Below are 132,656 nucleotides of genomic sequence, written 5' to 3'. Positions count from 1 at the left end.
ATGGTTTGTGTAAATGAAGGCGATTCGGGGTTGGTAGATACGGTTATTATTAATATTTCTAACAGTGCTCCTAAATAAATCTACACTCGTTTCTTTCGTGTCGTAACTTTTCTTTCTATTATTACCGTCATTAGTGTTGCTATTGTTAGTGTTAACAATATAACTCTGTTGTTGCTATTTTAATTTCCGTAAACATTTCTGTTATAGTTGTCGAAATTGTTGTTATTTTTAATATTGCTATTGCTACTGTTTGCAACATTGCTTTACCTACATTATGTTGCAACTATTTTTGTTATTTTTGATATTATCGCTATAGTGTATTGTTATTCGAGCGCTAGAAAATATTGTTGATACAAAATGAACTCAATAGCCACAAATCAAAGAAACGAGGGTTGAAACGAGGATTGTCGAATGACCCTCGTTTTCGAGCCTTTATTGTATTTCATGAATATCATTGATCCTGCCTTTTTTTTCTACGAGATGATGTCAATATAAAATCCTCGAGTCGCCTAAATCTTAGAAAAGATTCAATTCGAAACTTGCTCGTAAAAAGAATATTACTATCAAAAGGATTTTAGAAACACACTGCAAGCTTAAGTAATACAACAATTTAAAAAATGGTTTATTATATTAAAAAATAGCCAGATCTGCAACTGAAACCGTTGAGATTAAACATCAAAATTTCTCGAACGTTAAATAATGATATTTCATTTAATTATCGGTAAAATTTGCACGCACACGTTCGACGGAACGTTTTATGCCAGTACATCATAAATTTTTATATATACGTATTATACAAGGACACGTACGACTTCGCGACACGTGTTGGAGATAACTATACTTTATGTGTCAAAAGGTGATTTGAAAACCAGTGAAAAAAAATATATTGAAAGAGGAAAAAAATGACCTTGGTCTTTTTTTTCTCTTCCTTTTTTTTTCAAATAAAACATTTATCGCGTGTGCGATTGCTCGCGCGATTTTGAAATAAGCAGTTGTAAATCTGTTTTGTCCTTCAAAGAAATATCGATATACTCCAACATGTAACTAACAAGACTGATCTCGATTAAAAAAAAAAAAATAATAATTGAACGAATTATTCTCAATATCGTAAATTGATATATTAGTTAATTCATATTAACTAAAAGTTGTGTTTATAAACAATCGAAATTATATGACAAGGATCGTACAATGAACACTGGACACCGTGCACTTGATCTTGAACCTTAGATTCCGAGAATCGAATATTAAATCTTGAACTTTGGTCCCCTGATCTCTGATCATCGTCTTTCAATATCGAGCCTTGAACTTTGCTGGTCGAAACCTTGATTTTGGATGATGTTCTTTAGGAATTAAACGCTGGACTTTGGAACGTGGATCAATGGATTTTATATTGGTAATTAGATAATGTAGATAATGGAGTGAAACTTTTCACTAAATGAACAGTAACTGTTTATTATTCAGGATGACGTAAAAAGAAAAGAGTTTGCGATCTACTTCTTCGCGTGAATCAAGTTTCACATATTTTATGTAATAAAACGTAATGGCAACGTAACGTGATGCAATTAACCCGTACCATATGGTTACGCAAAATTATAATTACAAATATGTGAAACTTACATCGTGTTATCGTTCGTGTTTATCTAATTGCCATGTAATCGTCTCATTAACGTACATGTGCATTGTACAACAAAAATGATTATCGAACGAACAGTCGAGTCCAGAAGCTTTCTTCCTAACAAAATTGAAGGATACGATCCTTGAAACTGTTCTTAACAATCTATCATGAATTTTAATCCACGATGCCAAATATGTTAAAACGATTGACTGCCAAAGACATCAGCGTTCCCATGGGGTGAGAATCTTCCCCTAAGAAAAGAAAGAAATCCGGGAGGGGGGAATGAAGGGAAACTGGATCGCAGAGGAGATAATATGATTCACGAGGAACCATGAACCCAAAAATGGTCGATAGAGCCAGTCGGACACGGGTAGGATAGAGCGAAGAGATGGAAGAAGATCGGGGATCGTTGCGTGCCAACGCTTAGCCGCATCTAAAGTCGGTTCACGAGTCGGTCCCTTATTGTCAAGGCTGAACTCCTCGTGTTCTTCAGATTTGTAATGTAAAAATAAACGACGACGTGACCTTGACACTCGATCGAACCTGATCTCCGTGTGTCATCACGCGATCTGCGCAAAAAACGAAGCGTCCCGACGACGGACGTAGTCTGGTCGTCGCTGTTTTCGACATAATGTATACCGATTTAGAAGACGCATATATAAGCAGCCTGTCCGACCGAGAAAGTCCTCTGCTTCTTTTTCTTCACCTTTTCTCTCGTTTTCTTGGAATCAGAGGAAAAAAAGAAATCTGTTGAAAATTGATCGCTTGTTCTCTTCATCGTTGCGGGCCATTTAGGGGACGTTTAATGGGATTTTAGATTCTCTGCGTTCTGGATTTCAACTCGAGATGTCCTGTACATTTTGAACTTTAAAAATGAATCTTATTAACGAACAGGAATGAACGGTGCCATCGGAGATGAAAAAAAGCAGCGAGAAACGTTACACTGTTAACGTGTCAGAGTATCGTTTCGTGATAATTTACCGAGGACACGACGAACGACGAGGACAATAAGGGGCAAGGCATTCGGATCGTTCCACTCCACCTGACTTATCTAGACCGAACAGATAGAATGTTGAGGTAAGCCGGAATGGAATATTGCGATCAGGGTTACAGGAAAGTGTGCCGATAGAGGATAGAAGGTGAGGTCGTCTTGAGGTCCAAGGGTGCGAAGCGCGCGTCGAATCGAGGCCTTTCTCAAATCGATAAGCATCGATTTCAAATCACCGATCGATTCATTATAAATGAACTGTAAGCAGAGTACGAGTGTTTATATTACATACTGAAATTGCTTACATGTTGAATTATCATTATGGTGACCGGAAGTCACGAACCAGGCATAAAGGATACGAAGCTCACAGACGTCTTGTGTTCAAAGGGTCAATAACACCATCGATATCGACGCTTAAAACAACATTTCTTTCTCGACATTGAAATCAAATAAACCTCGCTGATAAATCTTTGAAGATGGAGGACGAGCACGTGATAGGATATCAAGATGGAAATAAACGAACGATTATGAGTTTTTTATATACACAACAAAAGAAACATTTTCAACAATCGCAAAGATATATAGATCTTCTTTTTTCAAATAAATTTAGAATAGTTTTAGATTCTTAGAAGTTTGAAACTTTAAAGATGTAGAGTTTCTTCGAAACTTTAGAATCTCTAAATGTAAATCCAAATATTTCCATTTTCTCTCCATTTCACAATGTGTTTACCAGAGAAGAAGGCGGACAAAAGAGGAAAGTCGACAGCGATCAAGGACAAAATGGCACGACGATAAGGGGATCATTATTATCGCGAAACACTATCGATTTCACGGCTGCCGAGTGTTTTTCCCGCCATTCGAGAGGACACGCGTTCGTGTGCAAAAATCGATTTTATCGTTCGTCGAACAGGCCTTGCGTATCCTTCGTTGAATCTTGATTCAGACTATCGTTCATTGATTCGTAGGAAAAGAAAATAATAACTTATAAATATTTTAAATGTTTCATTCGTGTTATTGGTAAAGATACATTTAATATCATCTATTTTTCATTTAGATTTAGATTTTAGATTTTTTATCAGTTTGATTGACAGTATTGTGATTCTTAATGAAAAAAACTGAGAACGTAGAGTCATTGCATAAAAGTGGTTGACGATTAGCATTGTTTCGCAACCCTTTTTAGCCCATTTAGCAGTTGTATTCGCATTAAAATAAGAATATTATTTATAGCTACTTGCGACACGAAATACCATATTTACCAAAGTTTCTATCACCACCCTCCCTTCTCAAATATCTCTCGAAATCCACAATACACCAACCATTCACTCGGTTCTCCATCATTACCGCGTCCACTCGTGCGGTACTCGATGTTCACTGACAAAACGGTGCTCCACATGTTCGCGTTAGAATCAACAGACCTCGCCTCCGCATCAGCCAAGGTTCGATTGCACCCAGCAATTAAGCATCGCGATGTAAAGCAAGGATAGAGAGAGAGAAAAAGAGAGCATAAGGTGAAAGAGATCGTTCGTCCATTTCTGTCCATGGAGCGCAGAGCTTGATCGAGCGGAAAGTGAGAGGAGAGAAACTCGCTTGACATTGCTAGCGGCTGATAATCAGTGTTTGTTCTTTGTCGGCTCAAGGTTTGTCCTCGCTTTCTCAGCTCTCGGACAGTCGTAAGCTTTGAAATCGGTCATCATCGAGCGACCACGATCCTATAGATAGATCCGATTCCACGATGGTCAAGGATAACAGGGGTAAAGTTCGTTCAGATGGAACTTGTTTATCTTATTCGCTAGATATCCTCTCGCGATCTGGCGTACACGCGCGATTGGTAGACGATATCCAGATACGCTTCTCCGTGAACTTTATGGACCGTTAACTACCCTATTTTATTGGCTTCCGTGGCGAAGAGATGACTCTTTCGTCGAGTCGCTACGAAACGATCGGGGGGAGACTTATCCCCGAGGATTCGACGGAGAAACGATTTTTTTTTTATAGCTTCCTCGCGATCTTCTCTTTTCACGGGGATGTTGTTCCCTGTGTCTCTGTCCGATTTGAATATATTTTATCTGGGTTTAGAAATTTTTAAGCCATTCCACAATGGATTTCCAAATGGAAAAATGGTTAATGTTAGCGCTTCTGTTATTATACGTAAGTAACGCTGTGTTGCTTCGAGATTTAAAAGAACAGACGAGGAAAGTAAATGGAAAAGCGTGCCATTAAACCGCGTGCAACCGGGTTAAAAAGGTCGTCGACCGCGGCGTCGCGATAAAAAGAGATAGAAAGGAAAATCACTACTTTCCACGATTAACCATCTGCTCTGGAGCGTTCCTCTTTTCCGTCTATAAATTTCTATTAAAATCCAAAAATTGATCTATGATTTAAAATTTGTCGGACGCTAATATCCTTGATCGAATTATCATAAAACCTCGATGATCGTCTACAAGGTAGTACAAATGACATTATACTTAATAGAATAAATTAACGCGCGCAGAAACGATAAACTGACAAATGTTGTTCTTTCCAACCCGTTGCATTATTCATGACAGTAAAATATCGATTAACTTCTGAGGGTTAAATAATTAGCTCGGATCATGATCGACGTCAGAAGCACTCTTCGATATTACATCTAATCGAACGTGAAATTAGAAGCAGTAAATTACGTTAATTAGTTACACGAATCTATTTATAAAATTATCAGTTTTCCATTTAATTTCGAATGCCATCGCTTAACCAATTACAAATTATTTTCTTAAATATCCCAAAGTTTATCGTCGATGATAAATGAAACGGATGTTGGTATCGCAGTCCGTTAACGAAATATTGATTCCCGTTCGCACGGTTTCGTTCAATTAAAACCTTAATCAAGCGTTAAGCGTGAACCGTCGACGACACCGGTTTTCCGTGTTTCCTGATAAAACGTCATCGGGCCGGTTTATTCGTTGTCGTTTCGTTCGCGAGAGTGAAAGCAATAAAAGAGTGAAAACGTTCGCGACGTTCGTGTCACCGTCGCTGCCCATAATTTAATTAACTTATCAACACTTTAACAGCGAGAAAGAAAAATTCTTTATGAAAAAGATACACAGGTTTGAAACACTTCCTCCGTCGATGATCGTATCTTGATTTTTATTTAATTAACGGCTAATTGACCGCTGGAATCGCGTGTACCGTGTTAATCTGTCTCAGCTATCCGAATGAATCACGCGGCGAGCGGAAACTACCGGTCGAAAGATCGATAAACTTCCTTTTCAGTGATGGGTACGAATTCGTGGACTGCAGATGGACGCCGGCACTCGATTACTCACGGTCCCGTTAAAACCCGTTGATATCAGTGCAAAGCGACCCTGACTAGTCTGAATCAGTGACCGACTTACCTCGAACCTCGTCTTTGCGTAAGAATTTCTCACGTTTCCCCCCCGTGTACAAGCGGAATTTCGCGTGTTATTACGGGTAAACGTCTTCTTCCTCTTTGCTCGACGCTCTTCTCGCCAGTCCTCCTCGATCCACGCCCCTCCTTCACTGACCACAGAGACAGGTCGACGACCCCTCGAGAGTCTTCCCGTTTTACTGTCACGTCGAGAATTTTCTGCTCGAGAATTATTCGTTTCATCCTATCATTTTCATCGTTCATTGAAACATGAAAAATCAATTTCTCTTATCTTACTTCAGTTGCAATATTATTTTTAGGGCGCAATTTTAAACCTCCTCCGATCGAACGTTTCAACTTCCAAAAAAACTATGACATTTCCAAAAACAGCTCACCGTTGAAAGTACGAAAGAGACAGGAGCGAAGGAAAGAGGGAGCAGAGGAAATAAAAGAGAAAGGAGAGAGGCGACCGATCGATACCGAGCATCCCGATGAGTCGCCCCTTTCCAGACAATCGGAGTCACCTTTGCCAGGTCGTCGAACTTGAGGGATTTCCTCTTCTCCTGTCCCCTGACGAGCTGGTCATACGGTATATACTACTGGTCGACCAGCAGCGCGGGAGTACGAGCGAGGACGAGCCGATTGTTGAAGCGAAACGAGGAAAGAGTTGTTCGAGCGCGACGAGGGAAGAGCTACGTTCGAACAGCGAAAGATCGAGAGAGAGAGATTGATGAGAGGAAGATGATGGAAAGAGGAAGAGGCAGGTGGAGGAAGAGAGCATAACTGTACCATCTATCCCGGGGCCTGGCAGCTCTTTTCAGGGTTCACGAACCCCGTCGACCGAGCCGAATTCGAAGGTCGTTGCTCCAGTTTTCGTCGTTTGACATAATTATCGCCCCGCCATCGACGCAGTTCTTACGCCCCGTTTCTATTTATCGGTGCTAGTTCATCGGTCAGAGATTCGAAACTGTTTTTGGCCACGATCGATAGGATTTCTTCTATTTCCGTGCGACCGTTTTAATCGTCGGCTCGACGACAGGTCGTTCAACTTACTCCGGAATCGTTCGCTCTCGTAGATATCGAAAGGTGAACGGCATTTTGGGAATGTTATTCGTCTCTCGAACCTTCGATCACAAACATTGGATTCCAAAGAATGTTTTCATTTCTTTCGTATTTAAGCTGATGTACTTTTCTGAGGTGATTAAGGCAATCTCTTTGGGTAATTAAGAAATTTCAAAGGGAATATTGAATGATCAATTTCAAAGTGTAGAAGTCAGGTTGTATATTTATATAAATACCAGGTCCTTTTATCACGATAGACTATGTGTGTCGTAGAAGATTCACTGATAAAATGAAAACACCAAAAGTACCTGCTATGGTTCTCCTCGATGACGAGTATCGAAAATTTAAGATAACATCGACGAACCGCGACAATAGCATGGAGTTCGGTGAACCACAAACAGGTCAGATTTTATCGAGATTAACGACAACGAGGAAAACGATACCGCGAATTTCGAGCGTCGACGTAGGTTCGCCATGGCCAGCCACGATCAGGCGTCCACGACTTACTGTTAGATCAAGGACGATAACTCCGATGGTCATCAACGGAGAAGAACATGCCGTCCCGAAACAGCGTTCCCCGTACGTGAATCGTTCCTGAGGTGAATCGCGAATATAATTGGCAGAAATACGAGAGGGACGCGACGAATTTTCGTGTTCCTCCGCCACTCTGCAACCCTTTATTAAAATATTGACCCTTACTACTTCTTGAACGGTGGACATTTTTGTTTTCTACATTTTCACGCTGTTCCTTTAATTTCTCATTGAATTTCTTTCGTATTAAAAGAACATCTGGAAAGTAAATTTTGTAATTTATAATATACGATAAAAGATACACACGAATAGGTGGGATGTACGAAAATATTTACGAATGATATATAGTGTATCTTTAAAGAGCTCGAAGTTCAGGCAATGTTTCTTTTAGTGTTTTTAAATTAAAAGTCTGTACTTTATCTACAGTGTTTTTCGACGGTTGTCGCAATTTTTCGAGTAGCACATAAAGAAAACATTTCTTAAGCAAGAATTTATTGTGTTTGTTGGAATGAAAGAAAGTAAAAGGAAGGTAGAATTTTTTCTAGAAGGTAGAAGGTAGAAAGCATCGGTTACCCTCCACTTTGACTCTCGATTCCATCATGCCACTAATGAAAACGCGATGATAATTAGCGACTAACGCAGATAAGAGCCGGGGGCGTAATTCTATCGGTTGTTTCGTACAAACGATAAGACCCAGCTTGGGTTCGAGACGAGTTCAAGCGACCCTGAAAGTTCAAGAACGCCGGGTGAACGTCCGCAAACAGCGATTTCGCCCTTCGCGGTTTACCGCTACTCCTTCCGACGACGTATCGGTGTGTCCCGTCTCGGATATCGTAAGCCGACTCGCCTGTCCGCTCCGACAAATGTTAAACAAACAGTTCGTCTTCCGACGTATTTATAACTATTGCGATAGCCGGCCATCCAAGCCGATAAAACACGCAATGAGAACTTAGATAATTTCAACGAAACATTCCACCTTTCAAAGAAGGACCAGTCATTTTGTATCAATGATATCGATCAAGCATTTATATAGTCATCTTCGTTGAACTTTAAGCTTTAAATTGATATACCGTGAACGGTGTTTCCAGATACTTTTATGTCATGAAATCGTGTCAGACTCGCTGCGTTTCAAAATCAGCTGCATTTAAAAATTTTCATTCTGATCATCAACGAGCCTCAATAATTATTTTGCAAATATCGTTCGAAAAACTGCTAACAGTTTCTTTTTAGAACGCGTCACAGTTAAAAGGTTAAGCCTAGTTTACATTGGCAGAGTACATGACACAGTTACTTTACGTGTCCTACTATCCTATTTTCTCTACCCACGGCGTTATCCAAGAATCTTATATATATTTTTCTTCTCTTTAAATCCAAAAATATAAAATGGTGTTAACTGTAATTCGATGCGACAATTTTGTTGCATGACGTTGCCGTTTCGGTAGCACAAAGAAGAAAACAACATGCTTCACCTTCGACACGCGGCTAGTCACTCCTCGTTCACGGGCATAAATAAAAGAGAACATTGAACCCTGCTTACGAACTGCCACAAAAGTGGGCAAGAAGCATTTGCATTTCTCGTACAACAGGCCTCGTTTAAGAACGACTACCATGACGCACCTCGGAACAGTTCGATCCTTTTGACCGGAAAAATGTGAAATTTTTACTAATTAATTCGACACCGTTATTTGGTATCAGTAATGAAATTGGTGCGAAAGTATGCACGATAAAATGAAGTGCATCGAAGTCGTCCGTTTCATTCGAACGGAGGTCTTCGTAGAAATCGAACAATGGCAACCGGCAACGAACGTGGAATATTCAAGGTCAACCAGCACCCATGACCTCGAACTGGAAAAGGCAAGAAAAGGGCTGACGAAGGAAACGTAACTCGATAACCATCGGCATAATGCCTGATTTTCGAGGGTCATCTGCATTGAAATCGAATTCGAGACCCTTAACTTAAAACGAGTCTTATGCAAAATTTCCCCCACGAAAAAGGAAAGGGAACCTGGGATTTGAACTGTGAACCTTTCGATTTCCACTTAATTAACTTTAATTGTTAATATCTTTCAAACAATCTACCCTCAAAATGGGGTACAGATGTGTTCAGCTTGAAGAATTCTATACAGTGACAAAGTTTCATTAATAATTTTTTTTTTCAAGAACAAAAGCATAAGGGAATCATTTGAAAATCGCAGTCATCGATTGCGATCAATTATTGTACGTGTTAATCTAGCGATTTCACGGCGAGTCATGATTCGATTTATGAAATAAGGTGGCCTAATTTATAGATTAGTCCGGCGCCTAATTAATCGGTCTCGGTTCCCGGAAACATCGTGGCGTTACGTGGTGTGGCATAGGAAGAAGCCCGGAGGGTCGTTGACCGTGCTCCTTAACTGGTATATTTTCGTCATCCCAAAACATATATACTTCGTGGCACGAGCGAGAAGGAAAGAGAACTTTGCTTCGCTTTCGTGCTCCGTTTCGAGCCACGGGTCACACGAATCCACCCCAGAGCTTCCATTATTCAAGCTGACAGAACGACGAGCTCGAAACAGCCAATTTTCCGACGATAAACCATTCGTTTTTTCGGTTAACAAGAAAGTTGACTAGCGATTTAGAATCTTCTTTTCTCCCTTCGAAATAAACGAAAACAGTTGCGCAGATTTTTCTTAGCTCCAGTTAACTTCGTTTCAATGTTTAAACTAACCGAACGATGAATACGAGACGGACGATTTTTCTCCTGTTAAAATATTCATTTCCTCCGCTAATAGAGAAGTCGATCGGTGATTTAGAATTCCAGGGTATTTCGGGAGAGCAACGGAAGAGAATAAATCGACAGCTATCCAGAAAACGAGTGAAACTTCTAATTGGAGTATGGAATATTCCTGCTCGCGAAAGGAGTCGTTTGTGACTAATTGATTGACGCGATTCTATTCCAGGATGGTAAATAATTGATAAGCGTTCTAAAAACGATTTCAAATTCTAATCAGAAAAGCGACAGATAAATAATTTCTCGTGCTGTGAAATCGCAGAAAAGCTCAGAAATATTTTCCGCAATAGGTTTGCACGCAAAGAGGTTGCTTCCTGTCGGGCAAAAAAATAAAACGAAGAGGAGCAGAATCGTGCAGCATGAACTAGATTCGCGCAATTTTTTTTTTTTTTTTCCATAAACATCAAGCTGGAGCTGGGTACCGATGAAATTCATAGAGAACTCTCACCGTGAAGCGTCGAGGGATATGTACGAAGCATAGTTTACATCGCGGCAGTGCCGAGCGGAGCGGTTCAACGACCGACACGGTTTCGCTCGCGTTCGAATCCGCGGCCAACGAAACGTCACGCGCCACGCGATTACGTGCGCGTGTTACAACCAGCCACATTCATACACAGGTACACGAAATTATTCGGATAAAATAGATATACAAGGCTGAGTGAAAAACTTGCTCGAAATTTTCTTTCAACACTTTGACGAGGACATTAAGCTTCTGAGATTCTTCTAATTTTAGAAAAGCAATATTCATAAAGATATTTTAATCTCCTTCTCTGAAACTCTACTTCATCTACGTCGATCTCTTGTCGCTTCTTATAATCTATTCCCTTCGGGAGCTTTTGTCTCTTCTATAATTAATTTCTTTTAAAATACTCATTTACAAATCAAATGCAATGCTGAAATACTTCGAATGAAAGCGTGTTGAAAAAAAAGAAAGAAATGTGTCAAGACGTTCCTCGAATAAACCGCGTACTCTCAAAGGAGGATAACTTTTCAAGGGACACGTTTCTCTCTAGTTTCTTGCGGGGGAAATAAAAAAGGGAAACATTTCGCGAAACAGGCAGGGTAACGAGCGTGTAAACGTGAATTTACGTTCTGTCGGTCGAGCGGGGGTGGCGCAATTAGACGGATTGAAAGCGGTCGTTTTTGCTTAAATAAAATTGCGAGCGACGGCTGGACGAAAGAATGGTCCTCGCGGTATAATGTCGGTGCAGAGAAGAGAGGAGAGGAGAGAGAAAAAGAGAGTGAGCCCAGAGTGTTCTCGGGTGCAACGACCGCTGCATCGCGAATTCCAAGCAAGGAGTACTCTTCGAGTTCCGCGCGTGCAGCATCAGACTGAATTTTTTTCAGCTTAGAAATCAACGACGATCCCGAAAATCGATTCGTTTCATAAACATTAAGTAGGGCGGCTCACTTTCTCCTTCCGCTAATTGCAATTACTCGATTTTAAATTCGCTTTCAGTCCAATCTTTAAAATTTCGCCCCTGTTTCTTCGGATATTATTTTTGAAACTCCTGAAAGTTTCTCAATTAAAAATTTGAGTAATTATTTCTAGATCTGAGTTACGATCGACCCAACCATCGCTTTATGCTACCATTACTTTCTCTCAATTACGTCTTCCAAACTGTACGATCAACGCTGGACTCCGATCGAAGCCTACCAATCCGAAAAAGTGACGATGCTGAATTAAAAAGAATTTATCACTTTCGATCGCGAGCCGATGACCTATCATTCTCGGAACGAGCAACACACGGGTCTGCACTCGAAAAAGCACTCAGACCGGCCGAAGAGTCGGGGGTGTATCTAACGCGGGTTTCAGTAGCCGCTGATCGTAAAATACATTTTGAGAGCAGGCCTAAAAATGTATCGAGAGCAGTATGTTAAGTACTCCAGAGCAACGAGGAAGAGAGACAGATCGTAAGAGGGGAAAAATAGAGGGCCATAGAACGCACGGTGAACGAACTGCCAACTCGTTTTCGAACGGCAGACCGTATGATTGCGAGTGCTCGTCGCGGTTCAATCGGCAAATGGGTCTTGGCAAAAATCACGTGATATCTAAATCGTGTCACGAACGACTTCCACGAATCGCCGGTTTTTTTTTCACCTGTTAATTGAAACCACAAGTGTATCCAGTGTGTATCTCTAACTAAACACGCACGCACGGAGCGTTCCACTTACGGTCGACCCGTATTCCAATTTGTCTACGTGTTGGTCTATTTTTGAAAACTACCAGATCCGTACACACTTATCATTTTATCATATCATTTTTTTCCATTTAAAAAATATCCTCGTTTTCGTACAGCATGAAAAAAGGCTGATATCGATATCGCGGATCGTTTAAACCCGATCGATGCATCATCGATAGCGAACCTCGGGGTCGGTTAATACGGATCAGCGGTCATCGGTCACGGGTCAAAGGTTGAACGGTGCCTGTGAACGCGGCATAATCGTCTCAGCGAGCGAGTTGAAGCGTTCGAGCGGGCGCAAACGTGACCTAATACGGGGGCAGTCACCTCTGCTCGCTCCATAGTGCCGCAATCGCGAGGGGGTTCTATTTGTATCTCGTTACTTCCGAACGGGCGTTTCGACGACACCGCAGAACCATCCATCGCGTGCTCAGACTTCATCTATCTCTTTTAATTGCATTCGAAAAAGAATATATCGATGGTTCTTAATTCGTAGAATTAACCCCTTCCTTATCGAGCGGCGAGTTCGAACGTCGAGATGGTTTTCGCTAGTTTTAATTTGCCTTTCGTTTCTCGAACGAATTTCGACGGTAAAGAAATAAGTAAAAAACATGTCCGCGTGGATGTTACACCGTGTCGATGACGCAATTCTCACGTTCTCTTTATTAACGGTGAGCAAGGAAAAAATGTTGCGACCACGTAACTGGTCGGAGAAAAAGGCGAGAGAGTTAAGAGAGGTCGTTGGCCACGACGATGCTCGGTCTCGACTCTCTTCAGCCCCTTTCGCTTCTTCGTCGTCGACTCGCGAGCTCGGTTCACCGTATCGCTTCGCTTTTTTTTTTCCACCTCAAAGACCCTTTCACGGATTAATTAAACGTTTCCTCTATTCGCCGCGTCCGCGACGCTGCGTTTTCATTTCGCCACTTTCTAAGCAGCCTCGCGACCGACCATTCAACTCGACGACAGAGAAACGAAAATAGGTGAGAAAGTAACGAAAGTTGGAAACGGAGAAATTAAAACGGAGATTTTCCTTGAAATTCGTCTCCTTCTCTCGACGCAGTTTTTAATTGCTCGAGAATATAATTAAATAATCGAGGAAATCTCGTTGTTTCCAAGTTTTAAGGTTAAGGGTTGAACTTGGAGACAATGCGTTATCCGGAGAAGAGTAGAATACGCGAGGGACACGACGAAGAGGCTCCGGGGCGCCTCGCCGTGGCAACGACCTCTGGCCACTCTCGTCGCGACGCCCGCGCCAAAGCTGACCAACGGAGCCGCACTTGCGCTGAATAGTGGCCAGGACGTTGACACAGCCTCCTCGCACGCCTGCTAACACTGCCCCCGGGAACGCAGCGAGTGCACCCGCCAGTGAAAAAGTTCCTCCTCGAAGGAGACGACCGTGATTACTCGGCTCGACTCGGTTCAGGCTCGCATCGAGGTCAATCCTTTCTTAGCCGGTCGAAGCTTCTGGACGCGCGTGCCCGCCTTCTGCACTCGCTGACACGTGCTCGAACAGTTATGGATCGTTAACGCGTAATCTCAACTCCCTCGATCGTGAGAACAAGCTATTTAACGTGGAATTTTAGTAGAAACTAAAGATTCTTCAGATTCGAGGGTGGTTGATTATGGTTGCTCAACTCCGCGGATGGCGGACCACGGAGAGAGCCTCGATTTCAATTTAATTTCGTATTTCATTTTTTACATTCTTTCTTTTTAATGTATCAAAGTCTTTCATTTCAGTTTAGGTAAGTTTGGGTCTCGATCGACCCAGACTTCTCTGTTCCAGTGTTAACTGTTCCAACTTTGTCTATCCTATTCTAACCAAGTATCCCGATAAAATGGTTAAAAATAATTCGAGAAAGAAGTCGGACATAGAGAAACGAACAGAGCACGGTTCTCGTTTCGGAATACGCGTTCCGTTTAGCTGTACCTTTTCAATTAACACATCGCCCACTCTCGAAATATCGTTCGTTTAGAAGGCGAACCGTTCATCCTGTGTGAATCACTTGGACCACGTAACCTGAAAATACCGAACGAGTTCACGAAGAGCGTTTGGAAAATCGAGTTCATTGTCCTGCGTTCACCGAACGATCTTATCGGTTCACGATCCACCAATGTAACAGCGCAACGACTGATATCGCCGTCCGATAGAATTGTTATCGATATACGTAAAAATTAATACCAACTATCGTGAGGATTCTTGGTACGCGATATAATATCGTACGTTTTCTGTTGTACGTTATTCCGCGAATAATTTCTATCCGATATCGAGCATTCCTGTTTCCCTGCGAATCAAATATCCTTTGTTCCCCGTGAATTGCCAGCGTTTTCCATGGAAAATATTTCACCGAGGCACGGAATCGTTTTCGAATCGTCGTGGAAACATTGAAAATCGCGTCGCAGCGCCGGGTGGAAACGGATCGGGTCGATGCATTCGATAGAAGGCTAAAAATATCGGTGCATGTTCGCGTTTATACGGGCGTCGGGTGTCGTCCTGTGTTAAGAGGAAGCTCTTCGAGTCTGGGGTAACAGGAAATCGGACACTGAAAAGCCGGTATCGACGTTACCGAGGATACAGTTTGGTAATTGTGACACCCGTTAAGACGATAACGCGCGCGACAGGTGATTAAGAATATCGAGTGTCTTTACACATCCGTTGTTTGCGATACAACATCCTGGGATCGTTAACCCTTTCGCTACCGAAGAGAAGATATGACGCATGGAAATGAATAATTGAATTTAACCTAACCGTGATATCGTTTCTTGTTTCAGCTGGCGAAAATTCACATTTCAAATACATTTTCGAAGGGAAATTCTTGCGCAGCAGACGCAAAGTATGGTGGAAGGAAAAAAGGAAGGAAGCCTGGTTGATGAAATGTCCACGGTTCAAGGCCAAGCCGTCCGGTCACGGTTTTACGTGGAAGCATCGTCATACGTGATTCGATTAATTATTTTCACGTTCGCCTGGTTTGTTCTTTCCTTTTCCTCTGTTTCTCTCTCTCTCTTTATCTAGCCACCACGTAATCGTCTTACAGGCAGCTGAAACGCGGAACGTTGGCAAAAATAACGTAATTTATATGCGAAGCGGATAAGAGCGGCTTTGCAGCGGCCGAGCCGAAGCTGACCGGGTTGTCCATGTGGAGTTCAAGGTCGCTGGGTATCGAAGATATCCGTTCTTTTTTTTTCTTTTTATACGCAAAAGCTAACACGATGGATGGTCATCGCGCAAAAGAGATACCGCGAGAAATCGGTGACAGGGGGACATTTATCTGTTAGTGTTGGATAAGAAGAAGATTCGATTAACCTTCGGACACCGGACATGGAAATTCAGATATCATTTCAGAAATCGCTAAGATACGTTTATCTGAGGAAAATAGAAAATTTGTAAAATGACTCAACATTCCTATAAAAAAAAACGAGGCGTAATGAAACGCGTATCCAGGAAGTTAGGTTTTATTAGTAACAGAGAATAAACGTTTAGATTGAATCGAGGTTATCGGGAGGAAGTTCATGGCGAACGGATTTACAGGTGGCCGTTTTTATCACCTCTACGAGATAACCCACCAGGCCTGTACCGTATCAGGAATAGCAGTAGCTGGTGCGAGCCAATTAGGAAATGAGATTTACGTGGGAAACGCGTTTACGCGCGATCTCGCCCTCATGAATATGCAAATGACCCGTAGAAATTATTCGCCCGACGGTAGACGGCAGTGTGCGCTTGCACCGGCAAAGGCCTGACGAGGTGCGAAAGAACGAGATTTTTCCTTTTCACCTGGTCCCGTTAACCGGTCACCTGGACGCGCAAGGGTTACCCGATAACCGTGGAATTTGATGATTTTATACAAACGATTAACAAACATTTCTAGCCGGAGTTGTTGCTTATTTATATTATTTATATCAGTTATATGAAAAATATTAATAACATTCTTCGAACCTTAAGTTTTAAATTGATACGACACAAGTTTTATTTCGTGATACTTTTATTTCATAAATTCTACATTTTATTTTACAATACACTGATCTTAATAATATTCATTATTTTCGCAGACAATGAAGGTGATTATTTTTTTTTTTCTTTACCACGGAATCGTTTCCTTGTAAGAGGTCACATCGTATGGTATCTGAATTTTCATAGATCCTCCGGTGAAGTGATCAACAGTTTCCAGAGAAACGTAATTAATAATCATTATTTACAAGCATGACGCAACGCGGTGGCCGCTGCAACAGGTTAGGAGTCCTTTACAGTTACTCGCTGCAGTTCGTTGCATCCTAACGGAACCGTTGCTGTTCCGGAAACGTCGCGAAGAATCCGTATCCGTTCGATTACGTAACTGCCCTCGATGCCGTTGCACTCGAATAACTTCGGACGTTCCACCTACAAGAAATCTAATTTTTTTTTTTATTACTTACCACAATTAGGTAGATACTTCTCAGGAACACGTACGAAGTATCGGGAGAACGATTGAATTTTCTAACGCGTAACACGAACTTCGGAGTACAATATTTCCAGAGAACGTTCACGATTACGGTAATAATAATAGAATTGACTGGCCGATAATGGCTGTCATTAGCAAACGTGGGGTCGGTTTCGTTCGCGCGCGTACGTTCCGCGAAGGGAACCGATAAAACCGTCCACCTCGAAACGGGACAAAGTCGTCATCTCGAAACGAGGCTCCGCCTGTTATCAGCTATACCCCTCGTGTTCTAGGAAGCAAAATCGCTATCATGTCCTTGGACAGCGAAATGTTCGACGCAATGGCACGTGCGTGGCGTCGCGAAAGCAACGTGCGGAATCATCTTTTATCATAGCAGTGGAGGGTTAGGAAGGGAAAGGGAAAAGGGTAGAAAATGGCGGGCGGATTTATCTGAAATGGAAGACGCAGAAGCGATCGAGCGGAAGAGGAACGGAAAGAGAGGAAGAAGCGATGGAAATCCGATGGCGCGTGTTGTGGTATTTGTGAAACGATTTGGTATTATTATTAGTCGGATCGTTGGAATCGCGCAAGGTCGCAGTCTCTGCCCCTTCCTATCCTTCCATCGTTCTTCCTCTTTCCCATGTATCGTCGTCACGATCGTAAAGACAAACGGAGAACCGAACGAGAACGTCCTTTTCATGGCCGCTAAAAGCGATGACGAACTGACGAAATTGAATTTTCGGCCGCGCGTGTACATCGCCCTCGACGACCCTCGCGAAAGATCCATTCCACGCGATTAGATCGATCCTCTCCTTCGAAACGTTGGAAACGCGTTCGACCGAGATAACGCGTCTGCTTCGTGGATCGACGATGAAAATTAATATTTCGACCAACGAGAGGTGCCTCGAACCGACATCATTTTCAACGTCAAGGATCCATTTCTCGGTCCTCGATCCTTGCCACCAAAGAACAGAAGCACGAAGAAATAAAATGAAAACGACCGCGCGATCGATTCGTGAGCGATAAAAATCAGGCAGAAAGCTGGCGATAAACGGTTTTATTACGCAGCGCTTAAAACTTCCGACTAGCCTGATAGGGGGAATTGATATTTTTAGGAAGGACAGATAGGAGAAACGATAGGGTGAAGTGTTCGAGCATCGATCGAACGTTGACTAAAGAGAGAAAGCTGGTAAAAGCGTGATCGTCGGCGGCCGATAATTGGCGCCTGTTAGGGCTCGACACTTTGGAGGCCTTGGCGTGCTCCAACGGGTTACGTGGCTCACTTCCGGCGTTTTTTTTTTTTTTTCGTGGGTCAACCCTCTCAGGATCACCTCTACTTAACCGCTGAAACGAATGCAGAACGATGACTCATCCGATCGGCGACGGCTAAGCTGCTTGATTTACGTTCGATGATTAAAAAGTCTCGAGGATAGCCTGTCCATGGAAATCGCTCGAACCGGTAGTCCGCAGAATTTCGTTGCAGAATGTCCCCTGTTCTTCCGAGCAACGAAAAAAATGGTATGCATGATTCTCCTTGAAAACATCTTGAAATTCGCAGAAAAGTGTCGATTAGTCAGACGCGTTAATCGCGTGCTCTTCGGAACCGCGGCATCGTAGTTGCAACCTTCTAACACGTCTCGTTCATTAATCAAAACGAAACGTAAACCTTGAACGCAGTTACAAAGATCTTCCACGTTTTTTCTCTTTCTCCTACTATTTTTCATTTCCTTTTTTCTCTTCCCCTCGCTACATGAAATTTACATACTAATCGACAGACACGCTAAGATTCTCATTACTCTTCGATCGCGTAACCCGCGTGCCATTTTCACTTTTCTTTTTTTTTCCACTCGACACATGCAGAGTAACAGGGTCAGTAAATACGTTCACGTCAGAGGCACGTCGCCAGTTTAGCGCATTTTATCACACGTAAATAGCACGCAGCACGGATATACTGCGTATTGATTTGTCATCATCGATCCCTGCCTAAATTGCGGGTCACAGTTCAAATATCGAGGCAACGTTAGCCATGTGTCACTTATGTTTAGGTATTAGAAATGAAAATAATTTTCTATCGAATAATATTGTAGCACCTTCTACAGATTAATAGTTGAAGAAAGATAAATTTCGAATAATTCAAAAGGGTTAATTTCGGTATCGAAATGGTGCAATAGCGTGCAATACCGAGGATTTTCGATGCCACGTGTTGTATTCTTGTTTTCGCAGATAATTCGCTGGATTACGTGGCGATCGAAGTTAATCGAAGAGCTGAATTTTAGTATCGATTAAAGAATCGATACAGGAATCTTCGATTCGATATCGCGACCAACAAAGGTGGAAAAATTGACAATAGGAACTAATCGTTTGAATAATTTAATGAATGAAGGATCGAACGTTTCTCGTTGGTAACGTCGATACAAAGTATTGCTAAAACATCGTTATCGTGACGAAACCAGATGGATGCAAAATTGAAAACAAGCACGGTCACGAGGAATTAAAGGAAAATTATATCGACTTCAATGTCATTCCGATGCGTCGTTTCGTGATCAATGCCGAGCTACCAAGATTTCCTCGTTCAATTTCGTAACAAATGCGAATGGCATGTTGGTCTGATTAATGGTAAACAAGAATGTCGATACCAATTTAAATAAACTTCGAAGATTTTCAAACGATAACATAAATTGAAAAATGAGAAACCTGTTCTAATTTTTCATTCGATTACAAATTATCCAAATTTTCTCTTTTCTATATACTGATTTTCCGTTGATATACCAACGATAAGACGTATCAACAATCTTGTTCACCTTACTACGCGTGTCTTTGACAAATTTAACTCTTTAATGCCCATCAATAAAACAAAATGCAACGATACGTCTTGCAATAAAGAGTGCAAACAGGGGAAATCAATCTTAGGCCGGTTCTGGAATCGCGCAGAACCAAGATGTACGATAAACCTCGTCCCGATACATCGTCGTTGACACTGTGTTCTTGTTGACAACAGTTGGCGACGCCGCAAGGACAGCGGACGTGGGTACCGCGCGTGTAACGTCGAAGCGGAGAGCAAGAGCGTGGAACGCGTGTATCTCGAAGTTGTTTCGTGGATTCGTCGCGATGTCCCGTGGCGAATGTTCGTTCTGTCAGAGTCATCGCGGCCTTGTCCTTGGGCATAATCTTTCCTCGTTATCGGACGACGCCGAGGCTGCGGTCGCGTCGGACTACTAGCGATTAGCGCGACTGCCATGCCGCTCGGCTCGTGCGTCAGCCTTCCTTTTATATTCGCGAATAATAATGCGCTTGTCGCGGTTTGTTTTCACCGAGCAGGCCTAACGTTTCATCTATTCCACCTCTATATTCCTTATGAACAATTTTATGCAACGATCAGGGCTGAATGAAATTTGTCGAGTCGAGGCGTTCAAGTTTGGGCTCGAAGGGTGTTGACACAGTGGAAACGATGATGCGTGATCGGGCCGGTTATAATTGTCATTATACTACTCGTTATTGAAACAGATAATTGAAACTGAGATAGGGGTTCAGACGGTAAAGAATAATTCAAAGGAATAGCAGATAATTTAAAAAATAATGGCTAATCGAACGTGAAAATCGATTGTTTCAGGTATTTCGATGTTCGACACGCGCCGACGTTAAATACCGGTGTCCTCGAACGCGATATCGCGAGTGGTACGAGCGAGTTACGAGTTGGAGGAGTTGTTTCGCTATCGGTGATTCGACGAAGGTTCACACAGATGAGTCAGAATCCGCGGCCGAAACGCGATCGAAACGCGTGTGTCAAGTTGACCTTTCGAGAATCGATATTTTTGCAAATTCGTCAAACGGCGGGAGGAATTTCGTGAAATCGGTATTACCATGAATTTCATCATTGTTTCGAACATTGAGATAGTTAAAAGGTAGTTGAAAGGAGGGAGACGAAAGATACTGGCAAATCTACTTGTACTACTAGATCGTTGAGATTCTACAGTCGTTCGAGGAAACGTGAGTCAAAGGATGGACACGCGTCAGCTCGATCTGCGCCAAGTTCATCTTTCTTCTTAGAAAGACATTAGACACGATCTATTCTAACGGCGCTAGCCTTGCTGTAATTCGACCCCTTCCGCGAACGGAAGCGAGGATTTATTATCGAGTTCGAGGGTGTTTCAGCTCGTCGAATTCATTTTGCCTTGAACAATTCTTTTTTTCTACAAACAGTTACGTTAACGCGGCATTCAAAGTATTAAAAGATCATTCACAAACGTGGCTCGATTATCAGGTTACCAGGCATCGAAAAGGCGTGCAAGAAATCCCGATAACACTTCCCAACCGTTTCCATTGATCCTCTGTTTACACCACGTATAGATTATATCCAGATCTCTGATAAGTAACGATCCCGTGTTATCGCGATAAACGGCTAAGTGCGAGTAGAGATCCGGCGATCATAACCTGGAACAATGCGATCCACGCGTATACGAATCGATAGTTCCATCGAAGCAATTTCAAGAAATATATTAAAAAAATAGAACATTTCGGAGGATCGCGACTTTTAGACAAGATAACCGAATCTTTTTTTTTTGACGTCACCCAGCGGATATTATCTTCGATCATCTGGCCTGCGGTGGCCGTGATCCATACGAATCGGCCCCACGAGCTTCTTTGTCCGCCAAGGTCCTACGGTCCATGGAATTTTATTTTTTACCGTGGTCCACCGTGGCCGGCCGCGTATAGATATTATGTCAGCATTATGTATAGACGCGGTTACCGTGGCCGATGCTTCGATCTTTTCCACCAGAAATCACGTCGAAGGCCGTGCACGCGGGCAACGCGGGACGTACGCGGCGCCGGCTGCTGCTGATGCTTTAAAACGAAAAGCGAACCGACCGTTCCACGTCCTTGCGACACTTTTAGTACGATTTTCACGCGGCGAACTGTGATTCAGGGACGGGCATCGGGCCGATCTTGCCGAGTAACGTGATACCTTTTGGTCATCCAACGAACCGGGTCGTCGACACGGCGGACATGGGATCCTTGGTCGTTGGAATAACTTGTAAGTAGGGGTCGGGGTGAGCCTGACGCGTACCGAGCCACCCCTCTTATTATTTCATCTTGGTATTTAAAAAAAATATATTTCTCGTCATTTTTAGTAAGAACTTTTATCCTAAGGAATTTATAGACTTGTCCTTGGAATATTGCTGATTATATTCTGGTAAACAAGCTTCCATTTAAAGACGTTTATTGTTACAATCAATGTTCGAGTTTCCTGGTTGCGAACAGTATGAAATTATTATTATCATTTCTGCGGAGAATTCGTAATGGACGTGTTAATCCCGTTGTTTTGCTCGAGTCTGATCTAAAATGACTTTCGGCCGGTTGTAGATACAAGGTTTACGGGCAAATTATTCGAGTTTCTTTTATTGTCCGCTGAACAAAAACATTTTTTTCTCCTCGTCGAAATAAGTGGACGATTTCTTTTCAACTAATTCATTCGGCATTGTTACATTTATAATTAGTCTCGTTATAAATGAAGATTCATTGTTTTGGGCCAATTTTTGGCGACAACAAAGATTGAAAATATCCAAAAGAAATACAAAAAGCTTTCTCGGCTGATGTCATTCGGACGGACGGACGGATTTTAAAATAGATGTCCTTTGGACACTCATCGTCCTTCCGAAATTTTCCCTTCGGCGATTGGAATATCGTGAGTGGTAACCAGGAAGAAAGGAAAATCCCAAGCTTTGTCATTCCAACTTCGTATGAACATCATTTTTCAATTAGGAAAAAAATCATCCCCCTTATTTATTCGAGAAAAATTACAGTACCATCCTAGAATTTTCAAACTCGAGAAATGTAGAAAATAAAATGCTAGATCAATCACGAGGCGAGTAACGAAATAATAAACGCGGCGTAACCGCGCCGCGATACGCGGATGAAATCGGAAATCAAAGCATCTACCACGGGCGTTCAGATCCAAACAGCGTCGAGCTCAAGGCTGGGAAGACCGTAGATAAAGTTTCCGCGAAGCGGCAATATAATCAAACAATCGTGACGTTGCTCGAGGTTAAGATCTGACGACGCTTTGCTTTGGATCCGTACTTGAACTCGTCTGCCGCTGAATCACTCCGATATCGTGGCAAAACGAGCGGCCGATAACGAAGCCACGAGGGACAAAAGTACTCGTACGTGGTAAGAATTTGAAACACAAAAGTTACATGAAAAATTTTCAAGCAAAACTTTGCGCCCCGCCTGTCCGCAACGGCAACCTTCCCAAAAATCCGCTTAAAGGCGTGCGATCGCGATAATCCGCGATCAGAAAATGCAACGCCAATCGGAGAGGACAAGGGCAGAGCCGTTTTATGTAATCGCGAACACGTAATTGCACGTAAAAAACGCGAGCGCAGCTCAAAAAGTCTCCAGAAATACATTGAAACCTTCATATTTTATCTGTCCGTTGCACGTACGACAATACGCGTGACAAAGGATCATTTAGAAAAACCCTATTTCCATGCCAGAATGGCAGGTTTCATCCAAGGCGAGCGGCCATCGCGATAAATCATCGGAATCGATAAACTGCCCGATGGGAACAAGTTCGAAAGTATAATTTCACCTGAAGATCGGATCGCCAAGGTCGCCATCACTTGGTTCGATCATGATGGACGTGGCATAAAGTGCATTGCTATCACCTTGCTCGGTTTCCCGCTCCTCTGAACCAGAGATTATCTGTTTCGTAAACGGAGGCGTCTCGAGTGACCGCGCGTCGCGACGCGACGCGGCACGGTACGGCGCGCTGCCACGCCGAAACTTGTCGATCCGTACAAATTTCAAGGCCTGCCCGCTCGACGTACGGAACACGTGCGTCTTCCTCAAGGCTGGTGTCGTACGATCTTCGGTGTTCCTCGGGTGAGTCCTTGAAACGTTAAGCACGTAGGTGCGCCACGAATCCCGGAACATCCATGTGTAACAGTTGGGTGATTACGAGGACCTCGCTAATTATTCGGACCAGTTTTTTTTTCACGAAATTACGTAATTATATTTTTAATTATGTTAATGGGATTCCGAGTTTATAATTTTAAAGATTCTCTTATGCTTTTTTACAGTTCTCTAACATTTAGAGAAGTGTAAAAAAATTCATTAATACGTAACTAAATTGCGCGTATAATTGTATTGGAGCATATATAGCGTGGCGTTGTGGTAGGATAGTATCGATTACTTGCGCCTAAGATATTTTAGAACGTTTTATTATAGCACCGTACGTTAGGATTACGTATGGAACGTTCGTGTAATAGTGTGAACCACTATTTTCCACCGATGAAAAATGTCCTACCAGTATCATCGCATTTATTTTTATCGTACTTGTGTACCCGCGACACGTGACAGATATTTGCAGTATCGCGATAACCGCGAAATTAAAGCGTAAGTGAAACGAGCGCGCGTTGATCGGACAGAGAGCAGCTAAGGGAAAAACAAGTTTCATTAATTAAATAGCAATTTTGCTCGTACTCCATTTATTCCACTTGTTCGAATTCAACGTTGTTACATAAAAAAATCACTCGTACCGTTGTGTAATTAGTGGACTAATTTGGTTGGATAAATTGGTAAACAGTTCAGTATTTCGATATACTTCAATAATTTTTATTAACTTGTATGCACTCTACATTATTATTCGATACAATTGTAATATACATCATATGCAGTTCATAAAAAGTATGCTAATCAATATTCAAGAAGCTATTACTTAGATAAGATTTCACCAAAATAAAGGTGTTGTAACACCTACGTTAAATATACAATGTGTTTCAAAAATCATATTTGTGATAAACATCGTGACACGAGCCAAGGTTTCACGAGGCAACCTGTTTGAACGTTACAGAATTGAAACATTGAAGTAAATCCTGGCTCTCGATGTTCGATCATTCATAGATCTACATCATAGGTAATACAAAACTTTCTTCGTGTATTTATATTGGATCTAATTAATAACGGTGGCGATTATAGGCGGTCGTCGGGTTGTATAGCGTTGGAGCATGACTGGTAGCCGATGTTTATCTATCTATGTATACGTGTTCGTCCCGGGCTGCCCGTGACCACGTGGCCTTGTCCTTGTACAACGTCGACGTTCGGTGCCACCGACACCCGTCGTCGTCGCTCGTGGAACCTTCCTACGAGCGTCGTCGAGGCGGAGAGGAGAGATGCACGCTCGTGCGCGTACAGCCGATCCGCGGGCAACTTTGCACCGAGCTGTACGAAGCGAAGGCGCCGTTTAACGCGGGGAATTACAGGTGATTCGTCTTTTGCCAACCGGGAACTACGCGTCATCGGTAACTGTAAATCTTTTCACCTATCAATTCCTGCACCCTTGAGCAGCTCGTTTGCAAGGTTAACGCGTAAGGTCGACCGGTTTCGGTGGATCATCTTTTTTTTTTTAGTTTATCCAGGAATTTCGGATAGACAAGGCCTTAGACGCGTTTAATGCCTCCTCATTCATCTTCGATGATATCAGTATTGATTTAGGTATCTTTTTTCACTAATGTCACTGATTTGATGCAATCGTGCTAAGGAGTACCCTATTACACGTATAGCCCACTGCATAAGATAATACTTGTTTGTGTCCTGAACATTTTATCCGCTATAATCATTAGCATTTAACGCGAGTGCATTTCGATGTTCGCGGAATATTCCGCAAGTGACAATGCACTTCATGGTCGGAAAAAAAAAAACTGCTGTCGCATCATACATCTCGCATAACGTTGTGCAATCCTGCTAACGAGAGACGTGATTTTCTGATGTTCAAAACGACTGCAGAATGAACTTTTGCATTTCCATTTTGTGTATACGGAAGAAAACTCTGCTTCCAATTTCATGATTCACCAAAATAAACACTTGCCAAATGTTACTGCGATTTGTATCAGCTTTTCTTAAGTCCAAATGCTTGCATAAAGTTTCGAAATGCATTAGGAGCATTGCGTTTCTCGTGGAAAAACGGATGCACCGAGAGGAAGGAGGAAGAAGGATCGTAGAATATGTGAGAGTAAAAGCGTTTTACGCGTTGGATGTAATGCACGCGATGCATCTAAACCGGGAACACGTGAGAAGTGGCTCGAATTCAGTTGCTTCCCGGTTGCAGTTGCACGGCCGAGTGGTGGTCGCATCGATCCGACGCCAAGGTTGTCTTATTCGGGCAAGGCCAAGGTCGTTGGCTGGCATTGCCAGCAAACGAAGGTGAGATCGCAATTTCCCGCACGGGGGTTGTTGCGGCCGGGGTCACGGCGATCCCGGCAGATCGAACCGAGCTCTTGGCATACGGATACTCGAGTTAAACTGCGCGACCACCACGATTTGGTAAATATTTTCACTCGCTCTCCCATTATATACCGTTCCAATTTAAACAAGTTCACTTCAAAGCGAACTTCTCTGTCAGAATCGTTAGACGTTCTAAAGAAATTCATTGCAGATGTCAAGTTAAAGACTATAGACTTTGTACTTGAATCTTTTTTCTTTCAAGTATTCGATGCTAATTCAGTAATTCAACAGTTGTTTCTCGAACAACCCTCAGACATGGAAAATATAACCGAGCCTCTGCAGCGGTATTAGAATGCACCATTTAAACGATTCACGAACAATAACACGGTTCTATTTTATTAAACCCAACCTAGATTCTCGAACGCAGATGTGAACATCTATTCTCTGAAAATTAACCGCATCTTAAAAGATCGTTAAACAGTTGCAGGCAATGAAACTCGAATAGAAAGAACTCTAAGTGTCTCCTAGACCCATTTAACAATATAGCTACTTCGCAACATCGTGGTCGTTCGAAAACGATTAAAAGATCCGACGTAAAAATCTTCCTCTACTAGCGGCGTTACGTGTTCATCTTCGTGGTTCAACACGAGAGGAATTAAGTAGACAAGAGATTTGAGAGATCAAACTGGAGGAACGTGGAGGTATCGGAAAGGACGGCATAGTTGCGCAATAATGACCACCTAGGCGATGATATAATAATGGTATTGCAAACAATATTAGTCAATAGGACGTTTCCTGGTTAGATAATGGCCACGAGGTTACGTGAAAAGAAGCAACGTGCACTGGAAGGTGTTGTTAAAGCTGATTCGTGACTAATCGGACTTATGATTCGAGCCTCGAGACAGTTAACGTCGTTTCATCTTCTAAATATCTTTTGATACATTTCTTCGATTAATTCAACCCGATACCGCTCGCGATTCGTTTCTACGGAAGAAATGGTCCTGTTCCATGTTCAATTCACCATGAGCTATTTTTGAAATCAGCTAGATGCACGTTTCACCATTAACGAGTTATAAATGCTTTCATAGCGTCGTAAAAATCGAAGGACTCGACATTGTGGTAAATGTCTACAATTAGAGCCCCAACGAGAAATCAATTGAAAATTTAAATTCTAATTTAATTGTACGTATTAATATCAATAATATTATGTATCAATACTTCGATATATCGTCATGTTAAATATGGATACAAAATATCGATATCTGAACTGAAAAATATCGATACTGTATCGCCCATCACTAGTTCATAGAGTGCACAGCGCGGAGGAAGTGTCGTGAGAAAATATCCAATAAAATGGGCATTCGTTGTGATATCAAGATTAGAATTGGCTAGCCACTTTTAACATTTCGTTTAAGGAGACTATTGTTGACTGGTCAAGCTTTTGCCGTGAGGTAAGTTATATTTTTTCTGATAACCCAACCTAACTTATGTAGGTTAGTGATGCGCTTTAAAAGTATTGTCAATATTTACCACAATATCTTAGTAAATACAAGCGACCCCCAAATTTTATCAACAGTTTTGGATTCGAGGGTCAAAAATACATAGAATTTACCTCTTTTCAATTGATTTCTCGTTGGATCCCTAATTATAAACATTTACCAACATTGTTTCTCATTGTCCCGTCAATGTTGCATAGCGAATGCATTTTCTGTCGCGTTTCGACTACATTCCCGCGCGAATTTTACTCTCAAGCGAATCCATTGTGTTTCGTTATTTGAAAATTTTTATTCGTTGCTTTGGGTCGCGGCTGACCCGACCAGCAACGAATTTCACGCTAATGTATAGCGGATATGTGGCGATTTTCTATATACCATGACTTATCTGGCACACAGTCAATAATGCACCCAGTCAGTTGTGCGCAAACCGTGGTTGCCGCATGCTGAAATATTTTAGTCTTATGTTTCGTAGTTTCTGTTGGCACTCTGGTATCAAGGTCAATCTTCATTCTTGACTCGAACCGGAAACGCGCAATCTTTCGCCGTTTCAGGCTGTTGTAACCAGAGTGCGGGAAGGGAGATTACGATTAATTATTTTTTCATCATCCAGACCAGTGCGGTTTGAAAATTTGAAAAAAATTCTTTCAGGTATCATTTTTCAAGCGTTTCATTCTAGTCACATTATTTTGCTAACAATAAGCAATTGAGAGATACTTATCTTTCTGTTTTACAAACATAAAATTGCCGTTTTGTAATGACTTTGACATCATAAATGTGTCGAGCCCGAAGGTTGCTCGCTTAATGTTATTCATGATTGAACGATTCCTAAGCCGGAAGTAATTAACTCTGCCTGTTAATGACGCACGCACCTTCACGCACGTGGACGATGATATCGACTAAGGGTACATATGTACTGGGAAATTTCTACGTGATATTATCAAAGTTTCTTTAGTTCCATTAATAGATAACCTGTTGTATGACAAAATAAAAATTTGTTCAATTTCGAGCGATACGTTTCTTTTTTTCATGAATTCCGACAAGAAGAAACTTGCTCTCCTTTTCTCGAGCAAATGATCGCGGTTAATTGACGTCATGTAATTCGAGCGACCACTATCGATACTTGCTTGCTTGTATCTGAGAAACGATTTATCGATTAAATCTCGCGTCATTGCACCATGTGTCGCCAGCTAATGTAATTTGCCGCAAATAGAGACAAATCCATTACACCGAACCGAGGATGCCTCCTGTTCGAATGAATTAATTCCAGGGGCTCGTCTCTCGAATCAAACCTTACATCTCAGCATTGTTTCACGAACTTGAATCTTAATTTCAAGTTCGGCTGCTATTTATACATATCATTAGCTGTGATCATCTTCGTATATAATTTTTGACGGAATTTTTTCAAGCATCGTATTATCCACGAAAGGCTTTCTTCGTTTAAGATAAATTTGTATATATTGAGAAATGGGTTATCACTTACGGTCACAACATTAACAAGAACTGTGACATCAGCTAAGAAGCGGAAACCTTGCAGAAGTACACTTTCGACGTTTCCCTCTATCGAAACGTGCTAGTTGCAAAGTTAAACTATCAGAACTTAGCTCGACAAAGGAAGAAAAAAAAAAAATGAATTTTTATGCGAATAGTTTTGTCAAGTTTAATAGACCGTTTTAGTGTTATTTCCTTCAATTTTAAGGAGATTAAGAAACGAGGTGATTCGGTTAACTCGCACTTAGCCACGTTCACGTGGAGGAATCTGTTAGCTTTGGATCCAACGGCGTTCCCGTGGCGCTCTATTGTTAAAAACAATTATACAAATTAGCCCGAAGGAGCCGAGACGCGATCCAGGGCAAGGCTGGCTATAACGGGAATTAGGCGAATCAACGAATTGCTCTCGTCAGGCCTGTCGTTAAATTCTCGTTGTGAATTTTGTTTGTACGTGTTCCTCAAGCCTTTTCGACTCCTTCTAAACGTACCCACGTGTCAATTCTGTTCTCCTTGAAGCAACTTGTTGGCGGCCGCACGTTTTCGTCGGATTATTTAATCCAGTATCAAATGGCTTACAAACTGTCAGATATATAGCAAGATCTTCTTCATTTAAACATTCGACTGTTTCCATCTCAATTTTCTGTATCATTATCAGCGATCAGCCGATTGAATTTATGAGGATAATGTTTATTAATTGCCTGGAATGTTTGATTATCCAGATCCGGATTTCAAAGATTTATGAAGCAAAATATATTCATCAATGATCTAAATTTTCTCTGTTGAACAATGAATTGAGGATTGGTAATAATATCTGTATATGGAAAATGATTCGTCGACCTCGCGTAAAGAAATCCAACGCGAGGCTGCTGTTTCGCGACTAGTGCTCGTTCAATCGTGTTATCTGACCAATTAAAATCAACCGTTTGACGTTTGTTGCCCCAATAATTCAGAGAACGAAGGCGGATCCAAGGTCTCGCTGACTGCTTGCTTGTTTCAACGAACAATGCGACTCGCATTGATTTCAAACCTCCAAGGTTAACGCATTTGCACGTCCACCTTGCAATCAAAACTGTATGAGACCTGGTTCGTTCGTGCCAGTCAAGAATTTCCTTAGAAAATCGTCATATTCGTTTTCTTAAAAATTCCTCTGAATACATCAAACTTGACATTTTTGTATCCTGAGATATTTTCCTCGTAGAAATATGCATAACGATAAAATATTTGTTTCGTGTCTTCACGATTGGAAGAATAATTAAGCATGACAGAGTTAGAGGGGGATGGTCTCTAAATTGACCATTTGTACATGCGTTTGATAAATGAAAAAATAAATCAAATGAACAGGTTAAATTAACCGTGATGCGTGGATCGATCGGTAGATCGTGTCTCGCTTTCGTGGTCGATTGATTCGTCAGACTGGAATTCCAGCAGACAGAAAGGGAGGCGGATAGACAACTGCAAACGCTGACTCACTCGATTATCCGTGCCAGGAGTTGAATCTCAATTAAAGAGCCGTCTTGTCGTCGGTCAAAAGCCTGGCAGTATTGCTCTTTACTCTTTGCTTTCCATCTGCTTCACCCTCCTTGCGTATTTCATACAAAACTCGTACACAAATAAAAGATATCGTCCAATTTTTATGCCACGCAAATTTTCCCTCCTTTTTCATTTCCATTTTATGCATTTTATTTATGTATTTCCTTCGTTTCTCGTTAAGCAAACAGAACGCGATGAAAGAAACCGATGAATAGTCATCGAAAGATTGGCAACGAATCAAATGTCAAATGTTCTCGTAAAAACCAATTCTCTTTCGCGATATTTCTGGCGTTCCGATGAAAAAGGTGCAACGATGACAATGTTTTCCTCGTGTTCGTTTCGCGGCTGAATCACTTGTTGAATCGTCCGCGAAAAGTGCACTCGGATGTGCACGAGCATAAACAAGGTCCGAATATAAAGCACGTGGTTCGAGTGTCAAGGTTCGTCGAACCCTGTTTCATTACAGTAGCGTTTACATTGCTATTTCCGACTTTTATTTGGGTCTGCCAGTCGCCGAAATTACCGGAAGTTTCATTCTAAATGCTGTTTACAGCACCTTTATGTCATCGATTTATATCGGATCTCGCGCGTTCCAAATATCCTCGCTGTTACTTTAAATTAATAACCAGCCATTTTATAATAAGAATATCCACGAAATCTTTACATAATCATTTAGACGAAGCTTCAAGCTTCGATTTGATGTATCGTAAGTGCTATTTTGGGAAACTTTTATGTCATCAGTTTTTCTCAGACTTTTTCTATGTTTCGAAATTGACCACTTGATATGCAACAACCTGATATTACCGGTAAATATCGTTCCTCCGCTTTACGGCGGGTATTTCACAAATCCGGATCAAATATTGACACTGATACGAGTAAATATCGAATATGTAACCAAGCTGGAAACCGATTCCTCTTCGGCCAATCGTACGTACGGATAGACAGGTCAAGGTTCGTCCGATTCTTCATCGTGGTCGTACCTTTCAGTAGGTGGGTCAAGGTTCATCCGTTACTCCATAATCAGTGTTCTAAAGAGACGCGACTGTCGCCCTTTCCATGGGCACATTCGTCGGACCAGACGGAGGAAGGTTATATTTGCCAACATCTCGACGTGTCGTTAAGCAATCGGCAGGCCCGTTTCAGGTAGAAAAAGGCACGCGATATGTAACTACCGACTATTCTTCCGGACGGCTAATAACTCTGTCAACCATGGCCACTTTCCTCAAGGTCTTCTCACCCATAACCTTACCTACTGGCAAGTATGACAAGGTCATCGATCGCAACCAAAAATTACGTAAATGGTGTCAATCAACATGCTTGTTTGATTCTAATTAACTTTGGAATTCGTAACTGTAAGATGCCACGAAATTCTTGAAAGAGTGATATACTAAAAATAGACCCGAGATCTTCGTGGTGTAATCAACGGTTCCTCAAATCTTCATTTATCTCGGCAAAGAAATGTTACCAAATGTTTATAAAAAACTTTCTTACATCCAATGATAAACTCGCACAAATTCTCGGTAACAAATTAGAAAATCTGAAAGGAATAAAGAGATCTGAAAACGAGAGGAAGATTACCGTGAATCGTACATGTGTATCCTGAATAGTAAATATATTTTCTGTTCTGCGAACACGAATACACGTGTCAGACTAATTCCACGAATTCTCGGCCCTTGTTACGTAAAATCGAGCATCCTGCTGATAGGAGACGATGTTCTTGAAGATGATCGGTTTGTACGTGTGGGCGTGAACCGACTGACGACACATTTAGACAGATATTACGTAACATTCTCAACCTTTCCATCTCCCCTTTGACTCTTTTTTTAATATATATGTATATATGTATATATCCGCTATACGATAGAGACTATTACTGTAACGACTAGAAAAATTTCAATGACACAAGTCCGTGGGACTTGCCACACCGAGCTGAGGAATGGACCGTATAGTTTAACCGTTTAATAGCTTATGCCCCTGCTGTCAGCTAGTTTTACGAGACGTGTCACTATTAATTTCAATTTCGGTCATTAAAAACGACGGTGAGGCTGCGAAACGTTTCGTGCTTTGCCATTAAGTTGTTTAGGCAAAAGGTCCGTCCCACTATCGATGTCCTCTTCTCGGTATCGAAATACTATAATTATCTCGTTCCTGAAAAACATTGATCCGTCCAACCCTCCATTAAACAGCAGCATCAGTCAGATCCACCCACGGGAGTCAGGATCAAAGACAGCCGAAACAAAACTCCTCGTTCAAAAGGCCAGACGGCTAATAACGATATCAGGAATGAAAGGACGTCGGGAAAAAGGAAAAAAAAAGAAAGAAAGGAAGAGCGGATGATCTCCCCTCGGTGTTCTGTCATCGCCACGTCAAGGTGACCATCCCCCAATAATCTCGAGTGGGTCGCTCGATGTCAAGGTCAGCCTCGATTCGCGCCAAACGTTCCAGCGTATCTGGAGGAGACAGCAAACCGTGGTGGATGCCTGGTCGGCCTATTTTTAGACGTCATTGACATTTGCACGTAGACGAACAGCGGTCAGGAGTTCGCGTGTGCACTCACGCACTAACAGCCACACGCAGCATTTTCGACGGTTCCAAACGCCCACGCGTGCCCTTCAACGGGTCGCTCACGGTCCTCCTACGGTCGAACGGGCAATAATAATAAGGCGGGAAGATAAACACGATGTTCATTGTTCGACCAGCCGGCTGATTTTCACGATATTTTTAGTGTCGCTACGCGAGAAAGGAGAGCCGGGATCACGAAGAAACCGAGAGTGCCAACGAAAAGGAAAACGATACACAGAATGGAGAACAAGGTGTACGGGCATGGGTGACGCGAACGGAACCGGGGGTCTAGTTGAACAGGTCCTGCAAACTGATTCATCCGGCTGGACCATCTTGCGGAGACCATTTTTGGCGGCATTCGATTGGAAACTGTGATTTTATGGAAAAGATTGAAGGATCCAATGCGTTTTAAGTTAAATGGATAATCAAATAATCATTCCGTTGATTTGGATAAGAAACTTTATTAGATCATAGATAGAACGATGAGAAGCTGTTGTAATGCTTATTGGTATTACAGTTGTTAGGTCAACAAATTTTCATTGTATCGCAATGCACATTGAAAATCGTTGCTCAACATTCAGGCCATTCTTCAAACGAGAACATGAAACTTTAATGTTTCTTGAAACCTTGACCCAATATTTCGTCAAAAAAATTTGCCGATGCTTGTACTATTGATACACATACGTTTATTTATTGGTGAAGTATACACGTGGCTGCAAACGCAACTAAAGATCAGCCAATGTTCTTTTGTCGAAGCAAAAATAACTGACATTGCTTAACAAAAAAGAAGTACCTATTCTTGTCTATAACAATAGACATATTTGACACCGAGAAACTTCAATAAGGATCTCATATGAAATTCTATTATATTCATTTTTTTTTCTCAATATTTGGTCTATTATATTGTATTCCAGAAGATGGTCCACTTGTCGCTGAACGAATATGAAAAAAGAATAATCGTACCATCTTTGCGATTCATTGTCAGTGTACAATCATGATTTTCCTTGAAACTTGAAAATATCATAATTTCTGCTCGAAAGGGACAAACAAAGCGTGCTTAAAGAAACTCCAAGAATCGTCGAAACACTCATCGATGAACAAAAACCACATCCCGTTTGTCCCCTTCGGACCAGATGACTGTTGAACACCGACTGTAAACCCTGGGATTTGATTGTCCCGTTCGGCCGAGTGGTAACCGTGTAATTTCCCCTAAACTATGGCCCAATCGTGGGTGGTTTACGAGCCCACTGCCAAGAGGACAATCCTCTCAGACGATAAACGAAAAAAAAGAACACAAAAAGTCGCGGGTAATCGCGAGCTGAATCGAGAGAAAGTTCAGAAAATATCGAACGAACTAATTTCGTCCTCTCAATGGCTTCTCGCGCTTATGTTTCACCCTGGTCTGACATAGGGATCCGGCTTTATTATCGCAGGAGCTTTTTGCTAACTGTAAACACACGCAACGTTTCTGACAATTTTATCGAACACAGGAGCTTTCCAGACAATGGCTCGGTTTCGCAAAACGTCAGGATTGCATATCGAGTTTTCCATCCCGTTGTCTTTGTTTTCGTTCAATTTTTACCCCTGCTTTTTTGCTTCTCCACTTTTTCGTTTCATGGAATCGACAACGAGCTTTAGGAACAAAGCGTTTACTTTTGGACACGAACGGTTCGATGAAATTCTCGGACTGATACCAGGAAAGCTTTCTTCTGTATCTTGCTTTCCCTTTGAATTAACTCGAATAAAGATATCCTATTTTCCCTGCAGCGATCGTAGACAATTCGCGAACGCCTCCTCTATTCCTCGAGGAGAGATTCATCGTTCTCACCGAGTAGAAAGAAAGTTCGTTCTTCGCGAGCATTGTCGAGCATCCGAGTAATCGTTGCCGGCGAGGACGAAGAAATCAGAGGAACGGCATCCGCGGAGGTGGACGACTAGCGGCAAAAGTAATCTCTTTACTTTCACCGAGTCACCGTGCCGACAGTGAGAGTGGACTATCTCCGAGGACTCTTCCTTCGAGGATAATCGCGTTATCCACTCTCGTCCCGTGTAAATGGGTACACCGGTGGACGTCGAGTTCGCCAGATTCGCTTCGTTTTCTCATCACTCTCGACACATAACCTTTGATGAAGGGAAAGTGGCCTAAAATGATGCTGGGTTTAGGATCGAGGAACATTGATCGTTTGGCAACGATCAACATCGGTCCGTTATGATATTCTAAATTGTAATTGAACGGCCGAGTGACTCGTTGAGAAATGAGAAAACGCTCGTTTGAAATAACTGGAATCAATAGGATATATACTCGAATTTATTGAACCACTTGAACTACTCGAACGACTGGTATTTTTTATGCTGTACAAAGTACCTATCCTTATCTCGAGTACCGATTGTCTCAAGCGTTTCAACGACTTCGCCAAGGATACTAATCTGCTTACGCGAAATTTCAAATATTCTTCAAATTACTGAAGAAAAAAAAAAGGATAAAACATATTGAAATAAAGAGCTAATAGAGAGAGGTCGTCGAAAACACGATTTGGAAATAATGAAAATAGAATTCGATTATAGTAGAACATTGAAGCGAATGTAAAGTTCCAATATCGACAGGGTAACAGAAGAGGATCGTAGAGCTGTCAAAGCAGGGCACCGTTTCAAAGGAAATGTAGCAGAAAATAATAGTCGGTTTAGAACAAAGGGTCAAGTGGTTCACCTCATTAATTGGAGCAAGGCCCATGCAGCTAATTAAAGTCAATTCCACGTCCTACGTGTTCGCTTGGCTTCTGTTTCTCATATCGCTGTGTCCACTGGACACGTTTATTTCTAATTTCGTTACAGAATACAGAGAGAAAAAAAAGCACATCGAAGGCGCCTAAAAACAGCGTCGTTGTAAGCGTAATTAATGCACGTCCTTGACACGTGGACCGATTACCGTGGCTACTCAATGCCAGAATAATTAGAGACAGGAAGTTCATGTCGATGTAACAGGTTCGCGCGGGGCAATTCCATCAAACATCGATGCGATAACGATAATAAAAAATGGTGAAAATCAAATTAATTAATCGGTATCATAAACTATCATTGGTATATAAAAAACAATTAAGGTCGAAAAAAAATAGAAATACATAATACCTCATAGTTACTTATCACTGAACTTATCACCAAAGTAATAATTCCCAATTATAAGATATCTATATCTTCCCCTTCAAAAAAAAAATAATTAAAAATCGAAGGAATATTACAAATACTCTCCAGCGGTAAAAAATTATCACTGAAATAATAACTCTGAATTACAAAATTACAAAAATCTCGCGAAAAAAGGAATACAAGATCATGTACAAACGGGAAGGAAATTTTACAAGAATCTACGTACTGATTTCACGAACCAAAAGATCGGATTACGTAAGAAAGATGATCGAATCAATTTTGAAATTCAATGTTCCTCGAGAGGAGTCGATCGATTTCCTTTTATCGATCGTCTGAGAGGATTCGATTGATCTTGTCTCGACTTCGGAACGGTACGACAGTGGACACACCCTCGTCAGACAATTGGAGAGACACCGCGGCGTACTCTTGGTGCACGTGGTCCACGTGGCCCACGTGGTGTCGGTTCACGCTTTCACAACATGGCGACGAAAGCGGTCGTTCACCCTGGCTGGCTGGTTCGCAGGTTGTGTAACAGCAACGAAACAATATGTAGGTCGCGTCTAGTTGTCCCGGTTTCGTCGGTCCGACTCACGAGACTGATTACGTCAAGCGACTTGACGCCGGCTAATGCCCCGAAGGGAAACTAAAGGAAAATAAGTGAAATATACTATTGAAACGATCTGTATATTTTATTAATTAAACGCAGTTGTTTGTCGAACAGCGCAATGAAAAACAATACCGGTTCGATCTGACATGACATTAAACAAATATCAACGAGTTTAAATCCTTATCATTGGAATTTAATTATCTACAGCCTTCAGAAGTTATTTCTCGTCGATTACCATTCGTAGCGCGCATGTGGAAGAGAAAAAAAGCAAACATCGGGATGTTGCAATAAGTGCCAATTTTAGGAGGAATAGCGGTGCCTTCGGCACACAAGCCGAGCTGTTTATCAGATAAGTATTTTCGTTTTCGAACGCGAGAAGGAAAGAAAAAAACAGTGTACACTTCCAGGTGGAGGAGCAAGGGGCATCACAAGCGTTGATAACAAACCGATGACCTTGGCGTGCGTAGAATTGATAAGAATTGTAACTCGCATATCACGGCCTCGTGCATATTTACGGCTACCGGGACCTTGAAGCGATTAACTGGTAATAATTATGTCTCGAAATTGCCTTGTCACCTGTTCCGAATCGATCGAAAACGCTGATTTCTTCATTGAAAAGTGTCGCAAGTAAAAAACACGTCGAAACTGAAGGTTCAAAGGAAAAACCTTTCGCAAAAGGGAAGAAGACGATGTCTAACGAACGGCTTAGATCTCACCGTAAATGCAATAACAGGCTCATAAACAACGGTTTGATTACAGCCGCACAAAGGAGGCGAGTTATAATAAAACCAACTCGTTACAAGCCGTTCGAATGGAGAAAGTTAACCGGCTTCATCTTCCTGGATCGAACACGATTCCGATGTCGTTGATCCAACAGCGGTGAAGAAAAGTAAGAGTCCCGAAGAAAGTGTGCGACGACGAAGAGGATGATATTCTGACCTACTGGCATCTGCGAGCGTTTACAAAAGCGGCTCCGCTGTTCGAGCAAAGGTGTCGCAACCGCGAGGATCCGTTTTCTTCGATAAAACTCGACCGATCGAGGCGTGAGTGACCCGTTGACCTGACGGACTGGAGAGAGTAGACTGCGAAACTCTAAGCGATCTAGACGATCGTCTTCCTGGATTTCGCTAAGGAACATCCCTCAGAAGAGAACTCTTCAATATCTATTTTAAAATACCATCTACTGGATGGTATTTTTTGATTTTTAACACCTTTCATACCAGAACGTTGAGTGCAAGGATGCACCCAAAACTGCAACTGCACTTTTCTTCTATTTACATAGGTAGACATTTCAAACCATTCTACTTATACTGAAAAATGTATGAGTAGAATGTTAATTTTTCAAATTTATTGTATGAAAAGTTTCACTAATAGAAAGTGAATCATCCATGCAACACTTTGAACACCTCGCAGCTTAATTATAACAATTCATTCTTCGATGCATCAGGTAGATACAAGGAAACCTTTCCAGTCCCCTTTACCGGTAAAAATTGGGTTGGTTACGAGATGACTGGTTGATTCGCGGCTTTCCTATGTTTCAGCGTGATTGCTTCGCCAGACAATCGGACGATGCAATATGCAACAGCATGCACACGATGCAACGTGCCGCGGCTAACGACCGGCCGGATCGTTGCTCCAACCAGGAAACGAAACGAACCAGCACGGAATTGCACGTTTTCTCGCGATCCTGGCCGCAGAAAGTGTGTCACCCCTTAAATGGGAAAAGTACAATGGCCGTTAATTCAGCGGACGCTTGTTAACGCCGAGCGTTGCAGATATCCAACTTGATGCACTTTTTCGTGAACATTAATTATAGCGATACAATTTCAAATATTTCTTGTGATTTTTCATATTTCACTTTTCATTTAGAATATTTTTTATGCTCGCTGCTTTGGATCGTTTCCAGATCTAAAGCGCCGGTGATTTGGAACGAAGCATACGATACTCGTATGCATGCACGAATTTCGCGTTGCATCGCAGTGCATTCTAAGCGGAATCGGGAGAGGTGCAGGCGACAGTGCACTTTCTCCTCGGTAAAAGTAAAAGTTTCGTCAGAGCAACCACGATGACACGGTGTAGCAACGAGTTTAGCGAACTGGAGAACCGTGGCTTTCTATTATTGCAAGACCCGTCAACCTGTCCCGTAGCTCTTCATTAAACCCGTAAAATCGACCAGGCTTCCTCAATTATACTAAAGCGAATCTGCATCAGAGAAGCGTTTGTTGAAAGATAAATAGCTCAGGAACAATTGTCTTTTAGTTTGCACAGATATCTCTATACACTGGACAGATAATGAAAAATCTGCCACCAATATTCTAAAGAGAACGATGATGATGTTCCAAGAAATCTACGGACAAAGGAGCACGCGTTGGACCTGATAGCGCAGGTCAGTTCTATTTATGTACGAATTCCTTCTTTTTCCACGAACCTTGTCTAAAGAATCTTTCAAATCTTTGGCGTGTAACCATTCGACAAATTTTACCGATCAATAAGATGTTTTTCACATCGGATAATTGTTAAGAGATTAATGTTTTGAAAAAGTTTTACCGAAGGTTGCTACAAAACGTGGATACGATCGCAGACGATTTTAAAAATCAATACGCGGAAACAATAAAAAAATGTTTATACACGCGTTTGTCCTAACTGACCTTGTTTACCATTTACAGCCGATTTTATGTTTTACCAGTTGTTCGGCAGCTTTCACAGAAAACGCCATCGAAAAACATTTAACGCAATAAGAGAATCAAGTTGAATTCGTTGAATGTTGAAAATCTTTTTTATGCATTTAATTTATTCATACAAGGAAGATATGCCACTCGAGACAATGCAATATGTTATTCTATTGTCTATATAAAATTTTTCTGATTCGTTTGACCGAATTGTCGAAGGATGCATTTTTCCAATTATTTCGATCGATTAATTTATACGAATGCATCTGGGCACCTCCGATGCACAAAATTCAGAGTCGATTGCAACGTTTCCGTAGTGTAGTGGTTATCACGTGTGCTTCACACGCACAAGGTCCCCGGTTCGATCCCGGGCGGAAACATTTCTTTTTATTTTAAATATCAACGATGATTCATTCGCAAAATCCTACATTCTTAAATGAAACTTTCGGAAGGAGACATGGAAGTTCAATTTCGATGCAATTTAACATAATCCTCAAAATTCTGATTCATCCTTTCAAACTAAGAAATACTATTTTTGAATTGTCATTCATGAAGGCATTAGATTATGCCGAAATGATCGAGACAGAATAGAAACTCTAGGAATATCTTATATGGTCGTTGAACACCTGTTCTCAGAGATCTGCGATCTTTCCGAAACGGCGAAATTCCGTTTGCAAAATTCCTGGTAATGGACTGAGGTGATTCCCAGCGAGGACAGTTTCTTTGTGCAGCAAGGAGAGGATGCGTTGATGGTATGGGGCCGGTGGAGTCAGGCTATGGCAAAACGGGCTGTCTCAAGGTCGGTTAGGCACAAGGGCAGCTTCAGTCTAGCCTGAACTCGACCGCGCCCTTCGAGGTCGTGCCATCTTGTTCCCACACGGCCATCTTTTTATTTCCTCTTCTGCTCGTGCCTCTATTAATTGCCTGTTTAACTGCCGTTCTTTTTTTCTTCTGCATCTTCGTGCTTCAATTGATATCAATTCGAACATCGTTCGTTCGACTGGCAACCCTTTGTCTTTTGAATAAGGGTGATACATCTGTGACAATTAATCGTTTCATCGTTCGTTGAATGAAATTTTGCTAATAGACAATCAGACTGCTGTTATATTTGCGAATGTTTAGATGAAAACGAATAATGTTAGTTATCGAAGCAATCTCAATCAGAGAACCTTGATCCTTGTTCGTCGTTCTCTATCGTGTACCGGACGATTATGAAGCGATCCAAAGCTCTTGGGGGGTATACTCCCGTGGGCTTATCTGGCTTTGCCGACGGGCAATTAATTAAACGACAATGATCGCCGAGCTTCTCGCACTAATTAAGTCCGACCTCTGGAAACGATGGCGGACAGCCTTTCAACAAGGTCACCATCTAATCTCCTGTTTTCTGAGGACTTTTTTGGGATACACACGAGTCTGTTGCGAGTGATGTATACTCATGTCATATGAATCATACTAAATGATTATATTTATTTCCAGGAAAATACACATTCAGATATTTAATTATCTGTTGAGCAAACAAGAATCGGACTACTTTTCCAAGTATTTCGATATTAACAATATTCAAATAGAATATCAAAATATTCGTTAATAAAAATGAAGAAGAAACTGTTACGAGAATAAACTCATCCTAGAATATTTCATAAAGGTCTGATTCGTGTGTTTCGTAAATCTCTCAAAGGACACGTCCCGTAAACGGTTATTGCTATTCTCGAAGAAGAACAGTAACTTCCTAGAAACAAAGGTAAAAGAGACAGTTATAGTTGCGAGGGAGAGGATTGTCGTTTCACGGACGACGTCGATATACACGTGAGTACGTGGAAAGCATCGTTAATTATACGCGATGCCTTATCGGCTTTTCCGATCTCACCTCGTGACCGCGTAAATCGTTCGACCCTTCCACGGCTACCAACAAGGTTACGACCTCCGCTTTGTGCGGAGAGCGATGCACGCACTATTGGGCACACGCCACGCACGTGCATATCGCGTACGTGTAGCCTAATCTGTCGGATGCATCGGCCACCAGGGATGGCTCGTGGTGAGCACGTGCCACAATCATGATGAACCGACTGCATCGTTGCAACGATCCATCAAAGTATTCCTTCTTTTTATATTCTTTCGGCTATTCAATGAAATTTCTCATCAACCCAATCTCTACCCACGTTCGAATTATAACTCATAGTACAATTGCAAACACTCGTCTCTTACAATCGTACCGCAACATTCGTTCGATCTCTAAAATCCAGAGCCAACGAATAATAAAAAAGCAAAGAAACATCAGCAAAGTCTAAAACGTCCAGCTGAGAAGAACTTGAGAAAACCGAACCAGCTCTCCCATTTATCCGTCCCTTCCATTGTCTCGAAGGTGTCCTGACAAAGACGCCACCGCAAAAATTCCGCCCCTGGAGCGTCGCCAGGAGAGGGTTTCGAGGGTAGAAGGCGGCCGATTCCCGACGAGTTTCAGCCTGGAACGAAGACGATAGAAGAAAAAAAAAAGAAAAAAGGGCCGGGTACAGAAGTAGTTGGCTGGCAGCGAGGGGTGAAGGGCCGAGAACGAAAGGGGAGACAAAGAGCCAAGAAAGAGGGAGTCGCGTTTCTCAGAGAAGCAGCAGCAGCACTACGGGTACGTTCGCTCTGCTGCTGACGGGGTGAACGTACGACGGTAGACGCAAAAATCCCTTCAAGGTCGGTGCATCCCTATCGGTACCCTGTGCGTCCGTCTGTCCGTCTGTCCGTGCCACGGTTGACCGTCCTTAGACCCGCCCTCCCGACCCCCCACCCTAACCAACATCCGAGGGTTATCCCCTCCGTTTCACCAGGATCACCCACGCGACCAGGCTGACTCAATTCAGGGACGTGCTGTACCTGTACCTCAGGGTTACCGATTTCGCCTACAGCTACTGTTATTGATAACGTTATCGATAATATCCTTAAGGCAAACGAGAAATATTATAATTATACCCTTAATTTTATTCAATACTTGAAAATGTAAAAAATACACCCCTCTGTATTCGCCACTGATAAATCGGCGATATATCGCGTGTTCTATATTTACACAAGTGGCTCTCTCGCACCCAATGCGTACAAGAATCGTTTTCAATGCTCGACTGCTCTGGATGTTCATTGTTTATAACGTTGTTAGCATAATATCGAAATAACAGAGGCATATCTGAATAAAAATGCATCCCCTTCGATCGGATAAAATCACCCACGCGAGCCTGCTCGCCAAATTCAGGGACACGCAGGTTAAACCTACCATTTTACGATTCGTCTGAGCAGAAAGGAAGTTAGGAAATACATTGATCCTTTCGAGGAAAATGGTACGATTATTTTTGCTTTTCAGGGTTGATCGAGAAGAACCGTGTCGAGAACGGATGCAATTTTTTTATCTTTAATTAACCAAAATTTAATTTTTGTTTCAGATACATCGGTCAGCAGCGAATTAAAGGAACACGCTGTCTACTCGTCACTGATGATGCACTCTGTACGATGTTACAACCGAGTCGCACACGGCGCCGGGGAAAGTAAATGGCGGTAAAAGAAAAGAAAAGTAAGCGGGGGGCGTACGCTGGATTAAGTAGAAGCGTAGACGATGGTTCGTAAATCGTGCGTGAAGGCGTGAGGTGACAGCAGGACACGAATTACTTGGCACGAGAATTCGAAACCACCGGGAGAAATTCACGCTCGCCCTCGTGTGAGGGAGACGCTAGCGTACGAATAAGAAATCGCGTGTCGGATTTACTCTGTCGTTGTAATTTGCGGTTTCACGAGCCGCACGTGGACAAGAACTGTCGGCGGTAAATTAAAATTTCACGTCCCCTCGAAACATCGCGACTTTCGTACAACGAACCGCCTATAATTCTTACGTTCACGGCAATTAAGTCGTCATTTTCACACCGACGCGTACGTACCATTACGTAAGATGATTCGATGATTCAACGCTGAAAGCTCGAAATTAGTCGAACAACTTTCGCGGAATGTTTTTACTTTTACATTCTATAAAACAATGATTTCCATATTGCAGAATAAATTCTACCCCCCCTATGGATGGATACGAGAAACGAGACAGGTCGATACAATAGATGCACCGTCAATACATGCACATACCAAGTAAGTTGATAAGTAAATATATTTACAGCTATTGTGAATTAGTAAATTAGCTATTTGACTTAGTAAACACTTTTACAAAGGAATGCGTACACGTGTCGTCAGTTTAATTTATGTAACTGAACGTCCATAAATTGATTACGTAAAGTGTTTTTCTACTGTGAATTAGGATTAGACCACGATACCTGTTATCGAATTTAACGAAACAAGTAAAGCATTCGAATTTAATAATTACACAACAGAATGCTAGATAAGCGGCCGTTAATTCATTAAGACCGGCTCATTGGCTAACGAGCAAGCAGTTCCCGTCGCTTATCCGACAATAAAAATAATTTGGCGATGAATGAGGGTAGAGGATTTTTAGAAGATAAAGAGAGCGAGAGAGAGAAGCAATGTAAGATATTTTTATTGGACGTCTGCAGTCTGGATGCACGGCCGGCCGTTCACCCGATGCACTCATTGCTTCGTGCCAATTCATATGGGATCCTTGCTCTCGATTCCGCTTCAAGCACGTTCCATCTTCCTCGACAGTACGCCCTCGCGCCTCGTAATTCGCGTGTTAAGTAAAAGGAAAAAGAGGTGGATCGAGAGGGAAAAAGCTCTTAAAAAGTTTCATGCCACTGGAATCTCCGAACCCAATAACGAAAGGGTCGAGTCGATAGTTAAGGGGGGATTCTTGCGTCTTCAAATTTTTTATTCTCCAATATTTCAAGAATATTTCACTCTTCAAATTTTTAGACGAATCCTTTCAAAACCTTATTCGGTTAGATGTTTCCCTGGTACACCATTATTTCCTTCAAATAATGGCACCATCTTCGAGGCTTTCAAAACGCGTCGAGACTTTAAGCGACGAAGATGGAGTCACGCCAGCTGTCGAGAATTGGCCACAGAGTAAAGTTTCTTGCACTCTTCGTCTTTCAATGTCAAACTGAAAGCAACTCGTTAAAGGGTGGAGGCAACGACGACGAACGATGCAGTTTACGCGAGCATTCAATGGCACTTCGCTATATGGCCGCATACCAGCCATTCCGCGTTTACGGTACTCGCCAGGCCACTATTTCTGGACGGTCAACATCTAGATGAATCGCATACGTCCCCGGTTTCCCTGTATTTCCATCTTCAGCCCCGTGTTATTTCAAATCTTCGAGCGCAGTTTGCTTAAACGCTTCGTCGACAGCCCCTGCTGAAAATTTATACTTTTTCGCCATCCTCGGTTCGCCCCCGACACTTCCAAAGGTAAACAGATTTCTTTTCTTGCCAACTCTTTGCAGTCGAACGCGTAGGGCGCGAAAGTGTGTTTAAACTGCTTATTATTGTCTGGATTTATTTTCATCCCTTATTTTCACTTCGATTTAAAAGAATAAATAAATCAGTTGATGCGGAATTTCCTCTATTAAAAAGATCGAGAATTTTGACAGGAAAAAAAGAAGTTGCCTCTAAAAATATCAAAAGGCACAAGCTCGAGAACACGTGTGAATCATCTTGATCGAATGCGAGTAATTTTATTACAACGAGCAAGGCCAAGGTCGTAAACGGTTATCAATAGCTAAATTGATCTTCCCCTATACCGGAACGCCTACGTAAATTGTTATAAAAAAATCTTGTATCTGGAACCATGTATGCGACGTCTAAAATAAAAGCAACGTTGTCCTCATCTAATTCCGGAACGATTTTATGGGAAATTCCTTCGTTGTCTTTCAACGTTACTAGCAACGAATATTTGTTGAAAAATTAAATTCTACCCTTCTTTAAGAATCCTATTATGCAAGTGAAATTGAGAACGGGAAACAAACTCTTCCTTTTCAATCCGTCGAAGCATTCTATTATCTCTTCATTTCCTATTCACAGCGTCTCCTTTTTCGCACCCTCGAAGAAGAGACGCACCCCTGACCTTAAACTCATCCCTTCGGTAGGCTGACCTTGGCACGTGCTCGTGCTATTGCCATGCAATACGTTCCATCCCCTGGAAACGACTTTTGCATCCTCATATATTATCCATCCACCCGTTCGAAATGATTAAGAAGAAACGGTGAGCGAATCTTTAATCGAACTTCCGTGAAAAGAGAGAAGAGAAATTTCCTTATTCGTCCAGTGGAAGTTAAATATCGTGGGTCACCGGTGACCCGTAAATGTTGCGGTCATGACACGTCCGTGGGTTCGATCGTACACGTTCATTCGCAAACGATGAGCGAGAGTCTGTCGACCATTTATAATTATCGACGTTCATTAATAATTCTCTTCTCGAAGATTCCACGGTAAAATCTAGGTTGTTTAATAATAGCGGGCGTATTTCCGTACGATGAGCGATATGTCAGCTAATGTTAGCTTTATTATAAATGAGCGCAACGTGTCGCGTGAAATGACCGTGAAATATTTATTTAACTATTCGCATAATTCTACGCATCTTTATCTAATCATTGAAAAACGATATAGTTGCACAATACCTAACCGTTTAATTAAATATCATCGATCGGTAGACGATGCTCAATTTTAATCAATCGCGATAGATGATAACATTTTCTAATTAATATTGTATCGATCGAAGGGGTAATTATTGTAACAGACTTCTAAGGTCGAATTTGTGAAAAACACGAAAGTCAATTATTATGTTTCTTAATTAACAACGACTCTTAATAGAGTATCAATTAACCGAGCTTGAACGCGTGGACTTTCTACACCCACTATAATTATTCTAGCCAGTGGCGTCAACGAATCGATCGATGTTCCCATAATAGAATCGCGAAGGTAAATCATTCTAACGATGACCCCAACGATGGCATTTAAAAAAAAAGCAGAGGTGACCCTGATTTTTGTCCGTAACATTTTTCTATCGGGCTGAACTTTCCCACAGCGAAAGGGTTGAAGTAACAAAAGCGGTGCACGAGCAATCAATCGCAATCGGTCGTTTCACGCTCTCGCGAGCAACGGCGTACAGATCGATAGACAGAGCGGATGTATATCTATACCGTTTAATAGAACGGAGGAGGTAAATCACTCCCCGATGACCTCCGATCAAACAACGCTGGTAAAACGGTCACGGTGACCCTCGCCAGTTGGCTCTCACCTCGTTCGAGGACACAGATCGATGCTCGAGCAGTGTCAATGTCAATCCTAGGGCGGAGATGCGCGACGAGACGAGAAGGGGTTGCAACCGGCGTTGCGTCACCCTGACGTCAGAGCAGCCCGTTTTTGCCTTAACACTCACCGACAACCCCTGTTTACCCTTGTACGAGGCAACCATCCCTCTACCCGACCCCTATTCGCAACAACCCTTCTGCTCGCAATTGCTAGACCACCGCATTAGCCTTTTTCCGACTGTGAAACCACGCCTCGTCGACGGCTTTACCACCGACCACGGCCCAACCTGTTGATCTACCGACGAGAATAAACTCCGAACCCCCCTCATTGTGGAAAATACCGGGATCTCTAGGACACGCCGGTGTATACGCGACGATCGATGGACATCAAGAGGGCCACCCGGTTGTCGGGCTTAAAGGGTTTCAACAGAACGATACTCGAGATACGAGTGGATGAAAGGACTGTCAGAGGGAGTGTTTCGAGTGATAGGGATTGCTTAGGAGGTTACCAGTATTACGTGGGCGAGGGCCACGTTTCAGACGATTCAATCTGAATTTCTTACTTAAACAGTGAAACGGTGTACATTACTATGGCAGACTGATTAAAATTCGAAGGATGTTCAATTGATTATTTGTAAAAGCGATACCCATGTTTTTGTTAGCATTGAATTTTTATTTCAACCCCTACAGCTTACTCGTAGCCAGATGGTTAATCCAGACGAGAAAGTCTTTTTAAGCTGTGAATCGCGAACGAGCAGGCTCGAGCTCGAGCATTATCGTTTATCTCAGCTTAAAGCTGGATCCATTGTCTCTCAGCGAACGCGACACCGGCAATTGCTTCTTCTCGGCGAGCAATGCTATTGAAATGTTTCTAATCGTATCTACCCTAGAGACACTCTGATTGACTCGCTATTCATTCTTCCAAGGCCGAAGCGACACTGCGAAAAGTCTCCTTCGATATAATTGGCTTCGTGCATCGAATACAAAACAGCCAACACCTTCGTCAACGTCGCCTTTCAATGTGCATCGATGAAAGAATTCAACAGGACTCTAGGAAGTATAAGGATACCCGACGAATAAATAGGAGCTAAAACATCGGAGACGATTTTCATGCTGACGATTGCTTTTTAGAGCATCGATAAGCGCGTCGATCGAGGTCTAACTAAAGGTCAGAGGCTATACGAAACAGCTGACAAATTGAACTTTACGCCGATAAGGAGTTAGAATCGAGGATAAAAAGGAAAGAGGTGAAGGTGAATGAGAGAAAAGCTTCCATTTGGAAACAAAAGATGAACAGAAGAGCCCTGACATTGGGTACCAGCATGACCATCTCAGGATCTCGAGTTACCCTCCTGTCTACCCGGATGGGTGCGCCGCTTTCGGGTGGTCCAGCGTCAAAAACAAAATGGGAAGGTGTGGGTCTTCTATGAAGACACAATCGAAGAAGCTCGTGATCAATGATCAGAGTGTTCTTATTGGAAAGCAAAAATAAAACAGAATATCTGTAATGTCTAGAACTAGAATATCTATTTGATATTTTCATAATTGGTGATTGACAAGTTTGAAAGAGACGAAAGCGAGAGTCTAGACTCTAAGGTCGAACTCAATACCACCTTCCAAGGTAATGATTGGACATGTTCGTTTTTCAGGATACCATGGGTCGGCCACCTGCTTCTTCGAGATCGTTGCTCGGTTTCGAAGAATGTTCGGTGAAGTCGATGAACAAATTCTTCTACGCCCGATGTACTTTTTATTAATTTCATAATATGTTCAACGATATTTCAGTGGAAACAAAGAAAAGAAAAAACTTACTACGCCTGTGCGATAAAAATAAACGAACCCTGAAGAGAGGGGGCTCGAAGGTTAACGGAAGAACGGAAGAGGTGTTCTACGACGGAAACGAATAATTGGACCGGCGTAGGAAGGACAATTTCTGAAACGGATGTGCCAGACAGACGGCCTATTATCGGGGGCAGATTAACTGTTTCATTTTTAATAATTCGTATATTTGGTCAAGGACTGGACTGGCTGAATGTTCCGAGGGTCGTAAACTGGCCAGGTGTTTCACCAGCGATATATAAAACGAAACAACGCCGATTTTCTGGGTCGTCACGCCAGACGGACACCCCGAATCCTGTGTTTGGCACATGACCGTCGTGAACATATTTTACTGCCTCCCTATGTAGGTCACACGCGCCGTGCCTGAACCTATGATGTATCATACACATGGTTTGATTTCTTTTTTTTTTCTCTTCAAATGTTTGAAACCTTAAACGAGGTTTATTTCACAGCTACACATAAGCATGTATCGAATCTGTCAGTTCTGTCACATACATCTGGATGAAATATGAATTTTCACGAGTATCTGTCATCTATTTTAATTGACACAGATTTTAATTGACAAAAACCTTGTGGAAAGGTTTTGTACTAATTGTATTTCAAGAATCACGGTAGTCCAAACCATTGCTGTATTTAATTACGGTACCAGGAAGAATATTTCATTGAAAAATGGCAAAGTTTCATTAATTGACCTAGTTTACAGTTGATTTATTTACACGAAAATGATTAAAGTGGATCCTGACCGAGATCCCGGTAAGGTAAGATGTCCGGCACGAGTTTGATATCTCACAAAAAGTATTTCACTCTGGCAGGTGTTACGAGACCGCTGTTGCCCCTGTCCCAACCACCTGCTCATTTTTTATTGAATGTATACCACGCGTTGTGTTCACACTTTGGGTCCTCTCGGTTTACCCTCTCCATAGGCCACGAAGAAGGCAAACAGCCCTCCACGTGCCAGAAACCAACCACTAGCCGCGTCATTTCACCGTTAATCCATCAAAAAATTAATTTTCCTTATGTTTTATATTTTCACAAAATTATGTTTTGCAATGATCAATTTTTATAGTCGACTACTCGATAATTAACAAATGAAAACATTCTTGCATAAGAATTAGATTGATCGACTAAAAGACGAAAGTGGAAAGCATCGAAGACCCTGAAGAACGATAGGATGCAGGTGCGACCCCTTTTTCAAGGTCCTGATACTTTCGGTGCCCCAGACTCTTGTATCAGACGAAAGGAAGAGAAATCGTCCTTCGAATTTAAAACGAACCACTCGATACTTCGCATACCAGATGATCGTCATCTGGGAGAAACAGGTGATCCGGTGGTAAAATGATCCATATTTTGCAACTTGTAAAAACTACTATACTATCGAACTACGTTGAATCAATTCTTTTTTAGCCCGGTTTGTCATTGAACTGTTCTATCGGGAAAGACGAAAGCGCCGTGCTTAATTGACTTATAAGGACGAAAGCGACGCAAAGTTAATTAAACCATTAACCCTTCCAGGCAGCCAGCGAATATTCCTAAAAGCTGTACCGCATTGAACGGTAATTCCCAGCCAAGGGTACACTTTGTGGAGGATCGAAAGCTCTCGGAAGCCATTTGCAATGAGTTACGACACGATCGGCAATCAATGATCACTTTTTTGTTTACAATCTATCTGTTCCTTAGAAACTTCGGTCAAGGTTTCAATACAATTTCTCAAATTCTATCTATGCGTGCTCGAAATGGGACAAGCGTATCGACCTGTTTCCGTTTCGATCGCGTTTTTTTAATTAGTCGTGTTTATGCTGACGTGAAATTACCAGGAATTATTAATTAATCGTAAGACCTTTACACGCGGCATTCTTGTTAGCCGCTGCTTCACCCCTGACCAATAAAAGAAACGGTGTCAAGGCCTTTGTTGGACTAAAGTTTGATAGTAAAACTAATCTAGGACGTGGCTTGTGTTAATGGACAACACACCCGGTCAAAGTAACCGAGGGGTGACCAACGGGTCGGAAAAGAAGATAAATTTCTCTACGAAATTTCGTTGACACAATCATACCGTATACGTGAAAATCATATAATTTACTTTGTGAGTTATATTTATTACCCATGGGTAATTATTCAATTACTTTATCAAATTAATTTATTAGATATATATATTTTTTTAAACGAACTTTTACACATTCAACGAGTTCAAAGTCGCAAACAGCGGTTCGCCTTTAGTCACTTTGTACTCAATTGTTAGAAGTAGAAGAATCGTGTCAAGGTTCGCTAGTGCTAGTATTAAATTAGCATTAAGCTCGCGTAGGATGCAGTCTCGTAAAGACACAGGTGTTGCACGCTCAACGCTAATTTATCGTAAGTAGATGTTTCACCGCGACGATCAGTCAAATTATTCCGATTGTCCCACTTTCATATACAAAGTTTCATTGGAAAATATTTATGCTTCACCCTGTTCTAAATCGCATTTGAACAACTTTCGAAATACAGAGACCAGGCAAGCAAATAAATTATAATACACGAGTTAAATTTGTCAAATGTATTATTAATTAAATTACAATTTTGAGATAAAACATTGAATTTAAAACTGATGAAATTTCTTTAGCATGAAAAAGATTGATCTAAAATTAGATAAATGTACGGTAATTATAAAGAATCGTGTGTTCGATTCAGTCGATATATTTTGCTCCACCGGAAACTGAATATTAACCTCAATTAACATCGATATTCCTATACCGTGGTACTTTGTCGTGAATAATGTGCGGGTGACTAAGATTTCTTCTTCCTCTTTCTGCTACTGATTCCTGAATGATTTCATCGCGACGACCCTGCAAGACCTCGAATTTATTTCCTGCGTCATGTTGCTCTAATTATTCCTCGTAACCGACGGAAATGAATTTGAACTTCGCTTTGAATCATCAAATGTCGCGGAACGCGGTTCCTAAAATTTCTAACTATCTCCCCAAACGTGAATTCTACTATGAAATTTGCCCTTACGAAACGTGTGTATAACCTTTGACATATTCAGGACTTCGTTACTGAAGTCCCACGTGCTCGATAGCAGCAGGTGAAATTTGATCAAAGCAAACTTTAGCGAACCTATAAAATGACGAGAACAGCTGTTCTCACCGTGTCAATGTTTCTTAATTGCACAGCATCGCTATGCATTCGAATTATCGCTATAGGGGCAATTCAATAGACGAGTGCAATTTCAATAGACAATATTTATTTTTCTGAACACTTTCATACAAAGAAATATTTCAATACATTTCTAATATAGTAAAATAAAATTGTTTCATTTTAAATAATTAAAATACAAAATAAACAGCTCAACGAATTCAATTTCCTCGAATATATCTGGGCTGTAGCCTCGAGGAAAGGTATCCTGGACCGAAAATGTCGAGGTTCAAAAACACCGTATCCTGGCAGTCCTTCCGCAAGCTACAAGGACGTATGGGGTCAGTATGCGTGGGTTGTTGCACCGGCTAGAACGACCGATCGATGCAGCTTGCAGAGCGGGGTGCACAACCCGGCTAGCAACGACCTACCACGTTTCCACTCCTTCGGGCACAGCAACAGGCAGCTATTTACGTGGCTCCGCTTAACGAGTTGGCCGCGGATCCTTATTCGAAGATGAATTAATTGCACTTCACCTGATGGAACGTCACTGATATTATTCCTCTATTTTTTATTACTCTATTCCCATATTTTGCTAATTTGCTAATCTACTAATTACCAATTTTTCCATTGACCATCCTCTTCAGTAATGGAATTCTCCGATTGATTTACATAACACACCCATTGTAACATGAACCATGCTGAAGAAGACGTAGACGAGATTAGATTTGAATAGCTCCGGCAATCGTCTTTAAGTGACAATCCTTAATTGAACGGTAACTACGGAATAATTTAGAAGGGACTGGCCCTATTGACGTGGAGGTCTGGTACCTTAAAAATCTTCAAGGTCAACGTGGACGAGCAAAAATATCTCAACCTTACACGTCATCTACAGAGCTGACCTTTCGATTGTACCCTGAAGAGATAAACCTATCCCACGAATAATATAACCAATCGTTATCTTTAGACGCAATTCATGGGATTTGCGTAATTGCTTTGACTGGAGGGAGGAAGGACGAAAGGATATCCTTCGATACATTTTCAACAATTTTATTATTCTTCTATTCGACTGACTGATCGCCAGACTTTGAGACTGTTAACACCTTAAAACCGACAATTTAATACGGAATAATTAATAAGTCCTTATGAAAATTCATACATCAGTCGGACATGATTAAGACGACAGTGTAATTGTTAAAGAGGAAAAGTTGACCCGCGAACGTAGAAGACGATGTCCCGGAGGGTATCTCTAAAAATACGCCCCGATGTATCTTCATCAGCCTTCACCCCGACTCTGTGGTGGAACCACCCCCGCCGTACATTATTAAACACGTCTCGCTCTGACTGGACGTGACGAGAAAATCAAGCAACCGTACAGTTTTCTACGCGATTAAAATTAAAGGGGCCACTTTTGACCTTCGTGGAGAGGAAAGAAGGTAAGAGAATCTTAACCAACGTCTTAATGAAGATTCTCAATGAGACTCGATCACGGTTGAACCTTGGTTTAAATTTTGAAAATGATCTCCAACGATCTTGGAAAATGATTTTTGAGGATGTCGAAGAGGACTAAATCGAGTCAAGGTCTCTCGACAATTCAAGAATCCGAGGGCTGTAAGGATCTTGACACGCGACGATCGAACAAGGACAAGTAGTAACGTCGAAGGTAAATAGGAAAAGGATGAAGATATCAGAAGGGTGGCGGTATCATTTTCACTGTTGGTCGACCTCCAAAATTCCCCAAGAACACGCACGTGGCTCTGTTGTACGCGCGTGCTTCTTCCTTTCCAAGGACGAAATATTTTCACCAGGACGGGAATGGCTGTTCGTCGAGGGTTCGAGAGATTGAAATCTGAAATCTCCTAGAGGGAGAAAGGTTCATTAATCACAGTTGGCTGGAAAACAAACCCTCCAGGTCTCGATCGGTCGGTAAAAGTACGAAACGTGGACCTGGGAAACGTGTAGACTGTAAAGGACCCTACGAATGCTTCCAATTAACGCCAATTATGGTTTTTCTTAGGGTTTGTTTTCTTATTCGAACGGGGATGGTTTCACGGGTTATTTAACTCCTCTTCCAACATTCACTATGAATCTTAACGAGTACTTTCTTTTTCCTGTAATTTAAACCACCGAGAGTGTACACAAATTCTCAAGAGCAATCTAAATAATTAATCGCTAAATTGAAATTTCTTGGAAATACATTTGCAAAAAGAAGAATTCCCTGAAATTCAAGAAGGGGAAACAAGTTAAGCTGATTAATTTTCTGCGCAAATGAATCGTCGAGCTTCCGTTTAATCAAAATTCTATCGAAACAGGGGCACGACTACGCGAGACACTTCCTTAAAGTTCCTCGTTCCGCTTAGTTAACAGAATTTCTCATTAAGAGGTACGTTTCTCGTTTAATTACCAAATGCTTGCCGGAGCGGAAAAAGAAAAACGGGAAGAGGCAAAGCAGCAGAAACGAAGGTCGACGTTTCCCAAGTTTCCCTGTTTGTCATTTAAGAAGAAGAAAAGAGGGTTGAGACGTGAATTCGGAGCAAAAAGAAAAAACGTTGCTGTCAGATGACGGTGGGGTCAAGGCTAAATAAATTCGTCGACGGAGTTGATGTTAGTCATTCAAAGTATTTTCTACGATTCCTTGACACGACACTCCACACTTGAACGTCTATTTTAAACGTTTCATGACTTCTCGTGAGCGGAGGATATAGAAATAAACTTCGTTGTTAAATAATGCGAGAGATTAGATTATGTTGCACGTATCGAACGAGAAACGTTCGATTTTTATCAGAATGTTTAAATCATACTTTCTGTCAAAGTTTCAGCCGATAAACAGAGGAGCCTAAATTTATGCAGAATTTATTTTGTCAGCTTACCAGCAAAAAAACGGGGTAAGAAAGAAGCTTTATAAGCCATGATATAGGGGTAGGCGGTTGCCCTACGGAGAGATTCCTGAAAATCAAAGTACATTTACAGAGAAGCAAAGCACTTAAGACGTCTCGAGAAACGATTCTAGCCAATTTCTACAAAAATTCCTTTGGTGGGTCTCGAAGCAATTTCTAGTTCAGATGGGCTCTGTAACGATCTAAGAAAAAGCCAACCGCCATTGGGGGAAAATAAGTGGAATGAATAACTTTCGCTCTTAAATCTTATTATCCGGCGAATATATTTCATCGCGATAAACTTCTCTGAACGACACGACAAAAACCTTCTATAATAAAATTTAAGCTGTAACTTTTTTCGGAACGTGTACGTATGTATGTACGTCCTACGATCGTCCACGTGTAAGTCTTGTTCTTTAAGAGCGTTTAACGCCGAGATTGACGGAAGAAAAAAAAAGAGGAGAAAAGATATAGATTCGCGATCGAAGGACAGAGAGAAACGACACGTGAATGACAATCGTGCGTTATCAGCCGTGTGGCGCAAATAGTCGCATTAGCGTTATGGAAACGGTGCGTCAGCATCGTCAAGTTCAAGGATACGAAGACACGTGAATCTCTATCTTGGTACTCGAATTACTCAAGAAAATGAAAATTTCGTGGAATACCAGATTGTAAAATAACAATTCCAAGATAGGTGGACCTTGGAAATTGTTTTCTCTTCTGTATTCTTGTGGTGAGTACTTACTTAGCAACGTTGTTAAAAATTCAAACTGATTAACAGCATTAGAATCGTTAAAGCGATAGAGGTCTAACAATTATCCCACTAATTAAAGAAAAAAAGAAAAAATTTGAACGTTATCATAACCATAGCACTGTTTTAAAATAACAAATCTATATATCCTTAATGGCTACGCCTGTAACGTCGATCATTGTGTCGAGCAAAGCAAAAAGTCACGACTCAATAGTAATTACTTAGAAATAATTGCGTTTCCATGAGTCTTTACATTTCAGTGGAAAGCAGGAACGTGGATGATTATTATTATCTGAGGCGACTAAAAGAAAATCGAGATGAAAAACTGGCGTCTAGATGGGTGTCGCAGCTAATCTACGATAACGATAAGAGGATTAGCTTTTCCACTTGAAGGAAAGGAAAAAGAACAGAAAGCCAGGAAAAAGATGAAGGACTGATAAAATCTACACAAAGGAACTTGAGCCGACTAAAAATCCTGTTATCGAATCCTATTTCTATTGAAATCAATGCTTTTTATTTCTAATCTACAGAGTATCAAAATTCAGTGGGTGAATTAGAAAAAAATTAATGAAAAACATATTGATTCTGAGTCTAATCGAAACTTTAATTAAGTAAGTAACTATCAAACGATATTTTGAAACTGTGCTAATCACCAATACTGATAATCACCTTAATTACTTGTCACACCTATGTAAGCAATTGTATCGAATTTCCGATCGATTGACCACCTACATATAAGCACAGTCGAATTCCATGACAAGGTCGCATAGATTTTTCCAATCAATCGAGTTTCCATCGCAATATGTTTGCTTACGACATGTTAAAGGAGGCACGTGAATCTTATTGAACAGTCAACTAGTGTTATCTACTCGTGCACGTACGTACGTGTTATTCACGTAACACGAGTACCAAAGTTCTCGGTATCGTAAGGTCAATCGTTTCTGGTAGCAGATATTCACCGTGTAACGTAAGCCTATTCGCATGCAACGAAACACGTTACCTTGGCATTGAGAGAATGCGTTATGCAAGCTGCCACTGCACCAGAGAAGCATCGTTCGATTAGCAGCTAATGATATACGTTTAAAACGTATTGATTATGTCGTGCAAAGTAACTTGTCGCGTTAACAAGCCGGGGCTTATCGGTGAGAAACGTTACTTTGCTGATCGCACGAAAAAATAGACAATTTCCTTGTAAGAAAATCTTGAAAAAATGAACAAACGAGAGGAGATTGTAATCGGGAAAGGGGAAAGAGTTGAAAAGTATTCGCAACTATTGACGTGAAATTAGGTGGCAGCGAATTATGTTCTCACGCGTTCGCAACGTATGTAACGATCCCAGGATATCCTGTCATCGAGCCTGACCCTCTTCGATTTCCAGTAGACACGAGCGAAAGTAGGTCGAGGGGATTGCCATGGGCACACCCTGTAGGACCAAACATGAATGGTGAGCTTAAACGTCGCTTTTTTAAACGGATAACGACCTGTATAAATAGAAGACACTTTCGCTCGTAAATAAGGAACTTTATTATCGAACCCGTGATCTTGTTTCGGTGACACAAGAAAGATGAATTTTTCCAACGAAACGCGATCCGCGACGAATAAACAGAAAAGATAAGACGAATCAGCGATGTTAACCACCCCGTCGCGAGAATGCGATCAAAGTCCATGACTGACCTTTCTCTCCGAGGGCGATATCCTACAGATAGATACGAAATAAAAGTTAACGGACCCGCGAGGTCACCTCTCGGAACAACGTTATCGGAACGCGTCGGAAGACAATAATAGCCGGGGCGATAAATGCAAGAGTTGCTGTTAACAGCAGCGCCGATTAAACGTTTCCAGGCAAGGTTACATTTACGATAACGCGCTCCTTGTCCCCTGCGTAACTTTATTTCGAAAATCATACGTACGCCAGTGGAAATATCCGGAATTTACGAAAGCAGAAAAATTTTAGTAACCGCTAAATTCTATTTGAACCGATAGTGATGCAAATTGATAGATTCTACGCCAAGCTTAAGTGACGACTAATTATTCAAAAGGAGTCAAATTTCAGTGACAAGGTCAGCAAACCTCAACGCTTATCTACCGCTTGGTGCTTGGTAGCATGTTTTTGTAATTTCGCTTATCTAACTTGGAATTTTCGCAAAAGTAAGAAGAATCGAATCTTATAGATAGGAAAATGAATAATGAAAACGAATAATGAAAATTTCACTTGTTAATCGAACATTTTTAATGCCGGGTTGATTTTCCTCGCGAAGAGGAGAACAACGATCCCGCTGGCTGACCTTCGTCAGGGGAGGGCAACGTTCTCTCTGCCCGAGTAAAATAAAAGGTCTGATAATGTCGTGGAATGACCCCGTCCGTCGACAAAGAACGACAACGTTTGAATATCACAAGAGAATTCATCGCGGTCGTCTTACGCGAACGGTTATCAATTTTGCGAGATGAACAGCCAAGGACGTGGACCTCGTTTAAATATGAATTGCGTCAATTAGACTTACCTTTATTCCCGGCGCGTCTGTTTGTTCGCTGATTGGTCAGGATTGCAGCACTGTTCACGCTGCCTTTAAGTCCCCGACGTTCAATTCTGATCCGAGGTCAGGTCAGATCTTGAAGGGTGACCGAGATCGCTGGAATCATTCGCTCGCTGATAATAATCAACCACCGACATCTTCAATTTTCCGGACGCGAGTACTCGCCCCCTCGAGTTTGTTCACCCTTCTTCTTCTTTCAATTTAGGGTGCCTTTCTAACGCGAGATATAGTCGCTCGAGCATTCGTATTTCCTCTATTTCTAATCATTTTCTCATTCTTTATGCAACAGAATTTGAATAGTTGCAAAATGAAATGTTCAAATTCATTTGCCAATATAATATCAGAGTTTTCGAAACAAACTCGTCTACTCTACGTTCAATCTTCCATAGGATCAAGAATACGTCGAAGAATCTTAAACGTAATCCTTCCGCGATATTTTTCCTCGTGTTTGTCGGAAATTTTTACGTAAACACTCGGAAATACCGAGGTCCTCCGCGAAGGTCTCTTTAACCAGTGTAATTCGAGAACAAACAAATCCGAGGAACGGGTAGGGAAGAAAGCATCGTATCCTTGATTTCGCCACTTCTCGAGGAAGTTGCGGTTCTTTTTTAAACGCGTTTCTCGTTCCCATCGCGAACGCATCGCGAACGGTGGAACGGTCGTTGCTGAAATGTGACACAGGACATTGCGGCCTCCCTCGAGACAATGTTTGTTCCCTGTGCAAGTACACTCGGCCAGGAAATCGCGTCATTACCTTCCCGTCCTCGTTTTCGAAAGCGTAGAAATTTGTGCGGTTCTTGCAGAAAAGAAGATTTAGAACGGCGCCAAGGTCTCCCCGATGACGTTTACGGCTTGCATAAATGCAATTTTAAAAATGTCACGCGATTACGATCTCGTCCTCGTTAACTCGATCGGAATTTATATTTGTTACAATTCATCCTTTCGTATCTCAATGTTTGTCTGTAAAAAATTATTGAGCTGAAAGGGTTAAATGTTCCTTCGCGCTTAAGCTGTTATTAAGCGCCACTTGTCCATGGTGCAGGACGATTAGCAAAGCAGTTCGACTAAAAATACACTCGTGGCTGCAATTGGTATTCCCCAAGTATAATGATTTTCTTTCACGTTCACAACGACCATGAAAGTTTGTAATGCGACACAGGACGTTGCGGTTGATAGATACCTTCCTTTTACCGAACGTTTCCGTCTAGACGAGTCGTTAACACTTCCCTAAAGCTCGCGATCCGAACGGATCATTGCCAGCAATTAATCGTCCATGTGTCCTCGATACTTTGACGATGTAAAAGAACGTATCGTTCTATCGATCGCTCATTGTTTCCATTCGACCATTGTCTTTTTTTCCAACGCGACAGACAAAGAACGTTCCGTATAATCTCCATCGTTAACGCTAATTCAAATGATTAATAAGTAAAAACGATAAATTATCAGAAAATCAATCTAATAATGTAGAATGATAAACCAAAGCGTATCGTATTAAAGAATGAATTTTTAATATCTTAGATAATCTATATTTTATCGTATGTCTGACTAAATACAACTATTTCTACTGCGATGATCAAGATGTTTCTCTCCTTTTCAATTTGACTAATTGGAATTTGAGGAAATCGCGTTCAACCGAAGGAAATATCTTTCAGTTACGATAAAAAGAATGTGATGTGACAAAGGTCAGCTTGATTGTCAGCTGGAAGGTCCGTTATAGCGAACTGCATACAATGCGAAGCACAATTCCGAGATATCGATCGTGTCATTCTGTATGCAGTGTCCTTCGAGATGTGGACGGAGATAAACATTACTGAAATATCCTCGACGAAGCTATTTGATCGTACACCTAGTTTTCCAACGGTTTACCAGGGTAAATGTAGACGGTAGTTTACCCAGGTCTCTATCAAGAAAATTCCTTGAGATCGATGGAGGAACGACATAATGGTCGGGTATTAATTCTAGCACATTGGATAGAGAGTAAATTGAAAATCCTTAAACGTATTACTACTTGAAAATAAAGAAAAAAGAACAAGGTTAATTGTTGGAGCTTCGATTATATAATTAAAGACGAAGATTTCAAGAACAATAGAAATGGGGAAGGAAACAAAAGCAGTAGAGAACAATCACGGATGAATAATTAACTGGTGTTGTCATTGAAGGAAAAACGGGCCAGGACTTCAAGGCCGATGAAGGACACCTCTCACGCAGGTGAGAGGATAGCGGTACTGCTAACACGTCACGACGACCTCCTGATTCTTCGATCGATTTGAAAAAAAAGAAAAAATTGTATAACCAACGTCACTCGCCGTTCTAACGCCACCTTTGTCTACCCACGTGTTCCAAATAAAACAACGATGCAATTTGCGATACGGTAATAAAAAGCGACGTATCTCGAACGTGCGATTTAAGTACCGCACGATTTCTGTTCAAAATTCAACGACAGTCATCCTATTAATCACAGTGAAAATTTCCAAATGAAATACAAGAGGATCTGATTAGGGTGATCCCCGGTGCAAGAATGCAACCATGAATGCACGGCTCCGAATCGGAAGAAGGCCGTTGCATAAAGGCTGCATTGGCTCATTCACGCGTGCAACGATATAACGGATCCCGCGAGAATATTCATGCGATCCGACAATCGGGATTACGTAACGATGAGTAGAACTGGAATAGCGGGAACTGGTCCCCGTGTGATAATTGCGGTGCCTTTAATCGGTCGACGCACGCGTCCTTCGGGCGAAAACGGCCTTAAAGAGAAACCGGGAATGATCCTTGCCCGAGGCGTCCTTATGCACACGCGTCAAAGCTAACAAAATGATTACGACAATCGATGGACGTTATCGTGGATTCACTAGATATCTGGGCGAGGAATATCTTCCGAAACTTTACGAGATTATAGAAGACATCGAGTTGTGTAAGTAAGAAAATTTTGAAAGAGATGAACTCATCCCTTAAAATTTGCCAAATTCATAATTATCCATATCCAAACGATCACCATTCAAAATGAAAATTTCACGATACTCTTGTCTGATCGGCAAAACATGATCAAATTCGGCCAGGTGTTATCAATGGAACGTGGATAAAACAAGAAAAGGCGATAATGAACACCTGACGTTCTTGCCGTGCAAACTTTCAACGAGGCCGCAGATAATCGTCCAAATTAAGATACCTATCGAACGATCGGTCTGTGTAAATGAATATTTATCGCGCATAATTAATAAAGCAAACGAAACGATCGGGGTCAACTTCCATGTTAAGATTTAACTCGCTGCCACACCTGTTTATCTACCTGCAACGATTACCTTAAATAACGCGAATTCATGGCCAATCATTGTGCATAAATGTCGCGCATCCCTCCCTGGTCTTAATGAACATTTTCCGGGACAAAAGCCTCGTAGGACCTCCAAACTGCACAAACAAGCAGATGTCCTCTGACAATGCAAATTGTCTTCGTCCTAGTTCTCGAAACTCGCTGTTAAACTTTGCTAACTCGTACATGGATTCTGATTTCGACGGTTGCAATATATTTTATTGCACGGATAATGGCTGAATTTATTTGGAAATCGATTCGTTCATTGTAATTCTTTTGTATAAGTAAACCCATAAAAATTTCCGCAAACCATTACCACCGACAATAAGTCCTTTTAGGTGGACGGTTAAGCGAACCCTTTACGTGCACCATACGATGTTACAAATTCCGTCAGGTACGCGAGAACCCATTGAAAATCGTTGCACAGTGAAATTCCCAGGCAATAAAACTTTCTTCGAGTCAAATGTTTAGTGAATAACCATCGTTTACTGGGCGGAACAGGACGGGTGTATGGGATGGAGGGACGATGACGTGTGGTCACTCGACCCTGACTTTATTTATGTTTCCCCATAGCGTTAAAGGCAGTTACACACGTGCTATGAAGGCCTCGGCTTTGCGATTCCTTTGTCTACGGGTTTCGTTCAACGGCTCGAGAGCCTCGTAGCCTTGTCGCCATTATACATACATACATCCGTATATAACATTGCTACTCTGTTTTGTTCCAATACGTGTATCCGGATGTTCCAGTACGCTTTGTTCGTTCAACTCGAACGCAGCCTCTCGATGCGCTCGTTTCAGAGAAGAATCAACGGCAATGTATTTGATTTTCAACGATTGGAAAGAGAATTTACGAAAAATTTCGAGTGCCATGAAGGTTTTGGTATCACAAATTTAATTTACACTAATAATTGCTTAAATTTATAATAATAATAACACAACAACTGAATTTTATGAAAACATTTTATTCTATAGAAAAGGATAAGGTACCAAAGAACAAAGAATTTTTAAATGAAACACGATTATTCTATGAAATCTTTGATTCGATTCAATTAAAAAGGTGTTCGCTATCTGTCAGGTACACACGCGAATCCGTCCTCATTGACGAGCGGATTGAAGCGCTTGAGGACAGCCAGCTATCGGTTGACATCCAGTCGAACGCACATGCATAATGCGTTCCATTGAACGTAATCAACTAGGAAATGCTCTGGGTAAAACCTTGGAAGCCAACCTTGACTCGTGTAGAAAAGACGCTTAATGTGTAGATGATCTCACGTGTGCGAGCCTCGTCTAAGCGTGCCACGATCATTACCAGAAGCGTGTGTCACTGTGAGAACCGCATAAATATGAATTATTTTTTTTTATCGTTCACAGACAAGATTATACAAGGTGAGCCAAATAAAGTATCTGCAAGCTACGAGACCGCATCTGACATCGACTTCATTTTCAACAGGAAATGAGTTAACCTAAGTTACTTAGGGATAGTTAGCCTAATTTCTGCATAAATCATTGAGATGATACATTATTGCAATAAAATGTGATCGAATCCGGTGTAGGTATGACTGGACGTATCGATGATCCATGATTCGGACGAGTCCTCTGATAAACTACTTCCTCTATGACTTTTCCTCTGACGACGGAACAAACCGTCGTCGACCTTTGTGACAATGGAATGTCGTTTGTGATCACTGACGTCACTGTGTCTTTAACATTTGTCATCCTGCTGAAAATACCAGCTTACGTGGCGCACTCTTATTCCACGCTGGAATCGTATTATCGTGCGTCGAATATGAAATCGAGCATCTCTAATTACACGCCTCTTTTCCCCGTTTCAATTCTTATCGTGACGATTTTACGAAAGTTTTTCATTTAAAATCTATTACTACAAACGTCGCTATACAAATGTTGCGTGAAAAAAAAAAGAAAGGAAAATTCGATTTCCAATAATCGGGGCAAAACTTTCACTGTGGAAGGTTGTACAGCTAGGAAGTCGGCAGAAAAGATTTATCTACGCGATTTCTCGAAAGTCAACGATATACCATGGCACACTGATTACCGTGTGGACAAAAGCTTTCGTGTTCGGTCTCACCTACGCAAAAGATTTCTCCAGCTAGACGGAGAGAAGGAGGAGAACTACGTTCACTTTCTCGTCCGATCGGGCAAACTGTGTCGCCTGAAAACCGGGTCGTCAACAATATCGTAGAGAAAGTGAGAGTACGATCGGCAAACCTCTTGTGATCGTGATGCAGCTGCTATTTTAAATGATCTCCTGGATCGCGATCTACCGTGACTACTGATTCAAAGAGGATCGACCAGAGGGCAGCACCTCTTAAAGAAATTTTAATTAGATCACGATACCACTGCTAATTAACTCTTACTATACAACAATTTAAAGCTTGAAGTACGAAGAAAATGACTATACAGACCCTTTGCTAAAATTTTTAATAAAATCCCAGTTATAGTAATTATTGATCAATTTCGAAGCATATCGATTCTGACATGATTTCATGACATAAAGTGATCGGAAAATTCAAAGAAAACTGAACTTAATCAATTTCTGACTAATTCACGACTTTAATTTTTTTTGCGAATGCAAACTTGACACGTTTATTAAAATAAAAAGCCCACGTAAACAACGTCGAAATGTTGAACACTCGTGTTCAAGTGTTACAAGCGAAAGCGAACGAGCATTCAACGACGAATTTCAATAGAGTATCATTCCATAAGCTTTCCCAAACACATGCCTTCAGACTTTCGATTTAACCGGTCGGTCCTTTTTGCTCGGTGAAAGAGGCGAACTGCTCCGTTTTCTGCCGCGTAACTGGTGACCTATTCACCCACTTATTCAGAGTTTACCTTATTGTTCGCCGACAGACAATGAGCCGAAAGGAATTCTTCTCCGTGTCTACCGTGAATTCTACTTTCGACGGTCAGAAACAAGGTCGGCAGATCGTGTTTTCCACGAGACAACGGCATGCATCAATCCCCGTCGCGTGCCGTACACGAGGAACTGTCTCGCATAAAACTATTTATGGTAAACGTGTAGAAAGTGAATTGAACCCGATCTTGCAACCTGGTAAAAGTAAATACATCGGTAAGATACAGAAAAAGTGAAATTGTTCGAAAACTAAATGGAACTTTCGCTGTTTAATGACCTAATTAATCCGTTCGATTTGAATGCCGGTACGATCGAGGGTCTATTTACGTAAGTAATTGAACAAGCGAGTGTTATCTCTTCCAATCTATCGAATAAATTCCAACGGAAAGTAACCCCTTTATTTAAGAAAGTTTGTTCGATGATGCTCTATAATGGTAGGTATAGAAGTAACAAGTATCCAGCTATAAATACGTTTCGTATGAGAAGCAGAAGTGGGCTGACCTTTAACCTCGAAAGGCAGACGGCCTAAAAGCGAAGAAGCTATAGAGCTCGTGCTGGTAGACAGTTCGGTGGCATATATTTCGGGGTCGCGACCTACTTGGATGGTTTACGCGTGATACGATGTCCCTATTCGATCCCTTTCGAAGGCCAGGAATAATACATACACGATACCGATTCGATAATGCATCTTGATCACGCGCGCTATATCCGAGCGTGTTCACTCGATTTCGCATAATATAGTCTTTGTGTTTAACGATCGTCGACCTCCGGTATGACGGCCTAGCCGTTTCCATCATGTTTCGGTCGACTGACCCCATTACATTTCTACGATTCAGCACACGCTATCGGTGCTACGTTTCGCATCCTCTTTTTACTCGTGAATCGTTATAATTAACCAACCGTTTGATCTAAATATCTTGAAAATTTATAACGCGACGTATAATAATTTAGTATTATCTTATGAAAAATTAAAAATGCGACCCGTATATTCGAACGTCATTCGAAAAGAAAACATCTGTCGGAGCGTAGGAAAATTCAACGGCAAACCTTTCCATCGGTCGTAAAAATGTTAACCTTGGGAAAAGGGAAGAAAGAAGGTCGCATCGATCGAGAGGATGCCGAGGGCGACTTCCGCTTTGGCTGAGGCCTCCTCAAGCGTGGCCCTCGCGTGCCTCCTCGTGCCCGCCGTTTACGGCTTTATGCATTTACGATTATTGACACGAAAGTCCTCGATTGCCGGCCATAATTGCCAGTGTCCGGTAGTGAGAGCAAGTTTATTCCTATTTTACAAGCCAAAGTCAACGCGTCAGGATAAGACTAGAAAATGGGCTGTAAGATTTTGTCTGTGCTGAGAGAATTTCGGTTAGAAAGAAACGGTCGTGTTCGGAAATAGGAACACGAGGTCGTCGGGTAAAGAAAACGAGAGAATTCTTTGTCTCTTGAACGACCCAGAAACCCGGTTCTTTCTTCCTCTCGTTTTTTAACCGATCCACAATAAACGTAGGTGCTAGCACGAGCCGTTTCGCGGAGGCCCTCGTTAGTGAAAGTTACCTGACTACCACCCGGTGGGGGAGAAAGTGAAAGCCATTTCCGGGATAAGTGCGGCGGCGGTAAGCGTTGAAATGATATCGGGTAGGTGGACTGATATTAACGACTAACCGATTACACACGACTCCTGTCCATCCGCGACCTGTATTTACGATGTCTGCAAAGAACGATAACACCCGCCGTTAGAATGGCATTCGTTTAACGGTGTCATTAGGGGCTCGTAAAACGATATTGCATAACGCTGCACGTACTGCTGCACCGAGAGAAATTATTTCCAGAAGGCGGACTAATATTAATAGCTACTCCATTACGCGTATATAAATATATATATTCTCGTATACACTTACAAGTACACAGGGTGTTGAACAAAAAAAAAATTAAGTGAAATTTTCAAGAACCTAGAGGTTGAGTTGAGCAAAACTTAATCTGATTAATGATTCAAGATTATATCTGAGTGAAATCAGGTCAGTAATCAATGATTAATTAATCAATCGAGGTAACTGGTTTTCCAGAATCAGACATCGATTTCATTTATAAAAACTGTAAGTGAACTGTAATTTACAGAGATTTATTATTTTCATGGTAAATGCATTTTTTTGAACACCCTGTACATAACTCGTCCACCCTCGACGCTACGGTTCTCCAAACGATACCATAAACGACACACCTCCTACATTTACGCTGTTTCAGTGATTTCAACGGAAAAATAAATCTTGCCGGTAGCCGATGAAACGATTACGATGGAAAGTGTGACAATACCCGCCTTTATATCGCGAGCTTGTTTAACGACGTTGCACCATTTCAATGAGTTTATATTACGACGCGAGGAAAAAGAAGGATTAGCGGTGGGAAAGGGTGGACGGATATTAATGACCGCTTCGTTTATGTGACGTTTATTGTCGCTCGAATGAGTCGTATTTCAGGTACACGTTAGGATCACTATCTTTGATTTTAATTGTGCACCTTTTGTCACATTTTTCTATTATTAGGAATCTTTGTTTATGAATATGTCAACATTTCGAACATCGCGATGAAATTATCGAAAAGTTGCGAATTTAGTTTCTAATTGAATTTTAGACAGTGTAGAAGAAACGAATTGCGAAACTCGTGGGGTAAAAGTAGGAAATGAAAAGGTGTTATTCTTCTGTCTGTGTTGGTTCCCTTTCTGAAACGCGAACACAGTAATGTTCGCTCTCGAAAAGGGAAAGGGGGCTGGAAAGTGGAACACGGCCAATGTCCCGATGACCTCCTGACACACATTTCTCGCTCGTCTCAACGAAAGTGAAAAGAATCGGTCGTTTTTACTACCGAACGTGATTTATAGCTACGGGTACCTGACAAATTGTATTTCATCCAATTACTAAGACCGTTCTTCGAACGTGAAATGGTCGAATTTCCAAACGCGTGACTGACGCTACGAAATATGATTATTGCGGAGGGAAAATCATAGACCCTTCGAGGATCCGTTCTCCAGGCCATATACAGGGTGTTAAAAAATACCCTGAAGAGCTCTACATCGAACATATATCGAACATATCCAAAAAACCATAAAATTACTATCTCTACAATAGCAAACAACGTTTGAATTATTTAAATAATTAATTTCGTCTCCAGTAGACTCTCAGCGCATGCGTAAGTGCTACGCTCAACGGCGCATGCGTAAGCGCAACGCTCAGCTGCGCATGCGCAAGCGCAACGTTCAGCGGCGCATGCGTAAGCGCGACGCTCAGCTGCGCGGCCCGTCGGCGGCAGAGGAGGCTAGTCTTGCCACTCAAGCTGCGCACTGATGGATCAATTTTTCAATTTTCAACAACGAAATGTGGCTAAACTACTGATCCCATCGAAAAATGCTACAGAACTTTTCACTTCGATTTTTTGTGATCTATCCAGCGTTGTAGAGGTCTTCAGGGTATTTTTTAACATCCTGTATAATTTCAATGGCGTTTACGAGCTTTTCACATTTCACATCAACATTTCACTCTCAGTTCTTTTGACAATATACCATGTTATTGAGAAGATAATTTAAACGAATTCAAACGAATAATTTAATTTACATTCATAGATTCTACCATAATTAGAAAGACGCGTTGGAAAAGAACAACACTATTGAACAAACTTGGCCGAGAAGAAAATAACGGGTCCTGAAATTCAAAGCCGGCTTTTACCTCCGGACAAATGTGTTTCCAAGGAGCATGGAAACTTCTCGTGCTGCCTTCTCAGCGTGTGCATCCATCTCGAAATTTTAGGTAAGAAACCGCAAACAACTGTTGAAGAACGTTCCATGCGGTGAAAACTCGGTTTCGAGCAGTCGCCCTTGGAGCCTTATGACTTTCGTAAACATCTCTAGAAAGTCTCGCTTTCTCTAGGATGAAGATGATCCTTGACGAATCATCGAGATTACCTTGGCCGACCCTTGCCTCGACCAAGGTAATTCAAATGGTAAAATGGTTAAAGCTAAGGTTAAAGAAGCTTCGTTAAGTAAGTTCACCTTCTAACAAAGTAATAACGATTGAGACTTCTTTGAGATAAATAGAGGGAAAGAATATTTTTGAAGATGTTTAATGAAAGATTGAGTTTCGTCGTGGGTTTTAATTGAGCCTGTTGGGCTAATTTATGGTTGACTGTTCCTGAGACCGTCGAAATGGCGTTGTTATCGCAATCATGCAAAATCAACGAACAAATTGGAAGAACAATTTTAGAATTGACGACGGTCCTTGTTCAACGAAGAACACAAGCACATTATTGGCTATGAATTACGCTAGCCCTGCTTATCGTCCAGATATCCTTGGCTCCGTTTTTAGCCTGAAATCACGGGCATAGATGCACTTTGGCCTCTGTTTTACACACGTATACAGCCGTTCTTACAGCCAGTATATCAACCACTTGTATAAACGAGCACGTAACTTCGTTGTTCTAACAATAACCGCGACATGAACACGGAAATCGAAGCGACTTTGGTAACTGGAATGATACGACACCCATTTTTCATCGGCTATCAATGTGTAGGACTTCAAGAAAATTAGGAGGAATACTTTCTCGAGTGTCTATTATATCCAGTAGCTGATTTTACCAAATATTAGATACTTCTTTTAATAAAAATTGAAACGAGACCGAAGGAAATTTGAAATACAAGCGACCAGAATTTGGCTAACTTCAAAAGATCTTCCAATGTCTAATTCATCCCCCTTCTCGTTGACGAGGAACTAAAATTAAGATTACGAGAAGCAAGAGAACACGATCGAATTTCCTAGTCATTTTTAATAATAGACACGTTCAGTTTTGGATTTCTTTCAATTGTAAACCATTGGCCCAAACAGCCTCGACTCGTTCGAAAAGCAAAACTATTTCCGGTTCGACCATATACCTCGATGTGACACAGCAAAATCTGACCATGCTGGTTATTAATAACTGACTAAATAACTGTCTGACCTTTGATGAAACCCAAACTGAGGTACCTATTTCGATTTCCCACAACAATTTTCTATATTTTTGTCAAAATATTACGATTTCAAAATGAAATTTTCAAATATTAACAACGCGAGAATTGATAGAAGATTCGTTTCGTTTCGTCTGAAGAGTTTCTTCTTTGCTGAAATAAATTTCAAGCGACAAGAGGAGATTCAAGGTCTCCTTTTCCGAAGAAAAAAACGTATTTCTGCCTGGTAGTGTTTCTCTTGAGGAAAAAATACGTCGTAACTGGGGTCACAAATCACGACGAGTTATCCTTCGACCCCTCAAAATCCATTACGACATTTCAGGGCCAAAGTTTGCGAGTATTCAAGGCATAACGGTCCAGGAGGGCTCGTAAATTTCGGACAGTCAAAAGAGGATGACACGATGTTTTCCCAGTTTCAGGTGTAGTCGATTATGAGAGGAAAGTCGAGGTCGTAAATGTTTGTCAGAGGGTTCTTCGCTGTTTTACGACACTTTAGGATATTGCAAACTTAAGAAATACCGGCAAACGAAAGCAAACTTTACTGTAATGATGGTCTATTAACGATACCGTGAACTAGCATGCTTCATCTGTTAATTGAACTTGAAATTTCCTATGACCAGGATAATTCTCGCGAAACAGGGAAAACTTGTATCGTATGGTTGGAAAAATACTTACCTAATTATCATACGTTTCCTTCTTATTATACACCACTGATCTTAAGATCAAGTGTTACTGTCAGTAGTAGAAGAACTTACCTGCAATTACTTACCCAATTTTTCCGAAGAACTCCTCTTTTCCGCCATCGTGATTGTGATTTTCCATCGTAAATTCTCACCCGTACAATCCTATCCTTGACCTGTCTCGATCTGACGTACACAAGTTCACATTGACATATATTATCTGGCCACACTATACACAGGTCATGAGGATGTGACGTCTTGTAGAAGTAGAAGTACATTATGCAATGTTTTACATTGTAGTGTAGTACATTATGCTCGTAGCGAAGAAAGGAGATACTTCTTAATGAACCACCTCTAATTAAACCTAGTCAAGATTAGATAAACGAATGATTAATTTTGAAGACATAAGCAAGGATAAATAATGTTTCGGAAATTTTTCAAATAAGACAAATAAAATATTTTTAATATTTTCTAAACGATGGACGATCCATCTACCCCTTTAATCTTTCCAAGGGTAATCTTATTTCGAATAGGACATTATACAAGTACCATGGACGTAATATTTTGCTTGCAAAGAACCATAACTTCCCAATGGATCACAGAGTGCATTAGCAATAAACGAATCCACCGCGGCACGATAACACCGCGGAATCTCTCTGATAAAACGGAGGTTCAATTAACGCAAATCGCCTCCACGCGTATGTACGTGTGTACACTGTATAAACGGAATAACGTGTATCGGAGGGAACGTACACGTGCGAACATGCCACGTGCAAGTATAGAAACAGCCAGCCCACGGGATTTCGGGTCGATAGCCGTGACGTCAGTGGATCATACGAGAGCAAGAGAATAAAAAACAGGGAGGAGAACAGAGAGCGAGGAACGCTGATAAAAAGATAAGAGAGCAAGAGAGAGAGAGAGAGAAGAGAAAAGTTAAAAAGATTGTTTATAAAAAATATGCGAGAGTGATAGAGAAGCTTGATATCTGTTGAAGAGAAAAACAGATGGAACACATAAGAAGAGAGAGTGAGAGAGACGAAGAGGGGAAGAAGGAAGGCGGCAGATGAAGTTCAAGGGTATCCCGCTTGAATGCACATCCCACGCGGAAAATAGGAAAAGAGGGCAAATGGATTTTCCAGCTTTGAAAAAACGTTAACGGAAAGGTTGTACGATCGGAAGGTGGGCGAGCTAAGTAACTTCCACCCAGAAAATCCCTGGACCAAACTTGTCCTTTGAAGAGAACCTTGCAGCAAAAACTTTAGCTACTTTAAAAATGAAAAATTGTCTTTGTAAAGTATCAGGGAAACTTGTTATCGAACCTCTTCACCGATAATCACTGAAATTAACATAACATTAGAGATTCAACTTTTTCAACCTTGGGAAATATAAAGTTGCTTTTTTCGATTATTAAAACGTACACGTGATTCGTTTATGCAAGCGATTATGTTGTAAAATCATGACGCGATATTATTACGTATTCACGTGGATTAGAAAAACGCTCGAAATGCGAAGCGTTTGTTGCAATTACAACGCGTAATCGCTAACAGCCAGAACCACTAATTATTGTTACGTGTCGGTGATGACATCGGTGATAATGCACCTGCCACGCAGATACCGGTGAAATGTTCAAGGAAGGAAGATAAACAAGAATATTTTCTCGTTTGGTTAGCTTGGTTCCCAGTGTCGCGTGTTAGGTGGGCGTTTCGTAATGAAACGTCCTGGTGACATTATTACGAGGCGATAATCCTCGTGACTAAGCGCGATGACGACGCTGGGAAACTTGTGGCGCACTGGGAATCATCGTTATACAATCTTCGAAAAATTAAGATTAACAATGTCGTTAGGTTAACTACTTTTATTTAAAAGGTGAACTATTTTTAACCCTTGCCATAGAGTAAACCAAATTCATTATTTCCTAAAACTAACGTGTTGTTAAAAATGCCTAATATTACTATCAACAGTAACGACGTGTAACAAACTGAAATTGTATCCAACAATACTCGAGGACTCGATGATGTTCAAGGTAATCGACGTAAAACGACTGCTACGTATTATTGTTCTTCCGCGGATGTGATGCAATTGCATGAATGCAATTAATCAGGAGACCAAGCTTAAAAGTTTGACTAGAAGTTAAATCAACTGTTTATTCTCGCCGTAAAGATAACTTTAAGTAGGTTCCGAGAGCATTGCATCAAATGCGAAAAACAAGATCTCTCGAAGAGCATTATAAAAAGAATATATCTACTATAAATATAGTAGGGTCAAAGTGTACGAATAAATTTCATCGAACCACTCGTTGCGAAAACACTCGAGTTTTCCACAAAATTAAACGGTACAGATAATACTGTACTTAAACCTTCTAAGAGGTGAGGAATAAAGGAAGGTGCAGGTTCGCGAAGGATAATCCTTGAAGAGAGGAATTGGTTCAGGTCCTTGTTCCATTAGTCTGACCAAATGCCGATTGAATTTCGAGTTTGTTGTCTCGACTCTCCACTGTCCTGAAACCGTAATCGTATTTGGGTTAGCATGCCCGGACATGCCCGGATGTGCCCGAACGTAGCTACCTTGAACTTGCCACCCCGGATGCTCGACATCAACTCCCAACCCCCTTTCTATCACGAGAAAAGGATAGATACCGGTAATACGTTCCAGGCAGAGCAGAAAATAACCGGAAATTTAATAACTCAACGGAGAATTTACTTTTAGATTACCAGGCCTATTCTGACTTATACATTATGCTAAGATTGAGCCTTAAACAGCACGATGTTCGATTAATTAAAGAACCACCTACGTGAAACGTTTCGGAAGGTTGCAACACATGGTGTAAGAGCGAAAAGTTACGCCAAAATGCTACAATAACAGATTTCATATATGGTCCACTTTAATATCTCTTCAGACATAAATACATTTATCAACGAACCATGCTACTATGTATAGAACTTTGCATCACCGTTATTGAAGATAAACTAGTTTTCTATTAAAGACAATAAGCCAGAGAAAAGCTACCTTGGAACGAGCAATTCTTTAACCTTAAATAACGACCTGACCTCGACTCAATTTCCAACAGGTACAAGTTGTTGGATCTCATTAATAACGTTAAATACTAATCGTGTTGAAACTTGGCGATTGGGGTCAAGAAAGTTTCTTGAACAACTGCAATTGAGTGTAACATTCTTAGCAACTATTTCCAAAATTATTTTTCAATCCCAATCATAAACCAATGTTCAGGCAACAAATTGAATAAGTAAAACTGTTGTCTTTTAAATATTTCAGTTTAATGTAGCATCATTGAAATACACAACCAATGCTTGTCGCTATAAATATTATATATTTTCTATAAGGCACTAGGTGAATCTGTTTGAAGATCAACCTTTCTTGAGCCTTGGAAAGAATAAGGTAGTTGTGGGCGACCTCGAGCAAGTGTCGGCTCCCAGCAATGTATAACGGGTTGCCCGTGACCGGGGAAGACCTTGGCCATGGATGTACGTCGGGTGTCGTGACGCAGGCGCCGCGATGCGCGCTTTACCTCCTTTTATGAGTCCATCTTTCTGCAATTTAAAAAAAAAACACACAAACATGGACTATAAAGAAAGTCTGTTCACCTTAAATAATTTATTACTTAAATAATGTGAAGTTTCAACATTTAGATACTATCTTCCATTATATTTTACGATAAAAGGCTAGAAGAATTTATTTATGATTTATGCAAATTTCCCAGACAGGTGATAACACGATGAATACATTAGGAAATACGTTCTATAGTAAGAATACAAGTAGGTTACGTCAGAAACGAGATTGCACTACCTAGTGCAATTAAAAACTTTGTGTAAACGTTAATCCTTTCCCTTTAATGATAACATACGATGCAACACGGATCTACGTCTACATTTATTAACGTTTACATTCTTATGAAGCATCATTTTTACGTATTACCAATTTTTTTTATGTATTTCCTGTAAACGTTAATTACATCAAACTGAATAGTAATTATTCATTAAATTCATACATAATTCATTAACATCTACAACAATTTACCGCGTCGCGGCGTTTAAAATATTCTAATGGCATACAAAGTTCATATCGATTGTAGAGTACCGATAAATTGCATCGATTATCGATTGTTTACATAGATTGAAAATCATGTTTCGGCTCGTAGCCATCGCTACTTATAACGGTTTGCCCGTGACCAGCGAAGACCTTGGCAATGACTTGCGCGACATGCTGCGACGTACGACAAGTTGCTTGACAAGGCGCATGTGCCGGCTGCGCACGCATCTCGCTCGATGCATCCGGAGGTCGCATATCCCATGCACATCGACGACAACAACAACCTTGACCTTATACCTCGGCCCGCTGGCCAACGAGGTCCATCCACTCCTGAACGGTTGAAGGTCACTAGTACCGTGGCTAGGAAACCGAGACGAGAAGAGGGAGACGAGCTGATGGTAACGACGGTGGAGAGTAAGAGAGAAGCTAACAAAATCCAGCCGCTCGATCTCCCTCGAGGACACGTTAACGATTCTCAATTACCGCACGTCAGCCCTTGTCTCGCTACATCTACCTCCCACCCTTTTATTCCATTTTCTATATTTCCACCTCGCTCACCCTCTATCTATCTGGTTTATTTCTGTTTCTATGCTCGCGTGGGTTACTTTTACTATCAATCACCGTGTTGTGATTCGTTCGATTTCTGGCTTCTGGTTTTGTGGTTCAAGGCTGCAAGCAGAAATAACAATAAAGGTTGCAACAAGGAGAAGATTTCAATGTGCAACTTTTCACTAGGACAAACGCGTAGGTAGGTATAATTGCTAGAAACTATATTTTATCGGTGAAATGTGTGAAAATTTCTATTCCCAGAGCCAAAATGAAATACATATCTGAATACAGAAATAAACAGTAACTGTATCACTCAACTAATTATAGCAATCTATTAACTTACATTTTTGCAACATCGATTTTAAATACTTTTGTTATTTAAATAATTAAATGGTATTTGCCATTGGAACAAAGGTCCATCGAGATTTCCACCCTATCAGGTCATCATGCCACGAATCATCTTATAGTATCAACTACCAAAGATTACCATTATTACCATTGTTATTATTCAAGACTCGTGAAAAGTAGCCTTCAACATAGTTGTAAAAGGATTAAAGCTTACATATACCTAACATCGTACAATAGAAATGGAATGCTTGTCTCGCGAACGATTCTCGTACAGATTAGAGACGGTGGAAAGTCGAGGTCGCCCTTGACGTAAGCGCCAACCGCGTAAAGATATATGTACCGACACATTGACAACCTTTCATAAAGGATCCTAAGCCAGGAAACTTGACCGAGTAACGTGCGTCGAGGGATCCTTAACTATACATCTAAAAGAAAAAGGGTAAAACAAAAGCGATATTATCATCTTTTAAAAGTTAATTCAAATTGCAGTAATTATATAAATAAGAATCAAAGCATAGAAGTTTCCTTTCCCGAAGGTTCACCGAGATTGGCGCCAATGCACTGTAAGATTTATGTGCATCGTTAAAGCACCTACAAGTGTTTGGCGCCGAATGCAAACTTGGCTCGCGATAAGTAAATTAGAACAAAGTGGATGTTACTATGTCTAAGATCTAGCGGTGTGTCCTTTAAACTTAAACCGATTACATTGTGAAATATGCATTATACACAACTTCGTTTTAACATTGTAAATTAATGTTTGTTTCAGATACCTATGCAGATTTCTCATTGCTATCCTTCGTTACCAGGGAAACTTAATTTCGTCCTATCATATCTTCGTCCTATCTGTATGCCCTACACGTGTTCTTGACATCGACTGGTTACGTGTGTATAATTACATCATCGTGGAATTTGCTACCAATTAAGAGATGTTCAGGTAACAGTGCCTTTTCAAAGGACAACTAAATCGACGGTAGAGAAAGGGTTATGGAATACAAAGGAACATTCACCGCATCAATATCTCTATATGCTTCTAGATATCGCGCCAATGATGAAGCCGGAAGAAGATGATGCGAGTTTTGGCAACGAGCCAAAAAAAAGTTCCGTCGACGCAACTTTCATTGCAACGATGTCGACGTAAAACGATCTTTCTAAATGCCATCGGCCTTGTCCTTGACATCGACCGCAGCGTCCCGACGCTACGCAGCCCATGATTGCATCAGAATGTTCGGTGCAAGGAATACACTTGGGAAGTATGCCGTTAACGGTTGAAGCGAAGAAGCGGGGCAAAGAGTGATATAATGTTCAAATCGATCATGGGTAGAAGGTTTCACGTAGCTGGACAGGTAGGTGGTATTTATCTATATCGTTTACCCTCACACTACATATATTACTTTATGAATCGTAGTACCGTATTGAACTTCAGCAAAAGTTTCCGTACTTACCTTCATTCTTTCTCCTAGTTACTCCAAAACCATTCTCAATTCAAATCAATGTCGAGGTAACTTCGTGTCGATCAGGCTACGTTAAGGGGGTAGACACGGATAATGCAGCGAGGTGACATTATCGGCAAAAATGGGCCTAAAAAGGGGTTTGGGAAATTACATTTTTCGTCCTTATATGAGAATACTTGAGGCTGAATAAGGGCTCATTCGAAAGAGGAAGGTTCAATGCAGCGTTTTTTCAAACACTAGTTTAAACGTAGAATAGTTTTTAATAAAATAGGATTATAATATAGGAAAATAATTTTAATAATTTAGGTATGTACAAAAAGTTTTATTTCAACTTTTGCGTAATTTATACGCACAATACATTCTTATGTACACATTTATTTTATATTTCACATAAAAAAGAAATTGTTTTTTATTTTTTTGCTTTATGAGCTTTTGCCTTTCCTCGAGGTGGTCTGCCGGCACGATTTTTCTTTCCACGTCCTTTAGTTTTCTCTTTTGCTTTTGCCGCACGTAAGTCTTTTTTCATTCTAGGATCAACCAACTTGTAACGTCCTTTAACTCCAGCCGGTCTGGCTACTTTCTTCTGTGCCATATGCTTCTTCATTACCACGTAAGTAACATCTTTCTTTGGCTCTTTATGGGCTTTCTTATATAATCTGAAAACATATATCAATGAACGGATATAAGTATAAATAATGTTAAGGTTATTATCCTTTCATCAAACCACGTTATACGTACGCTTGTATTTGTTTCGCCTTTTCTCTATCGTTCATCTCTGTGTTGTCCATTATCTGTTCCATTTTCTTCTTTGCTTTTTCTAATTTACGCATTGCTCTTCGTTTCTTCCTTGCTTTTACTTCTAATACCTTTTTAATTGGTCTGGCATTCAAATCCTCAACTCGTTTTTTGTATTCATCAACAAGTTCTTTCGGTACCGGTGCTTCTTTCTTCATGTGTTTCTCTTCGTCTAGTACAAACCAATCTGGCAGTTTCTCATCGTTAAATACATATCTGTTCCATGCTGAATCTATTAAATCCCTTCGAGTTTTTTTACTTTGAATTAATAACGAGCCCAATGCTAAATCGTTCTCAGATAAACGTTTCCTCTTTACCGATTTCACAGCTGAGAATAAAGATGGATCGATTAATTACTTTAATATATATTCATGATTTATTATGCAATTGTGTACTCACTTGTTGCAGAACTATTTTTACTATTAATTCCATTTTGCATATTGTTTTTGTCTTTAGCCATCATCTCTTCCACATCATAATCGGAATCTGAGTCCCCTTGATCATCATCGTTGTCATGACTGTTTTCCAATGTTTTATTTTCTCTATTATTCTCTGCAGAATTATCTCCTATTATACGACCACCTTTCTTTTTGTACTCTTCAACCATTTTATCCAATTCTAAATCCTCATCCTTTTCATCTTCTAAATTCTTAAATATGTCCTTTTCAAACCATAATTCTGCTTTGTGGATTCTTTTAGTCTTTTTATCTCTATGATCTAAATCAGTTATTAAAGGATTCTCTGGATCGTCGTCAAATCTTACTTTCTTTTTTCGAACTCTACTCGCATCTTCATCTTCGGATTCTTCCAAACCTAAAAACAGATAATATAACGATACGGAATTTTGTTATTTAAACAAAAAATTATATATATATATATATCTATAGTAAATACCTAAGCTTGATTTATCAGCATCTGATTCATTATCTGATTCATCATTTGAACTTTCTGGTTCACTATCTTCTGTCTTATAATATAGTCCTGAACTGTCTAACTGTCCTTCATCTTTCTTATATTTGATTTTTTTGGGTTTGTTTCGACCTTCATCTGACTCTGCATCACTTTCCGCTACAACATCAGGATGCTGATCTAGTACATTTTCTAAGTGTTGCTTTGTCTTAATTTCTTTCAAAGTAAACATATCATCTCCTTCTAATATAGGACCTTCATTTCCTTTATGAACCATTTTTAAATTGAGTCGTACATTTAGTTTCTGTCTCTCTTTATTCACTTTCTTCTTTTTTCGTTTCAACTCTCTATCTGTTTCTGCTCTAAGTTCTTCGATCTGTTTCGTAATTTCTTCATCTTCTAAATCTTCCAATTCTTCTTGAGTCTTAGGTGGCGCTTCTGTTGTTTCAGTCGCGTCTTTTTCCTTATCTTCTGGTTCTAATTCTTCTTTTAAAGATTCTTTCATTGCTTTCCACCATTTCAGCAAACGTCTTAAATCTTTTTTATTTAATACCTTAATATCTTTACAACACTCCTTAATTTCATTAGTTGTTAACACATGATTTCCTATTTTTTCATCATCAAAAATAATTGCAGAAACTGTTTGCAATGCTTCTACAGCATTTTCATGAGCTATAAAATCTTTAACAGATAATGTATGATACAAGGTGTAATCATTTTCTTGATAACCCTCTGCTGCATGCTTTGTTTTAACTGGATTATATACATTTAGTTTATTTGTAGGTTCTATGTCTAATTCAGAGAATACATATTTTGGATCTAAAAATTTAGGATCTAGTTTATCTGGAGCAATATAATATTGACAAACAACAAAAATTTCAGCAGATTCTAAACGTGATGCTTGAGGTTTGGTTGCATTTACCTATTAAAAAATGTACATTTAATCTACTAATATAGTACAGATAATGTTGTAGTATTGAATAATTTAAATACCTTTCTAAACAACTGTTTTAGCACCCAAAGTAATGGTTGATAATCTCTTGATCGAAAAAGTTTTGTAACAAACCACCCACCAGGTCTTAAAAAGTATGTTGCCATTTTTAAGGCACCTAAAGTTAAAGTAACTTGTTGATACGCATCATGGAGCCAATTTTTACCAATGTTTGGAGCTCCATCATGCAATACAACATCAGCTTTCCATGTTTTTAATTCACGAGATATCGCTACACGGCATTTATCTGTAGTAATATCTTCTACTAAACTGATGCATCCTGGAATGGGCTTTATGGGAAATAAATCTACACCAACTACTATAGAAGATACGGGCATATTTTGACGGGCGACCTGCATCCACCCGCCAGGAGCAGCACATAGATCTATGCATACTCGAGATTTTTGTAAAAATTCAAATTTTCGATTCAATTGAATTAACTTGAAAGCAGCACGCGATCTATAACCTGTAAAACATAACCTATTCAATATTTTATTTACATATAACAAGTAACAAAATCAAACTTCAAGTAATATTTACCAGTTTCCTTTGCTAACTGATAATATTTATCTTTTCTCTGTTTTCCAATTTTTCCTTTTTTTCCCATGTTGAATTATTCATTCATACAATTATACCTTTTACCAGAAAGTTATGTAGTTTAATTAAATACAACAGACAAGCACCAGGCGTCGCTGACGCTACAGGCGGACATTGTAAAAGTGAAGGGAAAAACAGATATATATGAAGAACAGTTTTTCATTGTAATTATATTTTTTATTTTGTATACATTTCAATTAAGATTATATATTATTCACAAACGGTTTTACAAAAGATGCAAAACAGTATGGAAACAGTGATCAATTACTTCCACAATTTCTTGATTGACATATTTTTTTCTGAATCTTTTTGCATCACCTTGGCGACGGCCATTTCAAAATCTTCCTGAGTAACGTGAACACGACGTTCTCTGAGAGCATACATACCAGCTTCTGTACATACACCCTAAAAAGGAAGAAAACAATTAAATAACTATAATTTTCCGGGAATATTACTATGTTTATAAAAATTACATTAAATACCTTGACTTCTGCTCCTGATGCACCAGGCATAAGTTCGGCAATTTTTCTTAAGTTTATACCTCGGGTTAGATTCATTTTTCTCGAGTGAATTTTCAAAATGTCAAGACGTGCTGCTTCATTTGGAGGTGGAAATTCAATTTTACGATCTATACGTCCAGGTCTCAATAAAGCAGGATCTAATATATCAATTCTGTTGGTTGCCATAATAACTTTTATATTCTTTGTGGCTTCAAAACCATCCAACTGGTTGAGCAATTCAAGCATAGTTCGTTGAACCTGGTAACAATTATGTTACAGTAAGGTATTATAAAACATTCCCATTTTAAAATACATACTTCACTATCGCCTCCAGATCCGGATTCAATACGAGAACTTCCAATTGAATCTATTTCATCCATAAATATTATAGAGGGAGCATGTTCTCTTGCCATTACAAAAAGTTCACGAACCATACGCGAACCTTCACCAATGAACTTCTGTACCAATTCAGAACCAGATACCCGAATAAAAGTACATTCTGTATGATGAGCTACTGCTCTTGCTAGTAAAGTTTTCCCAGTACCTAATCACAAATTTTAAATTAAACACTATTGTAGTAGTATTCCCTGATCCGAAAAATAAATATATCTTCATTTAGTTACCTGGTGGCCCATATAAGAGTACTCCTTTGGGTTGAGCAATTCCAAGAGCATCAAATAATTCAGGATGTTTAACAGGTAATTCTATAACTTCCTTGATTTCCTTAATTTGTTTATCTAATCCACCAACCATTTCATATGTAGAATCTGGAACTTTCTCTACCATCATGAGTGAAACAAGTGGATCAACTTTATTTGGCAAAATTTTGTGTAAAGTATAACTTTCATTGCGTAATGCCACTCTTGAATTTGGTGTTACATCATTAATATCAATGTTTTTATCTATATCCACTACAAATTTTCCTTCAGGATGTACTTTCACTAGAACTTTCTTTTTATCCATTGGTTTAACAACTTCTCCAACATATGAACCTTGTTCTTGGAGAAGTTGTAATTCTTCACGCAACATACGTACTGAAAAGGCACAAAATTAATAATTGAAAAATATAACTAGAGAATAACATACCTTTTGCATTAAGCTCATTACGCTGTGCTTGTAATCTCCTTAAATTTTGACTTTTCTCAGCCACAATTAACTGCAGCTCTTCGATTTTAGTAATGTAATATGGTTTAAAACCTTCTCCCTTCGAAATTTTTTCATCTATTTCCATCTATAATATGAAAGAGAATAAGAACCAATACTACATAGGTTATATCCTTACTTACCTTATTTGTGAGCGTCATTGTTGCATTCACTATTTATGACGACTTATAAACAGTAATTTCTAGAATATTATACTGCCATTTACTTACAAGATGAAGTGAAAAGCTTAAAATTTAAATCATAACAATTATACACTCTATAGCCGTAGGAATTCCTTGTCATTAATATCTATACTTCAGCGTGCTTCAGCGCCAATGTAGTTGCAGAAACCATCATTCTAAATCGTAGAGTGCGCCACAAAATGACTGGCAAAATTGTTGTAAGTAGGGAAGTATACAGGGTGTTCGACAACAGGTGGGCTAAATGTTAAGGGGTGATTCTAGAGATCAAAATAAGACGAAAATCAAGAATAACGAAATAGCGTTTGCGGCTTTGTTTTCCAGTAATTAACGTTTAAAAATTCGAGTGAAAGCGCCTGAAACCTGCAACCCGCCCAGCACCGACGACTGAACGTCAGGTCAGCAGGGGTCGGTACAGTCATAACCAAGAATCTAACCCGAATACTGCAGTACCGAGAAACAGAATAGCACGAGGTAAGCTTCTACTATTCAACGATTCTTGGTTAGGACTGTACCGACCCCTGCTGACCTAACGCCCTACATGAAACTCGCCGGAAGGAATAATAAAATATGATTATTTTTAATTTTTCTTAGTGTATTTCGTTTGTAAATCGTTTGTAATTGATTATAAAACGAACTTGTAGATGATTAAGAAATTATTTACTCACAAACAATGAAAATGATATATTTGTAAATCACAAACGATCTCTGCATCCCTTACATCTCTGCATTCTTTTCATCCATACATTCTCTTCATCCCTACATTCTTTTTATCCCTACATTCTCTTCAACCCTACATTTTCTTCAGTCCTACATTCTCTTCAGCCATATATTCTTTTCATCCCTACATTCTCTTCATCCCTACATTCTTTCCATCCATACATCATTTCCATCCCTACATTCCTTACATCGCTTCATCCCTTATATCCCTACATTCCTTACATCTCTTTATCCCTTACATCCCGACATTCCTTACATCTCTTCATCCCTTACATCCCTGCATTCCTCACATCTCTACATCCCATACATCTCTGCATTCCTCATATTCCTGCCTTCTTTATATCCCAACATCCCTTATATCCCTGCATCCCTTACATGCCTGTATCCTTCACATCCTTGTTTCACTTATATTCCTGCATTCCATACATCCCAGTACCTCCTTGAAATTGAGTTGAAGTTTTGGCGGCTATAAGGCTTGCAATTTTATACAAATTTAGTTCCTTTTATTGCCACCAGAGGGCGCTGATTCGACATCGAAATTTTAGTTCACATTTTTGCCGCTAGAGGGCCAAAATCTCTGCTTGATTTAGTTCCTTTTTCAAAAACCAGAGGGCGCTGATTCGAGGTCGAGATTTTAGTTCACATTTTTGCCGCTAGAGGGCCAAAATTTCTACTTGATTTAGTTCCTTTTTCAAAAACCAGAGGGCGCTGATTCGAGGTCGAGATTTTAGTTCGCATTTTTGCCGCTAGAGGGCCAAAATTTCTACTTGATTTAGTTCCTTTTTCAAAAACCAGAGGGCGCTGATTCGAGGTCGAGATTTTAGTTCGCATTTTTGCCGCTAGAGGGCCAAAATTTCTGCTTGATTTAGTTCCTTTTTCAGAAACCAGGGGGCGCTGATTCGACATCGAATCAGCGTCCTCTGGTGCCGAAAAGGGGAACTAACTCACCTGTACTTACCTTTACTTACCTTCACTCGAAGCAGTCTTTATAATATATTTATTATAAGGGATACAGAGATGTAAGGAATGTAGGGATGAAAAGAGCGTAGGGATGAAAAGAGTGTAAGGATGCAAAGAATGTAGGGATGATAATAATGTAGGAATTTAAGAGATGATAAGAATGTAGGGATTTAAGGGATGAAGAGGTGTAAGGAATGTAGGGATAGAAAGATGCAGGGATGTAAGGGATGCAGAGATGTAACGGAACGAGGGATGTAAAGGAATTTCGTAGGGTTTTGGGGCTGGGGCCCCGGTCTTCACTGCACGCGGCCAGAGGAGTGCTGGCATCGGGTGTGGCCCCCGATGTCGGCGGAGTTTGGTACATGGCGAAGGGTCAAAGGACCCTCCCTAACGCCCTAGTGCAGGCCACCGTGGTGGTTTTAGTGGGTAAAAATCCCACACTACCTCCGGCCCCTCCCCAGGGGGGCTGGAGGTGTCTTTCTGAAGATTTCCACCACGTTAAAAAAAAAAAAAAAAAAAAATATGTATTTACATCCCCTTTTTAGTCGCCTCTTACGACAGGCAGGAAATACCGTAGCCGTATTCTAAGCCCCCCGAGCCACAGGGGTTATACCGACCTGATATCATCTTGGGGTGTGAGGGACCCCGCTGACTACCTCTGAGCACTGACCTAATATCATCGTGGGGTGGCAGGGACCCCGGTGATTCTGCGTACCGACCTATCATCTTGGGGTGTCAGGGACCCCGGTGACTCTCTCTGTGCAACGAAAAAAATCTCATCTGGGGGTGTCTGAGACCCTTTAAATTATGATCCTTCGAAAACAAAAGCATGTCCAGTCTTTGCTGTGTTACAGTTCACATAATTTATAACCTAATAACAAATGTCATGTGTGTTACTTGACGTTAATGCAGTACACTATCTAATGTATATTACATATTTTCTTACATTAGAATTATGTAAGAAAATAGTTATGTGGTTCCATGTACGTTAAATGATGGCGTACGGGTAATAAAATCCCTTATAATGATGTAACATGAAATTCAAGAATCTCAATACAGTAATAGGAAGTTCGATGAACATCTGCGATAGCATAAGTTAACGTTGTATAATAGATAATGTTCGGCAGATTGTTAATTTCTCTCCAGAAATATTTTACTACGTAACAATAAGTAATTTGTTAATTGAAGTAGAAAAGTAATATTCGATTGTCGGTATGTCCGACGACGCCCATATTAAAGAGCAATGGCAACTCCTACAAAGCCTTCGAACTACTGTAGAAGGTTTGTTAGTCGATGGTGTTTTAAATGTGTGGAATGTTTATGGTGGCCTAAATCGTCTTCACAATGTAATGGAGCGGATATTCAAACATGGCTGTCGAATATTTAATCAAAATGTAAGATAGCGTTCGTCTCCTTATTTTTCTTTGTTCGTTTATAATTTATTTCATATTACAATGGCAATTTTATAATTGTATATAATAAGTATTTTTATTTACATAACATATTGTGGAATAATATTATTTTGATAATGTTGGAAGTAAGAAAAAGTGGAAAATAATAAAATTTATTATAAGGGAGAACCAGATTGTTGGATTTTTATACAAGGATTAAATTGGCTACAACCTTCTCTAGCAATATCACCTGTTCCCACAGAATCTCAAGATTACTTTTCAAATTTGCCAACTCGAATAATATCACAGAAAGATATGTTATGGTTGTATAAAAGGTAATTATAGAAGTAAATCATATAATTTATAAATTTATATAATATAATTTAATAGATCTTATCTTATCTTATAGCTTAGAAAGCCATTCTTTGTCACATAAGCTTTCTTGGCTTTTATCTGACAAGGAACATTTACTTTCCTGTTTTGAACCATGGGCATTTCTATGTCAAGAAAATTTATCTGAGGCCACACTTTTGTGTTTAAGAGCAGTTGAAAGAAATCAGCTTACATTGCTCACAGAAATTGATCCATCTTTAGTAAGTAATATATTTTAAATTACATTTTCATCTGTTTATATTTTATATATTGATCATCTGAACATTTACACTTTTAGTTTTTACCATCTTGGATTTCTCCAAAGGCAAGTCCAAATAGACACCGTAGATCTTCATCATATCCAATAAATTTTCCAATCACAAATTTTAGTGTAGCAAGAGACAAAGCTATACATATTGAAAAATGTCAATTAGAATCATTAAAACTAGCATCAGATAACAAAGCTAATCAGCAAAATGAAAAAAATGAAACTGCAATATTAGATACCAAAGATATAAATGATATACCTTTAAAAACATGGAATAGTCTTTCAGAATTGACAAAAAATTCTAAAACTCCACAAACAAGTTTTCCTACATCTTCATCAGTTACTGCAAATACAAGCTCATATAGAAGTAATGATTCACAGACTGCAACTGTTGAATTATCAAAAATAATTGATGTAAACTATGCTGAATTAAAACAGTCTACACCCATGGTTATGGATAATAAATTACTTGTAAAGCCAAGAACTCCAATAAGAAAAATAAAAAATAAAGTTAAGCTGAAAGAAAGTTATGCTACTAAAAAATCTAGTGAAGAGTCTGATGCATTAAATAGTGAAGACAAATCGGTAAACACGGTAAAAGAATATTGTATTCCATTTACTAAATCAAATAAAATTGACGCAAACAAAGATAATACAGATTCCGCAGAAATAAATATATCTGAAAAGCCAAGAAGAAGAGCTTCATTTTTACCTGGATCAGCGCCTGAATTTACTGGTCCATGGAATTTAGAAATCGAGGGTCAGAAAGACATAAGAACACCAAAGAAAAGTTTCATGGAAGATGGAGGGAGTAGTGTACAACCTATGGCAATAGGATATTTTCCACGACCAGCGGAGGGTCAAAGTTTAACAAGCTTTTTAGCATCTGCACAATTTTCCCGAACTAATGCCGAATTAGACAGAGAGAATGCACATTTTAGTGTTTCTGAGGCTATGATAGCCGCCATTGAACAAGTAAAATGCAACAAACAGTGGCGTCTTATGGAAGAAGCAGCCGAAGAAAGTGATGAAGAGATAAATAGCTTAAAACAAAGAATACGATTGAGACGCCGTCAACGGCAAGAAGAACGGTGTAAAGGAAGAACATGGAATCGTGACTTGCTTAGTGATGGAAAAACTGATACAACAACCACTGATCAAAGTATTAGTCCGTTGTCAACTTCATCTGATACTCCATCCGAGAATATTTCTACCGATGATATAGAAGATCTAGAAGTAGACGATGAAAGAAATGCAGTAAAGCTTAAAAATGCTGGGATTTCAATATCTATGGCATCATTATATTCGGATGCAGATTTGTATCAAACATCTCCTCTACATGGAACAGAGTCAACATTAACTGACAGCAGCATGTCTGCGGAAGGTGTAGCTCTATCGCTTCTCAGTAGGTTTAGTGAGAAACAATTACCAAGAGCGAGCGAATTACAGTGGCTTGTCTCAGAGAAAGATGCACCGCAAAGACTGTTACCACTACCCAAAAGTTGGCCAATCAGTCCAGACGAAGCAGAAAATTCCCAATCAATTCCACTGCGCGGAACCACAGAATGGGCTCCACCGAGACCTCAAATTATTTTCACACCACATCCTCCTCCAGTGTAAGTTTACAATTTTAGTAAGCATCACCAATAATTCCATAATTTAATTTCATGTTTGTATCTTTAGGCGGCGAACTCTTATAGCTAAACAGAATTACAGGTGTGCAGGATGTGGAATGAAAGTTGCAGTAAAATATGCAAACAAATTCCGTTACTGCGAATATTTAGGTAGATATTTCTGTACCGGATGCCATACTAATCAAGTGGCACTAATACCAGGAAAGATTTTATCTAAATGGGATTTCAATAGGTATACAAATTTAATAAAGACATACGTAATTTATGAATTTTCATAAATTATCATACTTATTTAATGTTTTTTTCATGCAGATATTCTGTATCGAACTTTTCATACAGACTATTGGATCAAATGACATTAGATCCATTATTTCAAATAAACGATTTAAATTCATCATTATACAGGCGCATCAAACAATTAGATAGAACGAGATTATTGCGTATACAATTATATTTCTTTAAAGACTTCTTACTTACGTGTAGATTTGCAACAAGGTATACTGTTTAATCATTATTTCCAATTTCTGAACTGTAATATATTAAAATATATTTTTATTTCTAATAGTGTTCAAGAAGTATTGAAAAAGGAACCAAGTTACATATTAAACGAACCTCATGTGTATTCCATTCAGGATCTGATGCATATTAAATATGGTATTCTGCCAATTAGATTACAAGAATTAGTTCAAGTTTGCAATATGCACATTGTAGGTTGTGAGGTAATGTTCTAAAGTTATGTTGTACATTTGTTTCCTCTAATAAAAGTGGATTTTATTCGTTTCAGTTATGCCAAGCTAGAGGATTTGTATGTGAACTATGTTGCTCTAAAGACATTATATTTCCATGGGAATTGTTAAAAGTTAGTAGGTGTGAATTGTGTGGTGCATGTTTTCATAACGAATGTAAGCAAAGCTTTAATAAAACTGATTGTCCGCGTTGCATTCGTTTACAAGCTAGACGAATATCCAGAGAAGAACAATTTTGACACACGGTAAAAATATTCTATGTTATATATTTGTATATGAAAATTAAGTTAACGATTTGAGTGAAATGTGAGTCATTAATTCTAAAGAATCGGATTTTCCAATATCGTATTTCAAATTCTATCTTATTTAATATAAAATTGATAATAATTTAAGCATTGATCAAAGATCTATATATTATTTTTATGTGCTACTATGCCGCAATATTTTCAATTACTTGAAATTTTTAAGTATAGCATTTTATAAAAATGAAAATTTATTTAATGTAATTATGTACGAATGAGACGTAGTAAAGACTGAAAAATGTGATATTTAAAATAATTATAATTTTATTTTTAAAGTATTTCTTATATATTTATTTCTCTCTATTACGTAACTATTTAATATTACGTACACTCCTACCAACGAATATAGATATAATCTATTATAATTTATTTGCAAATAATTAAAAGTTATTTTTGTATTAAAAACCATGTAAATGATATTATACTATATAAAGAAACTGAAATATTATTTTTACTTTTCTAATATTTAGTGAATCTTAATTTAATAGACTTTAATGTAAATAATATAAGAAAATTAATATACAAGTTATTGCACGTTTTAAGGATAGAATGTAAAATGGCAATAACATTTTGAGTAAACTGGTTTATATAAATACTATCGTTATATTAAAAGAAATAGTCATAAATGCTGTACCTGGTTATTATCATAATTGAAAGTATGCATTATGTATAAAAGTTGTTAACTTGATCGAAGTTTATAATAAAATGTTTTAAAAGCTTTAGTGTTCTTTTATTTTCTTACAAAAAAATGCACGAAAAAATTGTATCTATAAAAAATTAAAAATCATTATTTGATTTTATTAAATTACACTTTGTTTACAATAGTTCACATACACACATCTTACAAAATAATAAGTGATAGTACATTCACTGTCAGTAAAAAAATATATTATAATGATATTATATACACCACCTAATTTCAATAATTCTTAAAATTCTATGGTATCCTTATTCATATGGTAAACTATAAAGAAATCGTTCTAAGTTTGCCCTAGTAATCTTTAGAAATATGTACACATTGATGATTGTGGTCAGTATGTACAACTACTTTCTCAATCTGACATATATTTTTTGAAGAACTAGCCTAAATATTTTCTAGTATACAAATTGCATAAAGATTGTGTACGTGAGAAAATTTTGATGCATTTCATTATACCAAAGTTTTAAATACATTTATATCACAGGTGGTATTTTGTAGAAAAAAATGTCATATTTATTAATAAAAATAACTAATAACTATGACAATATAAAGTTACAAAAAACAATAGATCTGTTTTCTAGACTCACATTATGTATGTAATTAATACTATGTAATTTCATTTAGAATGGCAACTAACGAGAAATTACTTTCTCTATAAATTATGTATATACTTAAATTATCATTTTTCATGCAATTTGTCGACATATAAATTAATTTTTCAATTGTTTCGCTTGTAAACGAAGAAAATTTTATTCTTAATTTTATGCTGAGCAATGATTAAAGAGATTTACTATAAGTTCGGTAATTATTATGTAACTACCTTAGAAGCATACAATTTGTTATCAGTCTATAAAGTGTAACAACAATGCATAACAATACGCCACACTTCCTATACGGCTTGTTAAAACACAAATGCCGCATAATTTCCCGTCTAATCATACATGTATATACGTACCAATCCAATCTATGATAAGGTATTGTATAATAATATTACATATATAAAATGAAGAAAAAAAAAAATAAAAGATTTACTTCAACCTTCCATGCATTAAAATGATTTTGGAAATATTAATTTCTTTTATCTGAATTTTTATGGTGTATAAAAGCGTGGCGCTAAAATAAATTTCTCAACAAAAATTAAAATAACTTACAAATACTGAGATTGTAGAATAATATAGAGATACTAAGTGTATAAATACAAAAAAAAAAAAACTAAAAAGAGAAATTATGGCATGTGCCGGTCATATTGGATATGTATAAAAATTAAATTAAATTTCACAGTCGTTTAAATTTTTAAAGTTTTTGATTAATTAATAATTTGAATTCTATTTCGCTTCAATTTTATTATTACGCAAATTAAATAAGGTCATTTTGATTTGCATGTCATTGCTCAGTGATCATCTTAATTTTTTATGAATTTCATTACAGGCTATCTAACAATAATGAGGCAATCCTGCATATTATTGTCAACCTCAGCTTTTATTACCTACAGTTTTTTTTAAGCTATTTATATATCTAAAGTATCTTTTAATGGCAGCTTCGCTACTTCAAAGAATATCCTAAAATATAGAAAAAAAAATATTAAAAAAATTTTGAGGTTATTTCAAATACTCTTTTATATATTTAAAAACATATGAAATAATATATGAAATTTAAAAACATATTTAGAAACTTACTTGTGACTGTATTTGTTGCGGACCGTGGTTAAGGCTTCCTTATGTTTTCGATGTAATCCTTGGTTTAAGAGATTAGCAATGTCTTTTATGTCTTCAACTTTATAACTACTATAATATTCTAGAGTCGGAGTCCATCCTCCTAGATCTTTCATCTGTAATGCAACTAGAAGTGCAGCTGCAGCCATTTTACTATCACTGAACATTATTGTAGAATAGTCCATCAGCGAGTATTCCAAAATATATCTGGCTAGGGTTAAAGTTGGCATCGACACTTTTGCACACTGTTCACAAGCAATATAATTATTATAATCATAGACTTCGAAATAATTAAACCAAATTCGGTTATTAACGAAACTTACCCTAGCGTATCGTCTTAGAAACCTATAGGAAAGAGGTATACCAAGATCAAAATCAATTACTTTTAAAACACTCATTTCCATTCTAATTAATTCTCTTTGTGTGTAAGCACCGTCACATATATACAAAAAATCTTCAACCATTGGAGGTATTCTTTCCTATAACATTTATAATAAAATTCAGTAAAAAATATATTTTTATTCATTAATATAATTATATACGAATAATTAATACTTACGTCGTATTTACTCGCTATGAAAAGACTTGCAGCACCTAACAATTGCAATGTTTCTTTTCCAACTGTTACTTTTGTAAGGTACAAATCAACTAATTTCACAGCCAAGTACAAAGTTTCATGGTTCAGTTCAAAGGACTCTTGAACCTCTACCATCCAATCAACTAATAATGCTCTCATCCACCGGGATAGGCACACTTGTTTATCCATATAATCTCCAATGGGAAATAAGCGTTCTCTATCTTTCAAATAATTAAAGATATCCATGGCATAGTGTGAAACCTGAAATGGATCTAACCAATTCTCTACATCAAAATCCCATTGAACTCCTTCAGGTAAGTTTCTCTCAGGAACAGCATCTAAACATGCTGCTATTGATTTTTTTTCAGTTTGTGCAGGTACTTGAGGTACAGTTGTTTCACTTTCTTTTTCAGACTTTTCAGAATTTTCACTATTTTCAGGCTGTAAACAAAATTTATATGAATATTAAAAAATTTAATGTAAGTGTATAGACATAATAAACCATGCTGCAAAGATCATTTACCTGAATATTGCTTCTTCTAGATTTCTTTGAAGTGTCATCACCCACATCTTCTAATGCACTTACATACAAAGAACTGTCCTCTGATTTTTCTAAGTCTAAACTATGTCTAACATTTATAATTGTACTAGCTACTTCAGTTTTCTTGTCATCTTTTTTCACTGATTTTACACGGGGTGGCACTGGCTTTGGTTTTGGAGGTATTATTTCAGGTTTAGTCACAACTTTTTCAAGCGTTCTAACAGAACTTGTCTGAGTGAAAGGTTTTACTTGAGTACTGGTAGCTTTCTTAACAGTTTTCTTTGGTTCTTGTTGATGTGTTCCCAATGTCTTTCCAATAGCCTATTATTTTATATTGTATTAGAATCCTAATAAAAAGAGCTCAAACAAGAAATAAGAGTACTTGAGAGACATACATTAGTGATGTTTCCTAGTGCAGATCTTTTTGTGGTTTTTTCCTTTGGTGGGGATGCCTCTGCTTTTCTTTTGATACATGGATCTTTTCCAAGAACAGGTGGTTTAAGTAGAACATTATGTAGCACAGCATTCTGACTTCTTGTTACTCTTTTTCTTGCATTTGTTATGTTAGTACTACTTTGTTTATTTTGTGCATTTGAAATTTTAGATGGTGCCATTCTCATAAACAAATTAAAAGATCTGCCCTATCCCTGTATAAGCGAGAATATTTATTAGATTTAAATTGTTAGTTTTGAGTAATGTTATTAATGTTACATGATAATTTTATTCTACTCTATACACATATGCATATTACTAGTTACAATTATAGAGGAACAAAAATGATTGATTATTTATAAAAATATGTATAACTTTTAAAAATTAATTTCACAATAAAAGCTACGAAAATTTTCGTATACGATGAAATGGATATTTTGTAAGAAAATATACAATTTTAGGAACGGTATGTTCCGTATACGTGGATGAGCAACACGATATTTTATAATTAACATTTAAGGAAACTTTTTTGATTTTTTCGATATTTAATGTAATTTTGTAATAATTTATTTAATTTTTGATTAATTAGTTGTCAAATTGAAGTCACTTTCTGTTAGAAATCGAGAAATTCACCCACGTTTTTCCTACACGAATTCTGGTTATTGACTTGATTCTTGGAACATTGCATTCACAGGGATAAAAACGCGGGAACGTAACACAGGAACATATTAGACGAAATGTGGGGATAGCAATTTAATAATTTGGAAATTTTGATCTAACCTTTAGGTATAAGACTGCAAGAGGAAAAAGCAATAAAATAAGTAGCAAATATAAATTTTTCGTAACTATTGCAAAGACAAGCGATCGCGAAAACAAGTCAAAACATTAACTAACACATATGGTAGGGTGACTGAATATTTATATAAAATGTTGCTTTTTCAGTACTAAATGAGTTATTACGATTTACCTGACGGTATGAATTATTATCTGATATGCTCCGGTGCGATGGTATCTCTCATTTATGAAATTCTTAAGCCCCTAGTACGTCGCCGTAGCATCCATTCGTTTCACCAGAGCAACTGAAGTTGACGTTGTTCAAAATATCACAGTTACTGTTGGCGCTTCCTGTGATTGGTCCACTTCAATATAGGACAACCAATCGGAAGCATGGAAACACCCGTGACCGCCACCTATCGATAAAATATACAATCGACTGAGTGCTTCATTTATTCAAAACGCATCAACTTTTTTATATTTCATGCAATTAATGGTTTATCATTTCTCTGAATCTTAAAACCTTTATTTCATGTATGTAAATGTTCAATATTCAACATGTGTCATTTACAGGACTAATCTTACTCACTTTTAAGCTAGTAACAGAATCAATGTTAATAAATCTAACGTATTTAACTCGTAGATAGAGAAAGTATTTATTCTGTAATTGTACAATTACTTGTATATTTGTTCAAACAATTACTATAATATTTGGTTTAAGAAATTATTTATATATGCCTTAACTTGTTGAACATAATTAGCATACTGTAAATAAGTTTCACGTGAACACCGCGAACTAAATGTTTCTAACAAACAATTAACCTTTGACCTGCATTTATGTAGTCGTTCAGTTCCAAGTAAAACGCAAACACGTTTAAAATTCAAGTTAGAAGATTAAATGATCAATCATATAACAATAAAAAATTACGAAAACATATTTCAGTTTGTCAGTGTTCGTTAACCTAATCGAACAATTATTTTTGATTTTATCTTGTGAAAAGTTGTCACGTACCGAATATTTATCATATGTTCTCTTCGTGCATGTGCGTCGTTCTTATCGTCTTCTAACTTTCGGTTTCATTGGTTTTTGAGTTTTATGAGTGAACGAGAATGCAAAGTGAACGTTTTCTGATTAAATATATAACAGTGAACAATTGCTTTGCCTATTTGCCGGACACCTGGCTACGCAAATTGGAAACTAAGGTTGGTGTTGTATAATTTCCTAAACAACTAGAAATAACTATATTGTGAAACACGTATTATACACACAATAGTGAGAAAATCTGATATGCTGCTCAGAATTTGACCGACTGAGTTTTCCTGTAAAAGTGTTGTGTTATTCCGCAACACAACACTTGTGTGTCGGCAAGGTAGGGAATTACATAAAAATGGTAAACAAATTTTTTTCGAGCCGCCAAAAACTATTTTCGTAGATAGTTCCTTTTGCAAAATGAAGCTTATTTTAAAAATTTGGCCTGAATCGGAGCCTAACGATTTTTCGAAATTTCGTCGATAATTTCATGTATGAAAACTACTTTACCTTATGTAAATAAAAAAGTACTCTATATTATTATTAGATGGTCGAAAAGGTAACGCATCTATTTTACCTTACATGCAACACTGAACATGGTAGGCTTCTCTAGGGCTTCTGAACAATTTGTTAAAAGGTTTGATAAATTATAGGAAAATGTAATTGAAATATTGCACAAGGATAAAACGTATTACGTGTCTTGTAATGCAAGACCGAACAACAATGAAACTCTATGCCTGGGTACATCCTTTGCTAGAAGTTTAAACATCAATGAAGGTGACGAAGTCTTTGTGTCTTCGATAAAAGATGTGCCATTCTTAACAAAAATCAACGTCGCACCTCGCACCGCGAACGACAGAGAGATTCTGGTGGGTTGTAATAAAATTCTATAATAAAAGGATGTGTATTTGCTAAATTCCTTGGAATTTTTTGTAAATCAAAATAATGGTCTTTTTCGAAGGAATTACAAATGGAAAAGGTGCAATCCACGCTGCTTAATCAAATTCGCGTAGTGGCCAAAGAGCAACCAATTATTGCGTGGGTGTCGAAATTTTCTTCCGTAACATTAATTGTAGGCAAGTATAACAATTCTTCTTCCACTGAACCCAAGAATTCTTAATATTACTAATAAAAAGTAATGAAATGTAATTAAAATGTGACTAAAGTACTCCGTCATAATGCCTTGAAAAATTTTCTTTTCCCAAAGAATCTTTAGAACCAAATTATAAGTGTGGAAAGCTGGAACAATTCTCAGAGATCCACGTGGGTGACACAGTGGCAAACGCTAAATCAGAATCTTCAAGTGACCTGAGCAAACAAAATAGCGTCACGAATAGTCTGCTCACTGGTTTCAGAAGATTGTTACCATTTTCTAGCGAGCGAGTCACGTCCAAATCGCAAGAGAATGAAATGGAAAGAAATCGAAAACTTTTGCAAAGTTTTCGCAACAGAAAGAAACTTATGATTTACCGAGTTCACCCTATGCCAAAGTTGAACCCTACAAAAAATAATCCTTTCAATGTAACTGCTGATTGTCCCTATCACGTGTTTGTCCCAAGGAACCAGGCGCCAAAATTTTCAGGCAATTTTGCAATTTGTCGCGTGAAGAAGATCGCAGAGGACAAACAGTATGCGAATGTGACCAGCACTAATTTTCTCAGCAAGCTGGACTCTCCTGTCCCGCAATTGTCCACCGAATTAACAGTGAGACTATTCATCCTGGAGGACCTATTCGATGGATCACATAACAAGGATCATTTTAATGTTAATTTCCTCCACACGAGCGTTTATGTCTCGGATAGTTTGAGGATCGGTTTGAATCTTAAAACAGGGTCAAAGATAAGCTTGTACCTGGTGGAAGAGTCCCAGAACACTGTACCCTCTTCCATCGAGCTGTACTCCTGGAAGAACTCGGTGTCCATAGACAGTTTTCGGAATTACGTTGAGACACACTCGAATCCTGAGAAATTGTTCATCAATTCTTGCGCTGTTCTCTTTGTGGATGGTAATTGTTGCGTTTTAAAAATTTCACCGGAGGATTGCACGTATGCTGCAATCGATGCGACTGATTTGAAGAAAATGAAAGTTCACACGAGAACTGTGAACGAGGAGAGTCATTTAAGGATACCTTCAGGGTTGGATCAAGAACATTCTAGTCTGGAGAAAATTTTCACACGGTAATTTTTTGGGTGTAAGACTATGAGTAGATTGTCGAACTATGGCAAAACGTTTCTTCGTTTCAGATATTTAAGCAACGTTTTGACGGAGTGTCAACTCACTCTGGATCTCAGTCTCGGTCTGCGGACGCGATTGGGCTTTGAATATGATCGAGAAAATATTTTAATTTCCGGGGTAGTTGGTTCCGGTAAAACTACCGTCTGCAAAGTACTTATGGAATATCTGGAAAGTCCGCCGTATTTTGTGCACACTCACATGATTGATTGCAGATCGTTAAAAGGTAGTTTTTGTCGAATTATTCTTTCATTTCTATCGGTAATTGATGAATTTTTCTTCAGGAAAAAAGGCTGAAATGTGGCAGAAAATTTTAACAGTTGCACTCAACGAGTGTGTCTATTATCAACCTTCTGTATTATTTCTGGACGATATAGAATCTATCACAGTTGCATCAGCAAATGACGAAGAGAATACTCCGGACGCTATGAATGCTGCGAGGTACTTACTTCTTCGATTTTCTTGGTGCTTTCATAAAAACAAATGGCACTTTTCATTTTATAGAATCACGGATATGCTGATTAACACGGTGACACAGTATCAGGAAACTTATTACGTGTCGGTGATTGCTACCTGTGCAGGTATCAATAGGATAGGTCAGAAACTAAGGCCAGCAAGAGGGTGTCATTTCTTCAGAACTATTTTGTCCCTTCCGAATCTCGAAAAGGTATTTGATCAACTAAATTTGTAAGTGTAATTTGAAAAACTAGCTTGTAAATAGAACTATCAAGAAATTATGATGTTAATCAACAAGCAGTAGTATTAACATTATTGTGGAATTTCTGCTTATCCTGTAATTTGTCCTTTCTAATCAGACGGATAGAATCGATATTTTGCAATTAATGCTGCGGGACAAGTGGTACGTGCCAGGAGAAGACGTGAATTGGGATTACTATGGAAACAAGACCGAGGGATGGATGGTTCAAGATCTCGTGGATCTTGCTAAGAAAGCCACGTATGTTGCTTGGGTTCGTCACGGTAATGAAATCTCTGTTAACCATTCGTTAAAAACTTTCGAAATAGATAAATAAAATGTTAAGTAACCGAAACCTTAGAACTTCTATAAATCTATAATAAATAGTATCGATAAAGAAACTTACGCTGGTAACAAGATTTCATGAAACGTTGATTTTCCAGGTGAAGAGGAAGGCTCCAAGCCTCCTGTCGTTATCGCAGAAGAAGACATGTCGAATGCGTTGAAGAATTCCACACCGATGTCTTTGCGAGGCATACAACTGTACAAAGGAGCGGGTCACCTTTGGTCGGACATTGGTGGTCTGGCTGAGGTGAAGAAGTCCCTCGTGGAGATTCTCCAGTGGCCGTTGAAATATCCTGAAGTGTTCAAGAATGCTCCAATCAAACTCCAAAATGGTGTTTTATTGTACGGTATGCCTGGTACCGGAAAGACAATGCTAGCCAAAGCGATCGCCAACGAGTGTGGCGTGAATTTAATTAGCGTCAAGGTAGGTATTAATCAGGATATTTCATTCTTAATTTGCACAACTTGACATTGATATCGGTAAGTTTCTGAGGATTGAATTGTCTTCCTTAAGAAATTTTAATCTTTGTTTCAGGGTCCAGAATTATTATCAAAATACATAGGTGCCAGCGAGGAGTCAGTTAGGAACATGTTCGAAAGGTAATAAGATTTGACGATTAAACATGCAGATATTCAATATACAGGATGGACTATTTACAGGGCTCTTCGTGCAAAACCGTGTGTCTTGTTCTTTGACGAATTCGATAGTCTTGCACCCAGGTAAATGAATCATTAGCTGATAGTATTCTTCGATTACTATGCCTTTGTTCTATTCAATTTTAGACGAGGTCACGATAGTACCGGTGTGACAGATAGAGTAGTGAATCAATTGTTAACGCAAATGGATGGAGTGGAGGACAGAGAAGGTGTTGCGATCGTGGCTGCTTCTTCGAGACCGGATTTATTGGACCCAGCTTTGCTGAGGCCTGGACGTCTTGACAAAGCATTGTATTGTCCATTACCAGATGAGGTTCATTTTTTCTTTATCCACTATTCAATTTCTTATATGAAATTGATCGCAAGATAATTAGGTACATGGTTTTTTAAAATAATTATGTAGGCAGATAGAGAGGAGATTTTAGCAGCACTTTGCAAGGCCCAGAAGATAGACACGGTAGAATTGGATTTGAAAGAACTGGCTATACTTAGTTCACAGTTCACTGGCGCGGATTTGAACGCTGTTATCACGCAGGCTAAATTATCAGCTTTCGAAGAGGCTGCTGAGAATCTCACCGTGAGTATGCATGTTTGTTTGAAAAATAATTTCAAATGAAACACATTCAAACGAATACTTTACGATACATGGACGTTTGGACAGAGCTAGAGAAACGAACGTTGAACAAAACAGGACCAGAAATGGTTTCTCTGTTTCTAACGATCGTCTGGTTTTGTCGCGAATCCTGTCGTATCTCCTTGCTGCAATAATGAAAAGCATTTTAGCGCGACTCGGCTGGAGAATCGTTTGTAGGGAGGCTTCCAAAGTAAGATAGTGCGTAATGATGATAATATCGTTAGGTGTACATCCCGGTTATGTATATAGAGTGGCGTCGAGGTAGCTAGGTGGGTTAGGTACGGTGCGATATAACTGAGGAAACGTAGACCAGGTTTATTAGCGCACGATGCCGAGAGCACAAGCCATCCCCCATCTCGCTCCACTTCATCCTGGCCTACGCCTCGCTGAACGTCGAGGGGGTTATTATCTTATGCGTTATAATGATACACGGTTTAGGGCCTGCAGCGGTCCTGTAAAATCGAAAGGCAGAGACACCCTGCTCCCACCTTGAAGTCGCGTCCTGTATCCATCGGTCTCTTATACCATCCATATCTTTTCTTCGACGTTTGTCGGGGTGGTTATCAGATAACTTTACCTTGGGAAGGTAATTAGGTGGTAGCATTCTATAGCGAAGTGTCAGAATAAGTAGAATAGAAATGTAAAAAAAAATTATTAAGATACGGTGATATTTAGGTGGTAGGTGTAGAAGGGTTGTCGCCTGTGTAAGGGGGAGACGGCTCCATTAATTAACTCCCTACGTGGGGGGGAACAAAGTTGCGTCGGCACTTACCTACCGGAAGAATACGAATATCCAAACTGTACGTCTAATTAGCGAGCGAGTTTCCTGAGCGCGACGCGTTTCGAGTGGAACGCGTCTCACTGATAAGCGATAATGTCTATAGGTAGATTCACGGTGTGTTTCTACCTTAACGCGGTAATTAATGCCTTTTGATGGTTGAATTTCAGGATGGGAAGATCACGGTGACAGATTTTAAAGTCACCCAACGACATCTGATAGATTCCATCGGGTCCACTCATCCATCTCTGTCCGGACCTGAAAAAGAAAAATATACAAGAATGTGAGTACTTCTTAAAATCATTTTATTTGCTTTTCTTTCGTATTAACTATTTGTTTCTTATTTTTTGTAGTTATACCAGATTCACGGGGAACGATAATTTTATGAAGGATCTGGTGAAGAATCAAAAAGCTACTTTGGCATAAGCCTGAATGAATTCATATAAGGGATCATCTTTTTACCTATCTATTTTCGTAAAAGAATAGAAGATTCAGAAAGATACAATAAGCAAACGAAAAATATACATATTGTATAATTATTATCCTCCTCTATTGGAAGATTAGGTCTCGATTAGTCCAGTAGCTGATTATTGATCCCAACCTCGTTGAATCCCCTGTACATCGGTTATATTTTCATTTTATCACGTATACGTGGATGCAGCTCGTAGGAGGTGGGTGGAGGGATGCAGGGGATTCAGTTTTCCTCGTTTAGCCGAGTATAAGCGTAATCCGGATGCCTGCGTCTCTCAAGAAACTCAGCCTCGTTGGCGTCGTTCCGCGAAGCTTAACATCGCGGGCACAAGAACTTTTCGTATTAATAATCGGTATAATAATTAGTATTTTCATGCGCGACTTAGCAGGAAGGAGGCACGCGGCCGACCAAGAGAGAACGAGCACCGAACTTCGGTGGATCTTGATTTTAAGTTCGGGCGAAGGAGGCACATATTTCACCCCGCTAATGTCCCGCCAGATAAACTACAATATTAGCTGCCTTCGCTCGTGATTTAATTTAACTTTGCCCCGGCGCGACATCCGCCTCTAGCTTTCGGCTGCCTCCCTCTTCAGCCTGGTTAACCAACATCCCTAACCACCAGCCTCGACCCGCCAGTTACGTCGACATGTGTTCCTGCTTTATAGTTTTCGCGGCTGGCATAAGCGGATTCCAAAGAAATTACGCGCTGATATTACTCTCCGTTTGGGAATTCAACGTGTCGCGACTGTAATTATCATTTCGAAATTTCAAGTTTTCACTCGTCACCTTTGAAAATTAATAAATTGACAGGTAAAGTCAGCGTAGGAATACGAACTTATGGAAACGCTACGACAACACCGGAAACCAGGAAACGCCGGTAAACGTGAGGGCAAAGAAACTTGCGCTCTTGGATTATTCCTCGAAGAATTAGGATGGCATTCAAGCCCGATGGAAAATCATGTTCGCATTGTCGCGTGTCCTTCGAACGCGGAGGACCGATGTTTCGACCGATGCGACGCGACGTTTCCGTCCTCGGCGCGGAAGAAAGGTGACGGAACGAGAGGAGACGGCGAAGTCAAGTTTTCGAATGTCAAGGTAACGAGATTAGCGCGACGAGAAACGGTAATCAGGGATAAAAATGCTACGACCGACGGCATTTACGCTAACTAATCTTCTTCAAGAGGCGAGGCGGTGTAAACGGAGTTAGCACCAGCCAGCTCCGCGTTTCTCCACGCTTTCCCGTCGCTCGGTTGCCTTGTTAGCCGGATAATTGGCCATTTTTATGCTAAACAGACCCGCGACTGTTACTGCGGCTCGCATTCTCGTTTTCGCCTTTCTTCCTCTACTTCTTCTGCTCCATTGATCGGCCACGCTTTTGTTCTTCGCGTCTAACACCGCGAATTACAATATGTACCTTAAGATGTATTAAAACAACGATCAATAAAATATTCAATTAAAAAAACTGTTTCTCTATGCTCTTTCTTTCTACCATTTTCCCTCTATCTCACGGTTGCTACAAGATAAGGCAGTAACGTCGGTCGGTGGCACGGTAAGGCGATTACCAAATCGTGGAAATGCATTCCTCTGGTCACCACTATATGGGTGATAGCAAGAGAAAAGAAGGAAAGATTTTCCCTGTTTCCATTCTCGATTGTCTCCATTCGTATTGAATCGAAACGAAACGTAGCTTTATTTCTTATAATTGTTATTTCGACGTTTCAACGTTCTTCGAGATTTTCGTGACGAAAATTTGGAAATTACAGTAATCCAAGCAGAGGAGATTGAAATTTCCTGACACAGATTCATCGGAAGCAGAGGCGAGAATGATATTCGTTGACGCGATGCGAAACAATTTGGTGACCGCGATTCGATCCCGTGAATTACGCGAGCTGGATAGCTGGAAGCTGGGAACGGCAGGGTGTTGCAAAAATACAGGATGAAAATGCAGAACAAGGAGGCAAAATCCATCTAGTGATTTCACAGGCAATTATGCCGCGGCGTCGCGCTGGCCTGGGTTACTCTTATTTAACGCCAATGTGCGCCGAGAGCACGCCTCAACGCCCTTGCACCGCGATCCCATTTGCGCGAAATTGTCAATGATAGAATGGCAGATTGAAAACTCCGAACATTCAACGTCTCCCTTCTGTGATGCTTTCATCTTTTTCCACGACATGGCCGACTATTCGTTCTATTATTTTCATCCTTTTCTTTCATTTGAAAAGTTTAACGATAATGATGAATTAATTTGTCTAATCGTGATTAATTTCTACTTCAATTTTATATCTGCATGAGAAATGAAATAAAGAACCATATTTTTCTTAATCGATCATTAGAGTGTGATAGTTTAAAAAGAAGAAATAAACTCGCGGCTTTACGATCATTTCAATGACACGAACATTGCAGAAGGAAAATCGTATGGACATGGCTTAAAGTCGTGCTTGTAGAACAAACGTCCTCCGCAAATACGAAGGTTCCCGTTAAGAGCAGAATCGTAAGAGTATCGATATGTTCCGAAGAGTTTCTCTAATAAATTGCACTCGAAATGTAACCGATCCCTCGGAAGTGTCGACGATATCACTCGTCTGTCGATTGAATGGAATGAAAAGAAAGCAGCGATAACTCGATTATCAGAGAGCCAGATAAATAGACGGTGGCCAATGCGCTTTTACCGTCAACTACTGCTGACCACTCGAACACGTCCAATGTCCGGAAGTTGCATTACACCGGCGTCCGTTTCCGTCTCTATTGTTACAGCCTTGATACATTGTCTAAGCAATCGATATTGCAATTATTAAACAGCCTCGTAGAATTACCAATAGATATCTGGAAAAGAAAAATTTTACAAGAAAAATATTTCAACAATTTCTATAGAAGCATCGTTCATTTATCAATTATTTTTCTTAACCCTATTTAATATGCAAATCGAAAGAAGTTAAAGAAGCGAGTAGAAAGATCGTCTGGGAGACGTTGGGTGGTAGTCACCCTTTTTCAGCCAGCCTGGAGGTCAAACGTACCATAGGATCCTTTTGAGAAGGACAGAAGGCAGCGATGGGAGTCGGTTTCTGTCAGGATGTCTCTCTCGGCCGTGATATTTACGGGGTGCCGAGGCGTGGGTAACGCTGTTTGCCGCAATTTCTTGTTTCCATTAGGTTGGCCGGCCTGCGGGCTAAATTCCACCCTCTAGCTGGCCCACCTACCCTTCCTGCGGGCTGGCTTGCGCAACTTCCATGGGTGCAGAGGGTGCGGGACGTGGACGGCCGTTCGGTTGAAACTAGAAGGGCTGAGAGGGGTTGAATCGAGTGACAAGTAGCGATGGGCTATGAAGCGTTTCGAATCGCTTCGAATATAAATATTGTATTCGATTGCATTATCCAATTTTCTTGCAATGTTTACTGGCAAAGATTTACAAAGGTATATAGAAATTTCGTAAGTACTTCGAAGGGATTCGAAGAATTTTCAAACTTCAAGAATTTTTAATATTATTAAAGGGTTTTCAACCCTTCCAACTCCCTCAAGACTTTTAAGTCTCAAAGCGATCTCAACTTGACTTGCTCGAAAATTTGCTGAGGAGTGTTTCGAATATCCATCGCTAGTTTCGGCAGAAGGGAAATTGTGCACAGAGAGAGAGAGAGAGAGAGAGAGAGAGAAGCCTTGGCTTCCACTGTGAGCGATCAAATGACGCGCGCCAGCGCCCACAATAACGGCCTCTTCACGGTTCGCTCCTATCCTATTCCCTAGCACCCCTCTGCATCAACGATCGAGGATCGAGAGGCCAGCAACACGATTCTCGTGGCTTGTTTTCGCGGGACGTTTGTCTTCTAATCGATCCACGAAAGGGGTAGCTTTCGGCTGATTTATACTTCTCGACCAGGCTGATTTCTTCGGGAGTTTTTGTAATTAGAATTGAAATACATTGCATCGCACATTGGATTCTATTGTAATTGGATGAACAAATTTGATCTGTATGAAAATAATTCTCGCACAGAACGCTCTAATCAACATCAACGGCCGGGAACATAATTTCTGTATTTAAATCTCGGTCCACGTTCACCACAACCCCGTAGTAATTGAATTCTTGGCCGAGATTACTTTAGCTTTCGCCATTTACTTCAGCTGAAGCATCTTGCAGCGAAGCCTGGGCTCCTTCAGCGTCGCTTGAACCCCGCAGGTTATTTAAGATAGATTATTATTCTCCGTAAGCCGCGACGGAGGAGGGTATCAGAGAAAATGAAAACGTTATCATTTACAGGCAGATTAATTGCCGCGAATCACTTTATCCGCGGCTTCCTCTTTCGCTCTTGTTTAACAGAAGCCTGTTGTTGCACCCCGACTCTGTTGCTCGAAATTACTCGTTGCTCGGTTGAAATCTTAATTTTTTGTCTGGTCATGATTCATAGATCATAAAATTTCATTTTCTTTATCGAATGGAAACGTCGTAGCTTCCTATGAACGAGAATTGAATCAGACGTTTAAATCTGCATTCTCAGAAACGAAGGGCAGATTTTTCGGTGCAAGAAGACGTTTTTTAATTGCGTCGATTCGCAATTATATATAAGTGGTTTTGCAGACAGAAGAGGGGTAGGTAGCTCAAAGCACGAATCGTTTGATTGCGGAAAATGACGGGCGGCGATGGCGCGAGTGGAAGTTTTGAGTGGGCGTCGGTCCTGGCAGACAATGAGGCATTCAGGGGTGGCATTGTCGGGCCGACAACTGTGTTACCGTAGACAAACCCGAAATCACCGGCGCTATCGCCGTCCCAGATCCGATTATACGAATAATAAAATGCAGCGAAACGCAGGAGGGATGCAACCGAGGAAAAAAGGAAAAAAGGGGCTGGTGAGAAGTTCGTTAATAGCGTCACCGTCGCTCGATCAATCCTTCACGCGTCCTTTTCTTTCTCCTCGCTCGTTTGTTGGATCATTTTGCGAATTTGATTCAATGAATTCCAACAGCGAGATGGAAACAGCCTTATTTTTATGTTAATCATTTTACAAATAGCTTCAAACATTTCATATCACACGTTTACACCCAAGCAAGACAGCGCTTGGATCTTTTGGGAGTCGAAAATTATTTATTTATGCTAGAAAATTTAATAACCTCCTCTGTCTGTTTGTAAACTGGGTAATTAGGATATTGACGAGCCGAATGTGGTCGAATAATAGTGGAAATGGTAGGCGGTAGAGGTATCAGCGATAATTATGCATTTAAGGGTGTTCAAGTCCGGCTGGAGTTGGTGAACTTGGCTAATTAGGAATGGTAGTCAGACGCCGCCCGGTATTGTCCGGTACTGTTGACTTCCGGCCTCTTCTCGCCACTTCCATAGCCCGAAGAGAAGCGGCGGTGCAGGTTGATTGTTTCATTGTTTCCGACCCCACTGTCAAATGCCACCACGCTGAATGGGGTTATTGTTATTTCAGGCCGTGCCGCAGACAATCCAAGGGTTTTCGGGATCCCCGTCGGTTTAATGCCGAGGTATCACGTCCACGTTGCCAACAATCGCCTTGTCTTCTTTGCGATTCCCGTTCAAAGTTCGCTGAAAACGAGAGTCGTGGTTCGGAGTCATTTTAAGAGGTTTATTGTTAGGAGAGGTAATGATCATTTTGAGTATGGGTGTAACTAGGTAGGAGACGGGGTGGACTCGAAAATTGTATCATTAAAAAATTCCAGATTTTTAAAATTCAAAAATTTTCAAAGACCTAGACTTAAGATTTTTGATATTCCATATTCTTTATTACTGTCAGGAAATCTTGGCACAAGAAGCTGTTCGAATCACGAACAATCTCCCTGGTAATAGATGAAAACCTTTTAGAGTCTTCTTCAAGACATGGTACCGGGTCCAGTTTATCTTCATTCGTTCGCGACACTAGCTCGCTTTTCGAACACGTCAGCTACCCGAGAACTAGTAAAATACTAGCCGGGCAACATTTCACCGACGGATCTCCATGACCCGGCCGCGACCGATAGGATCGTCGCATTTCCCGTGGACGCTCATATATAAGGCAAACTTATGCCCAACGTAAATTCCCCTGGTATTGGCCACGGTTATCTTATCACGTCTACGTTTTTCCAACACGCCGATAGACCATGCCAGACATTATGCGAAATTGAAAAACCGAAAGCGAGCAACGGTCGCCGCCCGGCGAACTTCCGGTCAAGATGAACACCCACGAGGGTCGCCAGATCTTGGGAAGTGAAGTCAATAAATTGAGGAGAAACGATGCGGAGTTTCTTGAATGCTGTTGGTATACATTTCAATTTCTTTTCTGTTTATTTCATTTCGATGAAATTCGGTTATTTCTCGAAAAATAACGTAATTTATTTTAATGGACTTAAGAAGGTGTAATAACGAACGAGACAGGGGAGTCGATCGAGCAAGCGGAAAATAAAAAGGTCTATTCTAGGGACACTTCGTCACGATTTAAGGTAATAAATGTCGAATAAGGCCCGGTGATGCCCCGACACCTTTTCCCGCGGATTGGAAACAAAATGTCGTAAAATATCGTGGCAGAGAATCGACGACGGTTCTTCCCCTCTGTCTCGTTTCCACGGTTGACCCGGCAGCGACGGATCTAAAATCGCGGCTGTTAGGGGGGCTGGCAGGTGCTGTAAATATAAATAAAAATGGAAAGCCGGCCATAATGGCCGGTGGAAAGTATGACGCATACCTATAGCCGTGGCTGTTTCAAATTGATATTTCGAAAGTGCCTCGATGCAGGCGTACATACATTCTTTCTCAAGCCTCTTCGCTTTTCCTGGATCCTCTCCTCTCCGGGTCACTTCCTTCCGGTTCCACGATGTCAGATACCGGCTACCCTAACTCTGTTTCTTCTCTCGTCTTCTCCTCTACTGGGACACAAAATTGGTTTTATTTCCTTTCGACGAGCTTGGAAAAATCGTATTACCGCTTCCGATTTTCTTTCATTGCTTCCCTTGAAACAGTATTTGATTACAGGGAGGAAATAACTTTTGAGATCGCTGTGTTTTTTCCCTTGCACTATGCGTCCGGAGAGTCGGCGACGCACGGTACTTAAGATTCCCAACTGCTTGTTTCGCCAAACTGTTAATCCATTTTAAACGATCCACCGTGTATACTGTAAACATTTATCACGATCAAAAAAGAATGCTTGTATCGCACCCTGGTGATAGTATACGGAGTATTAATCGTGCACGTACGATTCAGTGGCGTCGAAGGAATATGCATAAGCATAAATATGCTCGCGAGCAAGAATAGCATTACATCAATCGACGAGCCGAACGCGTACGCTCTCGTAATGGGCTAAAAGCTTTACAAAGCGTACGAATAGACAGGTGAAGAGGGGTTGGAGGGAGGGTAAGGTTTTGTCGGCGGCAGAGCTTCGCTTCGCGACAAATCCTTCCTTTGTTGGCTCGGGAAATAGAAGAGCGGAGAGAAGAGAGAAGCGAACGTTGCATTATGTTTTGCCTCCGTTGCATATCCATTGGTGCATGGATTCCTGAGCCTCTATCGGGGGATGGTTGCCACGTGAAAAATAATTTGCACTCGCGAGAGACGTCCTACTCGACTTCCCTACCCCTATATCCTTACATCGAGCCACGATTCCAAAAGATTTTTAAATCTCTACATTGTTACGTTATTGATTGTTCGACACTTGATTTCATGACAGAGTTTACATTCCAAAAAACAAATCCTTCTGTTTTCATATTTGATCTAAGGAAGGGCAGTTTCAATATTTAAGAATGAATATCGTGTAATAAAAATTTCAATCGTTCCAAGAATGTTTGCAAAAATGGATCATCGAAGAAACGATAATAACCGTGGAATCTGATCGAATTTGTATATTTGTCAAATACTTATCGTGGATTATTGGCACTTTCCAGTCGCTTCTATTGCCTCTCACATCGATTGGTATTCCTGGTTACCGTTTCTGTGCTATACTATCAATCTTACTGAATGTGTCTCAAAATTATACATATAATGACTATACTTCCGTATTTCCACTGGCATTCGAATACTCGAATTTTCGTTTCGTAAGTCTAAAGTTCCAGAGATCATAATCAAAATACCGTGCGTCGCCGACCTATACTGTCTCCTATTTTTTTCCAACGACTCGTTCCGATTTCTCAAATGTCTCATTGAAAAAGTGATGGAGAGACGGAAGCCAGCGTAGTTTTACCTGGAAAAATTGATCGGCTAGGAATTTTCTGATAGAAACGCGAGGGATGTCTCGGTAGGCGAAGTTTTATAGGGGTTGCAGAAAGGATGGAAGGGGTGTCGACTGTTGGCTGGCCAAAGGAGTCTAGGCGTTCTCCATTAGTATTCGCGGAAGCGCAGCTCGCTCGATTGTGGGAGGTATTGTCGAGGAAGAATGTCCTCGTTGGCGAGGCTCTGTAGCGACAGTGGCTGCCTTTGCTGTAAGGAGGCACGAATCCAAGTCAAATGTAATCACTTTCGAATCGGAACACCCACCACGCATTTCCAGTCTACGTTGGTTCTTTGAAGTTCCGCTCGTTCCTCGTGCTTTCTTCTATATCATAAACGCCTCGACCGTGTACAGCTTAAAAAAAGAATCATTCTACTCGGGTCTGAAAATGTAAAATAAAATAATTTCATGGAAGAGAAAGGGGTGAAAAGAATCGCTGGCTCGTTCTCTAGAGCGAGCTGAGAATTATAGAATCGTCTTGGAATACGCTGCTGTTCACGGAGACGTCTCTGGCTCTCCATTCTGCTGTTATCTCGCCACGAAGAAAGCGTGATTGCCTTTATGGGGGAAGAAAGGGTCCTTCGCGGTGGCGATAATGTCCTCGCGGCGGCAACGGAGGCGTCGCTATCAGAAATAAAACACGACGCTACGGAGGGGTGGTTCGAGGGTCGAAAGGAAAGGCGTGGAGGTTCCTCCTCCTCGTTCCTCAGATTTTCTCCGTCGACGATTCCTTCGCATACCCTTCGATTAGTTCTACAAATTCATAGAGGTATCTTTCGAGGGACCTGCTTTTCAATGAAACATGCATTGGAATTATTTTACAATAGATACAATGGTAATTAAATTATATGAAATTAAATGATACCTACACGGTTCACTACGAGGCGAGGAATCACGGGGCAGGCACCTGTGTTGGTTTTTCGATTAAGATTCAATTTATTTACAAACGTCGCGTTATGTTACAGCAGATAATTAACAATAATTACGTGGGTGTCGCATCGGGGGATTAACGCAGCCGCGTTACGAAATTCAACAATAGAACAACCAACCACCTAAAAGTTTTTTATTTTAAGTTACAGAGACTATTCAGGTGCTTTCGTCGAATTACTCTTCGTTTAGTCATATTTTTTAAATTTATTTGTAATTAAAAAGTAAATAACATTTGGTGTTGGTTATTCTAGTGTTAATAAAAAATCCAACGGATTATACGATCGCTACTGTTCTCCTCTTCTCCGTTTCGAAAACAAAGGGTACGAGGGGAATTTATTTGAATACGTGGAAGGATATGTTTCTATTCTTTAGATACGCGTTACAGTACAGTTCAATGTTTCTTAATAATCCTGCAACCGGTCCACGCGATACGCCGATTTCCTACGATCGTTATCATTTACAGTATACATTTTCTATAGGGAATGTGTCCACGGAAATGACCATCCGTTCTGGCGTGTCGTTTCGATTTTTCAGCCGAAAAATACGCGCGACAGGGGTGGCGCGAGCCGGGATCAAAACAAGCGTGTAAAATTTTCAAAATATACCTAGGAAACGTTGAAAAATCAGCTACAACCGCTGGTCGCTGGATGTTCGTAACGAATTCAATGATTCGCAACAGAATGCCGTATCTGCAAACAATTTCAGCGAATCGATCGCTCTATTATTGCTGGCTGTAGTAACAAATTTCGAACGATGACGAATTTTTCTATTCATTTCATTCGATACCTTTTGTATAAAATTAAAGCTTAGAATTTTTCTGTAAAGAAAAATTAATCTGAAAAAATGAAACAGCCCCGTAAGAAAGGTAGTAAAATTTATAACATTATAGAAAGACAACAAAAATTTCCACGTTATTTACATTTTTCTAAGAAAAATAACTTAATAGAAACTTAAGTAGATACGCTATATCACAAATTTTTCAAATTTCAACCAGAACTCCCTGAAAGATATATTTTTTCTATCAACTCACTCACCGTCACGATCTTCCTTTGACAGCAATTACAACTGCGTAACCGAAAGAAATGAAAAATATCGAGTGGTTGCAGTATCGATGCGCGACGCTGTCCACCGCGACGCAATAAAATCATCTCGCGAGAGGGGTGGTGTATAACGTGTGTACAGGTCCGCTGTGTCGCATCTACGTTAGCATTCAGAAACGTTTGGCTTATTTCGCATGGCCGAGTCCCAAAGAAGAGATTTGCCTTTCTGCTAGAAGAGCCTTTTTTTCTTTTTTCTCCCCCCCAACCCGCCCCCTCTTTCTCTATCCCATGAACCAGCGGCTCTTTCTGTTCTCCCGTTCCGCTTTGGCTCGCGTGTACGGTAATAGTGCCACGAGAGGGTTGGTTATCTCATCAAAATTGGACTCTTCCGCGAGTCCCTGCACACAAGCTTTGCCAGAAAGAACCGTTTCGTGTCTCTCTCTCTTTGTGGGATTTCGGCCGTGGCGAGTTATCGATTCGGCTTTTCCTATCCAACATCGGCCTCGCATAACGAAACGTCGACTCTTTTTCGTCCAAAGAACAGTTCCATCGAGCTATTTCGATGATTCGTTCAGAAACATTCTCGAGCCTCTCGAAATTTCAACACCCACAGGGTGAACCGTTAACTTTGATCCACCCTGTACATCGTACAATTGCAATAAAAACACTGGCGCCAAAGATGGGCTGTCGAAATGATCACAAAATGCAACAAGTTTCAAACAGCCCGGTATCTAGTCCGTGGACTGTGGCAGGATCGGTATAGTCTTCCATGGAGTTTGAAAGACTCTAACCTTATACACTGTCTAAATTGAGTCACATGAGTGGAACCTAATCACACGCGATCTCCAACAGAATACCTTTCGATCTCCGCGAAGGATCACTGCACATTGGCGATGTGAACGTTCCTCGATCTAGCCATCACCGAGGTCCTCTGTTGATCCACTTGAAACTGGATCTCATCCTCCTTCGCTGTTGCGCTCAGATTCGTGACGGTTGCTTGAGGAATCGGCGACAGCATCGGTGGGACCCTCCACCAATCGGTGCTGGGCCATCCGGCTGGTACCAGGTTCCCCCGGAAGTTTAGATCCGGGAGAACCGGAAGCGGCCTTCATATGACATGACCGTGATGAGCACCTAAATTCGAGCTGGATGACGTTAAATTTTGAACGGAAAATGGACTCTCGACTTTAGTGGTCGGCGTTGTCGTCGGGAGAGTATTGGACACTTTTTCCGTCTGATCAGTCGGCGAGGAAGAAGAAGACGAAGAGAAACGATCCTGGGATCTGTCTTCCTGATGTCTGTCCACCGATGTCGAGAACGCATCATCCTCTAGTTTTCTGTACCGTGATTCCTCCCTGCTGGAATCACGATCTGACGGGAACCCATCGTCTTCCGGTTTCCCTGGACTAGGAAAGGATCTCTCTTCTAATTTAGTAGGGACGTAAGGCCTTTTTGGGTCTTTCGAGGGACTGGGGCAACCGCAGTTCGGTTGCAGACAGGTGGCTGTTGACAATCCTGGCCAGGTCATCGTCTGATGACCGGAATAGAAGGTGCTGCCTCCGTATAGAGCTTGGAAGGCTAAATCTGCCGCCAGTTTCCCGCCATTGAATTCCTCTCCGAGTTTATGCTGAATGGGGTAAAGAGGATAAGGAAAGGGCGGGAAGAATCGTGGAATCTTGAGGTCCTCGTGGCTCATCAGGGTGTGATGGGACGGAGGCGCTAAAGGGGGTAGCAGACCTCTCGATATATTGCCTAGGGTTTCACCTGAGGACATCAGTGGTGATATCGAGAAGCCAAACTTGTTTTCCTTCTTCACCAACGATTTCGGCTTCCTGCGGGGACGGTACTTGTAGTCGGGATGCTCCTTCATGTGGAGGGCTCTGAAACAGAAATGTATCCGAGAATGTTAGCACGTGTTCGAATGATTTTCTTTGGTGACATTTTTCGTAATCGTCCTTGCAAAGCCTTTAGACAATGATTTCTTCGGTATCTACTTTCAATAGTCAGAGGTGTCATTCGTTATCACGCGAAGAATCGCACGAGACAGTCTAGAATTCGGTAAACTTTGCTCTCGACACCGTTATCCGTACAAAGGGACGTATTATCGTGGTGCTAGGACACGATACGGCCCACCATGGGTATTTGTAGTAAATATCTTGTACACACACCCCGGTTGGAGGCGCAGCAGGGCTGCTGAAAGAGGGACGAGAGGGGAAGAGTCAGAACCCCGCGGTATCTCCATCACATAATACTCCATTATGTACCCAAGAGGCGCACAAACGCAGTCCTTATTTATGCTTCGCCTCGTGTAGATAAAAGAAAGCGAACGAGATAGGTGTTTCACGGCCGAGAGCTCGTCTTTTTCGCGGGGAATTCTCTTGGAAACGCGCGCGCACAACGCCGGCTGCTTAAATTCATACACTCTGCGACAGAAATAACCGAATTCATAAAAAATGAATTTGAATTTTCATGAAAATCCATCACATATGTTATTGAAACTAACGAAATATTGTAAAGAATAAAACGTTTCTTCGAATCGTACCGTGGAATAACACGAAACACACCCACAGGGGTAGCCAGTGAAGGGGGGGTGGTAAGGGGTGACGTGAATTTTCCAGCTCGCGAACGAAATCCGAAATTTCGGTTTCTCGTGGCGAGAGTGACGCAGCGGAATAATAATTCCGGGACAATGTGTCCCGGCAGATAGCACAAAGCGTAAATCAGCATAAACATCGGTAAAGCCCCGCCGACAATAATTCAGCATAAATGCATAAACATCGGGCGTAATCTTTACAATTCGCTGGGAACCCTCCACCACCACAACCGACACAACCACCACCACCACCACTACCATAGCGACCACATCGTTTCCAACGGCGCGATAAACAACGCGTTATATCATATCGGTGGACATAAGCCGCGCGGTAGTTGCGCTCGCGGCAACCGCAACAAGAAACAATAACAATTAGTCACGATTGTCCGATCCTGGCTGCGCGAATGTCATTAGTGTAACGATTCGTCATAAACGTGATTGTCCTGGCAATGATCGACGGAGTTTGCAGGATGCTCACCTTTCGCGGTTCCTGTCATCGAATCTACCGAATGATAACCATTGTCGATGGTTACCAAGGATTATTTAATCATTATACCGTTTTGGGCAGATGATAATGAGGGGAAGATTGAGATTACCACTACTTAACTTTGCTACCAAATCAAGAAGCATTCTTGTAATAAAATTAACCCTTCGTAAAACAACCCCGAAACATTGAATAGTAGTTACTTTAACCCTGCCTCCCCATGAAAAGCTCGCCAACCGTGTCCATGACGAACCTATCAATCCGCAAAGTGGTCACCACCCCCGCGAGACCATTTTCGTTCCACTGATTTCCCTTGCCGGTTTCCTCGCGACGGGAACAAGAACGAGGGACCAGGAAGTCGTGGAAAAGAGGGCTGGAGGAGGGAATGGTCGGACAGACAGCAGCAGTGGCAACGGCACAGCCAACGAACGAAAGAGGGTGAGCAAGAAGGACGCGGCAGAAGAGAGGTAGGGGTCGGCAGAGGAGCCGCGCAAATCCTTTTAAATCCACACAATTGCGACAATGGGGCTTTATTTGTTATCTCGGGGGCCACATTGTGAGTCGCCGTGAACGAACGGACAGATTACGTCGGGCCAGTGACGGCACGGTTCCAAGGGAACCCGTTCCTACCGGTGGTGTGGTTCTAACGGAACGAAACGACTTTTATCGGGCCCTCTCCTCTTTATTTTATCGCCGTTCGCCGCAACCCCCCCTCATCGTCGCGGCGCCCAGCCGTTACCAAAGTCGTCACCGACGCTGCCATCCGCCAGAAAAGCGGATTCGTCGACCACACTTTGGTCAAAATTTTCCTCCACCCTACGCGGATCGACACCCCTTTTCTCTTGGTTTCGCTGGAATCTTTTATATTATAGAATGGAGTCAATATCGACGTCTTCAAATTAGTTGGAAATTATTTGATCATCAAGAAGGATGTACAAATCTTCGTTTTTAATTATTACACGTTGTTAGTGAAATACGAAGATCGGCTTCAGCTTTCAAAGGGAGAATATTAGTATAGAACTTGGAAAATATCAACTTTTTAATTTTTACATTTTCTAAAGGACTTATTGAATTTTACGTAACTATAGGACTTATAGTAGTTTTGCAACAATATTTTAAATACATTGAGCACGTTCTAATACATGTAACTCTTATGAAAATTTGTATCTTGTTCATCTTTTTGGTAAAAAGTTTAAAACTTGTCCCTTTGAATACAACACTGGTTCAATTGTTCATTCAACAAGAATACAACAAAATTGCGCTAGGTGAAAACGTATTGAGGGAAGAAATTTTACAATACCTGTTCTTTTTTTTGTCGATTCTATCGCAGTTATCGATGGAAAATCGGATTCGATGTTACATTTCGTCGCTATAACTGGAGTGACTTTTTATTTTGTCACTGTAGTCGGTTTTTTTTCAAAACCGAGTGAAAACGTACACTTGGCAATTGAAAGGGAATCGACGGTGACGCGCTTTAGAAGAAACGACTTTATTATTCCATTATTTATTTTACGAGCCCTATCGCCATGCCGGGTGATTCCCTGAGTTTATATTCAACCCCAGCCATCTCCTATCAATTGCCTATCCCGGCAATTTTTGCTTTAGAAAAACCGTGATAGAACTGAATTCTGTCGTGGCGCTTTTAAATTAATCCTCGTCTCTCTGTGTTCGCCATTCTCCATTTTATTTCCCTTTTATTGCCCTTTATCTTTGCTTTTATTTTTCCCTTCACTGCCTCTCGTTATCTAAATTCACCGCAAAAATACGGTTTCAAGTATTATACAAAATTTTAGGTATTCAATATTTTTAACTTCAAAATCTTCCATCGATTCTTCCCAAATTAACATTCCCCTATAATATCGATAATTGGAAATATAAAATGTAAAGAGAAACGATGCCGTTCATTCGTGAAATCTCTTCGACCTGTTCATCGCTAAATAAACTCATAACAATGATTAAATATTCAGGGTCGGTAATAAAGGGCCTGTCCCCCTCCACCTTCGTAAATACCACTTCGTTCACCCTATTCCACCCCTTGGCTTAGGGCAGCACGCCCTTAGCTTTAGCAACAATGTACCGTATTATGAAGTACGAGCTCTCCCCTTCTCGTTTTTCATTCCCCCCCTTTCGGTTATTGCAGATACGTCTCGATGCGATAATTTCGTTCGACCACTCGTGAACTAAAGAGCAATTAGCGAGGTAAAAAAAAATTCTGGGCATTGATTTGAAACGATACCGAGGGAACTTTCGTTAATCCTTCTTCCCTTTTTCTCTATTTCCGAAATTCTATAAAGGCTTACCGTGGTGCATAAAATATGACGAACCTTGTAATTAACACAGAATTATACTAAATCTCGACACTCACCTAAGTCTTTTAGCTTCATCGATGAAAGGCCGCTTCTCGCTCTCGCTGAGCAGCTTCCATTCAGCTCCGAGCCTCTTCGAAATCTCCGAATTGTGCATCTTGGGATTCTCCTGGGCCATTTTCCGTCGCTGCCCTCGTGACCAAACCATGAACGCGTTCATAGGTCTCTTAATATGTTCGTTATGAAGAGTTTTCGACGACATCTCGACCGTTCTGCCCTCGCGATCCTTTCAATCAATTACAACCATCAACTTCTACCTTAATTATTTAATACAATCTTTCTATCACATTGTATCATGGATAGAATAATTTTTTCTTTCACTATGCTCATTTTTCTTCGTTCTCAATTTCCGACACAAACACTTCTTTCTGTACTGTTTTTCTTCGTTAACCATCCGGTGGTTCACACACCCTGCGTCCCGTTAACGCGTGTCCGAAAACTTTCCACGTCAAGGATACATTCTTTAATCAACCGCACACGGGCTCATTGTCGAATCATCAACAGGTCATGCACGCAACCGACGCGGAACCGATCGCAGCAAGCAGTGTGATTGATACCGTCCGTGACGAGGACTGGCAAGGATCCGTCAGGACCTCTGTGACGTCGGGCTCTGGGATGAGCCAGGGAGGAATCGGAGAGCCGTGAAGTAGCCGGGAGTCCCGTGGGACGCGGGGAAACAAGGATCGGCCAACCAGGGATCTTCCTTCTCTCCCACCATCGTCCACGGCTAATGGACACCCACGATTGGCTACTTCGTCGACATGGCGGACCGAGGACAGAACCGCGTTCAACAGGTGGAGGTTGTTCCTTCTTTCTCGCTACCGTTTATCTTCCTCTTCTCCCTTTCGAGACTAGCTTGTTCGACAGAGTCGAACCACCGGTTGTGTGTATGTTACGCAGATTATCGTACTACCGTTGCTTTTCTCACCTTTTCCCTCGAAGCCGATGGTCAGCCTGCATCCGGTCGACATTGATGCCTCGGGAAGACAATGACGGACGAGGATCGCTTTCAGGAGAAGAGGTAAGTAGAATAGATACCTCGTGGTCGGAGTGATCCGATTGGCTGAGGGGATGATTGCGGACTCGAGGATTTGAAGATGAGAATTGTTAATGTCATTTTTTCTGTGAATTCTGTTAACGAGGTTAATTGGTGATAGATTGGATCGATTAGTTTGTTTTATTAACAAGTGGATTAATTTTCAAATTTAAGTTTCCAATTAAAAAGGAAATCAATAGGAAGATGTTAAAAAATTAATTATAATTTTAGAATAAAATAACTTTCATTTAACTGTAACAGAAATCTTATGGAATTTCTCTCAACATTGTTGACACCTATGATTAATGCACCATTGCTTTCTCACCTACACCTCGGAATACAGAAATATTTTCTCGCTTTGTTCGCTCGTTGTACGAGTAAAGAACGAGGAGGGCCTTATTTCTTGAAATAAATGTTATCAGTCGAGGCGATGTCTTGCTGGAAGAAGCAAGGGGGAATAGAACCATGGCTAAAGACGTCTTCGGTGATAAGACGATAAAGAGGAGGTATAAAACGAGACAAGAGGGCTATGTGTTGGTGGTAACACCTCGGTGAATTTCAGGTTCCATAAAGAAGCGACTGTTATGCTCGCTGCCGTCGAATTTCCGGAAAGTTTTCAAATATATTCATCTGCAGCAGAAGAAAAGTGCAATCTGTTCTATCTTGAAGGGATAATGAGAAACAAAGAAGAAAAATCATTTTTCTTTTAAACAAGAGAAATAATAATTTTCTGTACTGATGAGAATAATCAAAGATTGGTGAATAAATTCAATCAATGGGGAAGAAAGAAGGGTGAAACGAATGGAGGATAGATTATCGAAAGCAATCAGCTATTTGTTCTGTTATTAACTCGATCATAAATTCACTACACGATACTGAATGACTCGGTCGACTGTCATTCTGTCGGCGCTCCTTTATCGTCCCCCTCGTTACACATTCTCCATCGTTCGTGGGGTGTGAGCACGATTTTTATCGGTCATCGACGAGAAGAAAGGAACTCGAAAGGGGAGCCGTGTCTCTTTTCACACTCTCCACGATGCAACACCCTTATCTGTACACTGACACTTTCAATTAGCCTGTATCGCCAGCAAACATCACGCCTCTTTTTCGCTGCTGTTCCTTTACTTAGAAACTGACATTTATTTTTCTTTGTTTAAAATTTTTCATTATTGCAGAAATTTCGATATAAGATACTATATGATTGGTAGTAAACATTAATTACATGAAATTTCTTTTTTTAATTTCTATAATATCATCCGCTAAGATTGGCCAACAGAATTGAAATTTCATGTAATTAATGTTTAATTGAAGCACACAGAATCGAATACAAAGCGGAAAAAGTTGAAAACAAATACAAAACAGTGGTAATTGATCGAAGAAGAAGGAGCCGGTGAAAAGAGGGTGGCATCGACGTCGCAGTATCCCGAAATTAAGGAGCCGTCGGCGACGGGCTGCCGGAAAGCCGGATTGTTTCATTGATGAGGGAGCATTCAAGGCCGTAGTAGGCAGCAGGACCAAAGTGGGCACCCAGGCTGCGCAGGAGAGGGTGCTACGACGTTTACGAGTCCGCTTGCAACCCTCTTTCGGACCACGTTGCGCGATGAATGGTATAATCAGCGGTCGCGTGCCACCCCCATCGGCTTAAAGAGCAACCGAGTTGATAACGGAAGAGGGATGGAGAAAGTGAGAACGACAACTGATAGAGAAATTCCCGTTTCACGTCTTCGTTATCAACGGGATCGAGAGAAAATGCGAACGTCGAAAAGTCACTTAACGTCTTTCCCTCCCAGTTGCCCCTCCTTTCTCCTCTCATTCCCTTAGATTTCTCCTTTTCTTCAGTTTGTCGGGATGACGAATTCCTTCGGGAGGAAATATGTCTAATAGTACCAATGTTTTTCGAACGTTTTGTAAGAATTTTCTTTTCTTAAGACAATCGATCCCTAATTCCTTTACTTTCAAGGAAGTTAAATATCCCCCATCATAAAATTATGCTTTTCTCACCAAGATTGTCTATGACAGTGTCGGAAAGAAACGCGACGAGACAAAGAGGACGGGGCATCATCATCGTTGCGATTGCTGAAGCGACAACAACGGTGTCCCGCGACGTCGAATGGTAAGGGTGGGAATGGGTGCGTCGAAAAGCTCGCTGATTACTCCATTGTCGAGCCGGTTGTTTCAGTTAATCGCCACGCCTCGTGGCGTTTTGTTGTCCTTTTATCGCGCCGTCCTGTCGGCCAGTTGCCAGCTGCATCCAACCGGATACCAAAGGGGTGCATCCTGAAATTCAAGGAAACGACGAGCCGTCGCGAAATTCTTTAACGATCCCCACCTTAAACCTACCCCGACAAGGATTAGGTGTCACTAAACTTCGAGACAGTATATGTATTTTCACAAAATAAATTCTGTGCAAAAATTGGAGTATTTACACGAATTTGATGGTATTTTTAAAAACAGCCACTTTGTTGGTCTGCTGTATTTTCCTCTGAGATAAACTGATGAAAAATCAGAGCAAAGATAAAGTTGCAAGAATTTTACCCTTTCGTAGGGGATGAAAGACGTCTGCTGTACGAGAAAGAGAAAGGAGAAAGCGAGTGATCTCGGTGTCACGAGAATGGAAAAGATAAAAGAGAGATCCGCGAAAGGGCGTTCCCCGTAAACGAGACTCGATTGTCCGTATCGCGCGTACAGTAGCGTTCCTCGAGGCCCCATAAAATCGAATTCCACTTTGTTTGGCCGAATATATACGCGGCATTCGGTATTCAGCGTGCAACCGGTCGGCCAGGCGTCGCCGTATCAAAATAGAGCGCGCTACAATAACTTATTCGGCCGAACAAAATCGTGTGGAAGGGTAGTATTTTATGGAGTCCCGTTCGGGTTACATACGATGAATACATCGAACGGTGGCGGGGTCCTATGTGACTCGAATGTATCATAAACGCGACCGAGGGGTGAACCAGCCTCTCTGCAGACACGCACGCCATTTCGTCAGAAATGATCCTTCCAACTTTCTTTCATTCTCGATTCTATTCTACACAATTACCAACACTTACCAACAATTACCAAAAAGAAATGCAAACAGAAGAAAAACAAGAGAAAATTCTTTACATCCCTCTTATCATTCGCTAACAGCACCCTGTTCAAAGACGATATTCCTCGAGTAAGAAAATTCTATTCAATGCTTAACAATTCCACTGACGACGTTTACAGTGATAGATAACCAGCTCGAGACCGCACGATATCGTGCCGTTGGATTATCAATCATAATCGGAAAATAATTATCCGCGGCCGACGAGTTCCGTGCTGGACGAACGAATGGAACGTTAGCTTGTCCGGATGGTAAAACGGCACCTGAATCGCCGCTAATTGTGAGGAATGGTCCCTCGTCGACCGATCGCTGATTCGACAGACGATACACACGCGTCCGTATACCCCTGGAAAGTGAAGCTCGTTCGATATTAGACTTCGAGAAGACGAGTTTTACAACTGGTGTCTGGAACGAAAGGGACCAACGATTTGCCACTTGTTCGTACGCGTCAAGTGTCCTAAGTACCGATGTACCATTAAACGGGGGCCATTATACGGGAGATTCTATATTCCTTTTTATCGAACGTCCATGGAACATCCCGTAAATTGATATTTTTTCAAAAACAGTTGTAGGAATTAATTAGCCAGTGTAAAGGTTAATTAACTTTCAATCCACTTTACCTTGCAGCACCCTTACCAAAGGGACAGCCACCTTTCGGAAAGCCCAAACTCCTCGTCACTAGCTACAATAACGTCTCGTTACCCGAAGAGTCGATCGCGGAATCCTGAAGAATCGAATTCCTAAGGAACTCCGTTGGATAGCCGACGGCCACGCGGTGGCCATTGTAATTTTGATGCTGGACGAGAGGAACGAGGGCCAAATAAACGACAGCCTGCCGGCCAAGGGAACGATTAAACGTCCGTTCGATGTCCATCAATATCGACCAGCCCGAAGACGTTCCCTTCGCACCAAGATTGCCAAGGTTTTGCACGCGACCGGCAAAGATATCCGTACGCCAATAGCGGACAATGCTGGACTGTCGGCATTATGGGGGACATTGTCGCCGGCTTGATATGAGCCCTGTTGCCTCGGGTATACAAGCCGCAATATCGTCGACATCTACCCTTACTTTCCCTCCTCTGTCTTCTTTCGGTGAGACTGAGAAAACTTGCCCTTGTTTCCGACTGACATTATCTTGTCGATTTTCCAATGGGCCCTATGATCCTTCTAATTTCCCAGTTCATTTCTAAATACAAATTTTTTTGAAATATTAATGTTTTAAAACGAATGAATTTTAATTGAAACGCAAACCTGTAAGTTTTATAGAGTGAGAGGGTCTTTCTTTACAGATGAAAATAATGTCTTGGTTCACGAGGATCGTCCTTTGCTACGGTTCTTTTTATAAGAAAGAAAGAAAGACAAGCTGCTCGACCGTTTATCTTTCCCACAGGAGGACTGACGATAACGTTTTACTTATCGGCACTTCCGCAAATCGATTACACAAGAGCGCGACGAAGGGAAGAAGGAACCGACGATTACGAGACAGAAAACGTGGACGGAAGAGTTTTCAGAAGTTTTCTATACGTGACCAGCACTATTGACATTCTTAGGAATACTTATGTGGAATATTGTACGATGATAACGTTTCATGGAGAGGATGCTCCCATTTGAAATTTTCAAAATTAATATTCCTTCTTAATTATATAAATATTACAATCCTACATTTCATATTTCTTGTAAGAAAATTGAATAAAATTATGTAAAATAATCTCGTATGATTTTCATAAAAATTTTCATTCAATTCCCTTTGTTCGAATAAACAACACCGTGTTGCACGGTTGAAATCAAACAAATTAAGTTCATTATAAAATTTCCAATCAAAGTAATTCACACGTGTTCGAAATATTCGGGAAAGAAGAAATGCAGATAATCCCGATGAAATATACAGTTTTTTTTCCCGGATTTAATTGGCCATTCAGCTACCTTCCCATTGAATTTTCTCCGATCGCGGCAAATGCATTCTGTTTCGGACGGCGAACAATGTATCACGGGTTTAATTTCGATTTTATTGTCACGCGGCTAACCGAGGACCGATTCCCGTGAATGTAATGTATATTTTCACCTATTGTGAATCCTTTTTTCTGCGCCGAGTTAAAAAGGAAAGGGCCGATCGAATCGATAATTGGAAAAAGGGACGTTGTCGCGACAAACCAGTCACGGACACCCGTTTCTGGGACGGGGTCATACAGATAAAAGGCTTATTCGCACCCTTGTCAAAAGATTTGCAACCAACAATGCTTACGAATTCAACTACACGCCGAAACATTAATCTACAAATAATCGTTGAATTTTAAATGAAAAATTCTAAATAGAAATGAATAATCAGCTTTGAATAAAAATTTCGATATTAACCGTATAGAATTCAGCATACATCTAATTGGCATAAGAAAAGTCATGCTGTCATCGATGAAGACGATCGATCAAGCTTTATTCCATCCGATCAGAAAATTGAATTACCGATTATCACGATTGATCGGAAGCTCGTCAAACGAAACGTCGTGGTGGGCCTCCGTTCATTAGAGTTAATAGTTTCAAAAGCTGGCTTTTTTCATTCGTCAAGGGCTTTTGTCAGCGGTGAGCAGCTCGGTAACGGATCTTGAATGGCTGCAAATGAGAAGGATCTTTAATATTAGTTAGCAGAAGCGGAAGGGTAAACAATTCATCTAACAACGATCGAGCGTAAAGCAGGATCGAGTTTACTGGTGGCGTGAAAGGGTGAAAAAGTGTGCTTAGCTTCTTCCTGTCAAGGATTATTCGTTATCCTTCGTCAGTCTGACAATCGAGAAATGAAAGTTGCATAAAAACGGTGCACTTTTATTTGGAGGTTCCAGGGAAAAGGTGAGCGCAATGAAGAGCTCATACGGAAAACAATTTTCTCGACAACTTTCACTCAATTTTTTCTACTTTTCAATTTTCTTTTCAATTTCTATCCAATTTTTAAATTCTTCGAATCCGCTGGATTCTATAAATAGAGAAGTTCGAAAGTATCTTTGCTCTTACGATAATAGAAAATCTTCCAAAATCGTAACACTTGGCTCGTCATCGTTCTCTCCTCGTTTGAAATTTCCTCCTCATTATTCCTCTTCATCGTTTCCCTTCTTCTTCGCCATTCTGTGCAGCCCGTCAATTCGGCAAATCTTCTTTCCTCGATTCTCATCGGGATCCCGGTGCCTTTCATTCTTCCACGAGAATAACGCGTTCCTTTGGGCCGAGGTAAGCCGTCCACGTTATCCGTGGGACTTCCTTTTTCCAGGATACCGAGAGACAATTTTATATTATTGCATTATATTCCGTGGAGAGGAGCTTGTGAAAATTGCCTCTTTCCAAGATTATCGTATTATCTGCCGTGCAAGTGGCCATTGCAATGAAAATACTGACCGTGGATACTTGCTCCGAAAGTACCCCTTACAGGATTACGTTTGATAGTTTATACTTTTTGTCCTTTCTCTGTTACAGAATTCCAATGCTTTGGAAAAAAATTCATTTCTTTTACATATTATTAAAACAGGATTTTTGAAAAATAAATACACGAAGGAAGCTTTCCAAATAGCTAAAAAGTTTAGAAACTATGAAGACAAAAATGAGCAAAGGAATTTTTGAAAAGTTGCCATTTCTGTTTGCTAAGAAATTTCTAAAATCTCTTGGATTTTTCTTCGAAAGCAATTATCGCCACGATGAATCGTAATAAGACAGATTTTTATATTCGGGCTTAAGCATTATCGTAAGTCAAGGTTTCACGAGGATAACGGAAATGGAACTGTCGTAGACGACGAGGCGTTCTTCGAATCTTAATTGCGAGCCGCCTTATTCCGCAGATTGTTGAACGATTCCTTGCAGATTCATGAATACAATTTTCATTTTCGAATTCCCTATAAATTGCCCAATAATCCTGTTATAATTGCCTATAAAGCAGTCAGCGTTTCACAATTACAGTCCGGAAGTGCCATTTTAAACCTATCTATTTATAACTTCGTATAAATTAATACTGGGTGATATAAAAATTGTAACAATTCTATAAATTAATAAAAGAAAAGAGGACACATTATCCAAAGGATAAAAGGACGAAACGGTTTCTATTGGTTCGACTAAATGGAATATCATTTTCCAGAGTCTGGAACCCTCTTACCATATCTTATTCCGTGAAATTGTCGGGGAACCATCTGAATCGAGCTTCAAAGAATAAAGGAGAAAAGAAGAGGAGGAAGGTGTACAACAGGGCGAGAAGAAAGAGAAGAGGGTTGTCGCAGACAGATAATGTCGGCACATCGAACAGGAGAAACTGGCTGCACACAAATGCCATGGTGAAACGTGATGTAGCTACCGTTTGGAGAGCCACGGAAATGAAGCAAATCGGTAGATACGGTGCAGGAACATTAGAGTCACTATCTAGTAGATGTTCAGAAATTATCAGACACAGTCACTTATAATGATCCTGCAGTTTTCCTATCTCACTGATTACTCTTCTACCTTCCATTCTTGTTAAAAAAATCTTTCAGTCTACTTTTAAAATAGAGAACTGAATTTTTTTAAAGAAATTTTTCCAATTTACTTATTAGCAAAATTCTATCTTACAGATTCCTATCTGATTTAGAAAGATATCATACTTATTGACCATTTATAACCCAAGGGAAAAATTAATCCAGACCGAGGAATCCTCCGAATGGACTCTTGGAAATGGTACTTTTTGGAATGGTACCTTCGCTGTTATCTAGTGGTGAAATGTGAAAATGCGATCGAAATGGTAGACTATCAAGGGCTAATAAGCAAGCACCTCGAATCCTGAGAGACTTACCATTTCGATCATAGTTCAGCGCTCCACTGTTAGATGGTGGCAGAGGTACCCTTCCTGTAACGGTCTTTTCGAAAAAGAGCTTCTTAGTCTCAGTCGATACAGACACGTACAAGATTTAACCTGTGATTTCGTTTTTTATTACAGGAATCAACTTTAGCAGCTGCTCTTCAACTTTATCGATGGAAGTAGCTTCAATAGTTACTAACGATCAATAAGAATGTCAGAAGGGTAAATGTCGCAGTAGAAACGAGTAGAAGTAGTCAGACTCTCTGTAACTACTTAGGACACAATGATAAACTTTTCTATTTGTTACCTTATGAAATGAATATAATATTGATACTATTTAAAACTGTCTTTTTTCTTTTCCCTCCTATTATTCAGTAATAATGTCACTTGCAGGTGACCTACATGGCATGTAACGTGTTAATGCTAATTAGAATATTTTTTAATTTCATTGTCAACGTGTTAAATTCAAGAGCACCCTTTCAAACTATTCAGAAAAACTTGTTAACACTCCATTGTTATAAAAATAACAAATACTTTACCACAGTATTCTTTTTTTTACTGTAACTTTAAAAACATTGTTACAATATTGTGAACAGTCGATTCCGCGTTTAAAGTGAAAAAGACAATGAAAGAAAGCAGGATAAACCGTGTCGAAGTGAGGGCATAGAATGCAATAGCAATCGCGAGTATGCTTTTCAATTTCCAAACGCGATACGCCGGTGAAACAAAAACCAGTCGAAATTCGCGTATTAATTGTAATACCACAATCGCGTCAATTTACGATATAACGAGCCGGTTGCGTTTACAAAACCGCGGCGAACACTAAAGGGCGAGCGACGAGAGGGCTGTTCCCGATGAAAGTCGAACCAGCAAGTTTTTTCCTTTTCGCGTGTCTACCGAACCGGGACCAGACCATCGGTGTCAGAGTGTAGAATGCGCTTAATTGGCTCGTTATATTAATTGAATTTCATTATACGACGGTGGTACAATGATGCACGCGGATCGTTCGTAGCTGGCGCCGAATTAAACGAACGAACGAACGCGCTCGAAAGCCGAAAAACGTTTGACGAAGCGACGCGACGATTCGAAAAAACGCAGATAATTCAAGCGGTATAAAGCGAAGCAGATTGCTCTGAAAATATTTTTTCCACGCGCTAAGCCGAAACAACGTTGAGCAATGGCCGCAGATGGATTTCACGCGGAGATTCAGCCGCTAATTAAAAACGATTTCCAGTCAGTTTCTGGGGGACACAGCAGTGCTGCAAATTTTGATCATCGATACTGCGAACGATTTTCACGATTATTTTTCTTTTCACACTTTCATTGGACGAGGTTTCTTCGATTTCTAAACAACGCTTAGATGGTAGAAATTCAAAAATCTTCCCCTTAGTACTTGTCGAAGTGTGAATAGCGTATTTTTCCCTGGATTTTCAAGCTGGACGAGGGGGGCAGAAGGGAGAAGAGGGTATCGAAACGCGCGCGTGAACTGCGAAAACCGCGTCGCGCCGGCGTTCTCAATGCAACGTGCCACCTTCGAACGTTTCCTCGAAATTGATTTATGCCCGTGACAGCCAACGCGGCCATTGTGCCCGTCAGCCTGCCACTGTCGTTGTCCATTCAAACAAATTGACCAGCAGCGGTCCGGCCGCCGCGCATTGTCGCTCCATTGAACAATCCGCGGAGAGAAAAGGGAGAAAAATGGCGATGCCCGTCGACGACCAGATGCTGGGGAAAAGTCGATCGGACGACCGGGATACAAAAGTTGACCTAATCCACTGTCTTATGTCTCCTTTTTTGCACGAAGTCCTGCTAAATCATCGCTGACTTTATATAACAGCCTTGAAGATTCGTTTTTCTTCTTTTTTTATTCTCTACCCAGTCTCTATATTGTTTCTTTGAATTTCCTAAATTTTTCTAATTATTTGACAAGTTGTAAATTTCGATTAGAAGAAGAAATGTTTCAATCTACCCTTGCAATTAAATCTTTAAATTATATAACAATATTGTATTTTCATCCCTTGAATATTAAGAAAATTGCAACACATGCAAAATGCAAAACTCGACTTTCTCCTACCCCTGTTTTATAGATTCCTTCGCCAACGAGAAAAAGAAATAATTTACAAAAGCGAGAATGAAACGCGTTTCTTTCGATTTCAACCGACGAACCACGGTTCAATTCTCGTTCTTAATTAGCGGAACGTGATTAAAACCGATGTGACGCGACGAACACGTGTGTTGTGTTTTTTATTCCATCATCGACGTTGCATCAACAGCCACGGTGTCCACCATTCTATTCGAAACGAGTGGCTTTGGAAAGGTAGTTTTTGTCTCTGGACAGAGAAGGAACTCGATTCAGAGGCCAGTTTCAGTCGAGTCCCCGATTGGACGGCGAAGCTGGTAGAAACAAAAAGAAAAGTGGCTGCTACCGACCGCCCAGCGTGGTTAAACGATACACTCCAAAGTGATTCTCCTTGCAGGTGGCCGCCATATTGCTCTTACATGGTGCAAGATAAAGAAGGAAGACTTAACTGATACTCTTCATTACGAAATTGTCTGATTCCTCGATAAGCGAATAATTGGGTAATCATAAAAGAGTTACGCTATTCTTTTATTCCAATCAGCACCGAAAGGGTTAAATTCTCACCCCATTATATTTTCCTTCGTTCCACCATAAATTTTTTCAAACTCTTCCAGTTTCTCCATCCTTTCGGTTCTTCCCTCGTTTCTCCTATTCCCATCATCGTGCAAGCAGGTTTCACTCGCCGCGATGGTACTTCCACCTTCGAATCGGTCCAGCTCTTTCTTCCCGGTCCGCCGTCACTTCCTCCCTTTTCCCAGCCGCGGCGACGTCTTTTTCTTTCGCTGGCTCTTTGCTTTGGAAGTTGACAAAAGAACATCGCGGCGGAGTCAAGATGGCGGAGGGAAGCAAGGCAGGCTAGCCCTCTCTCCTTGTCCCTCTAGCAAGGGTAACCTTCACCTCCTCCACCCGGCAGCATTGTTGCCACGAGCAGGAGAGACAAAATGAACCCGATTGTTAGTCCGGGAGGCATCATAATGAACGCCCATTCAACGGGAGACACCAAATGAGCTCCCGCGTCTTGTCCCGCGGCTTTGTCCACGATACTTTTAATTCTCTGCTCCCCCTTTGTCTTCCTTCTCCGTGGCTCCTGGGCTCGACCTGTTATTTTCTTTCTTTCTTTCTTTCTTCTGCCGCCGCATCTCTGTTAATATATATCCCTCCTCGTGTCTCCGCCGAACCCCTCACCCTCGTCCACCTTCGTTTCTCGATATGTTGCTGTTGTTCTACTTCGAGGATCGAATAGGAATTGGAAAGTTTATTGCGACCATTCATTCGCTTCGATTCGAACCAGAGATTGGACTCATTTGCGAGCTCCTTTGAATTTAAAGGGTTGTATCTGTGTGATTTGTGTGCATTTGTATTCTAATGGGGATTTGCTGGGAGGTTCTTGCACGATTTGTTAGGATTCCTGACAGTCTTATGGCTGGTGACGAGTGATAATTATTACTATTTTAATTAATTTTACAGGGAAATGGTAAAAGTCCTTTTACTAGAAATGAACATTTGGAAAACGACGAGTCAAATATTTTGTATTAGAAATACTAATGAAACGTTTATATAGATGTTCTTAGCAAACTTTAAGCTTTAAATTGATATATCACAAGTGCTATTTTGCGATACTTTTCTGTCATGAAATTGATATTTAATTTTCAAGTTCATTATAATGAAATTTTACCACCCTCCGAAGACAATCTCATCTTCAAACGAACATCAATTGAAGGATTTAAAAAAGGTACTCGAACAGTATCAACAATTTCGATCCCCGAATATCAAAGTTCCAAACTAAAAAACAGCACATCCCATCTTCAGGTCGAGTTTACTTTCTATTTGTACTCGCTCGTATTGTGACCACGTTTGTACGTCGTTCCCCGGTTGCTTCTTGGCACACGAGTGTGTGGCCGCGAAAGGAGAATGAAAATATTATTGCTCGATCCGCTCGCGTCATGCATAAATGCATCGATCGCGGAGCCTCTTCCTCTCCTTCTTGTCACCTCTCGCGGCAGCCAGCAGGCGGCTGTACAAACAACGATATCCATAATGTTCCGAGTTACAAGCAACGGATTAGTAACCCTGTCTTGCGTATACGCTTTCCTTCTTTCTCTTCGTTTCATCTCTATCGCTTCTCTGGACCTTCATCTCTTTCCTTTTTGCAAACTTCCAAACCAGAAAACCGGAAGCTTCGAGAGGTATCGGTAAAAATCGAAGATTTTACGTTCAAAAATTAGCCATACATTCATAGACAAGAGTAGGTAAACACCAACCCCTCGATTACCCTTTATTTTCCTCCATTCTCGAATAAGCTACCTTCGTGACAGAGAGAAACGAATTTTCCCTTTAGTGCAACGTGAATTTTTTTTTCACCAGCCCTTCTGTGTTGCGCCACGAATTCGATTGACGTGAAGGTCGAAGAAAGGGAGGAAAGTGTCATGAATCCTAAAGTTTCGATGACACCGGTATAAGGGAGCTTTCCTTTACCTTCGTTTTTACACCGTGGCTAATCGCATAAAATCGAAACGAAATTGATCGATACAGGGTCAATACAACCGGGAATGACCGTGAATTACCTTCTCCCCCTTGACTTTCCTCTTTCTTCCCTTCCTGTGTTTCGATAGAAAAGGTAAGACACCGTTTCGTGAAGAGGGGTGCACTGGGACCTCAACAAATTGACATTGTTCCCACAATAGCTAATAAATTGTTTTTCACGGTGTTGCCCTTTATACGGTCGTGCAAAGGTGTCCTAAATCGTTCATGGCTCATCGGTTTCACTAAACCGCCTCATGCTTTCAATGTTTCTACCCTCTACAGCATTCTCTACGATACTGTGTTTAGGAAATATTAAATAAACATAAAAATGAAAAAAAAAAAATTATTTCCTACGCAATAGCTATTATAATTGAGTTCCATTGAAATTACAAGTCCCGAGACAACCCTTTGCACTCTTGCACAATGGAATAATCCAAGACTCGACATACCGACGTGTCATCAAATCCCAGCGGATTACAATGATTCCAATCAAATCACTAGAAATTCGCAATTATTCACTCGGAAAGTCCTATTTTATATAGAAATAAAATCTTAGCTTCGTTCAATCGTCAGATGCTAAATCCTTCCAATTATCAAAGGATTTTAGAAATCATATAAAAACAACGCATTCGTGAATAGCTAGCAGAGAGATTACACAGCAATCATCGGGTGTTCGACTGTTACATGTGTCACCGTGAACCGATCCCACTGGGTGGAAGAAAGGGTACGGAAGGAAATATCGAAAAAAGGATGGAAAAAAAGAATAGTTGGGTCTCTATGAAAATTGTATAGTCACGTTGGTATATTGGCTGGTAGCTCGCGAGGGCTCGCGTTCGTAGGCCGAGTCGCGGCTTCTATAGCGTGATTAATTCTATTTACCTGCGACCGGTGCACCGGCGGATACGCCCGTGGTATAATTTATCAGTTTGTCGGGTCTCATTGTCGCCCGTACGGCTCGTTGCTAATAGTCGGCCATTCAAGAATCGAGGGAAGCCATCTATTCTTATTACGGCCGCCGTTGTCCAAACGGCCAAGACACCGAAACGGCTGCCACCTCTACCGCCATCTTTTCACCTTCAGACTCCTCTTTGATTGTCTCCTTTCGATCGCAGTCCCGCCTTGTGTCTGCCTAGGGGATGTGTGACTTGATTTCAAGGAAAAAAAAATTTTCTTTTTCTAATATCAAGGGGTTGATAAACGATGATGACTTCCTTCGATCGTGGAAGGGTTTTATATCGAAATATGAAAAATTCGTATCTCGGTTTTTGATAAAATGTTGAAAAATAAAAGAGTTTAGAGATCGCGATTCGGTGCCTCCATCGGAAGCAGGAAACGACCTAACCGTTCACAAGGGGATGATTCGACTCCTATTCTACACATTTATCCCCGTAAACAGAAGTCTATAATCGATTAGGACGTGCACGTATCACCATGGGAAGATTTAGTGGTTGAAACAGATGGGGAGTTTTTGGACGATGTCACCCCTTGTCTTCGATAGTCATTAGCCCGAGCTATTGTTAATACCTGGATAGACGCGAGGGGTATCGATACAAATCGATACTCACGGTTGATCGACTCCTAGCTTGGTTTCAGGGGATACTTCAGCCGCAGCTATTCTGTTCACACTAGCTGAAAATATTTACCGTCGTTTATCATTGAACAAAATATATATTTATTCCTCTACAATTAAATACCACCCTTCGGAGAAACTTCATTGTCGCGTCTTTTAATGGTATAAAACGAAATTCGTGTGTGTAAGCCTCAACTGAACGCCTTTAATTAGTAAAAACAAGTATTTATTTCATGCAACGTATGATCAAAATACTTTTGAGGGTTTAGCGTGTATCCGTGCGGAGAATATATGAAAGCGGCATTGTTTTCGGCTGATATTCGTCGGTTGCCGGGCGCGAACCCGCTACTTTGCCATTATATTCCGCAGCCTCGTTTCACATACGAGCCGGGCCAGAACGCATTGAATCTTCCGCGAGGTACGCGAGCAGGAGTCATTCAATCGTTCCCGCGATTTTTCCTGGCTACGTACCGCGGGGAATTTCCCTGGGTCAGAGGCCATCCAATCGTGAACCGAAACCGGTGTCGTCGGAGTAATCACGCGCGAGAATCCCAGGCGAATTAATTGCGGCGCCGCGTTTCGGCGACGGTGAAGAAAGCGACCCGCGAACAACGAGAAAGAGAGAAAAGAGAAAAAGAAGAAAATGACGAGCCCCGATGACAATCCCGTGGTTCGATATTCGCGATACACTATCTGCGCACGGGAATCGAAAGGGAATTGTTGATGGAAAGCGAATGGCAAAGGGGATCTCTCGGTTTGTGAACACCAATTCATCGGTGTTCTCAGGTACACATTTCATTTTTCAAGGTGTTAAGCGAAGAATTAATTAGAGTTTTCTCTCCGCATGTACAGTATTTTCTATCGTTCGCTTAGACAATAGTTTCCTTAACCCCTTTTATTCAATTAACTCTCAAGATTTTCGGTATCATTGCAACATTTCAATCACCGCTGATTATCAATGTACCTAGACATCGATGTAATTCTCTTCACGGTACAAATGTCGCTTTATTCATCTGCGCGTAGTACAGATAAAAGAACGTACACGTATTCTGAGGGCCTCTCAAAAGGTCGATTCAATTCATCAATTCAAACTACCAGTTCGTCGAATAAAAGGTACGCAGCCGCAAACATCGTTGCTCACTTGGCCACCCTCTTCATCCCCGGCATTCTTTCTCACGGATTTTCTGATTGGAAGCAACGAAGCGTGTCGCGCGAGAGAGCTACGAGAGAATTATATATATATATATATATGATTTAAGACGCGACTCGTTTGAGCGAATAAAAGACGAGACCGCACCACGAGCCATGATGACCGTGCAGAACGATCGCGACCAGACGATGAAGAGACGATGACGAGATGGAAAAAGGACCTTAAGGCTTAATGAAGAATTCGGCGTACTCTCGATGGCAGTCCAGGTGCCGATCAAAGAATCACTGAATCGATTTATCCGTGAATCGATCTAATCATCGCCGTAGGCCGAACCGATGCAAACATGACCGACCTAGACGAGCATAATAAGTGTTTATTAACACGGCTACTTAATTAAGAATCGCGATTCTTCGTGCTGAGAATACAACTTTATCGACGTCACGGATAAATCGATGAGATGCTCTTGAATTTTGGTGATTCTAACCCTTTTGCCCTTTGAAAGGGCTCCGTGGATGTAGGTAACTTTTCCAGGGGATGATAAAGTCATTAACTAATAAGCTGGTAAAATTTAAATGGCAATGGTTAATGAAAACCCTCGAACGCCTTTTCAAGGTGCAATTAAAGGGAACGGAAGAAAAAAAAATCCTCCTTTTGCAGCCTCGTTTCACGTGGCCCTATCCATTAGAAACACACAAACGATCGAAGCACAATAACACGGTAAGCTGAGGGGGTTGTAACCCCGTAAGTGGTTGTTCACCGAGATTCCTAGTGCCCAAGGAGCTCGCCAAGGCTCGGCGAGGGTGGTGGGTAGAATCGGCGAAAAATCGTCCACCGTGTCTAAAAGCCACCCCACCGTAGAGTCGCGTAGTCTGGCACGGTTAAAGCAGCGACACAGGGTGGCGCGTGCTGCCGTCGCCCTGTAATGTGTATATTATGTTAACAAATAAGTGGTCGCGGTAATAAAAGCTGGGAGGGGTGCTTTTCACCCTTCCCAGCTCGTAATGTATGCGCGGGACGTCTTGAACAATATTCCGAGCGACTCTCTGCTTGATATACAGGCTGTCCCATAACTGATGGGGTACATATTATATGAAAGACAATATATTCAAATAAAATAAAATAACAAGTTATAGACGGAAAATATTAAATATTCAATTGTTAACATTTGATGTATAATTTTAGAGAAATACGAATAATAAACTACCCTCTTCTTCGTTTCTACCACCAGTTACGAAACACCCTGTATAATGGCTCGTATAAATAATAACGTCTTTGCTCGCCACCCTCTGCATACCTCGTCCCAGATTTCGAGGCCCTCTTGTCTTCTTCTTCTTTCACGTGAATAAGAAAGGAGAGAAGAAGGGGCTAAAGGGAGGTAAAGGCGGGGGAGGGGGATGGAGTAGCGTACGACGAGGGGGTTGAAGAGGAGGCTGGGGTGGATACAAGACTGAAATATGTACAAACTTGCGGCTCCTTGTTATGAGCGGTGATAAATTACTGTGGTGGAATGAGAGAAAGCTGAAAAGAGGAAGTAAGAAA

At 40.6% G+C, this 132,656-nt stretch overlaps 7 protein-coding genes, 1 long non-coding RNA gene and 1 other non-coding gene across 24 annotated transcripts; 5 read left to right on the top strand and 4 right to left on the bottom strand.

Annotated features, from left to right (window-relative positions):
* Nucleotides 1-20,868: 20,868 nt before the first annotated feature.
* On the top strand, nucleotides 20,869-76,028 carry LOC114872407. Of its 14 annotated transcripts, XM_046287749.1 has the most exons (7): nucleotides 20,869-20,912; nucleotides 21,703-21,957; nucleotides 38,513-39,357; nucleotides 43,060-43,171; nucleotides 43,662-43,747; nucleotides 75,492-75,607; nucleotides 75,760-76,028. In XM_046287749.1, the coding sequence occupies exons 4-7, from the start codon at nucleotides 43,166-43,168 to the stop codon at nucleotides 75,861-75,863; spliced, it is 312 nt and encodes a 103-aa protein (XP_046143705.1). In that variant the 5' UTR covers nucleotides 20,869-20,912; nucleotides 21,703-21,957; nucleotides 38,513-39,357; nucleotides 43,060-43,165; the 3' UTR covers nucleotides 75,864-76,028. The 14 variants fall into 14 exon arrangements, 10 of the variants coding, with proteins under 10 accessions (XP_046143705.1, XP_046143704.1, XP_046143706.1 ...); XM_046287748.1 differs by lacking the exon at nucleotides 38,513-39,357; XR_003788758.2 differs by lacking the exons at nucleotides 20,869-20,912; nucleotides 38,513-39,357 and adding an exon at nucleotides 67,728-67,911 and having other exon boundaries at nucleotides 21,729-21,957; nucleotides 43,060-43,187; nucleotides 75,492-75,659.
* On the top strand, nucleotides 39,948-40,020 carry Trnav-cac. Its single transcript has one exon. It is a non-coding gene; the product is annotated as a tRNA-Val (tRNA).
* Nucleotides 76,029-76,323: 295 nt separating the features above from the next.
* LOC123988301 lies at nucleotides 76,324-78,981 on the top strand. Its single transcript, XR_006829875.1, has 4 exons — nucleotides 76,324-76,482; nucleotides 76,708-76,786; nucleotides 78,664-78,814; nucleotides 78,895-78,981. It is a non-coding gene; the product is annotated as an uncharacterized LOC123988301 (long non-coding RNA).
* On the bottom strand, nucleotides 76,478-79,567 carry LOC114872405 (pre-rRNA 2'-O-ribose RNA methyltransferase FTSJ3). Its single transcript, XM_029179557.2, has 6 exons — nucleotides 79,412-79,567; nucleotides 78,874-79,337; nucleotides 77,866-78,802; nucleotides 77,371-77,784; nucleotides 76,915-77,299; nucleotides 76,478-76,832 (listed from the first exon to the last, which is right to left on the bottom strand). Exons 1-6 carry the CDS (start codon nucleotides 79,476-79,478, stop codon nucleotides 76,586-76,588), a joined length of 2,514 nt encoding a protein of 837 aa, XP_029035390.2. The 5' UTR covers nucleotides 79,479-79,567; the 3' UTR covers nucleotides 76,478-76,585.
* Nucleotides 79,568-79,618: 51 nt separating this feature from the next.
* On the bottom strand, nucleotides 79,619-81,461 carry LOC114872406 (26S proteasome regulatory subunit 8). Its single transcript, XM_029179558.2, has 6 exons — nucleotides 81,255-81,461; nucleotides 81,055-81,199; nucleotides 80,592-81,002; nucleotides 80,286-80,512; nucleotides 79,951-80,226; nucleotides 79,619-79,873 (listed from the first exon to the last, which is right to left on the bottom strand). Exons 1-6 carry the CDS (start codon nucleotides 81,270-81,272, stop codon nucleotides 79,733-79,735), a joined length of 1,218 nt encoding a protein of 405 aa, XP_029035391.1. The 5' UTR covers nucleotides 81,273-81,461; the 3' UTR covers nucleotides 79,619-79,732.
* Nucleotides 81,462-83,758: 2,297 nt separating this feature from the next.
* LOC114872420 (run domain Beclin-1-interacting and cysteine-rich domain-containing protein) lies at nucleotides 83,759-87,838 on the top strand. 3 transcript variants are annotated; one of them, XM_046288020.1, is made up of 8 exons: nucleotides 83,759-84,385; nucleotides 84,566-84,717; nucleotides 84,792-84,975; nucleotides 85,053-86,638; nucleotides 86,706-86,888; nucleotides 86,969-87,151; nucleotides 87,222-87,363; nucleotides 87,441-87,838. In XM_046288020.1, the coding sequence occupies exons 1-8, from the start codon at nucleotides 84,206-84,208 to the stop codon at nucleotides 87,639-87,641; spliced, it is 2,811 nt and encodes a 936-aa protein (XP_046143976.1). In that variant the 5' UTR covers nucleotides 83,759-84,205; the 3' UTR covers nucleotides 87,642-87,838. The 3 variants fall into 3 exon arrangements, with proteins under 3 accessions (XP_046143976.1, XP_029035411.1, XP_029035412.1); XM_029179578.2 differs by having other exon boundaries at nucleotides 83,760-84,385; nucleotides 87,222-87,375; XM_029179579.2 differs by having other exon boundaries at nucleotides 84,298-84,385; nucleotides 84,530-84,717; nucleotides 87,222-87,375.
* Nucleotides 87,839-88,481: 643 nt separating this feature from the next.
* LOC114872413 (G2/mitotic-specific cyclin-B3) lies at nucleotides 88,482-93,540 on the bottom strand. The gene is made up of 8 exons (XM_029179569.2): nucleotides 93,453-93,540; nucleotides 92,634-92,856; nucleotides 91,630-91,881; nucleotides 91,217-91,555; nucleotides 90,676-91,134; nucleotides 90,440-90,595; nucleotides 90,081-90,361; nucleotides 88,482-89,963 (listed from the first exon to the last, which is right to left on the bottom strand). The coding sequence occupies exons 3-8, from the start codon at nucleotides 91,852-91,854 to the stop codon at nucleotides 89,912-89,914; spliced, it is 1,512 nt and encodes a 503-aa protein (XP_029035402.1). The 5' UTR covers nucleotides 91,855-91,881; nucleotides 92,634-92,856; nucleotides 93,453-93,540; the 3' UTR covers nucleotides 88,482-89,911.
* Nucleotides 92,933-100,634, top strand: LOC114872412 (peroxisome biogenesis factor 1). Its single transcript, XM_029179568.2, has 15 exons — nucleotides 92,933-93,643; nucleotides 94,124-94,339; nucleotides 94,432-94,546; nucleotides 94,678-95,647; nucleotides 95,714-95,928; nucleotides 95,987-96,143; nucleotides 96,207-96,369; nucleotides 96,518-96,680; nucleotides 96,840-97,165; nucleotides 97,277-97,341; nucleotides 97,402-97,461; nucleotides 97,525-97,711; nucleotides 97,802-97,975; nucleotides 98,981-99,093; nucleotides 99,164-100,634. Exons 1-15 carry the CDS (start codon nucleotides 93,551-93,553, stop codon nucleotides 99,234-99,236), a joined length of 3,090 nt encoding a protein of 1,029 aa, XP_029035401.2. The 5' UTR covers nucleotides 92,933-93,550; the 3' UTR covers nucleotides 99,237-100,634.
* A 9,085-nt stretch (nucleotides 100,635-109,719) lies between these two features.
* LOC114872400 (transcription factor Sox-21-B-like) lies at nucleotides 109,720-117,998 on the bottom strand. The gene is made up of 3 exons (XM_029179550.2): nucleotides 117,913-117,998; nucleotides 114,875-115,101; nucleotides 109,720-111,312 (listed from the first exon to the last, which is right to left on the bottom strand). The coding sequence occupies exons 2-3, from the start codon at nucleotides 115,075-115,077 to the stop codon at nucleotides 110,541-110,543; spliced, it is 975 nt and encodes a 324-aa protein (XP_029035383.1). The 5' UTR covers nucleotides 115,078-115,101; nucleotides 117,913-117,998; the 3' UTR covers nucleotides 109,720-110,540.
* Nucleotides 117,999-132,656: the final 14,658 nt, after the last annotated feature.

Source organism: Osmia bicornis, chromosome 11 (genome assembly GCF_907164935.1).
Source record: "Osmia bicornis bicornis chromosome 11, iOsmBic2.1, whole genome shotgun sequence".
Classification (NCBI taxonomy): Eukaryota; Metazoa; Arthropoda; class Insecta; order Hymenoptera; family Megachilidae; genus Osmia; species Osmia bicornis.
This window is presented reverse-complemented; position numbering and strand designations above follow the sequence as displayed.

Coding starts and splice junctions, on each gene's coding strand:
- LOC114872420 (XM_029179578.2), top strand. CDS start 84,206: ATGTCCGACGACGCCCATATTAAAGAGCAATGGCAACTCCTACAAAGC. Junction 86,639..86,705: donor ACACCACATCCTCCTCCAGT/GTAAGTTTACAA, acceptor TTGTATCTTTAG/GCGGCGAACTCTTATAGCTA. Junction 86,889..86,968: donor TCTAAATGGGATTTCAATAG/GTATACAAATTT, acceptor TTTTTCATGCAG/ATATTCTGTATCGAACTTTT.
- LOC114872405 (XM_029179557.2), bottom strand. CDS start 79,478: ATGGGAAAAAAAGGAAAAATTGGAAAACAGAGAAAAGATAAATATTAT. Junction 77,785..77,865: donor TGCTGATAAATCAAGCTTAG/GTATTTACTATA, acceptor ATCTGTTTTTAG/GTTTGGAAGAATCCGAAGAT. Junction 76,833..76,914: donor AAGGCGAAACAAATACAAGC/GTACGTATAACG, acceptor ATATGTTTTCAG/ATTATATAAGAAAGCCCATA.
- LOC114872407 (XM_029179559.2), top strand. CDS start 74,065: ATGCATCCGGAGGTCGCATATCCCATGCACATCGACGACAACAACAAC. Junction 74,577..75,491: donor TCACTAGGACAAACGCGTAG/GTAGGTATAATT, acceptor TGTTTGTTTCAG/ATACCTATGCAGATTTCTCA. Junction 75,608..75,759: donor TCTTGACATCGACTGGTTAC/GTGTGTATAATT, acceptor ATATGCTTCTAG/ATATCGCGCCAATGATGAAG.
- LOC114872400 (XM_029179550.2), bottom strand. CDS start 115,077: ATGTCGTCGAAAACTCTTCATAACGAACATATTAAGAGACCTATGAAC. Junction 111,313..114,874: donor GATGAAGCTAAAAGACTTAG/GTGAGTGTCGAG, acceptor TTTCTGTTTCAG/AGCCCTCCACATGAAGGAGC.
- LOC114872412 (XM_029179568.2), top strand. CDS start 93,551: ATGCAAAGTGAACGTTTTCTGATTAAATATATAACAGTGAACAATTGC. Junction 97,976..98,980: donor AGGCTGCTGAGAATCTCACC/GTGAGTATGCAT, acceptor GTTGAATTTCAG/GATGGGAAGATCACGGTGAC. Junction 99,094..99,163: donor AAAGAAAAATATACAAGAAT/GTGAGTACTTCT, acceptor TATTTTTTGTAG/TTATACCAGATTCACGGGGA.
- LOC114872406 (XM_029179558.2), bottom strand. Junction 80,513..80,591: donor ACTCTTATATGGGCCACCAG/GTAACTAAATGA, acceptor ATTTGTGATTAG/GTACTGGGAAAACTTTACTA. Junction 79,874..79,950: donor CATCAGGAGCAGAAGTCAAG/GTATTTAATGTA, acceptor CTTCCTTTTTAG/GGTGTATGTACAGAAGCTGG.
- LOC114872413 (XM_029179569.2), bottom strand. CDS start 91,854: ATGAGAATGGCACCATCTAAAATTTCAAATGCACAAAATAAACAAAGT. Junction 91,556..91,629: donor CACTAGGAAACATCACTAAT/GTATGTCTCTCA, acceptor ATAAAATAATAG/GCTATTGGAAAGACATTGGG. Junction 90,596..90,675: donor TCATAGCGAGTAAATACGAC/GTAAGTATTAAT, acceptor TAAATGTTATAG/GAAAGAATACCTCCAATGGT.